The 138,544-nt window shown below is 57.0% G+C and overlaps 4 protein-coding genes and 1 non-coding gene across 7 annotated transcripts in view; 1 reads left to right on the top strand and 4 right to left on the bottom strand.

Moving 5' to 3' along the window:
- The window catches only part of LOC114488574 (AP-3 complex subunit sigma-2), a 21,083-nt gene extending 1,618 nt beyond the window's left edge, over positions 1–19,465 (bottom strand). The window contains exons 1-5 of the mRNA XM_028502303.2: positions 19,332–19,465; positions 16,147–16,238; positions 15,666–15,777; positions 12,672–12,743; positions 256–363 (exon numbers count right to left, since the gene is read on the bottom strand). Of these exons, the coding sequence (XP_028358104.1) occupies positions 256–363; positions 12,672–12,743; positions 15,666–15,777; positions 16,147–16,238; positions 19,332–19,400 (453 nt within the window). The 5' untranslated portion in view covers positions 19,401–19,465. The remainder of the gene's footprint in view (positions 1–255; positions 364–12,671; positions 12,744–15,665; positions 15,778–16,146; positions 16,239–19,331) is intronic.
- On the bottom strand, positions 12,951–13,086 carry LOC114488707. The gene has a single exon (XR_003683819.1). It is a non-coding gene; the product is annotated as a small nucleolar RNA SNORA14 (small nucleolar RNA).
- A 2,647-nt stretch (positions 19,466–22,112) lies between the features above and the next one.
- Positions 22,113–28,433, bottom strand: LOC114488573 (arpin). Its single transcript, XM_028502302.2, has 6 exons — positions 28,210–28,433; positions 26,908–26,983; positions 25,453–25,585; positions 24,587–24,793; positions 24,064–24,227; positions 22,113–22,908 (listed from the first exon to the last, which is right to left on the bottom strand). Exons 1-6 carry the CDS (start codon positions 28,299–28,301, stop codon positions 22,900–22,902), a joined length of 681 nt encoding a protein of 226 aa, XP_028358103.1. The 5' UTR covers positions 28,302–28,433; the 3' UTR covers positions 22,113–22,899.
- Positions 28,434–69,579: 41,146 nt separating this feature from the next.
- ZNF710 (zinc finger protein 710) lies at positions 69,580–119,870 on the top strand. Of its 3 annotated transcripts, none has more exons than XM_028502352.2 (6): positions 69,599–69,733; positions 71,162–71,243; positions 110,685–112,176; positions 114,738–114,929; positions 115,366–115,540; positions 117,341–119,870. In XM_028502352.2, the coding sequence occupies exons 3-6, from the start codon at positions 110,713–110,715 to the stop codon at positions 117,508–117,510; spliced, it is 2,001 nt and encodes a 666-aa protein (XP_028358153.1). In that variant the 5' UTR covers positions 69,599–69,733; positions 71,162–71,243; positions 110,685–110,712; the 3' UTR covers positions 117,511–119,870. The 3 variants fall into 3 exon arrangements, with proteins under 3 accessions (XP_028358155.1, XP_028358153.1, XP_028358154.1); XM_028502353.2 differs by lacking the exon at positions 69,599–69,733 and adding an exon at positions 70,137–70,771; XM_028502354.2 differs by lacking the exon at positions 71,162–71,243 and having other exon boundaries at positions 69,580–69,733.
- Positions 119,871–121,025: 1,155 nt separating this feature from the next.
- IDH2 (isocitrate dehydrogenase (NADP(+)) 2) lies at positions 121,026–136,737 on the bottom strand. The gene is made up of 11 exons (XM_028502336.2): positions 136,533–136,737; positions 127,282–127,373; positions 126,205–126,370; positions 124,798–124,958; positions 124,570–124,713; positions 124,000–124,136; positions 123,667–123,818; positions 122,158–122,270; positions 121,927–122,024; positions 121,725–121,817; positions 121,026–121,382 (listed from the first exon to the last, which is right to left on the bottom strand). The coding sequence occupies exons 1-11, from the start codon at positions 136,645–136,647 to the stop codon at positions 121,295–121,297; spliced, it is 1,359 nt and encodes a 452-aa protein (XP_028358137.1). The 5' UTR covers positions 136,648–136,737; the 3' UTR covers positions 121,026–121,294.
- Positions 136,738–138,544: the final 1,807 nt, after the last annotated feature.

Genomic DNA, 138,544 nt, shown 5'->3' with positions numbered 1-138,544 from the left:
GTGGGCGGTAACCCCCCCCCCCCCCCCCCCCGCGAAGCTGCTTGCCTTCCTTCCCCGGCCACCTGGCTTTCCCAGCACTTTCAGCCTCCTCCTTACCTGTCCTCGCACCCATGAGCTTTGATGGGCTCCAGGAAGAAAGAAGGTAAGTGTAAGACGCCCCTAAGGTGCCACGGCCCACAAACCAACCCAGGTGCCCGCTCCTGTCTGCCCGGGTGCTCCAGAACCAGCCGGGGCCCAGGACAGCTGTGCACTCACCTCTGACTTCTCCAGCCTGTTCTGAGCTTCCACCTGGGCCACGATCTCATTCATGTTCGTCTCCAGCACCATCCCGCCCATCACCACTTCCTGCAGGATGTAGTGCACCTGAAGGGGCAGTGAAGGAAAGAGGGTCAGAGCCCTCTGCGGTGGTCGGCGTGACCCCGAAGGGGACCTCGCGGGCTCTCGGGCAACAGTGACCCAGGCCCCCCACTCATCCCCCGTCAATGAGGCCACGGGGGTCCCCCACGCTCGCTCATCACGCCACGGGTGTCTCCCACGAGCCGTGGTGGAGCTGCCCGGCTACACCCGAGGCAGCGAGGTGGTGGCTGAGAGCACAGGCTCTGAGGTCAGACAGACCTGGTTAAACGTCAGCTCTGCTGCTGGCTCGTGAACTTGGGCACGTTATCCCCCCATGCCTCAGCTTCCTGTCGGGAGGGACACTGGAGGAGCCTGGATGAGACGGCCCATGCCTGGCGCACGCCGGCTTCTCAACAGTCACCACAGCGTCGCCCCCCGTGGACAGAGGAGCGGGTGCACAGGCCGTCCGCACCCACACGACGGACCGCGTCCGGCCTGGGAAAGGAAGGACGTCCTGCCACCTGCGAGGACACAGTGGGCCCTGGGGAAAGCTGGCCCTCAACAGTCGGCGCCAACACAGACCCCCAGGGTAAGACTTCAGGATTTCCGCAAACTGGCAAAAAGGCCCAATCACTTAGAAGAAGGGCAGAATCTTGAAAATTTCCACAATAAAATTCCAGCAGAAAGAGGAGCAACATGTACGAAATTCCCGAGGAGAGAAGCCGTGGCGGAGGCACTCGGGAGCCTCTGACTGTCAGCCGAGAGCGAGAGCGGGGCCTGCTGCTAGGCCGGGACACCAAGGGCGCCAGGACCGGTGGTGAGCGCGCAGCCCACGGAGCGGCAGGGCTACGGCCACGGGGACAGCGTGGCAAGAGTGGGGCCTGCCGCTCCCACGGGCCTCTCGGGAGGAGCCGAGGCGGGGACGCTGAGGGCGCGGGCACCAGTGGTGGGCGCGCAGCCCACGCAGCGGCAGGACTACGGCCACGGGGACAGCGTGGCAGGAGGTGCCGGTGCCACATCTGGATGCTGTGGAAAGTCAACAGCGATGAAGACGAGGGAGATGCGGGGGAGAGGAAGAGGGCGGAGGAACAACACCGGTTCCCCACCCGCAATGACGGACAGCCGGTGGGCACTGCTGAAAACCAACACCCCAAGTCACAGAGGAACAGGCCTTCTGACTGTTACCTCGACTCCATGCCCCGCCCCGCCCCGCGCCCTCAACCATTCGCTGTCAACGACACTTTGACAGCCACGGAACTTCTTTTTGAGGGCCGAGACCTTTTCTGCGGACCAGAGTACTGTGCCATTTTTCTCACATAAAATTCACCCATGACGCACCCCTACAGCTCCCAGTCTCTCCGAGGCGGGGGGAGAACTCGGGCCCAGGGAGGCGGCCGGCACGTGGGAGCCCTCCCCGCCTGGTCCCCTGTCACCTTGCCCAAACCTGACTCAACTGTGTTTCCTCTTCAGGCAGCGGGCCTTTCCAAAGCCCTCCCTTTGTTCTCTCAGACCCATTCTCTTTTGTCACGCGTGGCTTCCTGTGCGCTACGGCGCACACCACACGGTCACCATGACCAGTGTCACTGGCACCAGCAGGTTCCGCTGGGCACAGCCGCCTCTCCCACTGCACGCGAAGTGACTGACAGGCGCCATTTCCCTGAGTGGGGACGGAAGGGACTTGAGCAAGGTGGAGGCTGCCAAGCACCGGTGTGGGGAGCGGGCAGGCACGCACCGGTGCTACACTGCGCGCCTCACAAGCTGAAGACGTCATCAGAGAACCATTCTGTGTAACGACAGGAGGTGGCAGATGGAGTGTGTGGTCTGGAGGACGTCGAGAGAAAGGGGGGTGAAACCCTCCGAGAGCCCTAAGAGCTCAAGGACCAACAAGACGCAGGGAGGCAGGGGAAGATGAAGCCCGAAACCTGAGTCATCGAGGCGGCAATAAAAGCCACACCAGCAGGAGAAAGCAGAGAGGTACAAAGTTCGTCCAGAGCCCGACACCCAGCCCGACGCAGGGCACACGGAACAAACTCAAATGGCCAGGGACCATGACTCCCAGCGTTCTGCTACTCAGCAACCCGAGATGATGGCACCAGCCAAGCCCAGTCACGGTGTCTGCCCAGAGAACCGAAGCACTGACACTTCTGGCAGGTCCCCTGGCACGCCGACCCGGCAGTCCCCACAGGCAGGCAGAGTTTCTCACCCCGACACAGAGAACACGGCCACCCCAATAAACCCGCAGCTTATCTCGGGGTGAGAAGGTGACGGAGGAAATGCCGTGAGGGGTGAGTCGGGGAAACACCGCGGGGAAAGTGCTGACGTCCCCAGGCCAAGGTGCACACACTCAAGGCCAAGCTTCAGTGACTGAAAGTTGGGAGTTTATAATCCCATCCTGTTAGAAATTGTCTCTTAAAACCCTCCAAAACAGTCAAAAGGTAGCGATGGTCACCAAAACCCAAGTGCCCACTCCTTCGAGGGCGATCTCACCCAGGGCGGAGCCTCTGTGCCCCCTGCCCACACGTCCGGACCCCCGCCTCCCTTGAGTCTCTTCTGCAGGCACCTGTCCCACCGTCCTCCCTCCCCTGAGGGCACCTGCTTCTGTAAAGGCCTCTGGAGGCACGTGAATGTGCTGGCCCAGGTGGGGGCCTGGGAGTCTGCACCCTGGGCTCCCCCAGGGGTCTTCCAGGGGCCCGGCTCACTGACAGGTGAGGCTCCAGCCCTGGGGCTCCCGGCGGGTGCGCCTCCTGTTCTGAGCAGCTCAACCCCAGCTCTGCGCCGGCCACGCCTGGCCAGTAGCCCCACTGCGCGCACAGACAGGGAGCGGGCACCGTGCGGCCCGGAGCGGCCCCCCAGGACTGTCCAAGCTGCTGTGACTTCCTGATGGAAAGAACGCACTTCCCCAAACTGCAACAAGGGCCCTCGGTGCGGCTGACCACGCTGCTGCTGCCGCCGCTCCTCCTGACCCCTCCACCTCCCACCACTCCGCACGGGGATCCTGCCACACAGTCCTGCAAAAGTCGGGGACACTCTTCCAGGACCCCAGGTGCTGAGTGCCCAAGGCTCGGGCTGAGCAAACTCAAGAACCACTCAGGACAGCTCACCGCCCTCCCAGGGACATTTCTGTGCCCACGTGTGTCCCCACTGGGGCACCTCCCTCTGTACACCACCCTGCTCTGTGCCCGTCCGTCCCCTCCCCAACCTCGCCCTTCCCCGAGGGTGGGCTCCACACACACCCATCGCCCCCCATCCCCACCCCCCGTGTGGCGCGCCGGGCTCGGCGAGCACAGCCCTTCCCCAGCGCCGCTGCGGGGGTAGGGGGGGCTCCTCTGGGTCAGACGCCCTGACCCTGAGGAGACACTGTCCTTGGGGCGGCCTGGCTTTTCACCCCGTCACCGAGACACAGGTGCTCCTGCCGGGGACAGACAGGTGAAGGTGGGTGGCAGCACGCCTGCTTGTGTCATGCCGGCATGGCAGCGTCCAGGAAGGAAAAGACCAGTGGCCCCTCGAGGGCAGAGGTGCCCCTGATGGACACAGCCCTGGGGCTGCCGGGACGGCGACACATCGTTTCGAGCAGAGTCCCGGGGCCTCACGAGCCCCTCGCTGCACGTTTCGCACGGAGTCGGAGGCTGCGAGTCCACGCCCAGGCCCACGGGGACCGTCACCAGAAGCAGAGCGGCGTGGAGCCAGAAGGCAGAAACATTCCTTTTCCTCCAGTAAAAACAGAGTTCCCAAACCCTCAGCTGGCCACGGGCTAAGAGGCCGTCTTTAAGTATCACACTCACAGTGTGTTTTTCTGTAGGTGTGATATGCTCCTCACGCTAGCGGCTCATGACAACTGGCCGGGGCCACCGTGAGGACGGGGAGGCACCCAGCACCCGCGCCGCTACGGGAGAGCACTGCTCCCCCAGGAAGGGGCGCTTCCGTGCCGGGGCGCAGGAACCCACCCAGCGGACCTCCATGGGCAGAGAGGGCCGCCCACACGTCGACGTGCCGGCGCCCAGGCTCAGCACCCGCACAGACCCCCCCGGACGCGCTCGCTCCCTGCCCCAGTGTTTCCCACTGGAGGGAGCAGGCCTGCGGGCCCGCAAACCCTGCCGACGCACGCTGCCCCCCTTTCCCAGAGCTGTCACCACACGGAGGGCAACAGAACGGGCCGAGACCAAAAGGGCACAGCGCGGGCTTGTGTGGAAACCGAGGACGCCAACACGGCAACCCTCTCGTTTTACAGCAGAGAGCGCGAGTCTACCGGGTGAAAAGCTAAGTGTGCACAGACCACCTTTTCCACTCCTCACTGGCCTGGCTGGCCTCATGAATTCCTAGGAAAGGGCCCAGGAGAACGGGGAGGAGGAGTTCTGGGGACAGCAGCACCCGCACGCCCTGCTGCCAGAGGGTGTGGTGGCCGCTGCGCCAGAGACCACAGGGCCACTTGCAAAGGACTGAGCGGTGTTGGGGGAAGGGAAACCGAGTCATCTTGGCCCAGCGTCAGTCTCCAGTTCCTGTCCACCCGTGTGAGGAAGAACGTGAAAGGGGAAGAGGGCACAGAAACGCCCTCCGGAAACCCGGTGCAGAAACACAGGGACCCTTCTCTCCCCCCCGCCCCCCCCACCCCCGCTGTCGTTCCAAAGTCCCGAGTTTTATCAGTGTTTTAGGACCGGCTGGGGACTGGCCATCCCCGCCCCTCGCCCTGCATCTGCCTCGTCCGCACACCCACACATGGTGATGAGTCGCCACATCCGTCAGCCGAGCGCCTCTGCAGGCCCAGCGGCCAGGAACGACGGGGTGAGAAGCGGCCCCAGCCCCGAGGGGGGGCTATCTGGCGGGGGGCAGCACTCTGCCCCCACCACACGGAGTTCACGAAAACCTTCCGAAGGCGCCGCACACGCCCAGGACTGCCGACACAACACTCTGGGCGCCGCCGAGCCTCCGCTCTGCCAGCCGTTGTTAGCGCTGACGGAGAAACCCACTCCGCGCCCAGATGCCTGCGGGCGCGCGGGCGTCTGGCCCCAAGCGGCTCTGCTGAGACGAGGCGGCGCCCTCGGCAGGGTCTGTGTTTCCTCTGGTCCTCGCTGTCGCTGCCTCCTGCACCGTTTTTACACCTTTCCCCGGTCTTCAGACCGGAAATGTACGGCTTCCTCCAGATGTCTCCCTAAGGCCCAGTCCCCAGCCCTTGATTTTCTTTCTTCACTTTCACGCACGTGATCACACATTCTTTCAACGGAGGACAAATGAATCTGGCGGAGCCTCACCTCACACGAGACCAGGCTCCAAGTCACCGAGTGGGACGGGAACGAGACACAGCCCCGACCCCGCAGCGCCTGTGTGGTGCGCCCGGCTCACCTTCCTCCCCCGAAACACACAGGCGGGTCTCTCTCCCAGCGCGCCCCGGACGAAGCCAGGGGCTGTGGCGACCACCCAGATGGGAGGCGGCACTGTGACGTGTAGCGCGGAAACCACTCCGGGCCGCACGCATGACGCTCACGACGGAGCAGGGGCAGAGAAGAGCCGGCTCCAATCCCCTCCACCCCACCTGAGGACACACTGGGCGGCTGAGGAGAACTGCAGGCAGAATCGTTCCGCACTTAGAATTTTTATTCTCTTTCTTCGTGCCGAATGGCTAGAGCTGAGTCTGCAGAAGCTAAATCTGTGCCCGTGAGCCCACGGGGCCCACTGCGCCCGAGCTCACGTGCCAGGGTCAAGGCTTCCCCTCGCTGCCAGTGAGAGTGTGAGCTGCAGCGAGGCCTACCTTCACCCCACAGAAGGTTGAGGGCCGGAAGGAGGAAACGAAGATAAGACGTGGACCTTGTCCTCAAAGGGCTTACACTCAAGGGCAGAATCTGAACCTGGAGAACTGTAATAAAAGGAAGACCGAGGTCAGCCCCACGACTCAAGGACAACATGACATGCAAGTTCAGAGGAGGGTGGGCTGTAAAGTAACTGCTAAATGAAGGAGGGAATGGCCCGTCGCCCGGCAACTCATTAACTCCTCTCTGGGTGCTGCCGGTGATCCTCCCCTCACAGGGCTTTGCACCCGTACGGCCGACGGCAGCAAAACACACTCGAGAACCCCGAGTCCGAGTGCGAGTCCTCCGCGAAGCAGTTTTTAAGACGCGTTGTAGCGGGACTTGTCCTTCCTTGCCTGCAGCCCCAGCCCGCCTCCCACGGCGCCCCGGCTGCAGTGCTGGCCCCGGAGGCTACCCCGGTGCTGGCAAGAAAGGGTCCGGGCGGTCCCCGAGTCTCCCCCTCTCCTGGCTGCTCACGTGCTCACACGGCATGCCCCAAACACGCACCTCTTTCCACGCCAAGGGTGCTCAAGCAGGAGAGGACGCTAAGGGCCGAGTAGCCGTGTGGAGCCCAGGGTCTGAATTCCGTCCCTGCCACTTCCTACTTGTGTGGCCTTGAAGAAGCAGGCGTTCTGGCTCTAAACCTCAGTTTCTTCATCTGTAAAATGGGGAGACCCAGAGTCCTTCCCTGACATGCCTCTTCCGAAGCTAGAACAAGACGACACAGGGAAAGCGAGACCCTGCATTTGAAGCCCTCAGCTATCATGTGCCTGACACCTAAGCATGAGACGACTACTAGCTGGCGTGGCGATCACAATCTTGACCAACCCCCTTCCCAAAGCAGGGGTTTGCTCCCCGGCCCCTGAGACAGGGCAGACCCTTCCCCTCAGTGCAGAGTCTCCTGAGCAGCGGGAGGAACCGTCACAAGTTCTCGACGGGCGTCGAGCTGCAACGTGCTTGGAGCCACCCCCGCCCCGGCCCGACCGGCACCCGGGTAAGTGAAGAGCAGGCTCCTGCCCGCCACCCCGGGCCTCCGCCACTCTTCCCGGCGGACCAAACGGCGGGGGTCGGGGGAGTGAGCACACTTTATCTGGCCACCGAGAAAAACGTGCAAACATCACGCCTGGACCCAGGAGCCCGTTTCCGAGGAGATGGGCTCCTGCCTCTCTGCAGCCCTCACAGCTCCTGGGGAGGCCCGGGGCCCCGCCCCCAGGGCCCTTCGCAAGCTGAATCGAAACCTGGCAGAGCCGGGACCTCCTACAGACAAGGTGCATGAGTCAGCGCTGCGGCAGCACAAAGTGCGAGGGAGGGACTGGCAGGTGGTGAGCGGGAGAGGCAGGCGGAGGCTTCAGGTCTTCGTACACGGGGCGGAGGAGCCTGCGCTCCGTCCTGCTGGCAGTGGTCCCGCTGGACGGCGGAGCGAGGCGTGGCCCCCTCCCCACATGACCCGCAGCTGGGGGAGAGCGAGCTGCAGAACAGTTCGGACAAGGGGTCAGAGAATCGAAACCACTTCTGATGTGTCATCAGAAGGGTGTGTGAAGGGTGGATCTGAGGGGGAATTTGGAAAGAGAGAGAACAGTAAGAGAAAGGTAAATACAAAGACAAAAATCACCACTTACTGAGCTGGCCAGTTACTAACTGCCATCCTCAAAACAGCCCCGAGCGGTGGAGGGCAATGTGCTCCACCGAGCCGCGCACCCACTGCCTGGGCGTCGCCCGCGGCGCCGCGGGCCGCCAATAGGAAACACCGGTTTGGTCAAACCGTGAGCGCCAGCGACCGCGCGAGAGACCTCGGCTCGATGCGCTAAAATCATGGACACCACAAAACAGGGGTCTAAGAACTGATGACCTATGAGACCCAAGGGGGTGTTCAGGGGGGCCGTCTACATTGCTCCCTCAGCACCCCAAAATTAGCAAGCATGTGTGGGCCATCACTTTGAAAGTCAGGAGCTAATTAGAGCCTAGCTTTTAAAAATGTGCATCAGATGTCATCTGAAAAGTTATTATAACAATTTAAAAATGAAAAGGCACACTTAGGTTGGACAACCAACCAGCCGCACTCGAGTGTCCTGCACTGTTCAGGTCGCCCACCGTGCATCACAGGCCTCACAGGCCGACGCCGTTCCCAGAGCTCACCGTCCCGTGGGAACGGGCTGAGCAACCCGAGCGCGAGAGCAGGGGGGCGGGCAGGCCGGCCCTGCAGAGCGGGGACAGCCTCATGGAACGTGGAGCTCAGGCTGAGCCCTGAGCCGGGGGCCGGGGAGGGGGTTTCAGGGTGGGGAAGGGCAGGGACAAAGCAGGGAGGTGGGGATTGGCAAGGTGCGTGTGGAAAGCAGAGGAAGGTTCGGACGGGCCTGAGGGGGCTGCGCCCCAGGGCAGGGGGAGCCGAGGGCCCAGAGGGCTTGCCACCCAGGGGTCTTCGGAGGCCAGGGGAGGAACGCAGAGGGGAGGGAAAGTGGGAGGGATGTCCCCTACTACGGAGGGTCAGACCGGGGAGGGATGCGGGAGCGAGACTGGGCAGAGCTGCTGCAGGTACCTGGAGCTGCTCTGTTAGTTACCTGCACTCAGGTAAAGGGCGTTTAGAAACAGAACAGCATGGGCAGAGGGGCAGCGGAAGCACACACTGAGGGAGAACCAACACCACATGGTGACCACCTGGAAGCAGAGGGGGAGTTGGCATCGATGAGACTTTCCACCTCGGAGGACGGTGTCCACTGACAGAACCGGGGTGGCTGGACGAGAAGTCGTGGCGGAGGCAGCAGCTGGTGTGCACTGAGGAGGCCGCAGGGCGGGCCCTCCGGGTGGGAGGTGCCACCCACCCCCAGAGGCACGAGCCTGCACCTGGGTCAGAGGGAGGTGCAGCAGAAGTGCCCGGGGCCAGTGCACCACGTGCAGGCGGGCGCCGGGGACGTGCCCCTGCCCTCACCCAGGGCGGGAGACGGAGCTGCAGCCTGAAAGCCCAGGGCTCACGACCAGCGGCAGGGCATCTCCCTCTCCCTCCCCGAGGGCTCCGTGGCCAGCACTGAACGTGGAACTTGTGGGCAAATGAGAGTCCAGAGGGACACACTGCGTCCTGCTGGGGGGAGCGCAGGAGGTGCTCGGCTCCAGGCTGCGGCGGGGCGGCTCCCCTTGGAGCGAGGGCGCTGGGCTGGGGCACCCTCTGCCCGAGGCCGCCGGCACGTCCCAGCCCGTGGGGCAGGCCCGGGCGACTCCAGGAGCAGCCTCCGCCACCTGGGCTCCCCTGGGTGGAGACCTCACTCCCCAGGTCACAGGCAGATGTGGCCACCAGGGCTGGTCGACGACAGAGACGTGACTGTGGTGTGTTTTCACCAGGCCAACAGACCCATCTGCTTTCAGGCTCATAAACGCTCCCCGAGGCGGACGCCGGGCCCACACCCTGGCGGCCCCCCCCACCGGGACACCGGGAGTGACCGCAGTTCCCAGGCTACAGTGGGGATAAGGCGCAGACCATCTATCAGCTCTTCCGGCTCCCGCGGACCCGCCTCAGGGCAGCCTCGAGCGATTCACACACTGTTTACCGTGCCAGGCAATAAAGCTTAGAGACAGAGGACTTCCTGTCCTCCTCCGCGCAGTGAGCCGCAGGGACCAGGGTGACCAGCAGACAATCTGTGCAAGTGGTACGTTTCGGAAAGTCAGTCCCCACGCTTACCACGCTCCCCTCCCGGGACACGGGGACTCTTAACAGAATTTCTTACCCAGTGATGGCCTATCCGATCCCTCCCCCACTGGACCCCACCCCCTGTTCCTTCCCACCCTCCTCGCTCCCTTCAGCCACACCGCCCACCCTCGGGGCTCTGCCCGCCTTCCTCCCCCTGACTTCCCCCAGCCAGCTGGGCTTACTTCCCTCGGGTTCGCACTGAAGTGCCACCTCTGCGGGACGCCCTCCCCACAGCCCCATGGAAAATGCCCATCTCACCTTCCCACTCTGTGGCCCGCTTCACTTCCTCCCCAGCCCCCATCACCACCCACCACTGACTTCATTCTGTCTCCCCCCAAAGATGAGATTCACGGAGACGGCACCGGGAACAGTGGGTGGTTAACTGAATTCAACAACGAGGCAGCAGGGCGTGCCAGGGACCGAGCTGACACCTGGACAAGCATCGGGGACCAGGACAGTCCGATCCCTCCCTCAGCAGTGTCTGGGGGGAGGGCAGGCCGGGGCAGGGACAGGTAAAAGGAGGACACACCCCGCACAGTTTGGGCCCGGTCCCAAACACTTCCCGCACAGCACAGTCGAAGCTCACGCCTGCCACACGGGCCCAGGGCCTTCCCGACGCCCGTGCACGTGCAGCTCCCAAGTGGCGGAGCCGGGGTTCAGCAGCCATGCGGGCTCCAGCGCTGGCTCCTCCCCGGGCAGACCTGCCGTGCCCCACGACCCGCCGTGAGAGGCCATGGCAACAGCAGCCGAGGGCATCACGAGACAAAAACCGCTATTTCAGTTCCCGGCACCGGGGGGAACGTCACGCAAGGTGACGTCATGATGGCTCGTTTCCCTGAAGGGTGAGCCAGAACCGTCGGTCGGGAGAGGCAGGGGCTGGGGACTGTGTTACACGTAACTGAATTTGAAGTGAGGTGAGCTGTGATGGCGGTGTAGGAGTCGCCAGCAGGCGGAGACCTGAAGCCACGGCACTGCGTGAGGTTTCCTAAGGGGGTCTAAACCAGGGAAGAGGAAGAGGGGCCAGGTAAGAGGTCAGGAAAGGCAGGCGGAACGGCCAGGAAGAGAGAAAACGCCAGGTGAAGGTGCCTTAGGCACGAGGGGGTGTCAGCCCCGCTCGCTCGGCCGAAGGGACACTCCAGTGCCCACCGGAGTCGGGCGCGGAGGACAAGGCTCTCCAGTCTGACCGCCGCCTGCCTCTGCGGACTCGGCCCGGACCGACCCCGCACGCGCGCCCCGTGCCGACCCGGCGCTCTCCGTGCGGGACGCACTGCTCCCGGCTGAGGGCACCGGCAGACGCGGCGGGCCGGGCCCCGCTGGCACACAGCGCGGGGGTCAGGGACGCTGTGCAGCAGCAGTGGTGACGGGTGCACTGTCCAAAGTGCCCCCAGCGGCCCCCTGGCGACCCGTCTGGCCGGAGCTGTGCGCAGCCCCAGGTCTCTGGCGGCTGGCCTGCACCTGTCGCGCGACACAACCTGTGTTCCCGCTGCTTCAGGGGCGTGAACTCTGAAAACCTGAACTCTCCTGGGATTCTGGTTGTAGCAACAGAAACTCACAAATTCTGTAAATTTTTACATGCCGTATCTGTTATAACAGTCATGCTTCAAAATTCCCCAATTCTAAGGTTTAGTGAAAAAACACGAGTGTTTTAAGTTCCGGGCACTGGAGCCTACGCCTCAGGTTGCTGACCGGTCCACGGGGATACCGGCCCCCGACTGCACGAGGCCCTCGGGCGCAGAGCCCCCGGGGCACCCCGAAGGGCCAGCCCTGCCCCGGAGAAGGCGGTGCCCAGGGATGCGCATGGCCCTGCCCGCTCTCCACCCTCGGCTCCCACCAGCCGCACCCTGCCGCCCCCCCCACCCGCCCGCCGGGAGCCCGCCCCGCCCGGCTGTGCCACACTCGGCACTCAAGGGCCGCACACCCAGGACCGGACCCTCAGCCAGAGCTGCCGATGGGCCCCCCGCAGACCGCCGTGCCCACTGGGCACCTGCACGCCCCCGTGGCGCCTTTCGAAGTGCGGCGCGTGGCCCATCTGTCCAGCGGGGCGGCGCGCTTCCCGAGTGCGGGGCACGGGTCTCTCCCATCTGTGTCTCTGCATCGAACGCCGAGGGGTCCAAAGACACCTGCCTCGCCAGGGCAAACGCAGACTGAAGAAGGGTCCCGGCCCGGCCACGGGCGGTCTCCCAAACGCCAGCACCCGCCCCCCACGGACCATGGACCACGGCGACAGCAACCAGGTAAGGAGCACCACGCCATGACCAGGCAGACCTCAGAAGCAGCAGCCCCTCCCGCGGGAGCAGCAGGCACGGCGTGTGCCAGACTGGATGAATTGAACGTGGCCGCCCCCGCCCCTGCTGGCTATCTCCCGCGTCTAATCGGGCACACGAGGACACAGGTCACGTTTAAGAACACGCACTTTGAACTGCTTCCCTGCAGAGCACCGCCCGGCTCTAAACTGCACAGCCGATATCTTAGCCACTGCACTGCTCATAAGGAAATAAATACATTTTACTAGCCAAGTCAAAGCCTCTGTGTCATGATTATTTCAAAGCGTTACTCTCACTGGACTGTTGCCCGGGAAACATAAAGCTATTTATAGTTAGCACGAAACCACTCGTCCCACCGAGGGCCCGAGAGCCGGTCGCCCTGGGGCCGCCTCTGCTGCACGCCAGGGGGCCCGGCAGGAGTCTCTGTGTGTGAGCGCTGGCACAGGTCCCAGCAAAAACACCCCCAAACGGCCACTGCTAAGTTATCAAGTGAAAACAGGTTCTGGGAATGCCCCCGGAGTGTGAAAACAGAAGAAGAACATGAAAGTGGAGGTGGCTAGAGACACCCAAGGCTCTGGTTCCTAGGGACCCCGGGGTGGGGACCGCAGGTACCTTGTCCATGTGGAAGATCAAATCCAACTCACAGACGTTTTCGAAACATTTATCCAGGGTCTCCACGAACACCTAGGGAACAAAAGGAAATGGGTGAAGAAGAAAAATAGGGAATGCCCACGTCTTCAAAACTATCACATCTGGAGGTCAAGAGGTAGTCCTCATACCGTTTACCTTGCGGTAAATCTCAAAACAGAACCTACCCCCCAGAGCCGATGACCCCAGAGTCCCAGTTTGGGGGGGACAATCTAGAACAGGGCAACCTTTCGTTTTTCTTAAAGATGTCGCAGGCATGAAGTGAGACCGAGCCCCAGGAGAGCAGCCCGGCCCCCTGGCCTCCCTGCAGCCTCCACGGCGCTCACTCGTACCTCAGAAGCAGCGAGAGCGAAGCGACCAAGAGGGCGTGAGAGCGCAGGCCGCCCCCGCCCCGTGCGGCTCAGCGGGCCGGGCGTCACCCAACAGAGCGGAGGGTGGCCGCTCTGACTCCGGGTCAGGGCGCGTGCCTGGTCCCTGGGGTATGCAAAATGTAACTTATCTCCCGCTCTGTCTCCCTCCCTTCCCCTCTCTCTGAAAATAAGTAAATCTTAAAAAAAAAAAAAAAAAAAGATAGCAATACAAGCAGCAGACACACGTGGCCCTCCTCCCCCCGTGTACGACACTGATCTGCATGAAATAACAACGGAAACACTACGGACACGGCCGCCACGCGTGTAGCACCCGCAACTGCCGGCGTGTGAGCACACTCTGTCCTGCCGACGGCCCTTCATTCACAACGCCGCATCCTGCCCGCCCTAGCTAACACGATTACGCTCTTCGCTCTCCAACGTCACGCTGGAACAGAGGAGTGTACAGAGGATAAAGACGCACGTCACTGCTTTGTGACTTCTGAGAATGACCACGCCCCATAACCAGCGTCCAGATTCCGAAATGGGACATCACCAGCTCCAGGGACCCCCCCACCGCAGGCCCCCTCACACAGACCCCGCCTCCAAAGGTGAGCACCCCAACTCCTACGGCCCTGCCGAGCTCTGCCCCACTCTCAGTTCACACGGACGGAGCCACACGCTCACGGCTGTCTTCCAGTTGTTCTGGATTTCCTAGTAGGTAATTTCATCTGCAAACGTGACGTGTTCTTAAGGCTCGTGCGGCCAACACCCCACGACTGCCCCTTTCTCCTCAAAGCACACCTGTGCACTTCCTGGCCGTTCGTTCTTCCCGACAAACTTCCCTTTGCCTAGTTCTGTAAGGTCTCCTGACGGCGTCGCGCCTGGGCTCCCCACCCAGTCTGTCGGTTACTGCTGTCCCCTCTGCGGACTCCTCCCGACCAGGGGAGGTGTAGAGCCCACTCCCTTCAAGCACGCCTTCTGGGTCCCCCAGTGTTACTGGGGTCAGCGCCAAGCACTCCGCACCACGGTAATTCCCAAACACTGAGTGTCCCCTGTCACTACTCTAGGTGAAGTTTCTCTAGCTGTTCTCACAGAACATTTAATTTTGATGACTTCATCTTGTATTCTGCTATTTTGCTCTACCGTTCATTACTTGTAATATTTTGTGCATTTTTCTCTTTAGGTTTTCTGGGTACATACTTAGGCCGTCTTACAGTGATAACTTATCTCTCTTCCCTCGCTGTGTTATTTCTTCACTTGTGTTTTCATCACTCATTACAAGTGTTTGTTCAACTTGAAGCGCACAGGCAGACACACCTTGTTTACACAGACTTCTGCAGGTCCCTCCCTGAGACGGCGCCGCCTCTGGCCAGCGGCTCCAAAACTAGAACCGGTCGCTCCCAGGGACCCACAGGGGGCGACTGGTGGGGGCGCGCTGGGGAAGGAAGGGTAGTTTTCACTGCATGTTTTTGGTGAGCTTTTTGAATTTGGAACACGAATGTATTATTTCTTCAACAATAATGCTAAATAAAGAAACCTGCACTCGATCATCAAATGAAAGTGCTTCCCGTTTCAGTTTCGGGAATACAGTTTGGGCAACTGTCTCCCTCGGCTCCAGTGGGAGGAAAGGAAACTATCAGCTCCCACTGAGGCGACTCTGGGCAAATACCTAGGGACAGGGCCCGGCTGCCAGGGGAACCAAACACGTAACTAGAGGGTTGGAACGTTCAGTGCCCCCTCACCCCCGGAAGGGACCACTCGCCAATGGCTGATGATTTAACTAACCCTACCTTGTAATGGAGCTGCCACTAAACCCCAGAAGGGCAGGGTTCAGAGCTTCCAGGTGAGTGAACCCCAGGAAATGTGGGGAGAGGGGTGTCCACTCCCCACACCTTGATCTACACCGCTGCCCCGTCTGACCGCCCTGTGTCACACCCTCGCATGCCCCCCTGGCAATCCAGGAAGGACAGTGTTTCTCTAGAGAGTCCTGGGAGCAGCCTCGCAAACACATCAAACCCGAGGGGGCGGCCACGGGAACCTCTGAGCTGCAGCCAGGCGGCCAGACGCGCAGGCGGCACACGGCCCAGTCCTGGGTTCGGTGTCTGCCTGCACACGGACAGTGTCCGAGCTGAGTTAGGCTTACGGGACACCTGGTCAGTGAACTGGTGTTAGAGCAGCGCCTGAAAACCGAGGGCAGAGAGAGGGCTGGGTAGAAACCAGTGACTCCAAGCTCTTGTCAGTGTTTCAGGGTGGCTGAGGAGCGTTCCTGTGGCGCCACCTGGTGGACGCCTGGCAACTTTCACCGACGTCAGTAAAGAGACTGACAAAAGGATCTAGCAGGAGTGTCCAACCTTTTGGCATCTCTGGGCCACCCTGGAGGAAGAAGAGTTGCCTTGGGCCACACATAAATACACTGTGACATGCAATCACACATAAAAACCTTAGCGTGTTTTAAGTAAGTTTACGAGTTTGCGTTGGGCCGCATTCACAGCCGCCCTGAGCTGCATGCGGCCTGCGGGCCGAGGGTTGGACAGCCCTGGTGCAGGACGGCCACCCGACCGTCCAGTGCTCACTCCCTGAGGTGGCTGCCATTGGCTGACACACGTACCTGGATGAGGTCCAGGATCCCGAGTTCACTCTCTGATGAATCCACGCAAAACACAAAGTAGAGGGTAGCATAGTGCCGATAAATCAGCTTGTAGTCGGAGCCACCAATCAAACTGCGGAAGACGAGAACCATTTAAAGGCTTGCGTCTTAAACACAGCAAAGAGAAGCCGTGTCCCGGGAGAACAGAAAGGGCCCAACAGAGAGGGGGAGGGTGGGCCGGAGAACAGGCCGGGCGGGCCGGGCAGACGCAACCACGTTCGGCAGCGGTGCCGAACGCTGCGTCGCCTCACCTCTCCTTCCGCCCGCCCTCCCAGGAAGTGCACGGCCAGGTGGGGAACACGGGACGCACGCCCAGTCTCCCCCTCGGCTCCAGGGGTGCCGGGCGCCCACCCGGCGCTGCACTGCCGCCCCGAGAAGCGACAGTGATGAGGGCCACCCCCAAAGGGCACACACGGGGAGAACACTGGAGCCGATCGCTTACCTTCCGCCCTCCAGGAAGTTACAGATGTTGTCGTCCCGCTTGAGAACCAGGTGGAAGGTCTCCCGGACGATCTGCTGCTGGATTTCTTCTGGCTGCAGAGCGAAAGGAAGAAAGTGACTCAGCGAGAACGTCCGAAAACACACCCCGCTGCCGGAGACGGACAGGGAGCGGGGTGCCTCCCGGCTGGGAAGGCGCTGACCATGTGGTACCAGTTTCCAGAAAAGACAAAACTGGTGAGAAAAAATAAAAGGGAAGTCCATGGGAAAATGGACAAGGCTCTGCTACAGGGATGAAGGAAGGGCACATATACTTAGATACCTAGTCACTAGCCACTATCGCCTGGATGGGTAGGCCGACATTTCTTGATTCAGTACCCAACGCAGGAGAACTGCCAACTCTCCAGCCAGGTGAGAGAGGAGCTAGAGGCCCGGCCCTGAGGTGTTCCGTCTTCCCCAGGAAAATGTCTGTCCCAGGGCAGGCGCGTCCACCAGTCTGACGCCTTAAGGAGATCGAGATGTGATCACACACACGTTTTCAAACAAGCTGAGCTTGCTTTTTTCTGCTGGTGATATAGGTATTACGTTGAAGACGGTGCGTGCCCAAAAAAGTGCTACTGAGAAAGATAGGAAAAGTTCCATTTACAGTAAGAATTTTGAGTAATTGCAGAGCTATAAATACTTTTTTTCCGCACTTACTACATATGAGAAAGCTCAACTGTGAGGGAATCTCTTGGTAACTGACATTCGATTTATATACATATCACTATATATAAATCAAATGTGAGTGTGTGTATACAAACACACACACACACACATCTCAGAGTAAGTCATTATAGAAATAATTAACAGCTCCAGATCAGTGCTCTCAAATCTCAATAAATGTGCAATAAGTCACCTGCACATGTGATTAAAATGCAGGTTCTGCTTCAGTCGGCCTGGGTGAGCCCTGAGACCGTTTCTAAGAAACCTCCAGGTGACACGGATGCTGCTGGTCTGGGGACCACACTTCGGAGTGGCAGGCAAAGCTTAAGAAAACCTTCAGACCAGACTTGCCCGAAGAGTTAGAAAATAGATTCAAGACATGTTAATCCCTTTCTTCCTGCAGCATTTAATTTAAGCTTCAAGTGGTTAGTTATCTAAAAGACATAGAGGTAAAAACGGGGAAAACATCGTTGTGGAGAAACTATTTTTCATAACGTGGATTCAGCGTGGGAAGACAGTATTTGCTGAACGGATGAATGAAAACTTGCTCATCACTTGCCCCTGTGAGTTCCAGTAAATCAGTCACTACCCTCCTGGTTTCCATTTAAAGATGCCAGGAGTTAAAGGGTTAACTGTGTACTCGGAAGCACAAAACGTGCTAAGCACCAGCACTTTTTTAAACTCACCAAAACGTCTCCCAAACTAGGGCCTTTTACCTGACTCTGGGGGGAAGTGGAAGCGGTCGGTGGGGACGTGGTGTGAAAGGGTGAGGCCACCTGGTTTCTCATTCACCAAAGAGGGAACCTCCCAACTATTTACAGACCTCAATTCTTTCAATAACCCCTCTTCATCTTTCAGTACTCTGCACTCGGCAAGGTAATTTTCACTCATGAGCTAACACGGTTCTTACAAAAATCCTACGTTCTCCAGAAAAGATCCACAGCTGGCGAATAAGGACATGAACGCTGCTCAACATCATCAGTTACCGGGGAAACAGAAACCAAAACCACAGGGAAAACGCACCTCACACCCGCTGAAACATCTTTAATCAACAAGATAGCGAAAGTGACTACGGAGGTGGAGACACTGGGGCGTGTGGGCTGCCGAAGAAAACGCGAAAGGGTCCAGCCACTCTGAAAAAAAAACCTGGCAGTTCCTCAAAATGTTCACCATGAAGTTACCACTTATCCCTGGTTGGTGTAGCTCAGTGGATTGAGCGTGGGCTGCAAACCAAAGTGTCACAGGTTCGATTCCCAGTCAGGGCACATGCCTGGGTTGCAGGCCATGACCCCCAGCAACCGCACATTGATGTTTGTCTCTCTCTCTTTCTCCCTCCCTTCCCTCTCTAAAAATAAATAAATAAAATCTTTAAAAAAAAAGTTACCACTTGACCCAGCGATTCTACTCCTGGGTATAACACCAAGAGAAATGAAAACACACGTCCACATAATAGCTGGTAGTACATGAATGTTCTTGTCACGTTATTCACAGGAGCCTCAGGTGGGAACATCAACTGGTACAGGGACGATCACAACTGGTATGTCCGTGCCACGGAATGTATTTTGGCAACAAGAAGGGATGAAAAACTGATACAGCTACAGTTCGGAAAAACCCTGGAAACACACTGTGCTAAGGGTAAGAGACCAGTCATAAAAGACCACACATCCTATCACCCCATTTATACGAAATGCCCAGAATCGGCAAATTTAGAGACATAAAGTAGATTAGTGGTTGCCTAGGGCTGGGGGACTTGAGAGAGAAATACAGAATAGCTGCTAATGGGCAGGGATTTCTTTCCCGGGGAATGACAATATTCTAAAATTGTGATGACAGTCCCATAACTTTGTGGCCCTACTAATAACCACTGAATTATCCATGTTGAAAAGGTGAACTGGATGGTCTCAATAACACCTTAAAAAAAACAGGGGAAAATTCACACACAGATACAAAAATGAGTAGTTATATCGAATGCTAATGTTTTTATTTCGATATAGTTATTTAATAAAATGTAATCTAGCCTTTAAAAGTCTATGGAAAAGCATTCCAGACTCCCTGGCTAAAGCAAAAACACTTCAAGAATCTGCATATTCCCTCCTCCTCCTCCTCCTCCTGCGACTGAGATTAAGCAAGATTAAAATGGCTTAAATCATTCATGTTTGCAATGAGGCATCCCCCCTCCCCGCCCCGTCCCATCCCTTACAGAGCCCTGAGACCCTGCGGGAAGTGTCACAAATTGACACAGAAATGCCGGGGTCCAGGAAGGGGCTAGGGGGAGCGGAAGCAGCGGAAGCAGCGGGGCGTGGGGACAGCAGGCCCGACGCCAGGCCCGGCCCAGGGGAAGGAGACGAAGGAGCGTGACGGTCACGCAAAGTGCAAGAGCCTGAGACGGTCGGCGCGCGGTGGCCGCGCGAGCCGTCGGGGCCTAAGGGACGGGAGAGGACACGGGTCCCCGGAAGGGACGTGACGAAGCGGGGCCGCACTCACGAAACGCTGGTAGAAGCGGACCAGCCGCGGCTTCCCGTGGTTGTTGAAAACCAGAATCGCCTGAATCATCTTCGCCGGCCAAGCTTCTCTGAACACTGTTATTATCTTGAAAACATCAGCTTCCGCCACAACCCGGACACTTCCGGTGGGTGCGCCTCTGAAAGCGGCCGGCAGAAACTTTCCCGGGCGCCCAGGGGCCGGACCGCGAAGAGTCCGCTTTCCCGGCTCGCCGAGGAGAAGGCCGGTGAGGACATCGAGACCCCGAGGCTGGGGAGGGTAGTCACCTCGGCCAGCGTCGGCCGGCGAGTCGAGCCTGGCCAGGACGCGAGCCCGGATCTGTGTCCTTCACCCACACCGACCAGTTTGCCAACCCCGGACGGGGCGCAGAGCCGGGCACGTGGGGAGGGCAGTTCCCGACGCAGGAACTCCTGCCCGCAGCCGCGCTCCGGCGCAGGGGCGGCGGGGGCCTTCTTCTATCACCGTCTGCGCCCAAATATCGTGACCTGCTTTCCCGGTGTGAGATGCCAGCTGATGTAGCCATCCCCCAGTTGGGGTACATTAGGTTCATTTTCATTTTTCCGCATTCCATTAGTGAATGGTGGAATCAAGGCATCTCTAATGCAGTCCCATTTAAAAGGTACCGACCACCCCAAATTGGTAACATTTTTTTTTCTTCACTTAATGACTCAGTCGGGGTGAAGTGGAGCAAGTCCCTATATTATAGGCAGAGCTGCAAACTGGAATCACCTATCCAGATGACTGGCACTATGTATCAAAAGCCTTTTTAAACACACAGAATATTAGACCCAGCATTTCCAGCTTTAGAATGTATAATAAAACGAGGTGTGAAAAGATTCTCCGGTAAGAATGCACATCCCAGGAGTGTTATTACAGGGAAAAATAGGAAGCAAACTAATTATTCCAAAATGAGACATTGGTTCTCAGATGCATTGAGCCACATGCATCTGACGAATGTTAAGTAGGTGTTAAAATTCAGGTAGGGAAACGTTTACGGTATAGGGCAATGTGTCACGACATATCTGTAAGTGCAAAGGTTACACAGTATGTACAGGGACACCGCACATTGTAAAAACTGTTAGCAGGTACACCAAAACACAAATACACCCCTGTGTGAGACGGGGTGGTGGCATCAGGGTGTCAGCACAGTTGGCTAGAACCATAGTGCCCTGATTTGAGCCCCAGCTCTGCTGACCGCCTGGGCATCTTGGGGAAGCGTTGATGTTTGTAAAACTGTTATAGTGTCAGTCTCTTTTGCTATAAAACTGAGGGTTTTCTACTTGAAAAAAAAAATGTATTCAGGCAGCTGTTATGAATGCAAAAAGGGCCTGCAAGCACTTGGAGCAATACATGACATACCTCAGAGCTACCTAAGTGATTTTTAAAGATAGTAGAATTCTTTATTTTTCTTTTTAAAATTTTTCTAAAATAAACATGTATTACTCTTATAGCCTGTTTTTTTTTTAATTTGTTGATTTGAGTGAGAGAGAGATGTCAATTTGTCGTTCCACTTCCTTATCACTCATTGGTTGCTTCTCGTACGTGCCCTGACCAGACATCAAACCTGCACCTTGGCGTATCGGGAAGATGCTCTAAACCAACCGAGCTACCTGGCCAGGGCTAGCCATGGTTTTTTAATTTTTAAAAAATCCAGAGGCAGTAAATATGCATGGGAACTTGACAAAATGTTTTAAATGTGGAGAAGGAATATCAAAGAAAATTCTAAAACAGAAGAATAGGGGTACCTAGCCCTACCAACTATCAAAGCCTACTGTGATGGTATGAATTGACTTCATAGGGAGACCTATTGAAATATAATGGAGCCCTGGCTGGCGTAGCTCAGTGGATTGAGCGTGGGCTGCGAACCAAAGTGTTGCAGGTTTGATTCTCACTCAGGGCACTTGCCTGGGTTGCAGGCCAGGTCCCCAGCTGGGGGCTAACGAGAGGCAACTGACCGATCCACGTATCTCTTGCACACTGATGTTTCTCTCCCTCTCTTTCTCCTTCCCTTCTCCTCTCTCTAAAAAAAATAAAATAAATTAAAAGGACCAATTAATTACCCCCAAATTGGACAATACAGCTACTAAATGGTAGTCGATCTTAAAAACAATGGTTATGAAGACCAGGCAGCCACATGGAAAGGGATTACATAACAACTGAAAAAGGGTTTTCAGCCCTGCTGGGTGGTGAGAGCATCCTCCAGGTGCACCAAGGTTTCGCAGTCAATCCCTGGTCAGGGAACAACCAATGAACGCATCAATACGTGAAACAACAAGGAAATGTTTCTCTCTCCCTCTTTTTCCCTTCCTCTCTCTCTAAAATCAATAACACATTAAAAAAAAAAAAGAATTCGGACTTTGAACTCTGACTGCTGGGGCTCTCTCTTCTATCCACCTGCTATGGGCGGAGCCTCTGAACTTCAGTCCCTGGACCAAAACGGGGACAATAATCCCACGAGCCTCACGGGATGCTGTGGTGACTCAGTTGGGTGTTGCCAGTTCTCAGCGCCAGTGCTAGCACCCGGAAGCACCCAACAGTCGGTGGTTGCCGTGAGAAGCATGCAGGACAATGCTCGACACCTCAGGGGACTTAACGGTTGTTAGTCCCCCACCCACCCCTTGTTCCCTGAGGCAAGCAAGATCCACAGGCCACTAAGTCCCCACCTAGTCTTGGGACACGTCCATTTCCATTCCAGATCTCTCCACATGTCCAGGGGAGGACACACGCCCCGACAAAAAAGAAACGGTCTCCTGCTTACAGGGATCTTGCTTGGCCGGAAGACTGTTTATGTTGACAATAACCCAGTGCATGTAGAGGGGTCCTTTTCTGAAGCTTTACTCATTTACGAAAAACGTCTCAAGGTACAAAACAACAAGAAAAAGGCATTATCAAACATGAGGCCTGGCTGAACGCAAGTGCGTCCGAGAGATGGGGACCAGCCAGCCGCACCTGAGCACAGCATCACGGGGACGGCAGCCAGAGAGGTCCGGTGGCAGGAGCCCCCCAGGCGGTGGAGAGCCAGAGGCGGCAGCTTCAGGGAGAGAAAAGGGCACCGGGGACCAGGAGGACTGCGCAGGGCAGCAGAGACCGCAGCATGGAGCACCAGGGCAGGGCTGGGTGGGCAAGGGAAGCGGAGACCCGAGGACAGGAAGGAGGCCGCTAGCTTCCCCTCGGGGCCACTCTGCACATGGGTGAGGGACGTCCCCCAGTCTGGTACAGAGACCCAGCCCAGTCCCTCTGAGTGCCCTGGGGCCCTCACCCACCACCTGCCTCCAGGAACGAGGAGGCTGCGGTCAGGAAAATATCTAGGCAGGCCAAACTCACATTCAGGGGAGGAACCCTCTGTGAGCCGCAGCATCGCGCCCCGCGGCCAACACCGCGGGTCTGATCTCAGCAGGGCTGGTTCAGAGCGTGCTCCAGGGTGCCGGCGTGGGGGGAGGAACCAGGCAAGGCCGAGGGGGCTGCCCCCTCGAGCTCTAGACTGGAGGTTGGTGGAGGACATTCTCAGCAGCACCGTTGCGCCTCAGGGATGCCGCATCTCCCAGAAGCCTCAGTCGTCCTGGGGAGAGAGAAAGTAACGAGAGAGAACAGAGCACGTTTCAGAGAAGTCAGCAAGTCATCAGACAACTAGGGCTCGACTGCCCAGCACCAGTGGGGCCCCTGGCCGCCTGCCTCGGCCTCCCCTCCTGAGAGGTGGCCCAGGAGGCCAGCCTGGAGGTGTTTTTCAGTTCAAGTCTCACTTCGGTTCACAGGCTGGTGCTCAATCCACTTTTTATTTTATTTTTTTATTTTTAGGGAGAGGGGAAGGGGGAGAAAGAGAGGGAAACTTCAATGTGAGGTTGCCTCTCATGCACCCCCTGGCCTGCAACCCAGGCATGTGCCCTAACTGGGAATTGAACCGGCGACCCTTTGATTCACAAGCCAGTGCTCAATCCACTGAGCCACACCAGCCGGGGTGAAGCCTCACTTTATTGAGACCCAAGGGAATCCGGCCCCTCTGCTCTCCGGGCCCCCCTGCTCTCTCCGGCCAAGGTCCTCATCTGCATCACCTAGACAAACAGCCCCATTATTCTGCGATTTTGTTTTCAAATAGTCAATTTGGGGCCTTTTGACATCAATTCAAATCTTGAGGTGAAATATACTTCAGAAAAACCTATCAGCTGGGAGTAGGCTGAGGTCCATGAGGGGTGCTGACCCATAGCAAAAAAAAAAAAAACCCCACAGAAACGTAAAAACACAAAAAATTGCTAAGGATGAAGCTGCCCATCTCCCAGCCACTGTGGTCAGGGAACCCAGAACAAGGGAGAAAACAATGCCATTCCTTTGCTCGACTGCCTCGGCATGGCCAATGCAGTCTCGACAGAACCATGGTTGGAGACTTCATATGAAGCCACGTCGGTCCCCTCTGCTGTCCCTTCTTTCTGTCCCTTGCTTTTACAAATATCTGGGGCTTTCTTACAGATTGGCCCAGGTCAGACCCACCGAAAAGAAGGGTCCTGGATCATCAGTTCCTTGAAGGAACTTTCCTGGCGCTGACACACCCTCAGGAAAGCCTTGGAACTCCTCCGGGGCTGCGGGGGGGGGGCAGCAGTCAAGTTCACGCCGCTCTCTCCTTGTCCTACGTGCAACCACCACCACTACGAACAAAACTCCTGCCAAGAGACGACCCACGCCAGTGCCAGGCCCACAGCCGTGGCCATCGCCCTTGACCTACCCACTCCGCGTCCTCGGCCCCGTCCCCCTGCTCGCGGGTCTCCGCCGCGGACGCCTGGGAAGACTTCCGGGCCATGATGTTGTCCGTCCAGGACGCCCCTGTCTGTCTGTCACCGGCGAAGTTACACTTGGTCACTGTTCCGGCCTCGAGTTTGGCTAACGAATCTGAAAGAAAAGAAGCAGCTGGGTGGCCTTTTTCCCTGTGGTGGAAACCGAGTGGGGGCTGGCCCGTTCTCCCGGGGTCCCTGAGGCCTGGGTTAAGCCACTGTTCTCTTCAGGCCTGGGTATGGACCTCCGGGAGACCCAGGGTGGGACCCCCAAGCACCCATAGGAACGATGGTTTGGGGCAGCACCCAGGACCCAGGCTGCCTCGGGCACCCATCCAGGGCCTTACGAATAAATCACAAGGGGTTCTGCCCCCGTGGAGGCCAGACCCTGCCCAGGGCCCATGAGGTCTAAGTGGCAGGGGTTGGAAAGCCTCGGCCGGGAGGCCAGGAGCCCGCCGGGAGGGCCGAGCCGCTCACCCAGGAACGGGCCGTCGCCCCGCGTTTTCAGCCGCACGCCGGCCCCCAGCTCCAGCTCCAGCGCCTCCATCTCCGACTCGGGCATCCAGAAGGCCACAGTGTGCGCGGGCGCGAGGCTCTCGGTCAGGGCCAGCAGCTCGGGCTTGTCCACCAGCTCCTTCAGGGCCTCGGGCGTGAGTCTGTCCGTCTCCCCCTTGGCGTCCACCCCTGCGGGCGCACAGCACGAGAGGGTCGGTCCCGCGGCAAGAGCAGTGCCCGGGGAGGGCCTCGGCCGCCGGGGCGGGCTGTGTGTCTTCCACGTTCACAACGCCCCCCATCCGCCCTGGAAGACAGGGGAGAGCCCACCCTTCCAGGGCTCGTCCAGGGGCAGAGGCGGTCCCGGCGTGGGCTCTGGGCCTGGCTCACAGTGGAGGCTCGTTACACATTCTGAGAATGAATGAGCCACGGAGAATACGGACACCACAACAGAGGCAGGGGTGGGTCCGGGAGCCCCCTCCAAACCTCCTCGCACGGCAGCAGGCGGCAGAGGTCCTCCTGCCACCAAAACCGGGAACAGAAAGGCAGTCCCGAGGGGCCCAAGCGGCAAATGAGAACTTTGGCGGGAGCATGGAGGCCAGTAGGGCCCCGGCCTGGGCTCTGCATGAAGGCAGTCAGAGCCCCGAGCCACGATGGTGGACAAGTCTGCCGGGCTGAGCTGGGGCGCTGGGATCCCGCCCTCCCGCCCTCTGAGTGGATGGGACCCAGGAAGGAGTCCCGCCCGCCAGGGCTGAAAAGACACTTTCTAGGGGCCAAGAGACCCCGGGCGACAAAGGCAGGGCACAGTGTGGGCGGGACGGAGGGGGAGAGGCAGGGGCAGAGGCACCTACTGTAGGAGGACATGAGGAAGCCCGTGTTCACCTTCCTGGTGGCACTGAAGTTGGGCTCGATTTCGTTCCCCTTGGGGTCAAACTTGCGGCGATGGATGAGACTCGGCTGGACGTACAGCACGTAGTAGCGCTCCTGGGGGGGTGGGCAGAGAGAGTGAGGGGGCCCCACCCTCCAAAACACACACATACACACACTCCCACATACACACACACACACTCCCACACACACACACACACTCCCACACACACACACACACACTCCCACACATACACACACACACTCCCACAGGGCTGCACGCAGCCCTCCCCAACCTCACTCTCTACCCCGGAGCCCCCACCTCGGCTCCGGAGACATTCAAGCCGCACAGATCCCCACACACAGCACACCCCCTGCCACCCCCTCCTCCCCACCCAGGCACACGTGCGGGTCCAGGTCCACAGCGGTGACCCGCTTTATAAAAACACAACATTCCAGGGTGTGCGGCCGCACAGAGTCTTGTCAAGAGACGAGCCAGCCCTGGCCGGGTGGCTCAGTAGGTTAGAGCGTCATCCCTGATACGCCACGGTTGCAGGTTCGATCCCCAGGCAGGGCGTGTACGAGAAGCACCCAGTGAGTGTGCATCAGTAGGCGGAACAACAAGTCGATGTTTCCCTCCCTTCTCTCTTTCTCCCTTCCTCTCCCTTAGATCAATCAGAAGAAAACAAGAGATGAGCGAACCCACGCCAAGAGATCCGCCACTTGGCAAATGCAGTCGCTTCAAAGCTCCTTCTAACAGCCACCTCCACTGGTGCTTTTAAAGTAATTCAACTCCATAAAACCGAAAGTATCCAGGACTTCCTGGAAACCTAAGCTGAGACCCGGAAAGGGGAAGGTCACCGCTGACCCTGACCCTGTACCCACACTGGCCGACACCCCTTGTCCTTCAGGACCAGCAGGGGGGACCACCAGACCAGCAGGGGGGACCACCAGACCGGCGGACGGGAGACTGAGCCCACTGTGCTTTCAGAAGTCTCACTCATCCTGCCCACCCCAGCAAGGCACCCGGCACCCTACGCCTGTTCCATCCGAAAGCCACGGGACCTCTGCCGGCCCACCCGGCGGCCACAGCCTTCGCCCCCACCACTCGCCTGACCCCTTCCTGCTCTCAGCTCTCCCCGTCTCTGCCCCAAACTCACCGCTTGGGTCCGAGGCCTGGTCTGTGTGCCCAGCACCAGCCGGACCCTCCCAGCTGTCCACAGCCTCGCACGCAGCATGGGACCCCCCCTTTCCACCCGGCGGCCCCTTCAGGCTGCTAATCTCCCGACCCCCCTGCCCAGGGAGCCCCTCAAGAAAGAGCTGGACCCCACGGCTTGGCACTGGCTCAGCCAAGCGAAGGGGACGTGCCGGAGTGGGTGGGGACCATGAGGCCGGTGAGTGCCTGCTCCTGTGGGTGCCCCCCACCCCTGCACCCTCACCTTCCTGCCATTGGCGTCCAAGATGCTGTGCCGAGACACGTCCACCAGTTCCCCCTCCAGCAGGACGCCATTGCCCCTGGGGACGAGAGCACAGGGAGGGGTCGGCCGGTTCTGCCCGTCCTCAGGGAAGAGCCGCCACCACTTCGATGGCCCGCGTCAGAGTGCGCGCTGGGACAGAAGTGACTCGTGTGTGCATCAGCGGGTCTGGGAGGGAGCAGCCCCCTTCTCTGCACTCCCCACAGGGGGCCTCCGTCCCTGTGAGGGTCCCAAGGGCTGGGGCGCTGCCCCGGGGTGGGTAGGAGGGCATCCGGCAAGGCCCCTCCTTTAGAGAGTCCTCTACCCAGAGCCTCCGTGTTCTCATCTGCAACGTGGGAGAGTGACAGCGGCGTCACTCTGCTTCTGTGAGGGTGACAGAAGACCCTGTAAGTGAAGGCGTTTGGTAAACTAGTCAGTGTTGAATACACGGAACAGATTTTAGTTGTTTATTTAACCCAATGAGGAGGGGTGTCTACATGGCTACAAAGTATCTTTCCTTCCTACCTGTTTTAAAGCACTTTTCTATTCCTGTTTGTCCCAGCCCCGGGAGAGGGGGAGAAGGCCACGCCCTAAGCTCGCAGCCCCCGCCCCCGGCCCCCCACTGAGAGAAGTTGGGCCCCACTTCCTGGTTCCAGTTTTCATGAGAGCAGAACCCGTGGCCTTCCTTTCCTGGAACCACAGAAATGGGAGAGGAGCGGGGACATCCCCTGTCCACAGATGTAACTACGTGCTCCCAGCCACCCCCTCAACCCTCAACCCTTCTGTCTTTGTAATTGCAAATGAAGCAAACTGTTGGCTCCCCCAACCTCCAGTACCCAGTCTGGCCCTCCCACCCCACGGCTACCCGCCCCTCAGCCGTGTCACCTGCTTCCGGTCACAGCCTGACACTGTCCCTTCCTGGGGAGGGGAGTTGTGCAGCTAGTGCAAGTGGCGGGAGTTCACAGCCCCAGGGGCGGGGTGGAGACAAAGGCCCTGAGAACCCAGCTCTGTCCTTGGAAGCCTGTTTGGGGGTGGAGACCTAGCCCACTCCCAAGGGTTGGAGAGGGAAGAGAGCAAGGGCGTTTGAAGCTATCCATCGGTGTCGTAGTAGGTGCAACCCCCTGGCTGCAGGGTTAGGGTTAGCGCTGGGGGCGCTTTGGCATCGCCTGCCTGTCCTCCCACCCGCACCCGGGAGGGCGCGCTGGCGCCCTGTCCCCATCCAGGCGCCCGGGTTCCCAGCCGGGCGGGAGGCTGGGCCGAGGCACCGCGAGGGACTGGCCGGGTTACCCCTGGTGGGCGGCGGGCTCCCAGGCCGTGCTCAGCCGTGCGCTCCGCACCGCCTTGTTCCGGAGCGCGCTGTCCTGGTAGATGCGGCTCATTCTCCGCAGGCCGCTGTGCGGGGACCCGGGACACCGCGAGGGGACGCGCTGGGGAGACGCGCCACCACCGCTGAGACCGGGAATCCGGCTGCAGATCCGGGAAGGGCGCGGTGGCCCCGGAGTTCCTGGGCGGGACTTAAAGGGGCCGGGCCTCATTCCTGCCCGCGGGAGCGGAGCAGGGAGGGGGCTTCCGGGAAGACCCTGGGCTGGGGCTTTAGCGCTTCCAACCCTTCCTCTCCCTCTCCCCATTACAGGACAGAGACCTCTGCCCCGACACACGCACAGAGGAGAAACGGAGGCCCAGGGATCCTTATAGGATCAGCTCTGAGAGAATGGGCTTCCAGAGAACAAGAATGGAGAAAAGGGAAAAGCCTTTGCGTGTGTGTGGGGGGGGGGGGGGGTGGCGGCGGTGATGAGCACGGAAGCTGCCCTTTCGCTCTGTCCTAAGTCCCCGTGACAGAAGGGCCTACGCTTGGGTGTCAGATCAGGGACTTACCATGGTTTGGAATTCCCCAGGCAGTGAAACTTTTATAATGCAATAGCAAAAAAAAAGGAAAAAAAAAAGAAAGAAAATAGCTCGATGGAAAAATGGACAAAGACCCTGAAAAGCTCGTTCTCCCGAGAGGACATTAAGTGGCCAGCCGTGCATGCCAGGCTGCTCCCCGTCACTCAGCATCAGGGAAGGGCAGCCCCGAACCGCAATGAGGCACCACCGCACGCCCGTCGCCGGAGTGGCCGCCATCCACACGACCAGTGTTAGCGGGGCCTCGGAGAACAGGGAGGGAGCCTCGTGACCTGTGGGTGGGGGTGTAACGTGGCGCAGCCACTGTGGAGAACGGTACAGAAGTATCTCAGAGAATGAAACATGGAACTACCTCCCGACCCAGTGATCGCCCTGTTGGGCGTTTATCCGAAGGAACTGACATCAGGGCCTCGAAGGGAGAGCTGCACGCCCGTGTTTCTCGTGGCGCCGTTCACGATAGCCACGATGTGGCGTGGATAAAGAAAAAAAAAGTGGCATATGCACACAGTGGAACACTATTGTTCGGCCTTAAATGAGAAGGAAGCCCGGGCACATGCAAGAACACGGATGACCCTGGTAGTGGAAGAAACCAGACACAGAAGGACGAATCCTGCACACGCTCCTTTGCAGGAGGAATCGGGGATTGTCAGACCCACGTGCTTTTAAATGTGCTTTAAGAAACAAACTCAAGCCCTGGCTGGCGTAGCTCAGTGGACTGAACGCAGGCTGTGAACCAAAGCATCGCAGGTTCGATTCCCAGTCAGGCCACATACCTGGGTTGCAGGCCACAGCCCCCAGCAACCGCACATTGATGTTTCTCTCTCTCTCTCTCTTTCTTTCTCCCTCCCTTCCCTCTCTAAAAATAAATAAATATAATCTAAAAAAAACCCTCAAAAACTTCCCAGGCTGGCCATCGCCCCTGGGCTGGGGTTCCCCCTCCTCTTCCCCACCATGGTGCCATCTTTCCCCGGAAGTGGGGCCAAATCACTGCTGTCTTACACAATAACCACAAGCCACAGGTGGATACTCAGATTTAAATTTTGATTACTTGAACTTGCACCCCATCTGTACAGCGCCATCAGCAGACCAGGCACCAGCCAGGAGCAGCCCCAGCCGGTGTGACTCAGGGGGGGCGTCATCCAGAAAGTCAGAAGGTTGGGGTCTCGGGAAAGGGCACATGTGTAGTAGGGGGTGGGTTCAGTCCCCCTGAGAGGCAACCGACCGACGCCTCTCTCTCTCTGTAAAATCGATAAGCACGTCCTCAGGTGTGGATAAAAACACTAACTAATTAAATAACAAGCAAACCCTATTGAAAGGGTTTTGATAATTATTTCCTAAGACGCATGCATCATCGTGACTATAAAACAGGACGTTCTTGGGGTTTCTTACACCTGTCTGTAGATTTCTGCTGCCTTTCTTTTCCGCTGTGAACCAGAGGGGCCCCGGGCCCCGCTGTCCCGTGCGTGGGACTGGAGACGCTGAACAATGTGTTCATGTGGGCGCACGGCTCTCCCACATTCTCACAGCCAAAGCACTTTGGGTGCCGCCCGTTAAAGCCGCCGTCTGTTTTTGCCTGGAATTCCTCTTCATCTCACATCCGATGACGGAGGGGCGGGTCTGAGTGAGGGAACGTGGACACGGGACACAGGTAGTTCAGATTTCATGGAAAAGGTTTGCCTGGTCTGGAGTCTCTCCTACCCACAATTCCGTCTTCGCCTGCTGCCTGGGTGTCGGAGTGACCTAGCGCCCTCCGGGCCAACTCGCCGGCTGCTCGGCACACAGCCTGGGGCACGAAGGGGCAGGGCCAGGGAGACCCTGTCACCGTGGAGACGTGTCCTGCGGTGCCTGGCGAGGAGACGGCGTGGGGACTTGGAAGGAACAAGGCGGGAAATATAAACAGCCAGCCACTGGTGCCAAAAACCCTTCCCCTTCATCAGACAGGTCAAATTCTAACTGGACGATTTGGTTCTCATTGACCTGTGTCGAAATCCAAGCTTTTTTCAGGAACATGCTTGCTAAAGCTGTTTGTATAATTGTAAACACATCAACATTTATTTCTCTCTCTCTTTTTAAATATTTTATTGATTTATTTTTAGAGAGAGGGGAAGGGAAGGGGAAAGAGAGGGAGAGAAACACCAATGTGTGGTTGCCTCTTGTGCGCCCCCTACTGGGAACCCGGCCCACAAATCAGGCGTGTGCCCTGACGGGGAACTGAACCAGCACCCCTTTGGTTCGCAGGCCTGTGCTCCGTCCACCGAGCCACGCCAGCCAGGGCTTGTTCTTCTCTTTTGTTGGGCATCGGGCAGCACAGAATTTCTCAGCACCCCGGCAGGGCACGGGCACGGAAGCAGAAGACAAAGCAGGAGCCCACGTTGCGTGCAGAGCCTGAGGTTTCACGCACGAGATCACATCGTCGCTTGTCTGACACATCTTATCTTGACCAGGCCTGACGGTTCCGGAACTAGAGCGCCCGATCGCCACACACGCCGTGCACTGACCCGAGGAAAACACGCACCCGCGCCCGTACACACGGCAGGGAGCCAGAGACCCGGAACAAAGGAAGCACTCGGGAGGGGAAGCGTGCCGTACAACAAGATGCCAGAATCCGGACGAAACCTATCCATCATGTGACATCAATAAATGCAAATGGGGCCGGCTCTGTCTGCAAAGGAAATCTGTCATATGTCTCTGCATCAGACATCACTTCACGCCGCATCAGGGCGTCTCGTCCTCGCAGGGCCCGTGACAGGTCCCGTCCCAGCCTCTGCGTCTCAGGGACCCGCTCTGCTGGGGCTCCGAGTGTCTGTCCGCAGAGGCGGAGGCCACACCACGCCCCTGGCCCCCTAAGATGCTGGCCCCCAGGGCGCTCCTTACAGCGAGGAGAGGGCTGCGACATCAGGCTGCCTATTGTTCCGATGGCAAAAGGGACATTATTGCTAATGGCAACAGGGTGGCGATAAGCGAGGGTTCACGGCATCGCAGTTGTTCGGGCTTCATCGCTGGTGGCTGGGGGTGAGGTGCCGGTGAAGTGGAGCTGGGAAGGGAGTGCCTGCAGCATTGGGTCTGCATGGGCGCCACGAACAGTAATGGTAACAAATGTGCAGGGAGCTGCCTTTGATTCACGGCACAGGAAGCCTTGCTAAAAAGTAAATGACAGGAAAACGCTGGCCGGGTGGCTCAGTTGGTTACAGCGCCGTCCCGATATGCCAAGCCTGCAGGGTTGATCCCCCGGTCAGGGCACACACAAGAACCAGCCAGTGGCCCTGGCTGGTGTGGCTCAGTGGATTGAGTGCCAGCCTGCGAACCAAAGGGTTGCTGGTTCGATTCCCAGTCAGGACACATGACTGGGTTGCAGGCCAGGACCCCTGTTAGGGGCATGTGAGAGGCAACCACACATTGGTGCTTCTCTCCCTCTCTTTCTCCCTCCCTTCCCTCTTTAAAAAGAGAAAAAAAGAATGAACCAGTGAATGCATGAAAAAGTGGGACAGCGAAGTGATGTCTGTCTGTCTTCTGTCTCTCTCTCCCCACTCCTCAAAGATAGGATCAAGGCAGCGAACAACCAACTTAGGGACAGACAGAAGCCACGGGAGGGTACGGCAGTCCTTGAGCAGACCCAAGTCCCCTGCAGCTGCGGGGCAAACCGCGCACAGTCAGGCTCAGCCGCTGACGGGAAGGGAGACAGAGCGGCCACAGGAGGCTGAATGCGCGGCTTGGACAGCTGTCCTGTCACATTCAGGCCCCACCCCCCAGGGGAACTCCAGGACCCCGGGATGGGGACATTGGGTGGGTGGATGAGCCCGAAACCCTTGAACTCCAGACTCCTCTGCACTCTCCCGGCCAGCACGAGCAGCCCCTCCCCTACTCAGTGGACAGTGTGGGGACCTCACTGGGAGTAGATGACTTTGCAGGATGCCTTTCGCCTAAGACCCGCCTCCGTCACCAGGCCAGCAGTTAGAATGGGTTCTTACTACAACCAACGAGACCGGGTTGCACGCCAGCGGATCGGGGGAAGCCCCGGGGTGGTGGGTCTGGGGTGGAGGACGGCGGGGGGGACAAATGAGGGTGACCGAAGAGAGTGTGTGGACAGCCCCCCCCCCCCCCGCGAGGTGGCCTTCAGTCCTCTGCAGGTCGGAAATATTCGGAGAAAAAGCGCGACAGAGGGCATTTTGTGGCCAGGCCTGCGATGGCTGTGTCTGTGCTGAACACGCACGTACAGACGTTGTTTCTGGTCATTATCCCCGAAACCGGGGGTGTCCAACCCGTGGCCCGCGGGCCGTATACAGCCCAGGATGGCTGTGACCCCAAACACAAAATCATGAATTTACTTAAAACATCATGAGATGTTTGTTTGTCTGTTTTCACTAGTGTTTGTGCATTTAATGTGTGGCCCGAGATAACTGTCTTTCTTCCAGTGTGGCCCGGAGATGCCTGAAGGTGGCACAGCCCTGCACAGGATAGCATCACGACTACTTACACTGCGTTTGCATCATCTTAGGTATTCTAGGAAATCCAGAGACGACTTCAAGGAGGCAGGGGGAGGAGCACGGGCTATAGGCAGACACCGCGCCGTTTTATAGAAGGGGCTTGAGCATCCTCAGGTTTTGGTATCTGTACGGGAGTCTTGGGCCCAATTGCCCTCAACCACCCAGGAACCCAGGGACCCAGGGACCACTGAATTAATAGAGCACGCCCTTTGCGTCGGGAACTGTCCTAGGTGCTGGAGACATCGCTGCGAATGGAATGGCTCAGGTTCGAGCTGTCGGGAAGCTTACCTCCTGGTGGTGGGCAGGGGCCGTGAAGAAATGAGACAACCCAGAAGTGAGATCATCTCTGATGGTGGTGGATGCAAGGGAGGAAACGCAACAGAGACTGGGGACAGGGACCCACAAGGCGCAAGGGCTCTGCTTTAGAACCGGGGGTCGGGGGAGACCTCTCTGAAGGTGCCGTTTGAGTTGCGGCAGCGGGTGGAAGGGGAAAGGACCAGAGGCGGCAAGGAGCTCCGAGTGTCAGGGGGCTGCACCAAGGGTGAGTCCCGCCTGTGGAGGGAGCTGGACAGACGACGTGTGAGCAGCAGGCAGGGCTCAGAACTCCTATTTTACTCTAAAAGCACATTCTCAGGCCCTGGCCAATGCAGCTCACTGGGTTGGAGCATCATCCCATAGAGCAGAAGGTGGCAGGTTCAACTCCTGATCAGGGCACGTGCCTAGGTTGTGGGTTTGGTCCCCAGTCGGGCTGCATGCAAGGGGCAGCCGATCGATGTCTCTCCCTCTCTCTCTCTCTCTCTCTCTCTCTCTCTCTCTCTCTCTCTCTCTCTCTCCCCCCCCGCCCTCCATCCCTTCCTCTCTCTCTGAAGTCAATAAGCATGTCCTCCGGTGAGGATAAAAAAAATAAAAGAAAAGAAAGACGTTCTCAGATGTACACACATGCATTTCTCCCTGCACGACGCGCTCGCTGAGGTACGTAACATTCCCGGAAGGAGAAACAAGAAGCAGGTCCCGGCGGCCTCAGGGATTGCAGCCCCGGGGGGGGGGGGGGGGCGGGAAGCAGACGTGCCGTTGCGTGGTGTATCTGTTTATGCCGTTTGATATTGTCACCATGTACACGAATCACTTTTTCAATTAAAAACTAGTTAATTTTTTAAGCGGTGGAAACATCTAAATATTCAATCTCAGTTGTAATCAGAGAAATGCAAATTGAACCATCGTGGAAATAACCTTTTTTTTTTAGGAAGGACTTAAAAAACTAATAAAGCCCGGAGTTGACGAGGATGTGAGAAGAGGAGTCGCTGTGTTGTGTGTGTGTTTTACTCATGACAGTGGGCATATATGTAAGCCGTGTAGTGGGTGGTTATTGAACACGAGCCCATTCTCAATAATCTGTGAGTGCTCCTCCTGACCCCCCCAACCCCCTCCCAATTTGTCAGATTCAAAACTAAGTGCATTCCTAAAAGGTTATTTGAGATGCCATCTTTGTCAAATCCTTTAAAAAAATAACTATGGCTACGCTACTTGCAAATATTTATTCTGGCCTGCTCCTCTGTCCACGTAGGACCATGGTGTTTTCATTTCTTTGTAGTTGTATGAGATTTTCCAAGAACTGACAGGGCAACTTCCCCTTTGTTACTCTTCTTAATTTGACCTTGATCTTCCTTCCTGCACTTATGTGTAAAATATACTTATGCATTTTTTAGAGAGAAGGGAAGGGAGAGGGAGAGAAACATCAATAGGTTGCCTCTCGCATGTGCCCTCATGGGGGACCAGACCTGCAACCCAGGAATGTGCCCCGACTGGGAACTGAACTGGTGACCTTTCAGTTCATGGGCCAATGCTCAACCAACTGAGCCATGCCAACCAGGGCTCCTGCATTTATTTTTATAGGTGTGTCTATCTATCCCAGACCAGCTAGAGCCCCTGGAGTGACAATGAACCTTTAGGACTTAAGGCATAAGGATGCTGGCCTTCGTACAGGTCTCTCCCTGCCCAGCAGGGACCTCCACGCTAAAGCCCAGTCTGAGTGACAGTAACTCCTGCCAATCCACCGACTGACTGTTGAAAGCAAGGTGTGCCTAAGGGGATTCCCAGGCTCACCTTCCAGAATATTAAACAGTGTCTTCTTTCTTTTTTCCAAAGAGTTTACCTATTTATTTTTAGACAGGAGGAAAGGGAGGGAGAAAGGGAGAGAAACATCAATGTGCGGTTGCCTCTCACACGCCCCCTACTGGGGACCCAGCCCACAACCCAGGCATGTGCCCTGACTGGGAATCGAACTGGCAACCTTGTGGTTCACAGGCCGGCACTCAATCCACCGAGCCACACGGGCCAGGGCAAGAGTATCCTCTTTCAACAGATGGATCTCCGCTTGCTCACTCCAAGTGACTACTTTGCCCAGGGCACCTGAAACCTTCCCACACTGTGCACAGATCTGCCAAGAGGCAGCCGGCACGTCAGAGGCACTGAGACGCCCGAGAAGTGAAGGATGAGTGAAATAGCTCAGTACTGCGTGCACAGCCCGAGGTCACGCGGAGACGGGCAGTGTCAAACGGAAGCACGCGGGCACCACCTCGGAGAGACTCGGCTGCTCTGTTTGGTCTTTGGCGGCTGGCGTCACAGAGACATCCCCTTGACCTCTCGCCGCACGCCGTCACACCTGGACTGGATATCGGGGAACGGGGAAAAATGACCATTTCCTACCCTCTGCCCCCCAGCCCCGGGCACCCACACCCTGTTGCAGCTGGTTTGAGAAGAACCAGGAGCCTCGGGAATCCCGTGTGTGGTATCTGCTCTCTCTGGCTTGGTGTCGGATGTCCACGCTCCCTGCAGAAAGCCTGGAAGATACAGAGGAGCCCAGAGAAGTGAAACCACCCAGAATCCTCCATTCAGAGCAACTGTCATCAACGCGTCAGCGCCTCGCCGTCTATTTTTGTATCTGTCACTGGGGGCTCCACGCTTACTTCCTGATTCCCACGTATTGCATGATTTCCAGTCCACAAAGAGGATCTGAATAACTGGGTAAAACTGCACTCTCCAGCCCTGGCTGGCATAGCTCAGTGGATTGAGTGTGGGCTGCAAACCAAAGCATCACAGGTTCGATTCCCAGCCAGGGTACATGCCTGGGTTGCAGGCCATAACCCCCAGCAACCACACATTGATGTTTCCCTCTCTCTCTCTATCTTCCTCCCTTCCCTCTCTAAAAATAAATAAATAAATCTTAAAAAAAAAAAGAACTGCACTCTCCCCACGTGGGATGCCTTGCTCAACCCTTCTCCTGTGGCAGTGTGCTTACGCCGTCCCCCCCCTTCCCTTTCTGCAGCCGTAGCAGGTCTCAAAATGCAACGCAGACTGTGTGGGGGGGGTGGCAGAAAGATGCAGCTCTTCCGTGGGTCCTGGTCTTCTCGCGCCCTCGTCTCTGGCTGGGGCGGGAACTACACAGTTACCCTTCAAGTCTTCGTCTTCCCCAGTCATCCGTGCGGGCCAGGCTCCGTCTCTCTGAGAAATGAAGGTGAGTCTTCCGCTCCTGTGAAACGGGGAGCAGTGTGGCTTCTGGGGTCCCTGGGGTGGGAGAGGGGAGGGGACCCGGGGTCTTTGGCTGTGGGTGCGTGCTCAGGTCCCTTCTGAATCTGGGGTGGTGTCGTGTCACGTTGGTCCCCTCTGGGAACTCCATGGCTCACTCCCAGCTACACCAGGATGCATCCACCCACAGGGATGCGGCAGGGGCTTGGGAGCAGCTACTCCAGCCATCCCTCCTGTGGTGGGGCGGCCTCCTTCAGGGGTCCCAAATGGGAAGAGATGCCAGGCCCTCTCTGTCACAGGCGTCACTAGGTCACTGGCTTATCTGACGGGGTCTCATTCCTCCCTGACTTGCTGCCTCCTCCTCTTCCTTCACTTGCCCCAGGGCTCCGCCGCACGGCCACCCCATGCCAGCCAGCACGCCTGTGGCCTGCCTTCCAGGGCGGGGAGGATGACCTTGCACGCTTTGGGGAGCGGGCCCCCCACAGACTTGAGTCTTCCGGGCTTGGCTGTTGATGGGCTATGGCAGAGGTTTGCAAGTGTGCCTGGGACCCAAAGAAAATAACTTAGAAGATCTTCTTTTACGACAGACACCCGCCTTGCAAGGCTGATGTCTTGCTGCATGATTCTGTTGTGAATGTCAGAAGACGGGTATTAATTCTCTCTTCATTCTCCCTCTCTTCGTTCTTTCTCTCTGCATTCTCTCGGTGATTTTGCACTTCGCCGGAAGGAGCACCATCACTCATCGGAGGCCCTGTTATTTCAGGTGCTCCCAGCGCGGGGGATGGAGAAGAAAGCAAGCTGCCAATTAAGCCAGGAACAACGCTTTCTTATCACTTAAAATGTTGGTTTGTGCTCCCTGAAAGAGCTCTTTTCAGGCTTACTCAGACATATATCTTTACTGTCTCTCACTCTCGTGCACAGGTGAAAAGGGGAAAACAGAAGCAAAGTCACTTGGGCTGTGTTCCTAGAACTTCTTTACAGAAGAGGCTGACGCGGGAACATGACTCTTTGGAATCTCTCTTCAACCGGGAGCTGAGGAAGGTCAAGTCGTTCTCCACGGTGTTGTGGGTGGGTCCAGAGTGTTATTGATACTCCCTGACTCTGGTGGCTCAGCGGGTTGGGCGTCATCAGGCAAAGCGAAAAGTCGCCGGCTGCATTCCCAGTTCCAGGCGCCTGCTGGGGTTGTGGGCTTGAGCAAGAGGCAACCAATCAGTGTTTCTCTCTCCCATGGATGTTTCTCTCCCTCTCTTTCTCCCTCTCTCTAAAAATAAATAAATACCTGGCTGGCGTAGCTCAGTGGATTGAGCGCCAGCTGCAAACCAAAGCATCGCAGGTTCGATTCCCAGTCAGGGCACATGCCTGGGTTGCAGGCCACGGCCCCAGCAACTGCACATTGATGTTTCTCTCTCTCTCTCTCTTTCTCCCTCCCTTCCCTCCCTAAAAATAAATAAATAAAATCTTAAAAAATAAATAAATACCTGGCTGGCGTAGCTCAGTGGATTGAGCGCAGGCTGGGAACCAAAGTGTCCCAGGTTCGATTCCCAGCCAGGGTACATTCCTGGGTTGCAGGCCATAACCCCCAGCAACCGCACACTGATGTCTCTCTCTCTCTCTCTCTCTCTCTCTCTCTCCCCCCCCTTCCTTCCCTCCCTAAAAATAAATAAATAAAATCTTTTTAAAAAAATAAATAAATAAATAATAAATAAATAAGTAAGTAAGTAAGTAAGTAAGTAAAATCTTAAAAAAAAAGAAGAAGAAGAGTTGTTGACACAGGATCTCCTGGCCCAGAGAGTAAGAAAGAGATCTGTCACGGCCTCTGGGACTTTCTTCCAAATTGCCCCCACCTCCCCAGCCTTTTAAAAGTCTCGCAGGAGGAGTTAATGGGTTTTCCGACCAAGTGTGCCCATGTGCAGGCCAGGACAACCATAGCAGGACGGTTGCCCCGCCAACAGCTACTGATTGTCAGACACACCCCCCTGCTTCAAAGACACGATGCATCACAGCAAACCTCCTGTTTCTCCATCCCACCCCCCACCCCCCTTCCACCTGTAGGCAGGGGGGCGCTTCAGGTCCACTGAGAGGGAAGTCCTGCTCTCGGAAAGATTCCTATCCTTTCTGAGACGTTAATCCTACTCCACAAATAACGCCGATGAGGCGATCTTGGAACATGAGCCTTTGACTCTGATTCTGCTGTTTCTTCAGAGGGATTCCTAGAAGCGGGTGTAGATACTTACAAATAAGGCGGACTATGTTTTTCATGAATATACATCATAGTTACATGGTGAGGTGGGCAGACACGCAGACACGCCTGGAAAACAAGGCCACCCAGCCGAGTCCTCTGTTTTTCCACCAGAGGGATGGGATTCAGGCTATAACTCACAGTTATAATTTTCACACAATGGCCACATTTGTCAGGAATGTTTAACGAGTGATGGCAAATCTGACTAATAGTGACTCAAGGGGAAAGGCTTTGAAGTAAAACACATCACAAGATGTGCCACCTCTGACTCAATGAAAGCCATCCAGAAAACAGACTTCTTACCTCTCCACTTCACTATCTTTAGGGTATAGCTGCCTCATGGTCACAGAATGGCTGCTGCATTCCAGACATCACCTCTATGTCTAAGGAAAAAAGGAAAGGGAAAGAGGCAGCATCACTGAGTTTTCCTCACTCGAGTCTCCCTATTATAATAAAGTAAAAGATTTCCCAGAAGTTTCTCAGTAGGCTTCCACTTACAGCTCATTGGTTAGAACTGTATCACATGCTAGCCCTAGCTGCAAGGGAGGCTGGGAAAGAGAGGCCTTGGAATTACAGTTGCCTTGGTACAACCATAATTTGTCACCTGAGCTGGTTGAGCACATGATGGCCCAGGTACGATCAGCATTCTGATAGGAAGCAAGAAGGGAGGAATACCTACTGGGGGCCCATTGCCAGAGTCTTCTGTGAAAGATGACAGAGACACTCACACACAAAGACAATCACACACCCGAGAATGAAAAAAATATTAAAGGGTTAATACCTTGAAACAGAGATACCAAACCCAACAAGCAGAAAACAACAAGACTTTCGATGAATTACATGCAGTATCTTCAGATGGATAAGAGAGATGTTTGCATTCAAAACCAACAATAACTAATGAGAGAATTTGGCTACTAGACAATCAGATGTTGATAATACTTTTTTAAAAGGCAGGAATGCAAACCACAGAGCAGAAAGATAAGCCAACCAGGAAGAAAGAAAAAAATTATCTGCACCCAGGCCCAGTGTGGGGACATTTCACGCCACCAAGGATCAAAGAGAAATCTCTCCAAGAGCAAAAACAGATCAGTGATAAAGGGACAAAAAAATTAGATTGGCATCAGCCTTTCTTTCAGCAACACATGGTACAAAAAGAAAATTGGTAAGTTCAGAGGGCAAAAAAAATTTGAGCTGAGATGTCCAGCCTCATCTGTACTATAGTCAAGTGGGAGGAAAAAAAATAAATACACTTTAGACGTTTGAGATCTAACATGGTTTACCACCGGAGAACCTCCTAGGAAAGAATCATCGGAGAGTGCATGCCGACAAGAAGAAACAGGAATCTAGCCCTGGCTGGAGTAGCTCAGTGGATTGAGCTCAGGCTGTGAACCAAAGCATCGCAGGTTCAATTCCCAGTCAGGGTGCATGCCTGGGTTGCAGGCCATGGCCCCCAGCAACTGCACACTGATGTTTCTCTCCCTCTCTCTCTTTCTCCCTCCCTTCCCTCTCTAAAAATAAATAAATAAAATCTTTAAAAAAGAATTAAAAAAGAAACAGGAATCTGAGGCAGACAGACAAGGTAAGACGGTCATAGGGATCCCCACCTCCTGGTGCTCACTCTCTGCACGACCCTCCCCCCGAGACAGTGGGGGCGGGACCGGTGACTGGCCTGTCCCCACGGGAACACAGCAGAAGTTGCTGACACCTTTTTCACCAGCAGGTTCCTCTTCTGCTCACTCAAGGAGGCCTGCCGGCGTGCCATGCGCTGTCTTATAGTGATGCCCACTGGGCAAAGATCCAGAGACGGCCTCCACCCACCCTGCAGCTGGGGTCAGAGGCCCTCAGCCCAGATGGACCTAAGCCCTGGGTCCCTCCCCGGCCAAACCTTCAGATGAGACCCCCGCCCCCTACCAACACCCGACTGCAGCCTGGTGACCCACCCTGGAGCAGGGGCCCCGGCTATGCTCTGTCTGGATTCCTAACCCACGGGAATGGAGGTAAGCCATGGAGGTAAGCCGTGCGTGCGGTTTGAAAACAGGAAGTATGTGGCGGTTAGTTCTACAGCAACAGAACATTGACACTGAATCCAAGGGGAAAACGTGGGATACAAGTCGGACCGGCAGGCAACGAGGACGGTGACACTTCGTGATACGTCCAAGGACGTGTCGATGACGAGGAAACTCTAGAATGAGAATCTCTGATTATTTCAACATGGGAGGTGGGAAGAGGGGGGGCAACAAGGGAGGGAAGAAAAGGGGTATCTTGCCCTGTGTGAAGGTCTGAGATAAATTCTGATTAAACTCTAGAGGGTGATGTATAAAGATACTTCTAAGTATGTGTATTAAAAGTTTTCAGGGTAGAGGCCCTGGCCAGGTGGCTCAGTTGGTTAGAGCATCTTCCGGATACACCAAGGTTGAGGGTTCGGTCCCCAGTCAGGGCACCTACAAGAAGCAACCACTGAATGCGTACATGAGTGGAACAACACATTGATGTTTCTTTCTTTCTTCCTCCCTTCCTCTCCCTCACTTAAAAAAAAACAAACAAGCAAACAGTGATCATTGTTTAGCCCATGTACGTTCTCTTATTTTATTCACTTTGATTTGCACTTATGTGTGTATTTATTTATATAACAAACTCCCATAAATCTACCACCCAGCTAGCCAATAACCACCTACGGGTTCCTTGCCCTTCTCACGACCTGCCTCCCCCACTGAAGGCAGCCACCACCCTGAATGCTGGGTTTGCCCTTCTTTTGTTTTTCAAAAAGAATTTTATCACACAGACGGGGGGCCTGAGCAATGCGTCACCTTGTTCTGCTTACTGTTATACTGTCCAGATCCATGGTGGCTGTTGGCTGAAGCCACACTCCTTCCGTTCCCACAGCTGGGTGACATCCTACTGTTTGAACATAACGAAGTTTATTCAGTCCCTCCTTCTCCTACCCCTGACCCGCTCAGGCGGGCCGGGCCGGGGTGTGTGTGTGTGTGTGTGTGCGAGCTCCTGTGTGCCCTGATGCTGAGAGTTCATGCTTCATCCTTTCCAGTGGAAAATCAACAGATGACTAAAACAGAAAAATCAAGACGGAGCCATACATGCATACCGGTTAGAGATAAAGAGGCAAATAGGAGAAGAATCCGCTAAAGGAGTGACAGTGGTTTCCGCTGGGGAGGAGGAAAGGGCGGGGCGGGGCGAGGGGGAGGGGGATGCTATTTTTCATAACAACACTGAGAAACACTCGCATGAAGGGCACACGGGGCGTTGCAGAAAGAGGAAAACATCGAGGGTAACCACCAGAATAACAAAAATAGGATATAGAGCTTGCCAGCCATCAGTGAGGGGGGAAAAATGGAATAAAGAAAGGTGAATAATTCAACCTATGGTCAGACGAGACACAAGAAAAACAATTTTCAGAAATGTATGCATTTTGTTTAAAAAGGACTGTCATTCCCTAATGCTGCTATCACAAGTTATCACAAACTTAGTGTTTTAAAACAATGCCAGCTCACCATCTTACCACCTGGTAGGTTAGAATCCGACAGGGGTCTCGCTGGGCCGAAATCAGGGTGTCGGTGGGGCCACGTTCCCTTCTGGACACTCCTGGGGCGACACTGTCCCCCTGCCTTTTCCGCCTTCTGGAAGAGGCCACACCCCCTTCTCGGCTCACGGCCCCTTCCTCCACCCGCCAAGCCAGCCACGGGGCCTCTGTGTCCTGCCTGCCCTAGTCGCATCGCCCCTGGCGCCTCTTTTGCCTCCCCTCCCCCCTGTAAGGACCCCCGTGATTACACGGGCCCACCCGGAGAGTCCAGGATGGTCTGTGTTTTAAGGTCGGCTGATGAACAGCAGTTACTTCCTCTGCAGCCTTATCTATCTTACCCTATAACTTCAAGCACTCCCAGGTTCTGGGGACCAGGACATGGGTGTCTTTGGGAGGCCATTACTCTGCCAGCCACAAAGAGGCATAGCCAATAGAAAAGACAGTTAATGCCCTGGCTGGCGTAGCTCAGTGGATTGAGCGTGGGCTGCGAACCAAAGTGTCGCAGGTTCGATTCCCAGTCAGGGCACATGCCTGGGGTGCAGGCCACGACCCCCAGCAACTGCACATTGATGTTTTTCTCCCTCTCTTTCTCCCTCCCTTCCTTCTCTAAAAATAAATAAATAAAATCTTTTTAAAAATCTAAAAAAACAATAAATGAAACTCAAAAAAGGGGAAACATTGGAGAGGAGGAAATAACTGAAGAAAAAAAAAAGATGGAAACAAATTCAGTAGAATTAAACTGTGATGAGAAAGGGAAACCCCCACCTGGAGGAACGATAGTGAGATTTAAGAATGTCAAAGACTAGGAGATGCTTTACTGCTGACAAGGAAAAGAGCAGGTTTTAGCAAAGCAACTAAGATCAGATTGACATCCATTTTTCAACGGCAGTATGGGAATGCAAAAAGGCGACTGGACCTTTTATGGTTTTTAGAAATGATGGAAGGAAAAGAATTTAGAAATCTAACATTTTACAGCCAGCCAAACTTTCCTTCGAATACACAGGTCTGGCAAGAAATACCATGAGGTGTACCAGGCCTGAGAAGGCTTGCCGTAGAAAGGTTCGCACTAGAAAATAAAGTATTTAAATAGCAGGAGAGACAGACCTAACAGATGCCACAGGAGCCACACTGGGGCCACGGAGGGGTGGCGCAACCTGGCATGTGAGGTGGGTGTTGGGGGGAGGTGACCCACTGTGGGGAGACAGGGCCCAGGAAGGTGAGGCAGGTGTCCACGGGGGCCAGGTGGCAAGTGCAATAGCAGCTACATACAAGGGGATGAGTCATACAATTTCATGTATGAAAGACCACGGAAACCAAGTTTCACAGGGTCAGAGAAGGGACTTAAAAGACACAAGGGGCCCTGGCTGGTGTAGCTCAGTGGATGGAGTGTGGGCCTGCAAACCAAAAGGTTGCTGGTTTGATTCCCAGTCAGGGCACAGGCCTGGGTTGCAGGCCAGGTTTCCAGCAGGGGGCGAGTGAGACACAGCCACACACTGATGTTTCTCTCCCTCTACCCTTCCCTTCCCCTCTCTCTAAAACTAAAAGTAAATTAAAATTTTTTTTAAAAAGACGCAAGGGGAGGAGGCTACAGCCAGCTGTCCTCTGAACTCATGGTTTTCCATACAGATAAAGAAATAGATAGACCCTGGCTGGCGTAGCTCAGTGGATGGAGCTCAGGCTGAGAACCAAAGCATCACAGGTTCGATTCCCAGTCAGGGCACAGGCCTGGGTTGCAGGCCACAGCCCCCAGCAACCGCACATTGATGTTTCTCTCTCTCTTTCTCCCTCTCTTCCCTCTCTAAAAATAAATAAATAAAATCTTTTAAATTTTTAAAAAATTAATAAAAAGAAATAGCTAGAGATACACGAGAAGCTTGTATATCGATGTGCACTTAGATACATTCCTGTGGTTCGGTCCACAGGGTGGACATTCTGTGGCTCTGTCCACGGAGTGGGTCTGAGAAGAGTGACACCCCCAAAGCTGTGCCCCGGGCCTCGGCAAACACCCAGCACCGTCCCTGGGGAGTCCCCGAAAAACGTGCATGAGCGAAACTGGCATCAGGAGAAACAGACAATCTGAACACGCCTGTATCCAGTCAGGAAACTGGAGTTGTCATTTAAAAACAAAGTCTTCTCTCTCTCACACACACACCCAGCATTCTTAGGAGGAAGTTCATAGCTGTGCAAATATTTGTGTTAGAACAGAAGAAATTTCTGAAATCAACCTCCTGTCTGAGGGAAGTAGAAGAGAAGAGCGAATTAAACTCCAAGTAAGCAGAGGGAAAAAAAGAAAGAAGATAAGAGAAGAAATCAATGGAATAGGAAACGGGCAAACATTAGAGAAAAATCAATGAGGCCGAAAGCGGGTTCTCTGAAAAGATCGATGACATCGATTAACCTTAAACAGACTAGTGAGGAAAAAAGAAGGGAAGACACACGTTGCCAATACATTCTGATTTAACTGTGTTTTCCTCCGTTAAACATTCACATAATTCTAGAGTCAAATCTGCAAAACCGGGGTACCCTCGGAGAAGCAGGGTTCCTACCCCTGTCACTCTCACCTTGGCTCCTTTCTCTCTTCTGGGGAACCATTTTACTTACTTTGCGGCTTACCCAGTCCATAGTTGTGCCTGTGAAAATACATACAGAATGGACACAGGTGTAGCACTGTTTTAAGGGATGTTGTGCTTCTCAGGGTGGTTTAGGATTCTTTGTGAATATGGTCGTGTTCGGATATAATCCATACATACTGACGAAAGCTTGCAGTGTTTTCAAAAATGCGTGCAAGAGCGAGCTCAATAGATCGATGTATCCGGTTACGGTCGATAAACACCGGCAGAGACTGTCAAAGAGGCTGGCCCGGACTCTGAAAGGCGTGAAGGTCCCACCTTTCCGTGGACCGAGTGACACAGCATCCGGCCACCCAAATTAGATTTCTGTGCAAAAACGTGTGCAGTTTCTGTTTCGAAATTCTATTTTGCATCCCAGAGGCCCTGCCTGTCCCCAGGGGTACGGTTCCCTTTATCATGGGCCCCGACGCCTTTGACGGACAAGCGCGTCCTGACCGAGGGGGCGGGTCCTTCGGAAGGCTTCTGTTGTCAGCGTCGAAATGTTAGCCTTTTCCTTTTAGAAAGGGGTGAGCCTTCACTACAAATCTTGGCCCAAACTATAATGGCCCGTTGGCGTTATCCTGAGATAAAATCTAATGTCAGCCCCGATGCTGTAACTGCTGAATGCGTAACGGGATTTAGCGTCACAGTGGTTTCCGGGAGCCATATGGTGAGTACCTCTACGTGACCGTCTGTCTCGGCGATAATTCCTGACTCTGCCGCGGCCGCCATAAACACCCGCATACCTTGATCCAATTGTCCCCGCTTATTTCCACATTAAAGGCGATGGCGTTCTGATAACTTACGATTTATGCTGGGTGGAGGCTCTCAGCGACTCGTCCTCCCCCGGCTGATGTGTTTGGTCGTGAATGTTGAAAGAAATGTCCTTTATGAGATGCTCGTTGCAGATGAGTGCGTGCACCGGCCTCTCGCTAGGGCAATGCTGGTTACATGTGCAAAGTCCCTGCACAAGGATTCTTGTTGTGCAACCCTGACTTATGATGATGACGATACTACAGACCAGCAGGGAAGAGACAGTCTTCTTAACAAATGGTGTGGGGTCGATGGCGTATCTGCAAGGAAAATAAAAAGAAACTCAGCTCCTACCTCATATAATATGCAAAAAAATGACACGGTCCAGCGGAAGTAAGGTCTGCTTGAGTGTGGTTGGTGGGGCAATCATATGGGTGTAATCATTTACAGTTTTAATTTGAACATTTCATCACCTATCATGTCACATGGCGTGCTTGAGTGTGATGTTGTTATGTTACAAAATGACATGCTTATGATTTTGTAATAAAAGATTTTGTAGCCCTGGCTGGTGTAGCTTAGTGGATTGAGTGCCAGCCTATGAATCAAAGGGTCACTTGTTCAATTCCTAGTCAGGGCACATGCCTGGGTTGCAGGCCAGGCCCCCAGTAGGGGGCGCATGAGAGGCAACCACATATTGATGTTTCTCTCCCTCTGTTACTCCTTTTCTTCTCCCCTCTAAAGATAAATAAGTAAAATCTTAAATAAAAGATTCTATAATAAAAAAGGGGTGTTATTTGTGCTGGACCCTGTATTTCAAGTAGATTAGATGTAAATGTGGAAGACAAGACAAAAAAAATGCTTTTCACCACTAGCTACATGTAGTTAACAAGCACTAGAAATGTGGCTAAATCTGATTTGAAATGTGCTCCTTGTATAAAGTGCACACTGTATTTTAAAGACTTAATACCAGTGAAGAATGTAAAATATTTCATTAAAATGTGTATATTGCTGAAATAATATATTGATGTATTGAGTTAAATAAAATATATTATTCAAATTAATTTTACCTGTTTCTTTTTAGTTTTTTTTAATCCTCACCCACAATTAAATTCCTCATATGCACCTGGTAGGAGGTACAATCGTTTGAAAAGTTACTTCGGTATCTCTGAAAGCTAAATGTACATAAACCCTGCGACCCAGCTACCCCACACCCAGGTACACAGACACAGAAATCTGTGCGTCCACTCACCAAAAGATACACGCAAGAAGAATTATAGTAGCTCTCCTCATAACAGTTCAAAACTGGAAACCACTAAATATGTACAGAAAGTAGAATTTGTCAATGAATTAGGGTACAGTCCTATAGTGGAATACTATACAACCATAAAAATGAATGTGCTACGTCTACAATAGCTTGGAAGGCTGTTGTAAATATAATGTTGAGTAAAAGAAACCAACCACTAAAGGATTCACAGACTTTATAACTCTATTGGTACACAGTTCAGAAATTAGGCAAGACTAAGCGATATTGTTAAGGGATACAAGCTGTAAAATTCTAAAAGCCATATAATTATTTTTAAAAATATTTTATTCATTTATTTTTAGAGAAGGGAAGGGAGAGAAACATTGATGTGCAAGAGCTACACTGATCAGCTGCCTCTTGCAGGCCCCCAGCTGGGGACCCGGCCTGCAATCCAGGCATGTGCCCTGACCAGGAATCGAACCGGCGACATTTCGGTCCACAGGCCAGCATTCCATCCACTGAGGCACGCCAGTCAGGGCTAAAAAGTCACACGATTCTAAAAGCAAAGCCAGGGCATTATCTTTGTGGGAGGAAGCAGTGACTGGAAGAGTAGCCAGATGAAGTCCCCTGGGGGCCGCCACGTTGTAGTTCTGACTTTGAGTACAGGCCACATGGGCACCCACTTTGAGATAAACCGTTGGAACGGCACGTGTTTCTTTGGTGTGCTTTTCTAGATGGGTGTTAGGGTTTACAACAATGAACGTTTGGAAAAGGAGAGGACTTACCAGCAAGGAAAATATATTCCTGAAGCCACGCGAAGTGGAATACATTCGCAGAACTGTTTATGCGGCACGGCCTGAGTGTCGCCGGAGAAGTGCGTATTTACACATGCTTATACAAATTACATGGGCTGAGGGGGTACGGGCTGCGGGAATAGGGCGGTTATCCCCGGATGCGACCACCAGCGTTTGATGTTTGGTTTCTTTGTGCCTACGTTCTCATTTTTCTGTAATAAGCCTTTATTGCTTTTCTAATAAGAAATAAAGTCGTTTTGTAGGCTCGGCCCGGCAATAAACTAACAGATCAATAGGGCAGAATAGAAAACGGAGAGTGGGGGTCAATAGATATAAGAATTTGACGCGTGATAAAGGCGGGCTTTCAAATCAAGGGGGAAAGACGGGCGCTCTGGTATATGTCACGGGTTCCAACGACTAACAGTTTGGAAGATAAAGGTGAGTTCCACCTCACACGCGAAGCCCCTAAATAAGTCCCTATGTTATCTAAATGCACACGGAAAACTTTCAGCCGTACTAAGTAAAAACATAAGTTTCAGGAGAAAATAAAAGTGAATAGTTCCAGTATCTTGGAGTGCAGAAGGCCTCTCTGACCTAGTATCCAAACTGGCACGCACACAGGTGGACGGATTCGAGAATATAAAAGTATAAAACTATTATAGAAATGTATGTTATAACACCACAAAGCACCACAGCCGGGAAGTACCTAGGAGTAAATTCAGCAAGAAGGGTGGAAGGACAGTGCCACGCAAGCTTGCTAGAAGACCTTCAAGGAAACCTGGAAAATAGGAAAGCCCGGGAGAAGGATTGGGGCTTCTCCGTTGCAGTGTTGCTTATGTTTAAAAAGAGAGAGACAGACAGAATCTAAATATTTGTGACTAGAGTAATCCTCCGACTGCGTGGCGTGCCGGGGTTTAAAAGAATGCACGTAAAAGTTACGTGCAGGGAAAGCAGGTCTGCCACTTCCCCTGGCCCCGCCCCCCCGCCCCCCCCTCCCCCAGCCTGCAGGAGGGGAGTTGGTGGGCTTGGAGGAGCCCCGTTTAGCGGAGGCGAGGTCACAGTGTTAAAACGACCCGTACAAGCTGGGTCTCCGCTCTGCTGCCCCTCCATGCCCGCCGTGGCGGTCCAGCCGCAGCGGCCTCGGGACGGCCTGGCCGCGCCTCAACCTTCTGCCTGCACGCACGCTGGGAGCTGCTTGCTGACCAGCGTCACCTCCCCTTCCCCTGAGGGCTGGCCAGACTCCCAGGCTCAGCCCAGGCTCAGCCAGGGCTCCAGGCCTGCTGGGTCATGGCTGGGCCTCCTGACCCAGGAGACCAATGACGGTACGTGCTCACATGGCTGCTGCGTGACTCGGACGGGCCACGTCTGGCCTCGCTGTGTAACCAGAGGGCTCTGCAGCAGCGTGGCGCTGCGCGGCAGGGAAGGAAGGGGCCCGTGCGTGCGGAGGCTGGATCCGCACGATATAAACAACCAGACGCCGTGATAAACAAACCAGCCAGGGAGAAAGAACAGCATATTGGTGAGAACCACAGATTTTAGCCCTGGTCCGGTGGCTCACATAGTGGCAGAGCATCCCATCACACCAAACGGTTTCAGGTTGGATCCCCTGCTGGGGCACATGCCTAGGTTTCGGGTTCAATCCCTGGGCTAGGGGCATATAGGAAGCAACCTTTCAATGTTTCTCTCTCTCTTTCTCTCTTTTCCTCTCTCTCTCTAAAAAAAAAATCAATGAACATATCCTCGGGTAAGGATAAAAAAATAAAACAAAAAAAGGAAAACACAGATCGTAGACTGCCTGGGTTGAAACCCAGGTTCTATGTCTAGCTGGCTGTGTGACCTTTGGTAAGTTACCTAACCACTCTGTGCCTCTGTTTTTTCTCTCTGCAAAATATTGCTACACTAAAAGACTACTATAATCATATTTACCTTCCAGGGCTCTTAATGAGGATTGAACGAGTTAGTATAGGCAAAGCACACCTAGAACGGTGGCACAGAATACTGTATAAGTGTTACATGTTACCATCATTACAATGGAATCTAAAGAATTCGGAAAACCCCTGCCCAGACAGACAGAGCCCAGCCTGCTCAGCCCAGCTACCCTCGCACCTCTCCTGAGAGGGAGAAGCCACCTCCTAACATCACTGGCGCCACCCCACCCCCCACCCCCCCGTCCTCACCTGGCCAATGCCAGCTGAACCCCGCCTCCTGTGCGCTAATTGCAGCCAATGAAACTGTTACAATACAAAAGCACCAGGACACACGCTTTGTGCTGGTGCTCACACCCCAGCTTCTCCGGCGTCAGGCATTCGCTGAGCCCACAATGAAGGAAGGGAGTGTGCTGTGACCGTCCCTCCGCAGCTGAAGCTGCCCCACGGCCCAGAGCTCCTTGGGGAGCCACGGAGACCATGGCCAAGTGCAGCCTCCCAGGCTGGCCTAACGTAACGCCCCACCTCCACCTGCTCGGTCTGAGGTCAAAAGTTCCCCGCTGAGTGAGAACGCCAAGGGAGAAACAGTGTGTTCCATGCATTTGTTGTGTGGAAGGTGCAGGGAACCGCATCGGCAAAGTCTACCAGGATGTGTATGTTGAAAGGCGGGTGGCGGTCCCCTCCCTGGGGCTGGCGTCCCCAGGGACAGGCGTGGGGCACGTGCACCGTTCGCTGCAGACCCGTTAATGTTCGGTGTTTTTGCAGCCACCACGTGCAACGCCGGCTATTCAACAGACATCAAATCGTAGGAAAATATTTACCATACTTCAGCGAAACAAAGGGTTAAAGCAATATCTCTGAGTGTTTATGACTAGACAAGGTAGTTGAACAGAATAGAATAAAACATCAACAGTGCTTATTCCCGGAGGAGGCTTAATGGGATATTTTAATTGTATTCTTTATACCTTTTCCTATAAGTTCCAAACATTTAGCAATAAAAATGCATGATACAGAAAAATACGATTTTTTTTTTGAGTGGAAGGCAACTGCAACAGTAACAACAGACACTTAAAGAGAAAGACACGAAAGGAAGCCAGAAGGCTGAACAGGCCTGAAAAGATAGAAGGTAAACGGAGAACCTTTAAGAAGAAAAGACAGCCCCGCCCAGGACGGCTCTGTTCAACACGAAAGGTCACTCTCCGGTTTGGGCTGAGGTCGGGGCACACAGCCGGCTTGCAGGTTCGGTCCCCAGCCAGGCGTGGACATGGCCACCCATCGATGCCTCTCTCTCCCTCTCTTTCTCCCTCCCTTCCCCTCTCTCTAAAATAAAAAACAGAAAACTCAAATACGGAAAGACGACGGAGTCGGGAGGCAAGTCAGAACGCCAAAACATATAAATGAAAATGATAAAAAAAAAAAAAGCTAGCCCTGGCTGGCGTAGCTCAGTGGATGGAGCGCAGGCTGGGAACCAAAGTGTCCCAGGTTCGATTCCCAGTCAGGGTACATGCCTGGGTTGCAGGCCATAACCCCCAGCAACCGCACATTGATATTTCTCTCTCTCTCTCTCTCTCTCTCTCTTTCTCTCTCTCCCTCTCCCTTCCCTCTCTAAAAATAAATAAATAAAATATTAAAAAAAAAAGCTACCTGGCTGTCATAGCTCAGTGGATTGAGCGCGGGCTGGGAACCAAAGTGTCCCAGGTTCGATTCCCAGTCAGGGTACATGCCTGGGTTGCAGGCCATAACCCCCAGCAACCGCACATTGATGTTTCTCTCCCTCTCTCTCTCTCTCTCTGTCCCTTTCCCTCCCTCCCTCCCTCCCTCCCTTCCATCCCTAAAAATAAATAAATAAAATCTTTAAAAAAAAAAAAAAAAGCTAAGATAATAAAAATCAACAGCCAGAGACACGGAAGAGAAGTCACCTAGACGGCGAACAAGCGGTGAGTCCTCCCCAGGTCTTGCAGAAAGGGGACCCCCCCCCCCACCCCAGGAGGTCCAGCAGCGTCCTCAGGGCGGCTCACGGGCTCTGAGAGGGAGACAACAGTTCCTTCGGGGACTCTGGGGCCACCAGCCGCCAGGACACCACCTACCAGGATCCCCCACCTTCTCTGAGCGTCGATTCCGCCCCTCCCAGGGCCATCCCTCCCCTGTCACCTGCTGCTCCGTCTGTGCAGCCCGGCAGGTCACCTCGCCCACCTGAGCGAGCCTCAGCCCACTGTACCACGATGTTGTAGCCGGGAGTAATCCCATAATGTTTGCCAAGAGCTGGGCACACGGTGGGTGGCTAGCAAGTGCTTGGGGAAGTCAGGGACCCTGAGTGGCGTCCCATCCCCCAGGTTTTAGCCCCCAAAACCAGAACTGCAGCCTCCTCAGGACCCCCCCTCCCCACGTAAGCCTCACTCTGCCCTCATGCCAACACAGGCCCCTCCACCCCACTAGCTGCAGCTTCCTTGGCCTGCCGGTCAGAGGTGCCCCCGTGCTGACCTCCAACCAGCTGAGGGTTCTGCAGGCACAGAAGGGCGCCCTGAGGCTGGCAATGAGCTCTCAGCAACCCCCGCCCCACCCAGATCCCCCGCAGTCCCCAGAGGGCAGCCCCCCAGCCGGAGCAGCATCCTCTAGCCCCCGTTGGGGCCCTGAGCTGCTGGCTGGAGCTGCACTTGTGGTTATCAGTCAGTTTGAGGGTGACGTCCCTTCCTAAATTACAAATGAGCCCTTAGACTTATAGTTTAATACTGGTCGGCCCAGGAAGGGCAGTCGCTGGTGGCGGCAATGTCAGGGGACGAGGGCAGGGCTGCTGCTTTCTTAAATTCCAGGGACTCACTCTTGCACATAAACGCTTCAATGGCTCCCCAGTGCCTTGAGAACACAGCCCTGACTCTTCAGCCTGGCCTGCAAAGCCCTGGACACCTTGATGCAGGGACCCTCCCACCTCTCCATCGGGTCCCCAGGACTCCCTCCCTCCCCTTCCCGGCTCCATCCTGCTGATGCCGAACCAGCATGAAAAGATTGAAATCATAGAAGGTATCTTCTCCAATAACAATGCAATGAAACTAGACGCCGATACCAGAAGGAAAACTGTAAAATCCACAACTTTGTGGAAATGAGACAATACACGTTTAAACCACCAGTGGGTCGCCCTGGCTGGTATAGCTCAGTGGATTGAGCATGGGCCGTAAACAAAAGGGTCACCGGTTCAATGCCCAGTCAGGGCACATGCCTGGGTTTCGGGCCAGGTACCCAGTGGGGGCCACGTGAGAGGCAACCACACACTGATGTTTCTCTCCCTCTCTTTCTCCCTCCCTCCCCCTCTTTCTAAAAGTAAGTAAAGAAAGAAAGAAAGAAAAACAATAAAACAAATCAACAAAATTAAGGGTTACTTTTTGAAAAGATCAACAAAAATAGCAAACTTTATGGAGATGAACTAAGAAAAAAAGAGAGAGAAGACAAGTAATTAAAATGAGAAATGAATGGGCAGACATTACAACCGAGTTTATAGACATAAAACAAGATTTTAAGAGAATATCGTGAACAATTGTACCCCAACAAACTGGATAACCTAGAAAAAATGAATAATTCCTAGAAATACACACTACCCAGACTAGAACATGAAGAAATAAAAAAAATCTGGGGAATGTCATGTACAGCATAGTGAGTATAGTTAATAATACTGTATTTCAGCCCACACTGCTGTGGCTCAGTGGACTGAGCGCTGGACTGTGAACCAAAGGGTCGCCGGTTCGATTCCCAGTCAGGGCACGTGCCTGGGTTGCAGGCCAGGTCCCCAGTAGGGGGCGCATGAGAGGCAACCGCGCATTGATGTTTCTCTCCCTCTTTCTTTCTCCCTTCCTTTCTCTGTCAAAAAGAGACCAAAACCAAAAAACTGCATTTCATATTTGAAAGGTGCTAAGACAGTAGACCTCAAAAAGTCCTCATCACAAGAAAAATATGTATAACTCTATACAGTGACGAATGTTATCTAGATTTAATGGGGCAATCATTTCTAAATACACATGCACATCACATCATTAATGTTGTACGCCGGAAACTGATGGACCGTTAGGTGTCCCTTCTACCTCAATACAAAGAAAAAGAAAATCTGAACGGACCCCGAAGGGAATGTAATGAGGAACCAAAAACCTCCCGACACAGGAAAGCCCCAAACCACGTGGCTTCCCTGGAGCATTTTACCAACTATTGAAAGAAGAATTAACCCCAAACCTCCTCGAATTCTTCGGAAAAAGCTGAAGGGGAGGGAACACTCCCAGAGTCATGCTCTGAGGCCAGCAGCACCCTCGCACGGAAGCCAGACAAAAACACAAGGAAACCAAGCCACAGACCAGTATCCCTGAAGGACACAGACTCCAAAGCCCTCGACAAGACACCGGCTGCCGAACTCAGCGGCACGTTAAAAGGATTATAACCGGGTGGGGTTTATTCCTGAAATGCAAGGGTGACCCATCATACAAGAATCAATCCACGTGATACACACACCACGGAATGAACAGCAAAACCGCACGATCCTCCCAACTGGTGCATGAAAAGCTTTTGACGAAATTCAACAGAGTTTTGTGATATTAAAAAAAAACCACTCAACAAACTCAGAATAGAAGGAAACTACTTCAGCATACAGTAACCTACCCCTTATCCACAGGGGCAATTTCCCAAGACCCCCAGTGGGCACCCGAAACCAGGGAGAGTACTTCACCCTATTATACGTACAAGGGGGGACCCCCAAGCCCCAGATTTTATTTACAAAAACTTGTGTATTTACTCTATTTTTTGGGGGAAGAGTTTTCATTTGTATGTATCCTTCCATGTTTAAACTTCAGTCGCCTTCAAAGTACTCTGCATCTGATGCAACACACCGATTGAGACATTTTTCCCTCTGCTCCAGTTTTTGAGCTCGTCGATGTTGATGCCTTTTCGTGCTTCTGCCATTTTTTGTTTCACCTCTCCCACATTTGGCAAGCCGGTTTCCTTTGAGAAAGGAAACTTTTTTCATCAGGGGAAACAAAAAAAAAATGTCGCTTGGAGAGAGATCAGGTGAATAGGGGGGCTGGGGCACAGGGGGCACAGGGGCCATGCTGTTCTCGGTCCCAAACTGGGGGACACTCAGAGCAGCATGGGCAGGGGCACTCGAAAATCGCCCGTCACGAGCTGAGCAACCGTTTGGAAAGAGACTTCAGGAAAAACTCCCTGAAGCTGGACGCAGCCTCTCACAACAACAGCAGCTGGTGCCCTGGTGCAGACGGGCTCCTGGGACACTCACCTGGCAGGGGAAGCCTGGACTGCAAGGGGCCACTCTCCAGAAGGCAATCCGGTTTTTTGGGGTCCCCCCATCTCACACAGACACACACACACACGCACACACACACACACTGTGTTTTTACCTAGACATGCATACATTTTCCAACTTCTCCTTCCGGCATATGGGAATGGCCAGCATCCCTACTCTTGCGCTTTGGGGCCCTTAATAAGTAAAACGAGGGCGACTCCGACACCCGCACTGCGGTGCCTTCACGGTCAGCCCCATAACCAAAGCGGCTGCCGCGTGAGTGACGTGGGGCAGGGTCCCCCCCCCCTACGCCGCCCCCCAGCGGAGGACCGGAGGGAGGAAGGTTCCACGCCCCGAGGCGGAAACGAGCAGATCTCGCGAGATTTCATCACGCTGGTCAGAATAGGTGCGATTTTAAATAGATGAATTATTTATTCCTGGAATTTTCGAGTTAATACTTGCAGGCCACCGCGGACGTGGATAAATAAGACCTTGGAGTGTGAATGTGTAGGTTGGGGAGGGGGTTACTGTCATAAAGGCCATGTATTGGGTTGGCCAAGAAGTTCATTTGTTTTTGTTTGTTTTTTTCCCTGCGATCACTCTAGTATGGCTTAGTGGTCTTTAACTTTGCTGGAAACCTTTTTGTTGGCTTGTACTGTGACGGCTGCCCTATCATTGTGTCTTTTTTAAAAACCTTTCAAAATTGGTGAATTCTTGTGTAGCCTTTTTAATATTGAACATGAAAGAAAATATGCAACATGTTCGGCATATTATTTTGCTTCATTATTTCGAGAAAGGTAAAGACGCAATGGAAACACACACACACACAAGATTTGTGCAATGTGTGGAGAAGGTGCTGCGACTGATCGGACGTGTGGACAGTGGTTTGCTGCGAAGTTTTGCACTGGAGGTTTCTCGCTGGACGATGCTCCATGGCCAGGTCGACCAGTTGAAGTTGATAGGGCTCAAATCGAACACAATCACCGTTATACCCCACGGGGAGATGGCTGGCATACTCATAATATCCAAACCGATCAAGTGATTGGTGAAAGTGAAAAGTGTGTCTTTTATTTTAAGGGAAAAAAGCATGCAGACTTTTTGGCCAACCCCACAGCTCACAGGACACTCCGTGGGGAAAGATGAAAGCTTCGCCCCTGAGGGCAGAGATGTGACAGGAAGGCGTGCTTCTGCCCTTGTTATTCAACGCAGTCCTGGAAGTTCTGGCCAGAGCAACTGCTCTATGCTGTCGCTCAAGTCAAGGGACCCCAAAGAACTGTGTATGACCACCAGATGAGTTCCCCAAGAGTGTGCCAAGGTCACTCTCTGGGACAAGAAAAATCCTGTCCACAAATGGTGCTGGGAAGAGTGGAAATCCACGGACGAAAGAATAAAATTGGACTCTTCCACCAAGTACCAAAATTGATCCAAAATGGATCCGAGACCTAAGCATAAGACCCAAAACTAGAAAACTTCCTGAAAAAAAAAAAAAAAAGCACAGGGGGAAAGCTTCGTGACACCGATTTTGTGACAAAAGCAAGGACCGGAACAGGTATTTGCACTGCCAGTACACAGCAGCATCATTCACAGTGGCCAGAAGATGACAGTCACCCTAACGGCCATCGACAAGTGAATGGATAAATGGAATATGGTGTATTGTATACAGGAGAATATTATCCAGCCTTAAAAAGGGAAGAAATCCTGTCACGTGCTAAGCATGGGTGAAGCCCCAGGACACTATCTAACTGATACACACCAGTCGCAACAAAGTCAACATTGCAGATTCCGCTTATACGAGCCATATAAAGCAATTAGGTTCACAGGAGACAGAACGGTGGTTACCAGGGGCTGGGACAAGGGGAAGGGGGGAGTTTTCCCAATCCTCATTTGAGGATACGTTTACTGATTTTAAAAAGAGAGAGACGGGGAGAGAGAGAGAAATATCGATATGAGAGAGAAACATTGATCGGCTGCCTCCTGTACATGCCCCAAGTGAGGATCAAACCCACAACCTAGGTATGTGCCCAGCCAGGGGATTGAACCTGTGACCTTTTGGTGTATGGATGACGCTCCAACCAACTGAGCCACCCAGCCAGGACAGGAAACAGGGAGTTTTTGTTTCATGTGTACAGTCTCAAGCTTTGCCAGAGGGAAAAGTTCTGAAGATCTGTTCCACAACAATGCAAAATACACTTAACACTACTACTGAACTGTACACTTGAAAATGGTGAAGACGGTAAATTTTGTTATGTGTGTTTTTACCACCAAAAAAAAAAGTTTTTGCCAACCATGCAAAAAAAAGGAAAGAAAGAAAGAAAAAAAGAAACCTTTTCACCTTTTTAGGTGAATCTCAAGTGGCCCAGGTTTGTACACCATGGACCCAAAGCAATCCTGGATGGCTTCCAGGAGGAAGAGGAGCTGGAAGCTGGGCGGTGAAGGGTGGAAACATTCGGGCTGGGTGAAGAAGGGGAAGTTACAAAGGGAGGAGTTAGTTCAGCAGCAGCAGCAGCAGCATTATCCTCGTGGCAAACATCTATTACAAATGTCTGTCATGTGCGGGGCGTGTGGTTCGTGCGTGTTCGCCAATTCATCCTCTGTGAAGCGGGGCAAGTCCTGGCTGCGCCTCTGTGCTCTGCACCAGGGTGGAGCCTGCCCCCCCTCCGGGTCCTGACACTCCCAGACCTCAGCTCTGAATGACTCACATCCCCAGGGGCGTCAGGACACCCGATACCTGTCCCGCTCTGGCTGGCTGAGCAGGACCAGGTGGCCGGCACTAGGGGCATGGATGGGCATGGGGGCACCTCAGGTCCCTGTGAGCGCCCTCTGCTGGAGGCTCCTGGCCTGGCACGTGTCTGCCGGCTCTGGGCATTGGGCCCAGTTGGCTTTCATTTTTTATTAGAATGATGGGATGTCTTTTCGAGCCTGGGCGATATTAATTACAGCCTGTTGTATAACCACCTAAGGTTCCATGCAGCACAGAGCTCTCTGTCCCAGAGGCCTCTGGTCCCTGGGACGCTCCCCCCACCCCACCCCACCCCCAAAAAGGACTTTTCAAAGATTCTGGACTCTCTCCACCTTCTGCTTCGCCGCCTGAGACTTCATCCCCTCCCCCGCCCCAGCCCATCCTCAGGGTGGCCCATCAGGCAGCCCCCTGGAGCTCCTGGTCATTCTGGAAGCTGCTCCTTAAGCACGGAGAATTCTAGAAACCCGATCTAAAAGCTGGACACTGATTCCTGCTCCGACAAAGAAATGTAGCAAAGCCTACTGTTACAGGGTTCTTCCAAGACAGGGGCCTCCGCCTCACCGACACCAGAAACACCAGAACGAATTCACGCGTGGAGCCTGGGGGTTTGCACACCTCTGAGCAGCGAGCCCGTGGGAGCCGCCCGACTCCGAGCACCGAGCACCGAGCACCGAGGCAGCTGCCGAGGGCAGGATTCCCCGCAGGGAGAGGGGAGGGAGGGGGGACTTTTAATTGTCAAGTTCCCAAGCTCCCTGAAAACACTTATTCAACCCAGGAAGCAGAAAGCAAAAACTCACAACCATGGGTGATAAATAAAAAAGGTTTTGGATCCGAAAACCTTGCCCGTATTCATCACTAGTGCTGTTTTCTTTTTAGCATAAGCACGTTTAGTAGCCCTGGCTGGCGTAGCTCAGTGGATTGAACGCGGGCTGCGAACCAAAGTGTCGCAGGTTCGATTCCCAGCCAGGGTACATGCCTGGGTTGCAGGCCATAACCCCCAGCAACCACACATTGATGTCTTTCTCTCTCTCTATCTCCCTCCCTTCCCTCTCTAAAAATAAATAAATAAAATCTTTTTTAAAAAAGCACGTTTAGTTGGTGCCTCAGGTGGGGGCGCCGGTGCAGGTGGGAAGAGGGCTCATGAGCGTCTCAGGGTCTCTCCTGGGTGAACTTCCCTTCCTGTGGTCCAGTTTCCCTCCTTCCCGATACAGGTGTACCCAGGAGTACACCCTCTCACATCTGCTTTTTTACCAGGGGACGAGGAAGGCGTGAGCCTTTGCCACTCTCCCGAGGTGCCAGTCATTCTGGACCCCCGAGGGAAGGAGAGGAGTCGCAGCAGGAGGTGGTCTGTCAGCACCTGGGCCAGAGGCGGCAGGGGAGACGCGGGGCCTGCGGAGAACCTGACCCGCTGGAGGGAGCAGGTGAGAGGCGGCGCTCTGCTCACCACCGTCTGTCACAGCCATGAGATGCTCGCAGGCTGTGTGGAGCCCGAGACCTTTTGGTGTTTAGGGGCAGCAACCAAGCTAAGCCAAGGTCAAGGTTCCTCTGCTGGCTGCTGAAGGCCCAGCTCTGTATCATCTTCTCTTTAAAGTTTGAAAAAGAGTCACATTTGAATTAGCACTAAGCCTGTACATCAGTTTGACCTTTCCATCTGTACATTAGACACAGGGCATCCGACACAGGGCATGTCTTTCTTTGTTAAGGTCCTCTCTTGTATCCCTTAGGGAAAAAAAATCTAATTTTCTTCACATGGAAAACGCTGTGCTCTGGACTAATTTACGTAACTCAGAGTTACCCATGCCTCGAAACGCTCAATGACTCCCCTCTCCCCCCAGTAAAACCATCTGTACTCAGAACTTTTGGGGGCAATGTTTTTGATAGCTTTCTTTTTTTTTTGGTTTTGTTTAAAGAGAGGGAGAGAAACATCCATGTGTGGCTGCCTCTCATGTGCTCCAAGCTGAGGACCTGCCCAGCAGCCCAGGCACGTGCCCCGACTGGGAATCAAAACGGCGACCCTTTGGTCTGCAGGCTGGCGTTCAATCCACTGAGCCACACCAGCCGGGGTGATAGCTTTCTTAAATCCTTCTCCTGCTCATTTGTTCCTGAAACAAGTACTTACTTCAGGTGCCTGCTCTGTGCCCACCCCAGTCTGGTCGAGAGGGGCCACAGCAGCATGCAAAACAGATTTCTTACCATGATCTCAAAATAAAACATTTAATTAAAAAGAACCCCACTATTATCACAAAATGCTTAATTTTTTTTTTAAAGAAAAGTTCTCTTTTCTCAGGAAGTTCCTATTCCCGTGAGGAGAGAAGGGAGACACGTCAGCAACTGAGCATATGTCTCATCAGCTGCTGAGACACGGAAATGGGGGTGGGGAGGGTGGGGGATGGGGAGGAGGAGGGGTGGGGGGGGGCAGTTCTCTGTCCAGGGAGCCTTTGAGCAGATACCCAAGAAGGCAGTTCACATTTTCAGCTTCCAATCCCCTCAAGGACAGGAAACTCCACTATTTTTTTTTTTACCCCAGAAAACTATCTAGTTCATTCAAGTTTTCAAATCTGTCAGCAATTTCACATAATATCCTTTTCTATTTTCAGCTCATGTCTGTTGGGATTGCCACCTTTACTTCACCTTAAGTTGCGTTTGTTTCTGTTTTATTTTTCTTTGTTACATTTGTCCCTTGTATTATTTGGACTTTTGTTTTTACTAAAAGAATCAGCTCAAGAACATAGGTATTATTTGTTCGACTGGGTTTTTTTTTTTTTAGTTTCTAAGTTACTCTTTGCTGCTTTGTCCCCTGATTCCTTCCTTTCTTATCTTTATTTGGGGAGTTGTTTTTTTAAAAAATTATTTGTGAATGATTTCATGAATATTTTGTTTAATTTTTTGTCGGTTTCCTAATAACATCATCACAAAAGCTACAGAACTTTTTGGGTAAAACCTAACACGTGTCTTACTGGTTTTCATAGGGGCAATTCTCTGTCATTTTTCTTAATTAACAGTTGGTTCTTGATTTCCTCCTTTTCCCAAAGGCTATGTTGGAGAATTTTCAATTTCTGATTTCTAATACGAGTTTCCCGTTTCAGCATATTGCGAGCAGAGAGCTGGGCCCTCGGATGTCTGCATTTCAAATGTAGTGGGATTTTCCTGACGGCGGAAAATAAGATCTGTTCTTTAAACTCTTCTGCAGACCCTGGAAAGTGGGCTGAGTAACTGACAGCCCAAGCCAGCAGTCACTGTGTCCTCAGGAACTGGCAGACAGAACAAAATGTGAACAGGAAGTAAGCCTCAAAGAGGAAGTGATTTGGATACAAAGGGACAAAGCACTGGCCTTTTTCAGAGCTGACTACGGGCCAGGGGCCGAGCTACACTAGGCACACAGCGGGCACCGTCTCCTCGAGGGGCCGGGTGGGGTTGGTTCTTCAGAGCCAGAAACCACGGCTCAGAGGGGTGTGAAGTAACTCCCTAAACTCTGTCCCCCTGCCCAAGGCCCTGTCCTCCCTGCTTTGCTGAGCAGGTCTCCACTTTGCTGTCAAGACCTATTTTTCATTATTTTTTTTTCTTTTATTGATTCCAGAGAAGGGGAAGGGAGGAAGAAAGAGAAAACGTTGACGTGAGAAACATCGATCGGTTGCCTCTTGCACGCGCTCTGCCTGGGGACCAAGCTCACAACCTAGGTGTCTGCCCTGACCAGGAATCGAACCTGCAACCTTTCAGTTTGCAAGACGACACCCAACCAACTGAGCCACACAAGCCAGGGTTTGAGCCACACAACCCATTTCACAAACTATCACCTCTTCTAAGAAAGCTTCCCAAAAGTGACAGCTAGGTATCCTTTTTCTGCTGACTAGTCTTTTTTAATTTTGTTTAAAGATTTTATTTGCTTATTTTTTAGAGAGGGAGAGACACATCAATGTGTGGTTGCATCTCACGCACCCCTTACTGGGGACCTGGCCCACAACCCAGGCATGTGCCCTGACTGGGAATCGAACCAGCAGCCCTTCAGTCCCCAGGCCGGCACTCAGTCCACTGAGCCACACCAGCCAGGGAATGTTTGCTAGTCTTACGTTGCCCCCCTTGGTTGCCTGGGGGACCCTAGAAGGTGGCTAGCACTTTCAGGGTTCTCAATAAATGTGTGGTGATGAAGTGAAGCAGACAGGCAAAGGGAGGAGACCAAAAAGAGAACCAGTATCTGGAAATTCGACACAGCAAAGCCACCCCCTGTGGCACCCCTGCCAGCCAGGTGCAACCTGGGGGTTTCCGGGCAAACACAGTAATGTCCGAGGTTCCTTCCACCCACGTGCCGACTGCATTCCAGTCCACAGGGCATCATCCTATGTGCACGATCTCGTTTGACCTCGGCCACGCAGGTCACTCCGATTCTAGGGAGTGAAGCATCCGCATCGGGAGTCTGGCCAAGGTCACGCCAGTTAAAAGGGCCAAGAGCTCCTTCGACTCCAGTTCCTGCCACAATCCGAGTGGAACCCAGGGTTCTCCTGATGTTACAGCGTAGACCTACCTTACTCCTCTGGTCTCATCATCATACACAATAGTGTCTTTCCCCCCCCCCCAAGACCACATGTTTAATGAATGCCGTCAAGGAAATTCATGCGAGTAATCCCCGAGGTTACATGCTGATGCATTTATCTGTCCTTGTGAACGATACGCATTTACTGAGTGCCCCCACCCCACCTCCCACTCGCAGGCCCTGGACACCATGACCCAGGGGCAGGCTGGGGAGGACCACGTGCAGGGATCTGCAGGGCAGCCCCGTCCACAATCCCACAATCCCACAATCCCCCCCCCACGGCGTCCAGGCCTGCCTGCCTCCTCCTCCCCCAGCTTCCCAGTTCCCACCCCGCAACTCTTTATCTCCCTTCACAAAAAGCCCCATTCTTTTTTTTTTTTTTTTTTTGCACAATACACTTTCACAATAGAGAGTCTATTCAACCTCAGAGCCCAAGTCATCAGCAACCAAAACACTGGTTCCTCTTTCCTCCCAGGCCTTCACACGTCTCCAGGGCGGGAGAAGCAACTGCGTCCTGCGGTAAGACTTCCTGTTCGCTCTGCTGCTTCCGATTGTAAGCTCCTTGAAGGCCTGGCCTGGGTCCTTGACTATGGAGTGAATGAGAACCCTGTCTGTCCTCTATGTGTTGTTGTTTAAAAATAGCATAGCCAGCCCTGGCTGGTGTGTCTCAGTGGATTGAGTGCTGGCCCGGGGTAGCAAGGGGTTGTCAGTTCGATTCCCACTCAGGGCACATACCTGGGTGGTGGGCCGGGTCCCCAGTGGGGGGCGTGTGAGAGGCAACCTATTGATGTACATATCGCACATTGATATTACTCTCCCCTTTCTCCCTCCCTTCCTCTCTTTAAAAATAAATTTTAAAATATGTTTAAAAGATTTATTTATTTATTTTTAGAGGGGAAGGGAAGGAGGAAGAGAGGGAAAGAGACACCAATGTGTGGTTGCCTCTCGCACACCTCCTACTGGGGACCTGGCCCACAACCCAGGCATGTGCCCTGACTGGGAAACAAACTGGCGACCCCTTGCTTCCCCGGCCAGCACTCAATCCACTGAGCCACACTAGTCAGGGCTAAAAAAAATTTTTTTAAATAATAATATAATCATTATGGAAATTTGGCAAATATGCTAAAAAAAGAAGAAAATAAAAGTCACCCATAATTAAAAAAAAAAAAACAGAAAGAGCTTTAACTTATTTGCATGTCTAAGTCTTTTTCTTTCACATGTATTTTTTGGGGATAAATATACAAGTGTATACAACATTGCACAAAAATATAGTTCTGTTGCATATGCAATTTTGGATTGCGCTCAGTATATTACCAACATTCCCCAATTCATTAAGCAGTCTTCAAAAACATGTTTTCTTAATAGCTATATGGTATCAGACCATTACTTCAACCGTTTCCTCATTGTGACTACTTCGGTTTTTTTCTTCCTTGACTTCCCTTTTCCTTTTATCTGTTTGTAATTTTTGCCAACACAAATAACATTCTGGTAAATATCCTTGACACGCGTCTTTGTCCACCCTGCGGATCCTTACACACAGAATTCTAGAACCAAAGTTGCGGAGCCGCGGGCTGTAACCGTTTAAGTTCCCCTTGATCTCGGACATTCAGTGACATTCCAAAGGCTTTGTCCCAGTGAGCTTTTCTGTACGTATTTGTTCTTAATTGGCGAAGTGAGCAGTTTCCGGTTTACGGTCCACGCCTACGTTTCCTTGGGCGTTATTTTTAGTCTTATGTTTATGCAAATAAGGCCGGCGACGTCATTGGGAACCAATCCGCGCCAATACGCACCCTTGGTCCCAGGCGAGGGGGCGGTCCTTAGAGGTGGATGCGTGGACGGCCCCTGTCACTTCTGCTGGGAAAACCACCTGCCAATGCCGGATGTTCACCCCACACAGACTTCGGCTTCCTCGGGGTTCCCCCCCAAAGCCTGGATCATTCCTAGATTGCTACATACTTCTCAGAATGTTGGGTCGCTGCCCCTCACATTTCCTGTGGGACTGGGTCGCCGCTGCAATTCGCAGTGACGCGCCATCGGTCCCAGTTCCCCCGCGGTCTCCAGGGAGCCCTGGGCGCCCCTCCGCCGAGAAGGGATAATGGGAGGGGGGTCTGTGAAACGTTCGCCTTCTGCAGCCCCCCTCTCAGTTCGATCCCGGGGGCCGACACCTCCCCTTGGCGCACCCCAGTGCGGAGGGGTGGTACTAAACATCGGACAGGAAGCAGGGCCACGCCACCGATAGTTCTGCAAATGTTCGTCTGGTTCCGTCGATGAGAGCCGCGGGTCTGAATAATCCCCCACTAGCCTCCCCGCGGTCCCTCCGGTGAGCAAGTCCGTGGAAACACGGACGAGTGGTACTTCATCCGCGTTCTCACGGTACCGCACGCCTCCGCGTTTCGGAGGTGGAGAGGAACATTCTGGGAGGTCTGTGGCCTGCGTGCATCCTCCCTGGGGGAAGCCCTGAGGATGAATGAACCTTGTGATAACAACCCCTCCTGCCCACTTCAGTTCGAGGGGTGGCCACCGTCGGGCTTCTGAAAGGCCCTGGGGAGAGCCCTCCTGGACGTCTTCTGCATCAGAACAGCCCACTTCTTTCTCTCTAGTGAGAGTCTGGAGGCTTGCTCCTGGGCCTGAGCAGGTCAGGAGATGTGGCTAAACCCTGGCAGAGTCTGACGGTGACTTCAGGCCTAGTAACGTTCACACCTGTTTCCCAATTCACGAAATACACTCTCATGCATTGCCTGTCCTGTATTACCTGCCTTCATTCCTCCCAGGCCCAGGACGCTGACGTTAGTGAATTGAAAAGGTGCTAGATGCCTTGGCTGGTGTAGCTCAGTGGATTGAGCACGGGCTGCAAACCAAAGGGTTGTGGGTTCGATTCCCAGTGAGGGCACACGCCTGGGTTGCGGGCCAAGTCCCAGTCCAGGCCATGTGAGAGGCAACCACACATGGATGTTTCTCTCCCTCTCTTTGTCCCTCCCTCCCCCTCTCTCTAAAGATAAATAAATAAAACCTTGAGTCAGAGAGGGAAGTGGGTCATCTGCCCAGACAGGTTCTCCCAGGGAGGCAACCTGGACTAGAGGAAGATAAAGGGGAGGGAGAGGGGCCTGTCTCTTTAAAGAGAAAACAGATGCTCAGAGGAGCTCCCAACTGGACACGGGCTGTGGGTCCTGGCTCCGCCACCCCATAGCTGTGACCTTGGGACTTTATTTTTAGATTCCTGCGCCTTGGTATGTCAGAATATGGCATCTGCCTGTCACAAAGGTGAGGGTCTATTCATCACAGCGGGCCCGTAAGAGTGAAAACCTGGCACCACCCCACAAGCCCGACGATGGATTTACACAACTGAAGATGCATGCACGTCACGGAATAATGTTCGTTAAGAACGATAATGAGGATGTCTGTAGAGAGGGAAAGATATTTGGTGACATAGCATTGGGCAAAAGCGGCTGCAGTGCAGTAGGTATAGGGTTACATCATTTTTGCCAACTTTGTAAAAGTAACATATCTACACGTGTAGTCACTCGTTTGTGGGGCAACGTTTCCCTTGTCCAGTTTTGTTAGGTGCATTTCCACGTGACTCCGTGGGCACGCAACGGCCACAGATGTATGTACACGGAACTGCAGTGGCTCCGTGGGGGTTCCTCTTCCGTTTTGCTCAGCTGACTTTCTTATTCTTTCACAATGAACTTGTGTTGTAAAGAAATAATCGAGGTGCCAAAAGATTACTGTACAGGACCCGGAACACCGGTGTGCCCGGATCCAGGGCGCAGGTGCCGGTGCCAAGTTCATCTACACGTGGCTTGGGGAACGAGGAACCCAAGCAGAAGGCTGAGATTTACATGGGACTCCAGAGGAGCCAATACTCCTTTCTCGCCTTCCCTCCCCCACAGCCTGCCGCTCTCCACTGGGCGAACTCGTCTGGGTACCTGCCCCTAGGGGCCCTCTTTTCCGACCCGTTTGTTCTTCCGGCAGGCTGCTTCCCCACAGAGGAGGCCAGCCCTTCGCAACCTGTCTCCACACCCCAGTCTCGCTCCCTGAGATAACACCTTGGCCACCGAGACGGGACATAGGTGTTCCCCACCCCGGCCCCCTGTTGGGACACACGGCATCTATCAATGACCGCTTCCTCCGCTGAGAGCTCATCTCATTTCTGACATGGTGAGTCATTCTGGTTTCACCCCAGAACATAATCTCATGTTAAGGGAGTAAAGGCACCTCCCCGTCACTCCCTGATTTATAAGACTCATGAACGGAAGCTACCACGTATCGACACTCTGCACCAGGCACCACACTGCGCGCGCACGGGCTCATGCCGGCTTCCCGGCAACCCTGTGAGACCAGTGTGTTCACCCCCATTTTACAGATGAGAAAACAGAGACTCAGAGGGGCCAACTCGCCCAGGGGCGCGCAGCGAGGAAGCCTGGGCCCTTCATCAGAAGGCGCTGCCTTTGCGGCCCACTGACCTGCTTTCCCCCGCTTTATAAGTGGGGAAACTGAGTCTAAGTCACCCAAGGGCATGGAGTTAGCAAAGTGCGAGAGGCTGAAATGGGAACGTCTCCCTGGTACTCGCTGCCTCCCCCCCCACCCCCCACCCCCCCGCCTGGTCATCACGGTGGCCCTCCCTGCTGTCCCCTCCCCCACGCATGCCCTGACGCTGCCCTCGCTCCCTACTCCCCCGCACGCGTCCACCCTGCAGAGATTACTTGTGGCAGTTCCCAGAACGGGTAAGAATGTGCTCTCCTGCCCTAGGGGCTCTGGACAAGCTGTGCCTGCCCACACGTTTGCTCGGCCCAGGCCTCCCCATCTGGATGTAACCTTCTCCGGGAAGCCACCCCTGAGCACCCGCGTCGACGCTTCCTTGGCTCCTCCGGACGTGCATCCCTGGCCTTGTGGCTGCTTGTCTGCTCGCCGCTTCCCGGGTCTGCAAGGCCTGATCTAGGGCCAGGGCCGCTGGGGGTCGTCCGCGCCCAGCGCGAGAGCACGCACCCAACGCGAGAGCACGCACTCAGGAGGCATGTGTTCAATGGACGCTTGCCTATCAGAGCTACGTTGTGCTTTGTTCGAAGGATGCCGCCTTGGTGCACTGAGCGGAAGGATCTACGACGACAGAAACGTGACTTCCCCGTGAGAGGGCAGAGCGGGCACAGGCTCGGGGGTCACGGAGGAAGAGGGGTGTTCACTGAGCCAGCATGCACACCAAAGTGCCCTCCTCGTTCAAGCCAAGTCTCGGGCGCCTGTTCCCCCACTCCCAGTCAGAAACAAACCGTGTTCTGAGTGACTGAAGTCATCCCCAGGAGCTGGTTTAGGGTGGGGTGAGGGGCAGTGGCCTTGGGGCTCCAGTCACCAAGGGCCCAGGCCTCCGGGCTGGGGCGTTGGGGGGGAGGGGTGAAGAGCAGCACGTCGGTCCGGGGAGGCTGCAGTCACGGGGGGAGAGACAATGGGGCTCAGCATCTGCTCCTCGCTGGGAGAAGGGACCCTCTAGTGAAAAGCCAGGGAAAGCAGGGAAGTGTGGGAGGAATTGATGAGAAGGGGCGGAGCCAAGGAGATGCAGCCGGGAGGAAGGAAGAGAGGCGGGAGGCGAAAGATCCAGGCTTCCCTTCCTCTCCCTGACATGGTCTTGAAGCCGCGGCCTTCTCCGGCATTGTTTCCTGCGGAAACTCTGGGGGGGGGTTGAGTCGGGGAGGAGGGGGGGGCGCCACGGAGACCTCACGTTTTTTCCCCAGCCCCTGGCGGCAGCCCCAGTGCGAGTCCCAGGCATCCAGCAGGTGCTCAATACTTACTTGGGAAAATGAGGAATGTGGCCAACTTTGCTCTGGGAACTTTTCCCCTGTCATCTCCCCACTTCCCCGGAGAGGCCAAGGGCAGAGCAGGTCTTGGGAGCACGCCCAGGCGCCCCATGAATAATTGACCCTTCGTGGTGGCTCTGCCCGGCTCTGTTCCGAGCGCCGCCTGGGAGTCAAGACGCTGCTCGGAGGGGTGGGCCCTGCTGGTTGGAGGCCGAGGGTCCGGCCTGCCCGGGAGCTGGAGGGAGGCCAGGCTGTGCCAAGCCCCCTGCAGGGAGGCGCGAGGGCCTGACCCCGCGCGGAGAGCGGCCACGCCTCGGCGCCTCCAGCAGTGCGAGCGGGGCCCAGGCCCAGGCCCTGGGATTGGAGGGTCCACCAGAGGACGACGACCCCGGCTCCCCCAGCCCCGTCCCCACGCGGGCCGGGCGCGCGCTCGTCACCCGCGCCGCTCCCTCGAGCCTGGCTGTCCAGGGCTCTGCCAACAGCTGTTTCAAGGCTCTTTTACAGTTCAGCGCGGTGCGGGGACGTCTGCTCCGAGCCCATCTGCCTACTTTAAAAATACAGGAGTAGAGAACACACCCAGCCCTCCACCTCGGGGCCGGGGAGGGGCGGCTGGGCGGCACCCGGAGCCGCGCCCCCCACCTCCCAGCTCCCCTTCCTGAGGACGCCCCAGGCTTCCCCTGGGCTGGGGGGGGCGCGAGGTCCCTGGGGCCCCTTTGTGCCGGGCCGGGCCCCCCCACTTCCATGCAAGGCACTGCCGCTGCCCCTCTCCCCCGCTTCACTTCATCTTTGTTCCCCTTTTCTGAAAGGAGAAAAAAAAAAGAGAGAGAGAGAGAGAAAGAAAAGGAGGAAAAAAAGGCGTGACTTGATTTTCAAACGAAACTCCCACAGCCAACAAAACCCTTTTAGAGAAATAAGAAAGGAGGAAGAAGGAAGAAAAGAGGGAAGAAAAAAAACCGGGAGGGGGGGGCCCCCGCAAACCCTCCAGGCTTTCCATTTGAGTGGGAGAGTTGAACCGAAAGGCAGAGAAAGAGAGGAAGAAAAAAATCCTGTCTGCGGTGGAAAGAGAAAAGAAAACTTGGGCTGACAGGAGGGGGTGGGGGGGTGGAAGGAAGTGAGAAAACAAAAGAGAGATAAAAGGGCTGCTTTTCTGTCTCTCTTCCTCTGCGAGCTGGGTTAGGAGGAGCTGTTTTGCATCCCTTCACGTCAGCCCTGCCTCGTTCCCTTCTTCCAGGGAGGGAGAGGAGCGAGAGGGAGAGAGAGCGAGAGAGAGACGGGGAGAGAGAGAGAGGGAGAGAGAGAGAGAGGGAGAGAGGGAGAGAGAGAGAGGGAGAGAGAGAGCCGCGGAGGGCGGGCGGCGGAGCGGGCGGCGGGCGCGCGTGGAGGCGGCGGCGGGCGCGCAGCAGCAGCCCGGCGGTGGGGTAGCAGGAGCCCCCGGCCCGCCGAGGGCCCCAGCCCAGGAGCCGCGCCCGGACCAGGGTGAGTGTCCCGCGCGGCCCCGGCCCGCAGCCCCGGGCGGGTGGGCGGTCGGGGCGGGCGGGCGGCGGTGGGGCGCGGGGGGGCGCGGGGGTGGGTCGCCTGCGGCCGGGTGCCGCCCCCCCCGCCTGTCCCCGGGGACGGCCGCGCGCAGGCCCGCGCAGCGACCGCAAACATGTCGTCTTTCCCTTTCACTCCACATTCCCTCCTGCCGGCAAGCTGGAGGGAGAGAGGGAGAGCGGGGGAAAGAGGGAGAGATGAGCGTCACCTGCGGGGGGGGGGGGGGGGGGGGGCGGGAGCTGGGAGGAGGGGGGGAAGGGAGGGAGGAGAGCGCGCGGAATGGGAGACGGAGGAGAGAGGAAGATAGAGAGAGAGAGAGAGAGAGAGAAGCAGAAATGAAAGGGAAGCGCCGCGGTGGCGGCGGGCCGCGCAGGAGGCCCGGGCCGTGGCGGCGGTGGCGGCGGCGGCGGCTGCTGCGGGGCCCGCACGTGGGTGTCCCGGCGCCGGCGCGCTCCCCCCCGCCGCCCGCCCGGGACTCAAAGTTTCACCCCCCAGCCGCGCCGCCCCGCCCCTCGGCTGCCCACAAACTTTACTCTCCGGGCGGGTGGGGTGGCCGCGCGTCCCCGACACCCGGGGTGGGGGAGGGCGGAGAGCGCCTCCGGGGGCTCGGGGGTCCCCGAGGGCAGCCGTGCGCCTGGGGGCCCCCGCCGGAACGGCGTCGGGGCGCCCCAGCCGGGGACCTGTTGAAGACGCTCGCCGGCTGGCCGGGTCCCCACGGGCCTGTCCGGAGTCTCCCGAGTCTCCGTCCTCCTTCCTGGTCGCCCACTCTCAACGTCTCCTCGCGGTCATTTTCCTAATTGGACAGAGATGGGGGTGTGATCCTCCGCGTCAGATTGGGGGCCTCGAGGCTGCCGGGTTGAGCGCGGAGGGGGGGCCCGGGGACCGTTGGGGCAGCCTTGCGTCTCTACCCCGGCGCGCAGATCCCGCAGATCCGGCCCTCTGCCACCGCCGCCCACCCCCCAACCGCGGACTTGCTAACTAGTGCGTATCGGGGTTTTTTTGGTTTTGTTTTGTTTTTCTAAGTTGCCTTTTAAGATGACTTTTATGGTCGCTGCCACTGTTTGCCTCCAGTCTGAGCTGTAGTTTGGGAAGATTTAAGAGGCCAGGGAGGTGCTTGCGTGGGTTTTAACTAACCCAAAACGGTCATTAATGTCTCTCTAAGCTCCGCGATGGTTGAGGCAAGGCGCAGCGTTAGCCTCACCGCCTCTCCATGGGGACCCTGTGAGGGGCTGGCCGTTCCAGGGAGGGACCCTTCTCCAGGACCTCCCTGGGGCTGCTGGCCGAGTGTCCTAAATCCGCGCCGGCTGCGATCTGGAGGGGATATAACCAGTGTCAGTGGGCTCCTGGGAAATTTGCCAAATTTCCCCACAGGTGTTCGGAGAAGGACTTTGCACCCTTGAGGGTCACCCAGCCAACTTTGAAGCTACCCTTTCAGCCCTGCCTTTGAATACGTGTAAGTAACCACAGGCGGAGTTCGTGTCTGCCGAGCAGAAGGCTTTCAGAGGACCTGCGGGGCCAGGTGCGGAGGGCAAGAACCCCCCCCCCCCCCCCAGCGCGGTGAGACCTGTGTGTGCCCTTCGTGTTGGTGACCAAAGCCGTGGGCCTGCCTGGTTTAGATTTTGGAGACGAAGTATGGTTGTCCCTTTCTCATTTGGTTTAAAGTGAATGTTCTTTTCTAGAGCTTTTCTGGCGGTTTCATCAGGTGGCGCTCCGGCCAGGTGTCAGTCACCCTGTGCCAGGCACCTGCCCGTCTCGGAACGGGACCTCTTCATCGGTCACCTGTGGTTCCCACTGAATTAGGGCTGCGGTAACCTGCAGAACCTGGCCTTCTGTCCTGAGGGTAGTGTGTGTGGGCTGCTGGCTACTGGGGAGGGGGCGTGGGGCGTTTGGGTCACATGGTCCTCCCTGCAGGCTCCCCTGTGTGCCCGTGGAGGCCGACACAGTGAGGTGCATTGGGGGCTAGCGTCTCACTCTTCTCCCCAGAGCAGATCCCCGGGGCGAGTCCGTTCTGTGGCATGTGGCCAGCAGGTCATTGGTTCTGCCCTTGGGGGTCATTTCCATTCCCACCCCCTGCCCGCCTGGTGAGCCTTATTTTTAGGCTCCATGTCTGAAGGAGACAGGCCAGGTCTGGAGTGGTTTTCGAGTCGGAGGAAGACAGACTAGCGGGCCCACCGGAGACTTCGTACAACTTCTATTTTAGATTTGCCTTGCGGCCTGGAGGTGCTTCTCTCGGGGTTGTGCCTGGAAAGCCGGAGTCTGACACTAGGAGGGAGGGAGGGAGGGAGGAAGTGCAGGTGCAGGCGGGCGTCTCGCGAGTCGGAGAGTGCCCTGCCTCGCAAGGGCTCCCCATCTGACTCGCGTGGCCCCCTCCCCAGTCCCTGGGCAGGAGCTGGTGGCGTGGAATTAAGGGAGCTGTGAACCCGCTGAGTCTCCTGTCTGTGGGGGCTGATCCCAGCCCTTGGGTTTCCAAGCCAGAAGAGGAGCTTAGAGGTCGTGGAAACAGAAACCGAGGCAGGAGACCCGCTCCAGGCCCGGAGGCCCGCAGGACGCGGCAGAGCCAGCCCTTGACCCTGAGCCTTCCGAGTTCATTTCCAGGGCTCTTTCCACGGGGCCGCTGCCTCTCTGCCTGCTGGGGAGCCCTTCCTGGCTTTGAGAACACGAAACCACAGGCAGGTGCTCTGAGAGCGTGAGACGGGAGACGTGTGAGACAGGGGAATGGGGCCTTATTTTCCGAGCGTGTTCCGCAGACTGTCCCGGAGGATTTGACGGGCCGTGTGGCTGCTAGGGGGGGAAACCGGGTGCTTCTGGCTGTTTTAACACAGACTTCTTCAAAGTCTACCAGTTGAACAGGCTGTTCCCAAGTCACACTTAGCGCCTTTTTTTTTTTTTTTTAATCTGGAATGCTTTCTTCATGCTTTGGTACTGGCGATTGGTCTGGGGCAGAGGCGGGGTGTAAGGGTCTGACCTCTCCTGGTGGATTGGAGCTCCCTGTACACCGTCATTTCAGGAGGGTCCAGGTGTGTCTTCGTGTTCCCCGAGACGCCTCTGTGCCCAGCACAGGGCCTGGCAGGTGGAGGGCCCTCGGTAAATACTTGTTGTGAGTAAATGTCCTGGAGAGTCGGCAAAAGATTTCCCTCCCGGAAGGGACTGACCTACGACTGATGCAAGGACGCAGGGACAGGGAAGTGATTGATGGCGGGAGCCGAGGCGTGGTGCGGTGAGTCATTGCTTTATGCAAGCTCCTGACAGGTGAGGTGGGAGGAGCCGCCGGGGAGAGTCGGCCCGGAGTGGGGCGGAGCCAGAGGGTGGCGGCGGCCTGTGCAAAACAACAGTGAGGACTGGATGCGGGAGCATGATGATAATTATACGTCTCGGGGCAGGCTTGGCCGGGCACTCGACGAATATCACCGCCCTCAGTCCTCGCGGTTGCTAGCTACGGCGCGGTGATTGCCACTCGGCAGGTCGGGGTTGAGTAGCCCATCCCAGGGCACCGAGCTGGCCTCGGAACCCAGGCAGGTCAGACCGCAGACGTGGCCTCCTTAGGATGGCGGCGAGGTCGGCCGTCTCTGCCCACCCTGAGGAGGTGGGCGCGCAGAGCATTGGGGCTCCTTGAAAGGGTGGCGGCGGGAAAGCTGGAAGGGAAAGCAGCTGTCCTGCAGGGGAGGAGCGAGACTGGTCAGGAAGCGTGCCCCCTGCTTTCGCGGCCAGGGCCCGAGCCGCGGCCAAAGACCACTTTCCCAGTGACGGCTCTAAGGGGATGCTTGTTGGGGCGGCTTAAACTGTTCTCCAAGCAGAGTGATTAGTGCAATGGAGACTGTTTCCCACCTGATAAAGCTTTAGGAAAACTTTTTTAGGGGGCCGGGGGGAGTATGCTTTTCAACTTAAACTAGGGTTGTTATGTATTTGAAACAGGTGGGAATTTGATTTTTAAAAAACACTTTGTTTATTTTTAGAAGGGAAGGGAGGCAAAGAGGGAGAGAAACATCCACGTACGGTTGCCTCTCGTGAGCCCCCTATTGGGGACCTGGCCTGCAACCCTGGCACGTGCCCTGACTGGGAATCGAACCAGTGTCCCTTTGGTTCACAGGCCGGCACACAGTGCACTGAGCCACACCAGCCAGGACTGAAACTAGTGGGAATTTTAAAGCTGGTATGTCCCTGTTGTCTTTGAGGCCAACGGAAGTTGTTTTCTTCGTGTGTAAACCACGCCTACCTCCTGCAGGGTGCTGGCCCAGGCCATTCCAGACCCCAGCGGCCACCCTTTCGTCGACGGCATGTGAGATTTCCGAGTCGCTGAGCCAGTCCCGCCCGCGTGGAGCTTGCAGTCTCCCCGGGAGACGGGCATTAAACTAATAATTACACAAATGCTCTTTAATTACCGTTGTTGCCAGTGCTTCAAAGGAAGGAGTGCAGAGGCCCTGGGAGCTGACGGTCGGGGAGGAAGAGGCAGGGAGGCCCTTCTGAAGAAAGGGCATCTGAGCAGTCACGGGGCGGGTGGGCGGAGAGGCTTTCACCAGGGTGGGGCAGCCCATTAACCTTGACCTCAACCCTCGCAGCTCCTTGTGGTCGGTGCACCATCAGCACTACCAGCTCCTGGGAGCTTGTTGGAAATGCAGCATCTCAGGCCCCCGGGGCAGACCTGCTGAGTCTGCATTTTAGCAAGATGTGTGTGCAGGGTCAAGTCTGAGAAACGCTGATGGAATCAAAGTTCAGAACCGGGAGGCTTTTTCCTGTGAACGAGCTGGGTGACCTTGGGCAAGTCGTTGCCGTGGGTGACGAGGGAATCAGGTCAAGTCGCAGGTTCCTTCTGGCCTCGCTGCTCTCGGGCTCTTGCTGGTTGGTTCAGCCTCCGGGTGTGTTGAGGACCTGGGCTTACGCGGCACCCATCTCGGGTGTGCCTTCCGTGGGGACGCAGCAGCTGTTGTCCACGCTCTGGTCGGACGTCGGGAAGCGGTGGAGGGGGGCTGGACCCTGAGAGCTCTGGACAGGGAGCAGAACAATCCACAGAAAGCGAGTGGAGCTTTGTCGCACACAGAGAGATTGTCTTAAGGATCTGGCCTGAAGCGAAAGAAATACTGGCGGGGTCAAAAAGGGCCTTGGGGAAGAAAAGTGTAACATTTTTTGCGAGAAAAAGGGGAACCCAACACAAGGGTGGGAGGAACCTACAGAACGTGTGGGTAAAAGGCTTGAAGAATCGCCGTGGCCTGGTTGGCCTGGCTGTCCCTGAGGCCCTCCTGTCACGGGAGCGAGGCCTCACGGTCTGAAACCGGGGATCCACGCGTGTCGCCATCTGTGGGTGGCCTTCCGTCCCAGCTGCCGCTGTGCAAAGGGTTACGTCTGTGTGCGTGCGCTTTGCTGAGGAGAAGACCCGTCGCTTTTGCCAGCCTCCGAGGGGTCTCTCTGCAGCCGCCCGGAACTGGGGGCCAGTGCCTTTTTTTTTTTTTTTTTTTTTATTGATTTTAGAGACAGAAGACGGGAGAGACAGAGAGAGAGACATCCATTTGTTGTTCCACCTCTTCATGCGTTCAGTGCGTGATTCTCCTACGTGCCCTGACCGTTTGTCGAACCCGCAACCTGGGCGCGCCAAGAGGATGCTCTCACTAGCTCCGCTGCCCACCCAGCCAGGGCGCCCGGGCACCAGTGCCCGTCTTGACCCGTCTCCCCCAGCACTTCCTATGGGCCCGGCGCCATTCTAAGCACTTTCCATGAATTAGCTCATTTACGTTGAATACCTTTCCAGAAGTCACGCCCTTAGGAAGTGTCAGAACCAAGAGGGTACCCAGAGGCCCTGCTCCCAGAACCTACCTTCCCAACAGGGCAGGTGGGACAGGACGCACCAGGAGCTCTTGCTGGTCGAACAGAAGTTGAGCTTGGAGAGGCCCCTGCTCCACAGGGAACAGGAAGGGTTTTCCCCAAGGAAACCAACTGGTCATGGTCACGGTGGCATGAGAGCCCGGGTCACTGCCAGGTCCACCACCTCGTGTCTGTTGGCCAAGAAAAAAAAAATGAAATAAGACAGGTGCGGTGCTGCAAGCTGGATTAAAAATCCTGGGACCCCGTGGAAGGTGCTGAAAGCATTGCACTGTGGAATGAGGCGGGGGAGGGGGTGGGGGGAGATCAGTGGGAATTCCGAAAGAGGGGCTTAAAGGAGGTCGGAGGCCAGAGCAGGGCCAAATGTGTGTCCGACCGACCGCAGCTTCAGAAGGGACAATCACTGGTTTTTATTACCTGCTAATTAATGTGTGTGGCTCGCAGACCCGACCCCTCCCCCATCCCGAGTGCCGCGCCCCGAGCACACAGGACTTTTTGTCTTCTCTTTTATTCCTGTCTGTGCTCTCGGGATTCTTTTTTTTTTTTTTTTTTTTTTTTATCGGTGTGCATTATCTTTAAAATCTGTAAAGTCGTCAGTGCAGTGAAAGGGCCGTTAGAAGTGGGTTGACCTCTAGGGTGGGTTTGGTCCCGTCGCCGCCACCATCCTCATAAAGGGCTTTCTGGTGGGAAGGATCTGTGCTCTGTGGCGCGTGTATTTTGGGAGTACCGAGAGAGCTCTCGGAAATGTGAGGGGTTTTTCGGGGTGCGGTTGGACGCAGGGAAGAATACGTCTCGCCCCGCGGTCTCCCGCACCCCAGGAAGCTCCGAAGCGGAGAATGAAAATCGGGTGACAATGTTCAGTTCAGAAAACAGGAATGGCCACGTCCTGGGTGTGCATGGGGAGCGGTCACTTCTCGGATGACTCAGGTTGTGTGTGACTTGTCTTCTGGGCGGTGCCTGAGGGCCACCCCTGACCCCGTCCCATGGGGGGGGGGGAGGGGCGGGGCCGGCGTCAGTGGGATGGGCTTCCAGATGGGGAATGCTGTCGCGCTTGTGTTTGGCAAACCAACCAACCAACCAAACAAACAAACAAAAAGAAACAATTGCCAAGGTGTAAGGGTTGCTGAGCCTCTTCAGAGCGACCTCCCAAGGCCCCCATGCTAGCGGGCCTCCCCCGGAGCATCCGGTGTCCTCAGGGGCTGGTGATTGGTTAACCACACCTTGTGACGTCAGATCCTGGACCACCCCCCAGCCCCGTCCTCACCTCCCAGCCATTCACTAGCTACGTAGCTGCAGACCCCAAGACCCCCTTGGACTTGCCATTATTCCGAAATTCTGGACTCTTCCTGCCCCCCCCCCGCCCCCACACACAGCCCTGCCCCAAACTGGGAAACCCGGCCCGCTCACCTGGGCCGCGTGCCCCCCCCCCCCCCCCCCCCCCCCCCCCCCCCCGCACCGTCCACCCCACCCATTGCTTCCGCCCTTGCAGCCGCCTCCCTTGGACGGGGCGCCCCCATCCTCCTGTGCCCCAGCTCCCCACTGCAGCTACCACACGCCTGGCTCCCTCCCCTTTGTCCCTGCTTCTTCTGTCCCCCCGGGATCACGGATCACATCTGTGCATGCTAAGGCTTCACAAGGAGGAGTCCAGCCCGGCTGTCCCTGCTTCCTCTACCCCCCTCCTCTCCAGAGACTGTGTCACCCCCTACTCCTACCTGCTCGCCCAGAGGTCCCTGGCCACCTCCTGGTCACACCCAGTGCCCCCTTTTGTGGCCTCTGCTTACCTGACTCTTTCGTGGCAGGTACTGTGGTGGAGAATCTTGCCCCCAGTGGGTTCTGGCTCCTCACTCTGGGTCTTCCTCAGGCCTCTCCCATCTGCTTTCCCTACCCCTCCCTCCCTCCCAGCTACACCCTGGGGCCGCGGCCTGGCTTCTCTGCTCCTTGCTTCCCCGGTCTGTGACAGGGACTCTGACCCATACCCCTGTGCTCACATGCCCCTGTAAGCAGCTTAGGGCTGGGTTCCCCCACGGTTGAGCTTTGGATGTCCGTGGGTTTCTTTCTTCCCATCTTAGTTCCTGCTTTCTGTTTCTTCTTTTTCTGGTTCTTTTTTTTTTTCTCTGTGCGTTCTTTTACATCGATGGAACGTTGTTTTTTTTTTTTCTTCACTCCATGTTTTACTTTTGTTGTACCGCTTCAGAACTTACACACTCTATTTCTGTTCTTTGATGCGTGCCGACTGCATAAGGTTTCAAGTCAGGTCGGTGCCTTTTGGTGTTATTTTTCAAATGACACGGGAACCTCGGGAGGCTTTGTGTGGAGTCACTGTTGTCCCCGCTCACGCCTGGCGGCCGTGCAGCAGGCTCACCGCATCCTCTCTCTTGAACTCGGCACACTGGGCGTTATTTTTGGATGTGTTGTACGTTGTTTAATCTTGGCTCTGGCTTTCCATGTATTTGCCATTTTGCTTACTTGGGTTCTTGCTGGAATCTCAGGCTTCCTTTCTGGGATCAGAACATCACGGGGCGAGGGTCTTTTCATCGCCAACTTTCGGTTCCTGTTTGGCTGAAACGGATTGTTCTGCTGGGTATAAAACATTCGCTTGTCTGTTATTTTCTCATAGTGTTTAAAGATAGTGTGACACCGTCTTCTGGCCTTCCCTGCTGATGCTGAGAAGTCGGAGGCCCGGTTACCTAGGTAACCCCTTCTCTCCGGTGGTTGCTGGTGGTGATCCTGCTGGTATGGTTGTGTGTGGAGGTGCACATGCATGTATTTGGTTGTGTGTGGACACGCACATGCATGTATTTTGCAGTTCGCTGTGATGTACTTAGGAGCGTAATTTTATTTTATTTGGCTAACGATTCATTGGGCTTCCTGAAACCAAAAAGTTGGTGACATTTTATCAGTTCTAGAAAGTTCTAAGGCATTATCTCTTTGAATATTGTCTCTCTATCCTCTGTCTCTGTAGCCTCTCCTTTGGAAACTCCAATTAGATGTACGTGAGATTCTATCCTTTGCGTCTCTCACAGTCTTATCTCTCTTTCCATTCCTCCTCGCCTGGGACTTGCTTATTGATTTTAGAGAGAAGGGGCAGGAGGGAGAAAGAGGGAGAGAAACGTCAGTATGAGAAACATCGATCGGTTGCCTCTCACACGCAACCCAACTGGGATCAAAGCCACAACCCAGGCATGTGCCCTGACTGGGAATCGAACCTGTGACCTTTCAGCTTATGGGACAGGGCTCCAACCAACTGAGCCACACTGGCCAGGGCTTTATTTTCAATCATTTAGGGGTTTTTTGGTGATGTTTTCTGAGTAATTTCTTATTTGTCTTTCGGTTCACTAATTCTCTCTTTAGTTTTCTCTAATCTTCCGCTTAGCCTTTCCACAAGTTATTTTTAATATCAGTATTATAACTCACAGGTTTTAATACATTTAATGTGTTTTAATCCATTGCAGTCATTCCCATTGATACTCATCCTTGGAGTTTTTAATCTGGGTGACTTTATTTTTTATTTCTGTGTTTCTACTTCATCCTTTTTCAAGGTCTTTTTTTCTTAATTAGCGATTCCTCTTTATTTATGTCTTGAATTCCCTATTTTATTTCCTTTATCCCATGAAGCACACCTATTTTGTATTCTGCATCTGGCGATTCCGGGATCTGAAGTATCCGCAGGCACACGCCCGTGGTTTGCTGCTCCTGCTGATTCCCGCCCTCGAGGGTGGTTTTTGATTGTGAGCTGAGGTTTGCTAGAATCCTACCTGGGAGAGTTCTTTGAAGTATCAGATGAGAGTACGTCCCTCCGGGGAGGGTATGTTTCCTCCCGCCAGATTCCTGAAGGCCCTGCTGGTCCATGTATTTATAATTCTTAGCTTGCGGTCTTGAGGCCTCCACTGACCACGGATTCTCAGAGGAGGCTTTCTTAAACAACAACAAAAAAAAACTCCTTCCACAGCTAACTAGTCCGGACTACTTTTTTCCTGACTCCGAACCACCTGATACCCTGCTTTGCCCCATTGTTCCCTTACGGCAAACACCTTTTCTTCATCTTTGAACAAAGTCCTAGTCATTCCAGGTCCAGTTACAAACTTGTCTCTTTTCTGGGCCTGCCCCTCGTCACCCCTCAAAGGACGAGCCTCCCCTTCCACATCCATCAGCCACTGCTGCCTTACCTCGCAAGCTGTGGGTGTGTGGATTCAGGTGCTACGCTGGACTCTGAGCTTCTCTTTTCTTTCTTTTTTTTTTATTGCATTGTGTGTTCAGCACCCCAAGTCAAGTTTCCTCCCATCACCATTACCCCCCCTTCACCTTCTCCTGCCTCCCCACCCCCCCGACTCGGAGCTTCTTAAAAGCCCGGAGCTGTGTCATTTAGCTCTGGAGCCCCGGTACCCGGCTCCCTGTTGGGCAGAGTAGCTGCTTAATAGATATCTATCGATCGAGCACAATTTATGCCAAAATCAATACTCTCTTCTTCTTTAATAGTAATAAAAAAAATCACAAGCACTCACCTGCCCCTGTGGTCTGGGACAGGTCCAGAGCGCCTGGTCGGACCTCAGTGTCCTTAGCTGGAGAAGAGAAGGAAGGGCTGGTTTGGAGATCTCCACCTGCTGGGAGGTACCGAGAGTCCGTGCAACCCGAGTGACTGTCAGTCACGGCGACACCGATCAACTCTCGGGTCACACGTGGAGCGGAGGGACAAGGGGGCCGTGGAGAGGAGGAACATGGTGACCGGGCGTGATTTGGGAGAGAGAAAGGAGAAGGGACTCAATGGTAAATTGATACGAAATGAAGACGGCATTTAACCCTTTGTGACCTGAGGCAACCCGGTGGCTGTCTGAAAAACACAATGAACACGTTATCACGAACTACATTTCCAGTGGATTAAAGAGGATGCATATAAAACAAGGACCTTGGGAAAAGACCGAGTATGACTTAAATCCCAGAGACCACGGGGGAAAGACCGATACATGCGGCCCTACATAAGCCAGAAACCTTCATATACAGAGTCAAAGAGTCTCCGAGTTCTCGAGACTAGGAAACCGTCTTTGCAGCGTACCGTAGAGACAGCGCTAATGCCCTTCATATCTAAAGAGCTCCTACAAATCAACAAGAAAAAGTCCATCAACGCCATTTTTAAAATGGGTGTGAACATCACGGGGCACAGAAAAAACAAGTGCTTGTTAACCATTCAAGAATGTATCCAGCCCACCAGCAGGAAGGGAAATGCAAGGGAACTGGACTGTGAAGAAATGACAGCGAGAACAGATACGCTTGATTGCTGACAGAGTGCCTGTCAGTACAACCTGCCTAGAGAGGACTTTGACAATATTTATTAAAATTAAAAGTGCCCAAGTCATTCTGGGAAGTCTTCTCACAGATATGTTGCACATGTGTGACATTGCTCCATTTTTTTAATTGACTTTGGAGAGAGAAACATCAATTTGTTGTTCCACTTACTGATGGATTCATTGGTAGATTTTTGTATGTGCCCTGACTGGGGCTCGAACCTGCAACCCTGGCGCATCGGGACGATGCTCTAACCAACTGAGCTGCCCGGCCGGGGCACATGATGCATTTTTCAATGCAGACCCTTCATTGCATCATTGCTTGTAAAAGCAAAAAGAAAAGAGGAAGCAAAGTTAACGTTCGCCCGTAGAGAATGGGTAAATAAATTATTGTGCAACCGTAGCGTGCAGTTGTGTGCAGCTGTGCAACAGAATGCGAAAGCACCCGTGCACCCACGTGGTCACGGAGCAGTTAAGTGAGAGAGTAAGGGACAGTGTGGCTGGCTGTGCCAGAGCCCTGCCAGGATCCCTCGGAGACTGGTCACTGTGGTGTTCCCACGGCGGGGCTGGCTTTTCACGGTATCTGGTTCTACATTCTGAATCCTGTGCCTTATACATGTATTATCTAATAAAGAAAAAGTCATCTTTGAAGAAGGAAAGGAGGTTAGGGTGGGAAGGAGGATCTCGCCTTCGCTCTGCATTTTCGCACGGGCTATTTTAAGGCTCTCCCCTCTGCAACCCCGGAGAGGTGACCGTTTCCATGGGCCAAGAGAAGGAAGGTCTGAAGCCTAGAACAACCTGCCCATGTTCATGGAGAGAGCCCTGGAACCTGGCTTTGGAGATCCGTGTTTTCTTGCTTCCTTCTTTTATCTTGAGCTGCCACGTCATAGGTTAAGGGCCAATGGTTGCCCACCTCCGCCTAGGCCCGCCCCCCTCCCTGGGAACTGAGTGTCAAGTTCCAGCTCCCTTCACCAGCTGGGTTGCTGGCTCACTGAGCACCTATAGGGCGCCGCTGCTCAGGGTGGCAGGTGGGGCCCCCAGCCCGGAGCCCAGGCAGCCACATCAGACACACCGAGGAGGATTAGGGATGGGCTTTGAGTCCTGCATTTGAAGTTCCCAGCTTTTATCAGAGTGTCTGAACCTTCACTTTTTTTTTTTTTTCAAGGGCGCTTTCATTACTGTCTGTGAACTGGCTTCAGGTGGGTGCCAGGTGCGGAGGGGGGCAGCCTGTCCTGGTGCCTTCACTTCGTGTTACAGTGAACTTCTCAGGGCTCAGGGCCCTGGGTACTTGCAAGAGTCTGGAAGAATGACTTGTGCTGTTTTTCTGTCCCCCACCTGCAATCAGATGGCATCTCTTTCATGGAAAGGAGGGAGAGGTGGGGGTTTTGGGGGGGGGGTGTTTTTGTTGACTTGTCTCACAAGAACACCTGTGCTTTTTTCAAAGCAAGGTCTTAGCTACTTCCTCTTTGCCGAAGCTGAACGCTGTACGGGGAGCACAGCTCTCCATATAGAATATGAGGCTGTATATAATGTATAGGATACAGTGTCACCCAGGGGGAGAATCTGATGTCCTTAAGAGACAGAATGTCGCCCTAGCTGGCGTAGCTCGGTGGATTGAGCACGGGCTGGGAACCAAAGTGTCGCAGGTTCAATTCCCAGCCAGGGTACATTCCTGGGTTGCAGGCCACAGCCCCCAGCAACCGCACATTGATGTTTCTCTCTCTCTCTCTCTCTCTCTCCCCCCTCCCTCCCTCCCCTCTCTAAAAATAAATAAATAAAATCTTTAAAAAAAAGAGAGAGAGACAGAATGTCATCCAGCAGCACCTGTCCTCACGCGCAGTGTCATTTATATTTTCTACGTTGGAGTCATCGTGTCTTAAGAAAGAGGCAGGGTCCTCTGGGGGCTGAGGGAGGAATGCCCCTGGGGGTAGGAAGGCCTGGGGGCCCGTGGGCCAGAGCTGGCACCTGTCCCTGTGACCCACGCTGTCCGTGTTTATCCGCTGACAGAAGGGGAAGCGCTCACACGTGACACCTGCCCCCGGGGAGAGAGTGCGCCCAGCTGTGTGCCGAACGCACGCTCGGACAGGAAGCACCAGTAACCGTCGGCCACATGGATGAGTTTTGATATCTGAGCGAGGCTTTCAAGTGTTTGATCAGAAAGAGGAACGGAGCGACGCAGACATCCCGCCCTGTGGGATCTCCCTCCCTCCCTCCCCTCCCCAGAGCTCCCAGCCGTCTCTCCTGCACGCACGGTGCACGGTGCACAGTCCGCTCCCCACGCGCCCCAACGCCGTCCCGTGCGGGCCGCTCCGTCACCGCCTCCCGTCCTGTTGTTTGCTTCTGTTGTAGACCCTGTCACCGTTTCCCTTCCAGATTTCCCTTTTCCGGCCTTTATGTGTCCGGGGTGGAAATTCACTGCCCGTCCCCAGGTAGAGAGAGTCCCAGTCTCCGCTCGGGCGGACACCTCTTTTCTTTCTCCCCTCTGAGTTCATCGTCAGAAGAGGCGGCCTTTGTCCTTTGGTTGACCGGGGGAAAAAGTAGCATTTGTTTTGCCTTTTCACACCTGGAGCTCTCGGCTGGGGCTGTCACTGTCCGTCTGTCCATCCGTCCGGCACTGACTTGTACCTTCTGGAGGGTCTCACTTCCCTACTTGCCCCTGGAAACCACCTCTTAGTCCTTGACACAGTCTGGGGCGGTTTTCAGATGTCTCTGTCCCGTTCTGTGCGGGTTTTTTTCTTTCCAAATCGAGTTCAGATTTGAATGTCCAAGGAGTGAACCGTCCCCGGGATCTTGGATCTCTTCCTTTTGTTTTTGAGAAAATAGCTTTTATTGATTTCCTTTTCTTGTTCCACAGAGATTTATGATTGTTGCAGAAAATTTAGGAAACAGGCAAAAAAAAGAGAAAATAAAAACCATCTATAATTATTAATATTTTAGTATCCTCTGTATACCTTTAAAATATATTTTTTTATTTTAAAAATGAGGTCATAATGGATGTATGCTCTTACTCCTTTTTAAATTTTTTTTTTTTTTGCTTTTACTTAACTGTATGTCATTAAAAATTCCATTAGGTTAAACATTCCCTTGCAAGTGACTTCAAAGGGCTGCGTTGGTGGCCTTTTGAACAGACGGGCCGTCCGTATCTAAGCTCGCTCCATGGGCAGGTCGTGCCCTCTCTCTTTTAAAGGGTGCTGGGGTGGCATCCTTGCCTGTTTTCACCCTGGGCCTGGGTGCATTTCTAGAAGGGAGTCACTGGGCCCAGGACCCACCGTAGCCACCCACCCCAGGACACATGCTAAACGCTCTTGATTTAAACATAAAAAGTTATTGATGGATTTTAGAGAGAGAACAGATGGAGGGGAGAGAGACACACACACACATCGATTTGTTGTTCCACTTATCGATGCACTCATCGGTTGACTCTTATAGGTGCCCTGACTGGGGATCGAACCTGTACCCTTGGCTTATTGGGATGACGTTCTAACCAAATGAGCTACCTGGTTAGGGCTAACGGCTCTGGATTTAGGGGGTCAAATTGCTCCCCCAGAAACGTTGTTTAGTATATTTTTTTATTATTTCTTTTGGGTGAGTGTCATGTCTCATTCTTTTTAAAAACCTGGTTATATGTTTCGCTCATTCTGGTTAAGAGGGACTGACAGGGAAGGGACCCAGACCCAGGCCTGGTGGCAAGGCCATGGGCTCGTGGAGGCCTGAGCCGTCCCCCCCACAGCCCCAGAGACACACAGCCCAGCCACTTGCCGTGAGCAACGCTTCCGTGTCCCTGAGCCAGGCGACTCGTGCGTCAGAAACAAGAGGTGCGGTTGGGAGAGGGAGGCTGCAGGTTCCCCTGGGGCGGGCTTTGTTTAAAATTTAATACGCTCTTCCTCTCTCTCAACACGCTGGCGACGGCGGCTTCAAGCTGCTTTGTCCTGTTCGCCCCGAGATCTGTCTGTCTGCCGGGGGAGATCGCTCACCGGCCCGGCCCTGCCTCTCCTCCCTGTGTGGCCTGTCCTCGCCATCCCATGCCCTCCTGCCCCCTCCCGCCCACCCTGTTGGTGACACAGTGTCCGAGATCCCACTCTGCACCCTCAGATTCCCGAGACACTTGTCACTTTGCTCCATGGGCTGTTAAGACTTGGGGAAAACGGGTCCACTTTGAATGGTGTTGCACCCACCAAGGGCACAGGTGGGGGACGGCTTTGGTGTCCGTGAGAGGCACCCACTCTTAGCAGTGTGGAGAGGGTTGGGTACCAGGGGGAGGGTGTCCAGTCGGGGTGGCCTGAGGTGCAGCTGAGTGTGGGTTCCAGCCTCCGGTCCCGGGGGCTCGGCCTTGGGGAATTCTGCAGGATGAGAAGTGCAGGAAACACGAGAACCAAGAGCCCTTTTCGGCATGGGGGGGGAGGGGTGGGTGTGGAAGATTGCTCCCCACGGAAATGGCTCCAGAGCAAGGGGAGGGTCTTATTCTAAGCCAGGGGACTGTAAGACGAGACTTTCTGTCTTGGCTCGCCACCGCCCAGCCCAGATGAGCCCCGGCCATGCTGGCCTCGGTTTCACTGCCTGTGAAGTGGGTCCGCGAACCCGCTTTCTGTAGCTTTGCTCTGTGCTGTGCGACGCGTGGTTGTCGTTATTACCTGTGAAGTCGGGGCAGAGGCCCGGGTTGTTCTGAATCCTCTTTTCTTCCTTACCACTCCCCGTTACTCACTTCTCTGTTTCTTTATTCATAATCAGCAAACATTTATCCACTGCCTCGTAGGTGCTAAGCTCTGTGACAGAAAGGAGAACAACAACATGGTCTCGGCCCCCAGCAAGCCCGCCCCCGGAAGGGACGCCGGATGTGTTAACAAGAGCACAGGAAGTTAGTTCTGGGAATGTGGTGCGGGCTGGGAAGACTGCCTGGTGGAGGTGGTGTTTAGCGGAGTCTTGGCAGACGAGGGGAGCCCAGGCAGAAAGAAGAGGCACACTTGAAGAGTCCGTCAGTGGTGGTTTGATAGGATGGGGAGGGAGGAGGGTAGAGCTGGAGCGGTGGGTAGGGGCCACACTCGGATGTGCCCAAAGGCCTGGGCTTTATCCAGAGGCGCGTGGGAGCCGCCGGCGGGCTCTGTGCGAAGAGGTGATAGATAGATCGCTATCCCATTCCACCTGCTATCTGGCGGAACCCACGGGGCTGGGGGCTTGCGTTGTCATGGAATCTGCGTGGGGAAACCCCCTTGGAATTGCTGATCAGATTCTCCTCTGGAGAAACCCCTCAGAGGAATAAATAGAACATTTTTGCTTGAATTCCTTCTCATTTCACCTAATGCGTCTGCTCTGCACCAGCTGTTTACACAGAATTTGCAAAAGCCCGTTTTCTATGCTTGATTGTTTTTTCTCAAACTCCCCAAGAAATAAATAACCCCAACTGAAATGTTTCCATCATGGTTTTTTAAAATTAATTAATTGATTTTAAGGGGGGGAGAGAGAGAGATTGATTAATTGATTTGTTGTTCCACTTATTGATACATTCATTCGCCGATTCTTGTATGTGCCCTGACCGGGGATCGAACCTGCAACCTTGGCATATCAGAACCACACTCTAACCAACTTAGCTGCCCAGCCAGGGCCCAGGGTGTGTGTGTGTGTGTGTTTTTAACACATGCACATAGCTACTGCATGGACTTCAGAATGGCTGAGTTCTTCTGAAGTTTCACACGAGTGCGGGAGCTCTTCGGGCTGGGTCTCTCCCAGTCCCGGCAAGGGGCAGAGAAGGGGAACCAGTGATGGCTGACCGCCTGCCTGCTCCAGGCCAAGCACCGGGCTAGACTCCTCACTCAGTGAGCCTGCCAGAAGCAGCATTCCAGCCCCATTTTAGAGATGGGGAAACCGAGGGTCACGGAGGGGGCCGCCTTCCCAAGGCCTTGCCGGCCCCTGTCAGGGGGAGTCGCGGGATTCGAACCCCGCTGAGTCCGAAGTTTACACTCGGTCCATCGGGCCCCTCTGCCACCCGGTTCCTAGGCCACGCCCAGGCGGCGCATGCGCATTTTCAGGAGATCGGGCGCCCTGCGAGGGGCTGAGTACAAGGCCTGCATGTCTTTGCCCCTCGTTGTCCTTCCTCTCGGCTGCTGCCATCTTGGCTTGGCCCTCTCTGGAGAATTCCCTGTGGGGAGAGGCCCCTCGGCCAACTTTCCCTTCCGTGACTTTCGGAGAGCGTGGTCTTCCTCCGACTCAGGGGCCCAGAGTCCCCACCAGGCTGGGCCGGCCCAGCTGGAGGCCAGCAGGGGAGACCTCTGAAGGGCGGCTTGTGCCCCTCCCTGCCTCCCTCCCCCCTCTCTGCCTCCGTCTCCCAGCGCAGCAGACTCGGGTCGGTGGGGACGAGGGCAGCTGACTCCTGGTGCAAAATTCCAGGGGGAACTTAGCCCAGGTGGCACGTGCCTGCAAGGTGCATCTGCTAGTCACGTGCTGGTGAAGTGAGGGATCTCCCAGGGACCACAGGGAGCCTCCTCCATCTGCAATGCCTATCACACTTTTTTTTTTAAGATTTATTTATTTATTTATTTATTTTTAGAGAGGGAAGAGAGAAAGAGAGAGGGAGAGAAACATCAATGTGCGGTTGCTGGGGGTCATGGCCTGCAACCCAGGCATGTACCCTGACTGGGAATCGAACCTGTGACACTTTGGTTCGAAGCCCACGCCCAATCCACTGAGCTACACCAGCCAGGTCACACTTCTTCCTCTCTCTCTCTCCCTCTCTCTCTCTCTCCCTCTCTCTCTCTCTCTCTCTCTCTCTCTCTCTCTCTCTCTCTCTCTCTCTCTCCCCCTCCCTCCCTCCCTCCCTCCCTCCCTCTCTCTCTCTCTCTCTCTCTCTCTCTCTCTCTCTCATCCTTCCTCATCGTCACAGGGCGGCCTCCTGGATCTGTCTTGAGTTTTTGGTCAGGTAGGCAGACCGGACAGCTTTGGGGACATGCGGCCACTCTCCCTCCAGAGCTGCTGGTCCTGGGGTACGCTGGTGGGACGGCGGAGGTGAGCATCAGCACTTTATCCAAGTCCAAGGCCAGCGGTTGTCTCAGTTCAGAGGGGCTCTGGCAGTTGACCTGGGGTTGAACACGCACCAGTGCTTGTGGCTCAGTGGATCGAGCGGCAGCCTGCGAACCAAAGGGTCACCGGTTTGATTCCCAGTGAGGTCACATGCCTGGGTTGCAGGCCAGGTCCCCAGAAGGGGGCGAGTAAGAAGCAACCACACATTGACACCCTCTCTTTCTCCTTCCCTTCTCTTCTCTCTAAATTAATAAAATCTTTAAAGAGAGAGAGGGAGAGAGAATGAACTGTGTGGTTTAGTCGGTTGGCTCGTTCCAACAAAGCGAGAGGTGGACGGTTTGATCCCAGTCAGGACAGGTGCCTGAGCTGTGGGCCAGTCCCAGGTTGGAGGACCTGCAAGAGGCAACTGATGGATGTTCTCTCTCCCTCCCTTTCTCCCTTTCTACCCCTCTCTGTAAAAATAAATAAATAAAATCTATAAAAATAATGACCAACACCGTTTAGTACCTTTTATCTATTTAGTACCTATATATACATATATATATATGTATATATATTTCCTCACTGTCTGTTTCAACACTCATATGTAAATTTACTACTTTTTAAGTGTGGTTACAAGCACACCGAACTTTATATCCTCTTTCTTTTTCCTTTGCCATAACATTATGGCAAGCAAACACTTTTCAAAAGCACTTGGGCTTTGCAAGCGAGCGTGGGCTTTGCAAACATTTCTGTCAGCCACCAGTACGCAGCTGTAAGAACGCACTCACGTTCTCCCCGAGACAGAAGTGGTGCCAGTCGGGAGGGCTTTGATCTCCAGTCAGTAAACCAAACTGTCGTAAATGTAAACAGACTGAAACTAGGACCCAACCACTTGAAAAAAAATGGAAGACACTCCCCTAAATTGCTATTGGGTGAAGGAAGAAATACAGTATATAGGGACAGATATTTAGAAGGCGGTGAAAACCAGAACGCCACGTCATCAGACCTATGGGAGACAGCTGGTATTATTCTCGTTGCCTTAAATGCTTTTATTATTAAAAAAGAAAGAGAGAAAGGGAATAAATCAAGCATTTAGCCTGAGATCTTAGGGAGGGGAAAAAAAAGCAAAAAGAATAAAAAAACAGGCCCTTAGGAAAACAGGAAGGGGAAAAAAACAGTAAAGGCACAAATAAAGGAATTTAGGAAATAGAAGCACAGTGAAATTAGCAAATACATCTAAAAGCTGATTCTGTTTTTAAACAAACCATAAAGCAGACTAAGCTCTGGCAAATCTATTTGAGAAATAAAAGAGAGAAAAATAGAAATGAAACATTGCAGTCGATAGATTTTTTTTAAAAATAAAAAATGGATGCACAGGAACCTCAGTTACAGGAATGCGTTTCTGAGTGTGTCTATGTTGCCAACTGAGAAAAAAAATCTGTGATCATTATCAGGGCATTGCCCCCTCTACCCCCGAAAACACTGGTCTCAAGTGTTTTTGCCAGGTAATTACTTCTGATTTGATGATGCTAATAACGCTGGTCTGCTCCATGCCTCAGCACAAGATGGAGAGCCTGCCGATTCCTCCTACAAAGCAAAATAAGCCTGGTATTAAACGTGACAAAGAGGCCATATTAAAGAGTGAAAACGCTATGTCGGAAATAGAATTCAATACCGTATTAAATAAGCCATCCACCATAACCCAGGGGGGCAAGGGGGCGGGGCTGGGGGGGGCTCGTCGATAGGAGGGAAGCTTAATATAGCAACTGCGTCACACTAATGGGTTACAGAAGCAAAAGCCATTGATTCCAATATATGCATGGGGGAGACTGATTGAAATCAAACAGCCATTTCTGCCTAATCAATATGCCGAAAAAGGGAACAGAAGGGGGCATTGTTAGCGTGCCTGAGAGTATCTATTTCAAACCAATATCCACGGTTGGAACTGACTGACGTCCAGGCGTTCCTGCCGAAACCCGGGACAGCCAGGGAGGCCGGCCGCCCCGCCCCTGCCGAACCCGGCTGCTTAAATACTGGTCAGCGTGGTGATTCGGAAGCAGAAATGTATCGTAAAGAGGGAGGAAGGGTGACCATACAAGATATACCAAGCCTGGAGCTAGAGGTGGATTTCCAAAGTTGTTTATAAATAATTTATTTATTTATTTTTAGAGAAGGAAGGGAGGGAGAAAGAGAGAGAAACATCAATGTGCGGTTGCTGGGGGCCGTGGCCTGCAACCCAGGCATGTGCCCTGACTGGGAATCGAACCTGTGATGCTTTGGTTCGAAGCCTGCACTCAATCCACGGAGCTACGCCAGCCAGGGCTTGTTTATTAGTTTTTAAATCTTCATCCAAGGGTATGTTTATTGATTTGAGAGAGAGAGAGAGAGAAGAAACTTCAATGTGAGAAACATTGATCGGTTGACCCCTGCACGTACCCTGTCCAGGGATTGAACCCGCAACCCAGACATGTGCCCTGACCAGGAATCAAACCTTCAACCCTGTGTGTGTGCCTGTGTGTGTGTGTATTTGAAAATACCAAGATTTTTTTAAACTGGAAGGCCAAGGTGTGCTCCACGAGGTCTAAGACCAGGTCAGTTCACTGCATAGCGGATGCTGTCCTGAATCAATATTTGTTGAGCACGTAACGCAAGTTCTCAAAGCACAATACCAGTTTTCACCTTTTGTTTATTTATTTTTAAAGATTTTACTTATTTGTTTTAGACAGAGGGGAAGGGAGGGAGAAAGAGAGGGTGAGAAACATCAATGTGTGGTTGCCTCTCCCGCGCCCCCCACTGGGGACCTGGCCCACAACCCAGGCATGTGCCTGGACTGGGAATTGAACCGGTGACCTTTTGGTTCACAGCCCACGCTCAATCCACTGAGCTATACCAGCCAGAGCTATAGTGGCCTTTTTCTTCTGATTAAACAGGCCCGTGCTTGGGCTGGTATAAACAGAAGCCCATGTTCACCTGCAGGAAGCCAGCAGCGTTTCAAAGGTGGTTGAGGACGGTGGGCTCTGCCCTCTCTCCTGAGCATTTGTGAATCTCCCGTGGACAGGGCACTGCAAACAAAGCTCAGCCTCCCGGAGCCCCGCAGGCCGGCCGAGTGCGGTTGAGTGTAAATGCCAAGAACACTGAAGAAACTCAAAGGCCTTACTTTCTGTTTTTAAGAGAGAGGAGAGGAAGGTGAGATGACCGTGGAAAATTGAACGCGCCCCTCTCCCCCCCCCCAAAAAAGTGGCCATTAAGAAATCACGTTTCAAATCTTAGGAAAAGGCACATTTGAGGCTCTCTTACCTATGAGGAGAATCTCCCTCCAAGAGGAAAGAGATCTATCTGCATTTTAAACCCTGAAATTTAGGAACACTCTCGTGCACTCTGAAGCCGGCAGCACACAGATGTACGGGTGTCGTGGGCCAGCACTGTTCTGCAGGGTGTTACCTGGCCAGCGGGAGCTGGGTGCGGCTGGTGAGAATAAGGCTTGGAGACTTTTATAGTTTGACGTTGCCGTGACAACACCCGAGTGGGTGATTGGCAGCTGCCTCTGGAACAGGGCCGGGGGGACCAGTGTGGGTGTCCTGGACGTCCTGCGGCCAGGAGCTGCCTCAAGGGATTCGAAGAAAACGGATCCTCCACCCCAGGGAGTTCGGGAAGCGCTCGGCATGTTACCGGCAGCGGGAGTTTGAGCGACAGGAGAATCGGGGGAGAGGTGGAAGACCCTCGGCCCCAGCAGACCTGTCCCTGCAGACGGAGGCAGCTGCCACGCCAGCTGGCCGCTCTATGTTGAGCCCCTCCGCGTGTCCCCTAGGACTCGCGTGAACCCTGGGAGGAACATGTGGGCCCGCCGGGCAGCGAGGCGGCTAGAGACCCGGCCCCGGGATCTAGCCAGGCCTGGTCCTGACCCCTGGGGCTCTTCCAGCACGTGGCCTGGTCCACTCACTCTCTGTCTTAGCGCCTTGGGACTCAGAAAACCGGGAGCGAGCCTGGCCGGCGTGGCCCAGTGGGCTGCAGCGGGGCCCCGTACACAGAAAGGTCCTGGATGTGTCTGCCAAGAACACTGGTCAGGACGCACGCCTGGGTTGTGGGTTCAGTCCTAGGTCCAAGGGCGTGCGAGAGGCGGCCGGTAGCTGTTTGTCTCCCTGCGGAGGGGCCCTCGCGTCGGACGGGAACGAGACACGCACACCGGGGGCTCGGCGCCCATCGCGTGCCCCCCGGGAGAGAGGAAGGGTTCTTTGGGTTGCTTTGTCGACGGTACTTGAAAGAGTGGATTGCATTGTGCGTCTCCAGGAAGTTGCCAGCTGTCCTCCCATTTCCGAATTACTGTGTGTGTGTGTGCGTGTGTGTGTGCACGTGTGCATGTTTTCTGTGCTCGTGCTGCTGGTGCTGCTGCCGCTGCCGCCGCCGGGGCTGTCAGGAAACAGCCCTTGGTTTCCTGCTGATTAAGTCAGTTCCCAGAGGGTCCTCCCTAGAGCAGCCAGAGGGGCCTGGCCAGTGGGGTCGGCCTTGCTCTGGCTCTGCCTGGGGCCCCTGGGCTCCGCCCTCCTCGGGTTTTGCGGGCAGGTGCACATCCGCTGCGCACCTGGCACCTGAGGGGACTCAGGCCTCTTTCAAGTCCCCTCCCCCAGGTCCGGCCTAAGAAGCTTTGGTCACCTGCACCGTAAGCCCTTGGAGAGGATGCTGTCAGGTCCCCTGCCCCTTCAGGAAGAGGCCTGAAGGCAGGAAGGACCCCCGGCTGGGGTTCACCGGCCTGAGATTTCTCTGCAAATCCTGAGGGCCCCTGTCTTTGATCTTCAGAAGGAAGGTTCTAGAGGGTGGAGGGGCCGGTAGAGTGTTGGGATTTGGGGTCCCTGGCCTGTGAAGGGCCAGTGGAGAAGCGGTGCACTGCCTGCCAGGGGAGGGGGCTGGGCTGCCACGGCCTCATGGCCGTGGTCTGGGCCGCAACACACTCACCCCCGGCCGCAGGCTGTCGGCGAGGAGCCGAGACTGCCTGCTCAGACCCCAAGGCTCCCGCAGAAGGGGCCCCACAGCTGGAGGACAGGGACCTGGCGCCTCCGGGTCTCCCGGGAGCAGGCAGGTGTTCTCGGGCGGCCCTCGGCCTCAGCACGCCCCACCCTTCCTGCGCGCCGGGGACTCGGCCCGGGCCCCGCTGTGCGGAGCGCGTGGACGCCCGCCCAGCCCCTCACAGGCTGCATCCATGTCCCCGGAGTCAGCCCGGCCCTGCAGCCGGGGCGGGAAGCCCGGCGCAAGCTCAGCCCTAATGGTTGAGTCAACAACGCCGGGGACGCGTGTTTGGTTAGCAAACAGGGCGCAGCCGCGGAGCCGGACCGCTCACTGCCTTCCCGCTCCCGCCTTCCCAGCTGCACGTCCTCTGCAAAGGTCACCCACCGGGGCCCGCTCCTTCGCGTGGGAGGCGGGAGGCGACGCGCAAAGGAGGCCTCTTGTTGGAAAGGGAGTGAGGGTTTCAGGGTGGGGGCAGCAGAGCCGTGGAACCCAGGCGGGTCCTCCTGGGGCCTGGGGCCTGGGGTGCAGGGACGGCAGGCACCCCAGGGCTCAGCGTGCCCTGCCCTTGCGAAAACCCAGCGGCAGGCAACATGGGGCTTCTTCTTGGTAACAGAGTGACGAGCATTCAGACCAGCCGCGTCCTGAGACGTGCCCTCGGCCCCCCGGGGCCCCGCCCCCCGCCCCCCAGGCCGCCGGCTTTTGTCCAGGGCTGGGGAGACTTCTGCTTCTCCTTTCTGCCTGTTTCTGCCCTGTGTCCCCCGTTCCCTGTGAACTCGGCCAGCCTCCAGCCAGGCCCTCCCTCCCATTCCTTCTCCTTTCTTCCCCCGCACCCCTTCTCCACAGCTCTCTTCCTCTTTCCATCGGTGTTTATTGGAGAAAAACCCTTCCTGGGTGCTCTGTGTGACATTTCTCAGCTACACGCATGGTCCTGTTTGATTTTTCACGTCCCTCCTCGGATACCGAAGTCTCTGGCCGGAGTGGCTCCGGCGAGCACCTCCCCCGCAGCCCTGCCCCGAGAGGGACGCCCCTTCGGTGGCCTCTGGCTCCGTCCAGATGGTCTCTGTCCACTGGGAGCCTGGGATGGATTCTCATTGTTAGCCACTGTCACTCACCACCTCCCCCCAACTCAGCTGCCAGCCCTCCTGGCCACAGTGGAAAGCAAGCTGGCTTCCTTCTTCCTCGTGACACCCCAGGAGCCCGGGTGACAGACCCCAGGAGCCCGGGGGGCAGACCTGGTGGTCCGAGTTCCCGGTGACAGGCCTGGGGCCGGAGGCAGGGGCTGTGAGGGGGTTAAACAGATAAGCCCAGGGGGTTATCTGCCCCGCCCCGGCCCCCCTCACCCTCTTCACACTGTCTCCAGAGGATTTCCACGGCAGCCACTGCGTGTCCCCTCTGCGTAAACCCTTCCTCTGGTTTCCCCACTGCCCGTGCATGGCACCCAGGCCCTGTGTGAGGCCGTCAAGGCCCTGCCCCCCACCCCCCGCAGAGAGGCTGTGGGGGGCTGCGGAAAAGACACTGGAGCCACACCTGGGAGAACGCTAGGGGTTTGGGAGGTGGAGAGAAGGAGGCGGGGCCCTTACAAGGAAGGGCCGGCCCGGAGGCCAGCCAGGAGGTGGACATCGGGAACGGCTGGGAGGAGGGGGCTGTGTGACCGTGGTGAAGTCCAGCCCTGCTCAGAGGCCCTGGCCCCATGGGGGGTAGCGCCCAACCCTGGTGTGCCGCCACTCACCCGAATCACCCACGTCGCTGGGGGCGGGCCCACCGTGTGTGTTTGCGTCTGCTCCCTCTGTGCCCCCCCCCAAGTCCCAGGGACCCCCCCTCGAGCACCTCAGGAAGGCGGCAGGAAGCAGCTGCCGGGCCTTTCCTCAGCAGGGATGCGCTGGCATTCCTCTCTGGGCGGGAAGGCTGCCCTGCTCGATCCGCCCGCAGCCCTTGACCAGGGTGAGCCGCGTGAGCAGAGAGGGGCCCCCCGCCGAGGGTCAGCTGGAAGGGACCCGGTTCAAAAGAGGAGACCAAGGCTGGATCACCAGCCAGCACCTCACTTTCTGCATTGGGCCGCGGGGTAACCAACCGAAGACGGGCCCGCCACCCTTGCAGAACAAGTCATAGCCAGCCGGCACGGTCCCTCGTAACCTCTGGTTTGGAAGACGCCAGGTGTGGCGGCAAAGCAGAGAGCCTTCCTCCGGGTTCTCCCGTTGTTACCGCTTCGCCGCGCTGGCTCCGTCTCACTCGCTTTCCAGCGGTTCTGCTGCATCTCTTCCAAGTGCGTTACGGGGCTGGGGGCCGCGATGGTTCGCCCCTAAACCCTTTGGCGAGGACTCTTCCCCACGGAATTACAGCCCGATCATTGCAGCTAAAACAGGACCCGCCGTTAATAACGCCATCTAAAAGATGGTGCTGTTCAAATCGCCCCCGTTCTCTTGAACCAGCCTGACACAGAAAGGCTCACGCGCTGGCATCAGGTGGTGGTTGCGTTTCCTTAGCGTCTTCTAATCTAGATTGATGCCCCTGCTTTGTGTGTGCGACATTGGCTTTGAAGAGGCCAGCAGGCCGGCCGTGCCCGAGAAGGGACCAATGGGCCGTGGCGTTGTCTGAGGATGGTCAAGTTTGCAGCGTTGGGAAACTCCCCCCCGTGAGTTGCTTCATTGTGTCTGAAACAACCCTAAGGTGACAGATACAGTTGAGAGTATCTCCTTTGTCCCCTGAGTGAGTCATAGCATGTCTCGTCCCGCCCCCACCGAGAAGAGGAGGCTTTAGTGACAGTATTTATAAAATGTTGCAGCAGGCCGAGGGTTATTTCAGTTGACTGTACGGCCAGCCGAGCCCTGGCGAGGCTTGGGCAGGCGTTCTCCTCATGCCGCGGACGAGTGGGATTCTGGGAGGCCAGGCTGGCGCCCTGGTCTGCGGCGTTAGAACCGGGCCGGAGCCCGGCCCCTCGGGCCCTCCGTACCTGCCCTGGGCCTGGCTGCAGTGGCAGCTGGGAGACGGGGCGGAACAGATACCTTGGCGGTGCTCGCCCCAGGGCTGGCTCGATTACAGGGCGGCGGCCCTGCACCCAGCCCGTGCAGCACTGAGCGCTAGACTGAGAATATCGAATGTGCTCTAACCTGTCTCGGTGACTCCGAGTCACGGTGATGAGTTTAGTCACTGAACCGTGTCCCGAGGTGCTGGAACAGCTTGCTCCACCCTGCCGGCTCCCAGGCTGCCATTTGGTCATTTTTCATCCTGCACCCGAGGAGCGGGCAGCTGTCACCGCCCCCTCCAGCAGCCCTCCCGCCTCCCTGCTCCTCCTCCAGATTTGCATGTTGCCTCTGCCCGGCTCGGTGGGGGGAGGCTCTGTCCCCACCGCACACGAGGCGTGCTGCTGCTCCTCCTTGTGTCAAGTTCAAAAGCCCTAGGGAAAACATTGTAACGTCCAGCAGGCGAGGCTGGTGGGAACGTGAGCGTGTGTGCGTGCGGGAGTGCCAGAGCAGGCTGGAGGGCACTTTGGGGGCATCGGGGCCTAGAGGCCGTGCAGGCTGGAGCTGGGCTGTGTGGTGACAGGGTCCCAGGGCCCAGGCCCGCACGCCGGCCGAAAACCACGTAGCCGAAGTCGGATGTCACTAGATACAGCTCAGCGCTGCAAACGCGCTTGGTCTCTCGCTGCCTTGACTGTAAGGATACGCTCTGTAATAACCCACAAAACAGACAGAACAGGCTCACCGGCCAGGTGAGCGGGAAGGCTTCCGGTCAACAGAAGGCAAATTAGCGGCTACGTTTTTTAGGGAATCAGCATTTTATATGCGGGTTTTTGACTGCATGCTGGGGGGTCAGCATCCCACAGCTCCAGGCTGTACAATAACTCCATGCACCTCCTCTGCAAAGGCTTCTCGGACCCCCCGCCACGTGCCCAGGGCTGCCCCTCGTCTGGGCCCCCCACCCCCTACCCCCGTTCTCCAGTCTTGTCCTCACACAGCCCAGCTCACGCTAAACTGGAACCCTCGCTTCCTCGCCTGTGGCTCCCACCCCACGGGGAGCCCTGGAGTGCCGGGCTGGGGCTTGCTAACGCCCAGGAACTCGGGGGAGCCGGCCCGCCCTCAGCAGGCGGGCGCTAAGGGCCACGTGCTCCCAGTGGTTCAGCGACATTCCTGACCCTGTGCTCCCCGCCCCGGGCGTTTTCCCGTGTCTCTGGTCTCAGCTTCCTTGTTGGGCTGGGAGGCCCTCCTGGGCCTGTTCCAGCTCAAAGGCATCCGTTCCCAGAGGCAGGGTGTCCTTCCCGGGATCCACGGCGTCCACAGCCCTCTCCAACACACACATATCCCCCTCCACACACGTCCCCCGCTAGACCGGCCGCGGGCTGGTCCCGGTCCCTTGAGCATGCCAGCCCAGGCCGCCGCGCTCCGCACAGACGGACTGCTCAATCAATCAGTCAGTCAGTCAGTCAATCAGCCCGCCAGCCTTCCCCCACTCCGCCTCTCTGTCCCCAGGCTCTTCCCCGGCCGGCCGGCGTGGGCCAGTCCGCAGGAAGAAGTGATCCTCTGTGTCAAGGCGTAGGCGGCCCCGGGTCAGGTTCCGTCTTGATGGGCTGAGGATTGCGAGACGCGGGAGGAGTAAGAGAAGGAGCGGCCCCGGGGGTGGGGGGCGGGGCCGGGGCTGTTCACCCAGGATATCCTGGAGGGACGTCCCGGGAGTCTGTCGGTAACTTGTCTGAGCGCCCAGTGTGGGCAGGGGCCGCTGTCTTGTGCGCCGGGCCCAGCCCACGCGACACCCCCGGCGATGGCTGAGGCCGGAAGGGTGGAGGCCACACATCCGTGGCACCTGGGGCTCTCCGGGGACCCCCGTCTGTCTTGGAATCGTTGGGGCCTTAGCTAACTCCGGGAGGTGCCCGTCTGTGGTGACGGCAGGCCTCGGTGCCCACCGACGCCCCTCCCTTGTAAGGACACCGATTGGACAGTCGGCAGCCAGGGCAAAGGGCCTGAGCCATCGCTGGAGAGGACACCCGTCCCGGGTCCATGAGAGTGTTGCTCGTTCTGCACGTGCTGAGCGCCGCCCCCACCCCGCCCCCATGGGGGCGCTGCAGCTGGAGGGCGGAGGGGGCGGGGCCCAGCCTGCAGCCGGAATGGCCCCTGAGCTCAGCCCCGCCCCCTGCGCCCTCGCCCTCGCACCTGGGCGCTGGGCCGTCCGCCAGAACAGGCCAGAGGGCCAGGCCCCTGGGGGGCCAGCTCGCCCACAGCGCCCCCACGGGGCGGTGTCTCTCCACCTTGGCTCGCCCGGGGCCAACGGGAGGGAGGCCGCAGCCAGGCGGCCAGGCCGGGCTCCTGATGTGAAGCTGATGGCCGCCAGCCCCTGTCCCCTGCTCCCCGAGGGGGAGCCCTTCCCTCGGGCCTGGGGCGCATTTCGGGGGAAGCCTTTTAAAGCCGCTCACCGGGGCTTCTGCCGCGGAACCGAATGTGTGTTCCGCACTTTTCGGGATCAGCGTGCCGTGCTCGGCCTCGCCCTCCCTCTCCCCCCTCCACCCCCGAAAGGAGACAAGGGGAAAGGGAGAAAAGGTCCACATTGTCGCCGTGATTGGCACCTCCCGTGAATGCGGGGTCGCCGCGCGGGGGCTGCTCCTTTTCAAGCCCCCCTCGTCCCCTGCCCGCCGCATTCACGCCGGGACGCGCTTTCTTTCAAAGCCTCTGTCTTCCTCTCCCCTTTGTACCTCGGCTTGCGGTCCCTCCCCACTCCCGCCTTTTATTCTCGGCTCCGCCCGCTCCCCCGGGACCACTCCTCTCCTCTCTTCCCCCGCCCTCCTTTTCTTCTTCTTCTTCTTCTTTTCAATTCCCTCCCCCCCCCTCTTTTTTTCCCTTTTTGCCTTTTTCTGTAACTTCTTTTTTCTTTTTCTTTTTGAATAGCGCTTCTGTTTTCCAGGGACGGGCCGAGGAGAGAAGTAGGTTTATTTGAGGAAGGGAGAATGTTGAGTGTTTGCATTTTTCTCCAGGGCTCTAAATGTGTTTAAAAAAAAAAAATCACCACGCGGGAGGCTGGTTTCCTGTGGCCCCAGCGCTGAGAGGGAAGGGAACCGGTCTCCTCCGGACAGGAGGGGCCTGTGCACCCCAGGCCAGGGGGGTCCTTGCTGAGGAGCCCCACAGGGGTCACCGGGAGAGCTGGCGAAAGGCCCAGGGCAGCCACAGGCGGGATTCAGGCGTGGGCCTGGGGGCCGTCTCCCTTTCTGCCCAGGCTTAGGGTGGCCTGGACATGAGGGGGAGGGTCGGAGGGGGACATGGATCCCCAAAACCTGCCTCCTCTGGGGGGAGCCGGGCCTTCGTGGCCGTGGAGCTGAGTGGGAGGAAGAAGGACCCCGAGGAGGCAAGCGATGCCTGGAGTTTACACGGGGGGTGGTCGATGGAAGGTTCGACGGCTGGGGAGGGCCGCAGGCCCCAGGCAGAGGCCAGCACCGGGGAGAGAGGAAGCCACACAGGGGAGGAGGGTTTCTTCGAGGGAGCCCCTGCAGGAGGGGGAACCAGAGGCCCAGGCCTGAGCCCCCCCGGGCTCTGGGATGGAGGAGGCCGAGGAAGGGGCAGAGAGAGGGCAGCTGGGAGCGGGAGGAGGCGAGACCTAAGCCTCCGTAACCTTCGAGAGGGCAACCAAGCCTCAGGAGAGGGGACGGCAAGCAGGGGCCGCGGAGGCGGTGGGCGTGGGGCCAGACACCGTTGTTCAGGGGGTGGAGAGAAGGCGAGAAGTTAGGCGGCGCCAGGGGCTGCGCCGGGGCGTGCGTGGAACAGAGGCAGTTGGGCCCGGACTAGAGAGGGTCCCTTCCACACCCGGCTCTTCTCTGGGCGGGAGGGGCCTCAGGCTGCAGGTCTGGGAGGCCTTTCGCCCTCCTCGGAGCACAGGACCGAGGGCCAGGTCTGCACCTGCAGGCCCCCAGCCATGGGAGCCGCAGTCTAGCCCAGAATCGCCCAGGGTGCCTCGGGAGCATGTCTGGGAAGGAGCTCTGGGGTGTGAGTGGCGGGGGCGGGGGGACTGGAGCGAGAGCCCCAGGCCTGGCAGTCTGGACTCCCAGGAGCCTGCGAGGGCGAACCCCGAATCTCCACCCTCTGCCACGCCCTGCCCCGCCAGCCCGCAGTATCGTCCAAGTATGAATTGAATCCGTCCACAGGTGTGGACGGGATACGGCGCAGCGCACAGCCCCGTGAGGTGGAAAGCCCCACACAAAGGCGGGTCCATCTCCCGCCCCTCAGGGCACAGGGCATGGAAGGAAGGGGGCGCTGTCCTCCCCAAGGGAACCCTGCGGTGGGGGGAGGCAGAGCCCGAGCCAGACACAGGACAGGTGGGACGGTGCGCAGGCTCCCAGGCGGCAACTGGGGCCCGGGGAGAGGCAGAAGGTCTGGGAAGCGGATCTGAACCCCCGAGAAGAGTTGCGATCCATTCAGGGGACCCCCTTTGAGCACCTACTGTGTGCCTGTTTGGAGGATGACACACTCTTCGGAGGACAGGCCGGGGCTCTAAGGGGGGGGGGGGGGGGCTGTGCCCTCCCTCTGGGTCTGGTGACTGAGACGGGGTGAGCTGTGGGTCAGGGCAGCCGGGGGTGTGGTTGGCTGCCTGGGGATCTGTTCTCCGGGGACGGCACGCGGACAGCTGGGGAGCAGGTGCATCCTTGTGGCCGTGCCAGGTGGGGCAGGCCACCGCCGCCCTTCCTGGCCCTACCTGCTTCTCGGGCACCTGCTGGCAACCCTGGAGGCTGCTGGAGCAGGCCTGGCTGCCCAGCTGGTTTTTCCGGTTTGGGCAAGAACGCCTCCGTACACCCCATTAAGCACCCACGGAGGCCCTGGAGATGAAAGGCAGCCCCCCCTCTGGGGCTGTGAGGTGGGCTGGGTCTGCCAGGCTTTGGAGGCAGGCAGGTTTCCGGGGCTCCGTGTCCAGGGCGGCGGAGGACAGAAGCCGGGGGTGGTCAATCCCCCTCCAAGGACGGGCATCAGGAGGCCTGGCTCCCCCTGTAACTAGCTTTGTGGCCCCAGGTGCATTCCAAGTGCTGCCAGGTTCTTTAGTAAGCATTTGGCATATTCTGCCAGGCACCGCCCCATACACTTCCTGAGACGAAAGTGGCAGAGGTGGGATTTGAACTGTGGGCCTTCGGGGGTTCCAGAGTCTGGGCTCTAAACCGGTGCGTCTCATCCTGTTTCTTAAACTACCGTTTGTAACCCTTGCAGACCGATCTTGTATCAACCCTGCCTGGATGCCAAGAGCAGCGTGCAATTGCCGTGAGTTGAGAGCAGTCCCAGGGAGCCTGCTCTGAAGGTGGCCTTAACCTGTCTGTGCCTCGGTTTCCTTCTGTGCAGGACGGCAGTAAGGATGGGAGCGCCGGCCACCCGGACAGCGGTCCGTGTTAAAAATTAGCCCCCGTAGGGTTGGCCTAGGCTGGCATGGTAGGTCTCCGGACAGCCAGCCAGCCTGTGTGCTCTGGTTGGGGTTCTGTGACCTGGGGGACGAGAGTTAGAGCGTTGCCCTCACTTGGTGACGTGGTGCTCAGGAAGGGCTTTGTAAACTGTGGAGGGCTGTGCCCAGGTGAGTGGGCGTGCTCCTTGCCCGGCCAGTCTTTCTGAGTCCCAGGGGAGCTGCCGGTCCATCCAGCGCTTGGACCTGCACTAGGGGCCCCGCCCACCAGCCCTCGCCACCCCGCAGGTGGGCACGCATGGGCTGCCGCCCCTCCCGTGGGTCCTGTCCCTCCACTCACTCTGTGAAAGTACGGTTCATGAGGTGGCGGAAACGCGCATCCCGCCTGCGGCTGACGGCGGCCTGCGTGGACGGCTGTGTCTGCGTCTGTGCCTGTGTGTGCGTGCGCCTGTGTGTACACTGTCAGCCCAAACGCTCCACCAGCTGTCCCTACCTCCCCCCCCCGGAGACCCACGGAGGCATTACGTGAATGAGAGAGGCATTCTGGACGCCTCTCCTGGCATAAATCCGTCCTCGCCTCGGGTGTGTGGGTGACTGCAAAATCAATGTTGATTACGACAGCGGCAGCTTCAGGAGGCGGCAGCGGCGGCTGCCAGGGACCGAGGCCTGGGATGAATCACCACGCCGGCTGCTGGGCGGGCAGGGAGAGGGCTCCGCGCCCAGGCCACACTCCTCGCCCGGCTGGTCCCCCTGGGCGCACCTCTGTGTTCCCGCCGCCCGGCCTTGGTGCAGGGAACACCACCCATCACGCTCCCAACAGCCCTGGGAAGTGGGGACCGTGATCCCATGCCCCAGAGAGGGAGACTGAGGCACACACAAACGCACGTGTCGGGCTGGGGCCAGATGCCACCATGCGTGCTGAGCCTCGGTTGCCTCCCACGTGCCAGTTGACACGGAAGAATGTTCTGACCCCTTAACGCTTAAAAAGGAAAAAAAAAAAGCAGCAAAGTGACTGGGTTCTCTTTGTGGTACCCCGCATGTTTATTGCTTGTTTCCTGTCTGGTGTTTTGCTCCGCTGTTCCGCGGTTCTTGTCGCTCTGACCAAATGTGAGGTCCCCGAGCGTGGGGATCTTTGCGCCCCACCAGCAGCCAGCACCAGCCTGGCCCCTGGGAGGGACAAGAGTGATAAAGATACTGTAATAATAGTCGCTTCCGGTCACGGAGCCCTTGCTGCGCACCGGCCTCGTTATTTCCTGCATTGCCTCAGTGCCGAGAGCAAAGCGTCTAGGTCGGGTCCAAGGATCCCACCCATCCGCCGCTTTGCCTTGGTTTCCCCTCCTTCCCTGTCAAGTGGGTTTTGTCTCCCATTATCCCATGCTCTGTATCCATGACCTCATCGGACACAGGCCCGGCCTGATGGACGCGCTCCGTCCAAGGTGGGTCCTTCGCACATCCCTGTCCCCGCCTCTCGGGCAAGGAAACGGAGTCCCCAGAGGGTTGAGGGACTTTCCCCAGGCCACACGGCTCCCCGGGGCAGAGCTGGGTCCCTCTCCTCTGTGTCCTGCTCCTGGGGTTCCTGGGGTGCTAAGCCAGGCTTTTAGGGGGGAAGTGGAGCTGCTGGGTCCTTGGCACGTCTGTGGGCTCCAGAGGCCTGGACACTGGGCCTCGCCGTATGTGGTGGGTGGGGCGGGGGCGGGGGGAAACCAGGACTTCCAGGGAAGGGATCCCACTCAAGGGTGCTTCCTCTTCTCAGAAGCAGCTTAGGGTCATGGCAACGAGTGAGTTTGGAAGAACGGGTGGATCTCACGTTCCCGTTTGGAGCGTGAGGAGCCGGGACCCTGGGCAGCCGCTCGCCGTGTGCCGAGGGCTGAGGCCTGGGTTTCACTCCCTCCCACCCCGGCAGGTGGGGCGGCAGGGGCTGCGGGTGGGTGGGCTTCCCTGGAGGGCAGGGAGCTCCTGCTGTGGTGGCACTGAAGGGTGAGGCTGGGCCTCGCACCCACCCTCTGGGTTTTGTTCTGGCTTCATCCTGAGGGGCCTGCAGCTCAGGCTCAGGGAAGGGAGCTGAGCCCCCTAGGGTGCCGTTGACCCCTAGGGTGCCCTGTAGCTCCCCTCTGCCGGTTGTAGGTGAGATCAGTCCAGAGCCCGCACGGTGGCACGTAGGGGGTCCACTCCGGGATTTCTGGCTTGACCCTCGGGGATGACCTGAGAGAAAGGAGGCTGGGACTGAGCTCTCCGGAGAGGCCCGGCTGATGCAATGGCGTACTGTGTGTGTGTGTGTGTGTGTGTGTGTGTGTTTTCCCTCCTTCCTTCCATCTTTTTTTTTTTTTAAGCGGGAGATAAATAAATGTCGCCCTGAGATGACAAGAGAACATTGAAGGAGATGAAAGGAGAGGAAAAGGGAGTGAGAGCCCAGCAGCAAAGGACAGAGGGGCCCTGGGACCGTGCGCTGCGAGGAGGGGAGAGATGAAAGAGGGGGAAGATGGGAACGCAGGACCAAGCAGCGGAGCGGAGGATGGGGTTGCCACGGAAACGGGAGGAGGAGAGGCATGGAGGGAGAGGGAGGCTGGATGGAGGAGGCTGAGGGTGCTGCACGCACGCACGGGGCTGGAGGCCAGCTGGACGGAACAGGGAGGGAAGCCAGGAGGGGCTGGCTCCCAGGGCGGAGCCAGGCCCCACTGTGGGGAAACCGAGGTCGGCGGGGGAGGAAGACACAACGCGGAAAGCGCATCCGTGCCTGGACCTAGCAGGGTGGAGGGAGCTGGGTCTGGGGCCTGGGCCAGCCTGCAGGCCCTGCCTCTGTCCCAGCCTCACTTTTCACTGCTGGGAAACGCAAGTGGGGCTCCCCACCCCAGAGGGCCACCGGGAAGGCACATCACGGCACCTGACTGAGGTCTGGCCCGATGAAGGCGCCTGGTGCTCCTTCACTGTGGTTCTTGTCTTCGTCCCGTGAACTTGGGAGCCCGGGTTTTGTTGTTTTTTCCCCTGTTGGATCAAGCTGGTGACCACTGGGTCCAGCGTCCTGAACCTGGGTGGGAGACAGAGGTGCTTTCTCACCTGTGGGGCGGAGCCTGCCTGAAACTGCCCCTAGGCCTAGGCACTGGACCCACAGCTCAGGGAAGGCATGAGCAGGGGCTGCTGGGTGGGCTCCTGGGCCAGGCCCCGGGGACTCCGTGCAGCCTGGGGGCAGAGGCACATCTGGGGTGGAGGCGAGCACCTTTGCAGAAGGCTCAGGCCAGGATTTCCCCCATATCTCATCCATCCACCCACCCATCCATCTATCCATCCTAGGCCTCAGTGAGGTCATCGGTTCCTTTCCCCTTTCCTTCTCGTACGGCCCACTCTGCTCACCTCTTGACCTGGAAACAGATGCAGTTGTGAATCAGTGGGACTGCACCAGGGTTCTCCAGAGAAATGGAAACAGTAGCATTTATACACACACACACACACACACACACACACACACACACACAGATCTATTTAAAGGAATTGGCCCCCATGACTATGGGCGCTGGCAAGTCCGAAACCTGTAGGGGGGGCCGGAAACTCGGGCGGGATTCCTGGGATACGGGCTTGAGGCAGAATTCCTCCTTATCTGGGAGATTCCAGTCATTCTCTTAAACCCTCAACTGCTTGGACGAGGCCTGCTGGAGTTAGGAAGGGTAGCCTTTGTTCTTTGTGGTCGGCTGGTTGCAGGAGTTAATCTCGTGCACACAGGAGCTCGGGGCAACACCTAGATGAGCGTTTGACCAACCGCTGGGCACCGCAGCCCGGCAAAGTCCCACACGACTTTAACCTGACCTTCCCTGGCCGTGGAGGGCGCCCTCGCCCTGCCCAGAAGCTGCACCCGATCTGCCAGCGTAAGGATACTCACCGCTGCAGGGAAGGGCTGTCCTGGCAGCGGGATCAGCCTTTGCAAAGGCCCTGAGGCAGGAACAGCCGTGGGGCGTGCAGAGGAGCAGGAGACTTAATGATGAGGGGTCAGGTGGAGCCTGACTGGGGGACTTCACCCTACTGGACATGAGGCTGAGGGTGGGCATTCTAGTCCCTGCTTCGCTGCCTCACTGTGTGGCCTTGGACCTGTGTCTTCCCTTCCCTGGGGCACAGAGACCCTCAGGCCCCCGTGTGGTGTGCGGGAGGGTGGCTCGGCAGGTCTGTCCACAGAGAAAAGGGGAAGCTGGGGCAGAGAGTCCTCTGAAGAAGAGACGCACCCCTCCCCCGGGGGTGCCCCCCCACCCCCCACGGCCCCTTCCCCTGCAGAAGTGAGACTGAGGTTTGCACAAGCCTCCAGCTTTTGCTTTCGCTTCCCCTTCCCGTCTGCGGACGTGAGCAGAGCCTGCCCTGACGTCTGCACGGAGGAGACGAGGAGGGCAGGGCGGTTTTGCTGCACGTGGACATCCCACGGGTGACTTCACAGACGTGCACGCCTGGGACCTCCTTTCCCCTCGTGGGGCCCAGGTCCCTGCCCCGCCCGCTCCTCCGGGAGCCTGAGGCTCCGGGGGGGGCGCGGCCGAAGGGCCCAGAGACACCCAGACACGCACGCACACACACGCACGCCAGCAGGTCCGCTGGCGCCAGGGCAGAAAGGGAAGCAGGAGCCAGATTCCCGAGGTCTTGAGTGACAGGCGGAGGAGCGGGCCCCTCTGCTGTCGGCTCTGTGGGGCCCTGACTGCCTCCCCCAGGCCCCAGCCAACCCCATCCGGGCCTCCTGCCACCCAAAGGTCGCCCAGTGCCTCAACTGCTTGCACCCACTCTGGGCCACTCCCTGAGCATGGGAACTTTATTTTGGTCCCTGCTGTGTCCACACAACCAAGACCAGCACCCCGGCACCCAGCAGGCACCCGGTAAATGTGTGGGGAACCAGTGATCCGGCGGCAGAACCGGTCGTCGCACCCTCTGGGTCACCGGGGGGAGTCCAAGCCAAGATGAGGGGCCCAGGGGCCACCCTGCCCTCCCGCAGCAGCCTGGCGCCTGCTAGGCCCCTCCAAGGCAGTCATCAAAGGACATCCAGGACAGTGTGCTTGGTGACACCCCCCAGGCAGCGGCCCGGAGACCCCCATGTCTCCAGCGGGAGGTGGGAGTTAGTCGAAGAACAGGCAGAACCCGCTGGCTCTGCCTTCGAAATGGTTCTTGTCCCGCCAGCCCCAAGGCCAGCCGGGGCCGGAGTGTGCCGTCCACCCTCACTCTAACCTGCTGTTCACATTCTGGGGACCCCCAGCCCCCCCACAGGTCCCCAGCCCTCCCCTGCTGTCAGAGCCAGGGGTGCCTGCAGAGGTTTCAGTGAGAGGAGGTGCGGTCACCAGCGGAAACCCTCAGGGGCCAGGCGACCTGCCCAGGGTCACACAGCAAGTCACTGATTCGTTTGACAAGCGCACGTCAGTGTTGCTAGCAGGAGAGGAAAGAGCGGCGGGAGCTCTGGGCCCTGCCTGGGTGAGGGAGGCTCTCTGCTGGGCCTCAGCCCTGACCCGGCCTCTGGCCCCTCCCCAGGGGCTGGCCGCCCTCAGGCAGCGCTGCAGGCTGGAGGGGGAAGGGGGCCACGCGGAGCCCTGAGAAACGGGGCAGGCCAGGGCTGCGGGTCACACCACACGGCCTTCCTCCCTCTGCACTCGCTCCTTACCCTCCCCCTGCCCGTGCTTTTGTTTCTTGGCCTCCACAGCCTCTTTCTCTCTTTCTCCCTCCCTCCCTCCCTTCCTCTCTCTCCCTCTGCTGTGGCCTCCCTTCCCCCATTCCTAGCTCACGTCTTTAAAACGATAATCAGGCGCCTATTCCGTTTCCTCTGTTTCCCTGCCTTTGCCATTTCCTTCCTCTGCGCCCAGGGGACGGTGGGCTCCCCGCTAGGAGGCCGAGCTGCACCCGAGGACACCCCTCCCCTCACAGCCAAGGGCCAGTCTGAGCTCCCCTTGCCGTGGACATTGTGCAGAGCTTTTGTTCTGAGCCCACAGCACCGGCGGCCAGGCGAGGCCGAGCTCCGAGGACAGTGCCGCAGGGGTGGCCCCAGGCGGAGGACAGAGCCCGTCCTGGCACGCGGGGGGTGAGAGCGTGGCCGACCCTCCAGGGCCTCAAACGGGGGTGCTGTAGCCTGTGCCAAGGAGCCGGACGAGGGGTGAGTGGGGGGCCAGGACGGTGGCCCAGGAGGAAGAGGAAGCGTGACCATTGGGCTGCAGAGTCCCCGGCTTCCCACTAGTCACTTCCACGCGTGAGGGAGAGAACGCGCATGCGGAGTGCGGGCAAACAAGAGGCCCTCTGCCTACCTTCTCGCGGCCTCCGTCTCAGCAAGCAGAGCCCTCGCTACGCGCATGCGCGAGCACAAGCGCAGGCACAGACGCACATGCGCGCGCCCGGCTGCCCCGGCGCAGGCCTGGACGCAGGGTGGCCCCTGGGAGCGGAGACTGGGCTTCCGGCTGGGGCGTGCCGTCCCAGGGTGCACAGACGGTGGAGCCGGGCAGCGGAGCCCGCTCTGTCCCCGTCCCTGCGCTGTGACATGGGGTCCACACTCCGCCCACCCCCGCTCCATGGGGTGGTTTCATGGCGAAGTGGCTCACTGAGCGTGGCACTCCATGATGGACACCTAGCGCTGCCACCCGTTTGTGGCCGATGGTTGGCAGCTCGGTGTCCTCTCCCCTACCCCCAACACTTGGGCACGAATCCCTTAAGAGCAAGGGCCTGGGCACGTCCCCTTGCACACCCGGGGACAGGCTCCTAACACAGAAACACCCTGTTATCCTCAGCCCTAAAGCCACGGCCACCTGCCTGTCACCCTAGGAAGGGGACACCTGGTTGGTGGGGATTGGGGGAGGCTTGGCTTGTGCCCGGGGTCCTGGTGTCATAGTTAGGAACAGCCCTTTCACTCTAGATGGTCCCTCCTAACAGGGACAGTGAGTCACACGATGACCCTCCCTGAAGGGGACCATTCCAGACACGGGCTCCGGCCCCCACAGGCAGGTGCTGGCCCACTTTGTCCCCAGCTCATCTACCGGTGGAGTGACCTTTGTCTTTGCCTCTGTTCCCTGGAGGCGGTTGCCAGGGGAGGGGCTGTGCGGGGGAGTGGGGCCCAGGAGGAAGGGACAGGGAAGAGGACTGACATTCACACTGGCCTCATCTCCCTCCCCGCCTCGTGTCAGGCATTTCATAGAGACGGAATAGAAACTTCGGGCCGTAGATACAGAACAGGGACCTTAGAGAGGAGGAAACTGAGACTCAGTGGGAGGGGACCTGCCTGGGCTACAGGAGGGCCACGTGCGGATTGAACTCAGAACTCAGGGCCAAGTCCCCAGCATAGAATCCACTGCTGAGGGCCAGTTCCTCCCCTCTTCCTGACCACTGGCCTCGCCCCTGGGGAAGTCTGGGAAAAAAGCTGGGCTTGTCATCTGCTCAAACCCACGGCAGACACGAGGGCGGCCCCGGGCGCCGCTGGGCGCTGCGTGAGACCAGTCTCTGGGACGCGGCCCACAGAGTGGCTGTGGCGGGCTCAGCATCTCCTCTGCAGACTCCGTCAAGACAGGGCCCGGCCCAGAGCAGGGGTTTAGCAAATAGTGTTTGGTCCCACAAACGAGCAGGTGAGAGTTGTGTCCAGAGGTGGCCTGCAGTCTCCCAAACCTGTGCTGAGCTGGGGGCCCCAGAATGGCGATTCCTCTCGGCTCGGCGGCTTTCGTCAGGAAAGGCTCCTTCCAGAGACCTGGGCAGCAGAGAACAGTGCTGCTTCGTATCTGTGAGGGTGTCCCGAGGCACTGAGCTCCTTCCCCAGAGTGACAACGAGGTCACAGCCTTTCCAAGGATAGGGTTTTCATCCCCACTTCTAGACGTCGGGGGGGGGGGGGGACAGGCGCAGAAGTGACTTTGAAATTAACAGCACTTAGTGACTTGCACATGGCAGCCGGGACCTGAGGCTGAGCTGTCCCGCCTTCCTAACGGGGCTGGGGGGTGGGCCCCTCCAGCCTGTTCCAGACTGGTGGGCCGGAGCCCCGAGTCAGAGGTCCCTTCCATCGGACCTCTTCCACGAGAACTCTGCTTCAGGCCTAATAGTTAAGTCTGTAGAGTCCGTGTCGAGGAGGCTAAATTCCTGTCTCGGGGATTTTATTTTTAGCCGGCTTCAGGAAGGGGAGGTTCTGCTGGCCCGCGGGGGGTTGGAGGGGAGACGCCAGGCCAGGGCCTGTTTCCTGAGGAAGGACCGCCGCTGGGCCGAGCGCCAACTGTGGCCCCATTGCGGGGCGGGGAGCGGGCGAGGCAGGCAGGAGCCACCCCAGGAATGGTGTGCCTCCCATGTGCCCAGCCCTGAGCTGGGAGTGGGGGCTTCAATTGGGAGCCTCCAGCTCAGGCCGCGGAAGAGGCCCTCCCACATCCGGGCACCGCTCCTGCGAGCTGCCGCCCCTGGAGGCCAGGAGAGGCGGGCAGAGGGCACCAGGGCCGCTGAGCAGGGCAGCGAAGCGCCAGGAACAGGTGGAATTTGAGAGCCACCTCGGAGGAGGCTGCTGGTGGGAGGAGCCAGGAGCTCAGCGGGGTTGGAAACGGGTGCGAAGAGTGGGAGCCCCCAGGGGACGCCCACGCGCTTGCTCAGGGTCTCCACCTGGACAGGTGGGCACGTTGGCTTTTTAAAGGACCTTCTAGGCCTCACAGGGAGGGAGGCTGAGAAGCTGGGGGCCAGCGCCCCCTTCAGACAGTTGCCTGAAACAGGTTCGCTTTTGCCCAGCCCTGCTTTCGAATCCGTTCTCACATGGAATCCCAACCCGCAAATCAGAAAACAAAATTTTATTTTTCATCCGTACACGTTTGGACATTTAAGTGCGTCACATTGAGAACTAGGACCTGTGGGGACCTGGTCACTGAATGTTGGGGTGACTGGTGCAGTGGGAGCCACTGCGGGAGGTCGGCCTTGGCCCTAATTTACATGTGCATTGTTTGCAAAACTGAAGCCCCTCCTCATTCGTATGGACAGTCCGTCGCACGCGGTGACAGTCGTGTGACACCTCACCGTGGTCTCAAGGCCCCGGCAAAATCAATCACCTTGGCAACAGTGCCGGTGGGGCTGCGGAGTGCGTTGGAATGAGGTGTGCTGTGTATGCGTGGGGGTAGATGGGTTTTCTAACATCGGCTTTTAAAAATAGAGGAATCCTTCCTCCTTGTGATTTTTTCATCAGGAGGACGTGCAGGGCGTGCTTTGAGAACTGCTCCGCCTGTTTTATAGATGGGAAGACTGAGGCCAGCAGGGGGAGGGGCCGGGCAGGCTCGCCCAGGATCCCGCAGGGAGATGCGGAGATGGGCAGAAACAGGAGGGGGCGGAGGGTTGGTCCCTGCTCCCTGTAATTATGTGTGTCCTGCGCCCCAGGCAGGAGTAATTTGGGGTACCCACACACCCCAAATTAGCCGATCCCTTGCTGACTACGTGTGTCTGTCTGTCTGTCTGTCTGTCTGTGCAGCAGCGAGCCCGCAGCACTAATGCGCCCTTCTCCCCTCCCCCGCAGCGATGCCCTCCTAGCCAGCCGCCCAGGGATGGAGGGCTTCATGGACTCAGGGACACAGACGGACGCCGTGGTGGTGCTGTCCTTGGCTCAGGCTGCCGTGCTGGGCCTGGTCTCGGAAAATGAGCTCTTCGGAGCCACCATAAGCGCCGAAGCCTTCTACCCGGACCTGGGGCCCGAGCTGTCCGGGGCTTCCATGGGGGAGCCCGGGCCTCCGGGCCCCGACGTCTACCAGCTGGCCTGCAACGGGCGGGCCCTGGAGGAGCCGGCGGAGGAGGAGGTGCTGGAGGTGGAGGCGGCCTTCGAGAAGCACACTCGGCGGAAGACGCGGCCGCCCGTGCGGCTGGTGCCCAAGGTCAAGTTTGAGAAGGTGGAGGAGGAGGAGGAACAGGAGGTCTACGAGGTGTCCGTGCCCGGGGACGACAAGGACGCAGGCCCCGCGGAGGCGCCCGCCGAGGTGGTGGGCAGCAGCTGCGAGTCGCTGGTGCAGAGCAGCGCCGTCAAGATGATCGACCTCAGCGCCTTCAGCCGCAAGCCCCGGACGCTGCGGCCCCTGCCACGAGCCCCCCCGCGGCCAGAGCTGGACGTGGCCCCCTACGACCCCCACTTCTCCGACCCGGCCCGGGACGGCTTCCCGGAGCCCAGCATGGCGCTGCCGGGGCCCGAGGCCTTGCCGGCGGAGTGCGGTTTCGAGCCGCCCCCGCTGGCGCCCCTGAGCGACCCCGAGGCCCCCACCATGGAGTCCCCCGAGCCCGTGAAGCCGGAGCAGGGCTTCGTGTGGCAGGAGGCGGGCGAGTTCGAGGCGGACGCGGCGGGCTCCACGGTGGAGCGCCACAAGAAGGCCCAGCTGGACCGGCTGGACATCAACGTGCAGATCGACGACTCCTACCTGGTGGAGGCGGGCGACCGCCAGAAACGCTGGCAGTGCCGCATGTGCGAGAAGTCCTACACGTCCAAGTACAACCTGGTGACGCACATCCTGGGCCACAACGGCATCAAGCCGCACTCCTGCCCGCACTGCAGCAAGCTCTTCAAGCAGCCCAGCCACCTGCAGACGCACCTGCTGACGCACCAGGGCACCCGGCCCCACAAGTGCCAGGTGTGCCACAAGGCCTTCACGCAGACCAGCCACCTCAAGCGCCACATGCTGCTGCACTCGGAGGTCAAGCCCTACAGCTGCCACTTCTGCGGCCGCGGCTTCGCCTACCCCAGCGAGCTCAAGGCCCACGAGGTGAAGCACGAGAGCGGCCGCTGCCACGTCTGCGTGGAGTGCGGCCTGGACTTCTCCACCCTGACGCAGCTCAAGCGCCACCTGGCCTCCCACCAGGGCCCCACCCTCTACCAGTGCCTCGAGTGCGACAAGTCCTTCCACTACCGCAGCCAGCTGCAGAACCACATGCTCAAGCACCAGAACGTGCGGCCCTTCGTGTGCACCGAGTGCGGCATGGAGTTCAGCCAGATCCACCACCTCAAGCAGCACTCGCTCACCCACAAGGTACGGCTGCTGCCCCTGTGCGCCTGCGCGTGCCTGCGCACCCCTGCGCGCCCCTGCGCCTCCCCCTGGCGCTCAGCCGGAGCCGGGGCCCCGCCCCCTCCTGTCCATCACCCGGCCCTTCCCAGAGAAGCGGGCGAGATCATGCAGGGCATCCTAGACGTGGTTCGCAGGTGAACAGTTCCTGTTTTTCTAGTGACGTTTCTGAAAAATATGTAATGGAGAGTAGTTGTCTCTTAAATAATCAAACCTGACTTATTTAAAAAGTTGGGAGTTTTTTGTTTTTTGTTTTTACTGAAACGGTTGAGAAACCCTGGGTCCTGCCTGCCCTCCTGCTTTATAGATGGGAGGGACGGACCTACAGACAGCTTCCTTTGTGCCTCGTAACAGAAGTATGGCAAAAACTGCGACTTTCCTTTAGGAAAAAAGCTAAGTATATTTCATGTAAAAGAATACACTGAGGAAGGATATATTTTTTTAAAGATTTTATTTACTTATTTATTTTTAGAGAGGGAAGGGAAGGAGAAAGAGAGAGAAACATCAATGTGTGGTTGCTGGGGGCCGTGGCCTGCAACCCAGGCATGTGCCCTGACTGGGAATCGAACCTGCGACACTTTGGTTTGCAGCTGGCGCTCAATCCACTGAGCTACGCCAGCCGGGTTCAGGAAGACTATTAGTTGTTGAAGAGTATAGCTGGGTTTCTAATGAGGCCAGAGTGGCGAAGTGGATTGTGGGGAGGGAAGACGGGGCCATGCTGCTCTCAACCTTGACCTCTCCCCCTCCCTCCCCTGCCCCCTCCCTTCAGGCCAGTCGCTACCCCGCCTTCCGGCCCGAGTCACCTCCTCCGAGAGGCCCTGATGGCCAGGCAGGTGGAAGGAGGCCTCTCAGGTCCCACGTCCCCCGCCGGCGCTTGGCCGGTGCCCTGGTTTCCACCCCAAACCCGGCCAGCCGCACACCGTGAAGTGCTGTGCAGACTGGGTCCTCTCTCCGTAGGGGTGGCCTCAGAGACGCCCCAGGGCACACCGGTGTCCCTGCCTCTCACCGTGGACGCTGCCCGGTGACGGGGGAGCAGCAGCGTGCCCGGCCAAGGACCCGGCCCGCCCCGCCCCCACACTGGGACGGTTTCCGCTAGAGCAGACATGGTGTGTAGGCCCGGGGCAGGTGCTCCTGCGCTCGGCGGGTGTAGCTGCCAAGAGCATCGAGTTAGGAAGGATTCTGCAGCAGAATCTGGGCTCAGCCCCAGCCCCAGAATGTGCCCGACGCACAAACCAGACGCGGATTGCCAGCGTCTGCGGGGGGTGCGAGCGCAGAGAGCTAAGTTCACAGGCTATTTATTTGCCATCTTTCTCCTCCGCTGAAACTCCGCACCTGTCTGCAAAGTGTTAAAGGATACATAATGCAGTGAAGAAAAGCTGAGAGGCAAAAATCAAAGGCTAATCCGATTGGAAACATTTCCTCTCGTCAGCCTAAATTTGTACAATGTGCCAGGCGCTTGCCGGGTGCGCTCCCAAAGGGCAGGGCCCCCTGGTGGTCACACGTGTCTCCGCGCCTCCGGCGAGCCTGGGAGGCCCGAGACACACCCCCGCCTGCTAAGAGAAATAGACACCGGAACCGTTCAATTAGGATCCAGCACTTTGTATCAGTGACAGGGATGGCAGCTGCCACACAGAAATGTGTCTGTCCCGCTGGGATTCCACTAACTGACTGGGGTTCTAGCAAAGAGCTCAGCTCCCAAGTTTTGCCCAGTATAACATTCCTCCCCAGACGGTCTGTGCCCACAGCACCCTGCCCTGCTCTGGGGCCATCTCCAGACCGTGTGGCAAAGCCCGCTGACAGTCCAAACCAGAGACTCTGTCCCCCGGCGCCGAGTGCCCCGCACCCCACCAATAATGAGAATTGCCTAAGGAGCCTGCCGAGCCCCCAAACCCCAGCGAAGGGGAACCCCCAGGGAGCGGCCCAGCCCGAGCAGCTGCTCCTGCATCAAGAGTCACACATGGTCCTTAGTGCCAGGGACCGCTGGAAAACTCTTGGGCGTCGGTGAAGGGCTCCGAGTTTTGAGGGGCCTAAATTCTACCCAGACTCGAGTGTCACCGTTTCCTCAGGTGCCCGTACGGTGACTCATACTCTCAGAGGGGTCTGTGAGCCGGAGAGACCACTGAGGAGGGAAACACACAGGTACATTCTGGATGTGAGGAAATAGACCTGCGGCCACCAGGCTAAACCTGGGTCTTCCAGGCCACAGGCCGGCCCCTCATGCCTGCTGTGGTGATCGTTTGTAGCCGCGGGCCTGGTCTGTGGTTGCTGAGTGAGTGAATGAGTGAATGAACGAACTAAAACATTTGCCTGGTGAGTCGGAGACAGCGGGTGTGTAGGTAGGAACACGAAGGCCCAGCCCATCTCTGCCTAATACTGGAAGGCTTCCTGGAGTAGGGGGCCTTGCCCTGGCACTCTCCCCGTGGTTTTCAACTAGTGGTCTGTGTTTGGGACAAACCCCCCGGAAAGTCGTTTCCCTGCAGCTGCACAGAGGCTCTGGCCCTGACCCTCGCTCGCCCCCACCCCCGCAGGGCGTGAAGGAGTTCAAGTGCGAGGTGTGCGGCCGGGAGTTCACGCTGCAGGCCAACATGAAGCGGCACATGCTGATCCACACCAGCGTCCGGCCCTACCAGTGCCACATCTGCTTCAAGACCTTCGTGCAGAAGCAGACCCTCAAGACCCACATGATTGTACACTCGCCGGTGAAGCCATTCAAGTGCAAGGTATGTGGCCCTCCGGCCCCACGGCAGGGCGGTCCCCCGGGCGGCCTGGCCAGGGCGGGCAAGTCGCCGTGTAGTGAGTGCACAGGGTCGGCCTGGTTGAGGGGAGCTGCCTGGGCTTTGGGGAGTTGGAGTGGGCGGTGGGGCTTCAGATCCCACAAGCGGCTGAAATTGTTTGTGGTTTTTGAGAGTGGGGGGCATCCTGGCACAGCCATAGGGAAAGAACCCAGGCCCAGGACTCAGAGCCGTCGGAGACCTGAGCCCCAGATGCCCGACCGCTTCAGCTCAGGGAGTGTGGGGCAGCCCCACAGGCAAGAGCAGAATGAATGAGCGCTGTCCATAGCAAGTGGGGCCACAGCCCAGCCATGGAGGTGGGAGGGGTCAGGGTCCTGGAGGGCGGTCGGGCGGGCGAGCTGATGGGGCCCGGGGTGCCTTCCAGGTGTGCGGGAAGTCCTTCAACCGCATGTACAACCTGCTGGGCCACATGCACCTGCACGCGGGCAGCAAGCCCTTCAAGTGCCCCTACTGCTCCAGCAAGTTCAACCTCAAGGGCAACCTGAGCCGGCACATGAAGGTCAAGCATGGCGTCATGGACATTGGCCTGGACAGCCAAGGTGGGTGGGCCACGCGCAGCGGACGGAGCCAGAGCGGTGCCCTCATGGCACATGCAGGAGCCTCCTGTCCAGTGAGGGGGGGCGGGAGGCTGGCCAGGCCTGAGACCTCACTGGGGTGGGCTCAGGTCTGGAGAGGGGGCATGGTGGAGGGCCACTGTGGTGATGGGGGGATGTTCGTGTACTCTTCAAAGGACTTAAGTGGGCTCACATAAACTATATAATAAAAATGACAACATTTTATGGAGTGCTAATTGTGTGCCAGGCCTTTATTAACTCACGTGACCCTCACAGGGAGGTGGGTGCCATTTAACAGAGGCGGAAACTCAAGGACCGAGAAGTTAGGTAACTCACGCAAAATCACAACACACAGGAGGCGAAAGACATTTTATCTCATTGCTGAGCAATGACATGAAAATAAAAGGATGGGAAAGAAAGTATCAAATGGGAAAACGGCAACTGGAAAGGTAAGGGAGAGCCAGGTGAGGTCACAGTGCCACTCGTCTGATCGGCACGCAGAGGGGAGCTCTGAGCTTCCCAGTAGCCGAGGCAAAGAGTGTGCCTGTCCTCATGGGCACAAGATGGCTGCCAGTAACCTACAACAGCAATGTGCTCCCTTGTCCACATCCAGTGGGAGAGCTAAGAGCCTGCTCCCCTTTACTCTACGAAACCAACAAGAATATTCTAAGAATTCACAAGCCAGCCTTTGCTCATGGTTCACTGGCCAGAAGTGGGTCCCACTCATTTGGCCAGCGGTGGGCTTTCCCCTTAGACCAGTGGTTCTCAACAGAGGGGGTGAGTCTGTTCCCCAAGGACATTTTGGCCACGTCTAGACACATTTCTGGTTGTCCCCAACTGGGAGGGATGCTGTGAAGCATCCCACAAGGCACAGGACAGTCCCCACAACAAAGAAGATGGCCCCAGATGTTAACAGGGCCAGGGTTGAAGTCCCTGCCTTAGACTCACCAGGGCTACTGCCCCCCAGTCTGGGGTCCAGTTCTCCCTAAACACATTACGTGTCCTGGGTGGACGGGGCAGAACGCACACTGGGGCTTAGCCCCAGCCCCTGGTGGCCGCCCTCCCGGGATCCCCAGGTATCACCCCAGGGTGCCCTCCTCCTGTGACTCACTGGAAGGAAGCCCAGGCCTCCAGTGTGAAATTTTCTCTCTGGCTCCTGTTCCAGCAGTAAGAACATTATAATAAGATGTGTAGTTGATAAAATTAGAGGAGGGCACACTCTCTAATTACGAGTTTTTGCCTTATCCTCTGTGTTACCCTCCCTGGGGAGTTTGTGCTTGGAGAGCCAGGCCCCGGGGACCAATGGATAGAACTGGCTCCCAGCAGGAATGCTGCGGAGGGTCAGAGATCGGCCCCCCCTCACTGCTCCCCAGCGCCCCCGCCAGGTGAGGCAGAGCAGCGCAGTGGACAAAGACAGCCGCCCTTGCTGGGGCCCTTTGGTGAGCAGACAGGCCTCTCTGAACTTCCTTTTGGTCTCCTAACTGGGGTCGCTGGGAGCGAACTGATGAGCTCACGCCCGGCATGCAGTAGGTGCCAAATGAGTGCTGATGCAGAGACAGGGTACAGGGCAGCAGGCTTTCGTGTGGCCAAGGGGACCATGGAGGCAGGGCCCAGAGAAGAGGCCAAGGCCAGGCCTGCACCCCGCCCCGCCCCACCCCACTGCACACCCAAGTCTAGGGCTCAGGTCTGGGAAGCCGCTTCCCAGTCGCTGACTTCCTGTGTGGGGGCGACCACCTTCCCCCGGGAGAGGTGGCACTCGGGCCTCACGGTGCGCCTCTCTTGCAGACCCCATGATGGAGCTGACGGGTGCCGACCCCTCCGAGCTGGACGGCCCGCAGGAGATGGAGGACTTCGAGGAGAATGCCTTCGCCTACGCGGCTGTGGACGGCGGCGCCGAGGCCAGCGTCCTGACCGAGCAGGCCATGAAGGAGATGGCCTACTACAACGTGCTCTAGCCCACGCCGGGCCGCCCGGACCGGGGCGAGGAGGGCCCGGGGTGTGGGGGTGAGGCCCGCGGGCCTCGGGCTGTGCCTGCCGCCACGGAGGCGCGAGCTACTACTGCCCCACTGCCCGGAGCCCCCCCTGCTCCCCGCCGAGTCGTGTGCACCACGAAGGACTTGGAGACCAAATGGACTGCACCCCTGGCCTCGGCTGTGAACCAGAACCAGGCCCCAGGCGTCCCGAGGGAGGGCAACGCAGGGGCCCAGGCCTGCATCTCCGAGCCTGCTGCCGTGGGAAGGCGGGGGGCATGCGGACAGGGGCTGTTTGGGGACAGGCCCCGAGGACACAGGTGCTGGGGTGTGTGTCCCCAGGCCCAGCAGAGCTGGGGCCGCCCTCCTGCTGGCCCCGCAGGCGTCCTGACACTGGAAGAAGAGGCTGCTTGAGCCAGGTTTTGTTTCTCCTCCGGACCAGCTCCTGCCTCTGGGGGTGCCTGAGCTCCTGGGCTGGTCAGCACCGCCCGCCTCTGCCTGCTAGCCCCCCAGGAGCTGCAAGAAGCCCAGACCCCAGAGCTGTCTTCCCGCCCTGTCCATGGACAGCCAGGCAGGGCCCCTGGCGTCTACCTCCTGGTGCCTCCCAAGCCCCCCACCCCCACCCCCGCCCCATAGCCAGTGTGCTCGGGCCAACCTGGCTGGCGGGAGAGCAGGTGCACCCCAGAAACCCACCCTGACAGCGCCCTCTCCAGCCACCCCCTCACCCCTGGAAGGTCCCCATCTTACAGCGCGAAGATGGATTTCCACAAATGTCATCCAACTCTCTCTTGACCGGGGCCAGGGTCCCCGCCCACCCCCACCCCGAGAACAGAGCCGGGACACGCCTCGTGTTGGGCGCATACTAACAGACAGAGGGAGGCCCCATGCGCAAGGGTGCAGGGTGCAGTGCGGAGGTCACGGGGACCCAAGGGAGCTGTCCTCCGAGGAGGCCAAGGACCACCTGGGGTGGGGGGGCTGGAGTGTCTTTCTTATTTAAAGCATAACAGGTGTCCCCCCTGAAGACGGGGACAGCCCAGTCAGCAGGCTCCCGGGAAGAGCAACATGGAAAAAGGAAGGTGAAGACCACAGAGGGGAAACAGAAAAAAAAAAAATTTTTTTTTTTTTTTGGAGCACATGGGGGTATTCGGAAGGTAATTTATGATTACTTTTTTTTCCTTTCCAACTGTGTCGCCTATTACCTTTTCGGACGGAGGCCGTTCTCTTTCTCCCTGCGGAAGCTTTCTCGTGTGCCGTGCGTGCTGTGCACCCCCCCACCTAGAGCGGCCTGGCCGGGCAGGACCGGGCCCGGCGGCGTCGCCCGCCCGCACTGCTCACCTCTGTCCCCACACCGGCTCCTGCCCCTGGAACAGAAGGTGGCGGGCAGGGCAGGGAGACAGCACATTCAGGAATCCCAGGGCACCCCGCCTCCCAGGCTCAGAGGCCTCCGTGGGGAGGGGCAGGCGGGGCTGGCCCCCCGAAGGCATGGAAGAAGGTGAAGCCACCAACTTCACAGCCTCGAAGCCAGGGGTGGGCGGGGCACCGCGTTGAGGTGCAGCTGCGCCCAAGGCTGGACCCCCCCAGTGGAGCACCAAGCCAGGCCTCGGGGTGGCTGTGACTGGCACCGAGGGGAGGATGAGGTGGCCTCGGGATCGGGCAGCCAGGCACGACGTCCTCCTCTGCTCCAGCGCACGCGGAGCCACGCGTGAGAGGGCTGAGGCCACCAGCCCCCCCAGGTGCCCGCCGTGATGACCCTCAGGTGGCAGTGACTCGGTCACTGTAGAAGACATTTTCTCCTGCTGAGCAGAAGCATCTTCCCCTGCAAACTACCTCTTCCCACAACGTCTTTCTCCCCTGGTACCAAAAAGAACCCTGTACCTCCTCCTCCTCTTCCTCCTCCTCCTCCTCCCCTCTCCTGCCAGCGCAGTGGCCTTGGTCTTGGGAACCCAAGGGAGAAGGGGCGGGCCCCAGGGTGGGGTGCTCCTTCCCCAGCCCCCCGACGTCAGCTCCGGCCCTCTGCGAGGTTCGATACTTGAATGCCCCTGCCCGGTGCCTTGGGCCCCGGGCGCAGCTAAGAGACGGGGAGAGCACAACTCACGGCTGGAGCTGGGGCAGGGTGGGCTCGGCCGGGCTCCCGTCCCCCCCACCCCCCTCGCCCCCAGCCTTTGCAAAAGAGGTGTGCGGCCTCTCGGGTGACTCGGAAACTCCTGAACGAATACCACTCTAACTTATTTTGACCAACCGTTTAGAACTTCCCACTTGTGCAAAGCCCTACTGTGTTTTTACGTTCCTGTTTAAAAAGAAAAGTTTACTTAGCAATAATTATAAATAAATGAATATTCTTTAGCGCGCGCGGCTGCGAGTGCTTCGTTCCACCCTCCCCACCCGGGACCATCCCGAGCACTGGCGAGCTCACCTGCAGCGCCAGGTGCCTGCAGGGAGCTGCCCCGAGCCCCAGAGAAGGGGACGGGCCAAGCCACCCCAAGCACAGCAAAGCCACTTTCCCCTCCTGACCCACCAGCAGGGTACCAGGACAAGGGCCAGCTCACCGTGCCACCCCGGGCTTCGGAGACTGCGTTCTGGGGAGCTGCCAGCCCTTTGCCTCTAACGGGCAAGAAGGGGCTGGAAATCTTGAACTCCCTCCTTCCCCTCCCAGGAGCTGGGCGGACCAGCGACAGCCGGCCAGCTTTTCTTCCCACAGCCCTGGCCGCAGAGCAGTCCTTCCCACCGAAGGGGGCGCCAGTGAGGCGGGCCGCTGGAGCCCACCTCCACCCTAACAGGCCTTCTTCCCAAGGGTTCAGTTTTAGGAGCTGTGAGAGTGCCCCCTACCCCAAATTTGGGAAATGGACGCAGGGCTTCCGAGTATCTATTTTAGGGAGTGAACAGGATACAACTCTTCCCGAGGACATTTTAACACCAAAGTGTAACAGAAGAATGAGTAGCCCTGTGAATGGGATCTATTTAACCTCCCAGCAACTTTATCACCTTACTTTTCTAGTTTTACTGAAGAATGGAGATGACCAGAGCCTGGGACCCACTGTCCTGGACTACATGGGGGCCTCGTGCACGCCCCCGGACCCCTGGATCCCCGGCCCCCGGTCCCGGGCAGCTGCCGAGTAGGCCTTGTTGTTTGCACCGAGAAAAGGGCAGAGAGGTCCAGAGATGTTTAGAACATTAAAACCAACAGAGAAAGAGATAAATGAAAACGTAACGGGAATCAGTCACCCCTAGATGATACAGGAACTGTGCTAGGAAACTCCAGGGAACCCCCAGGCCTGTGACCCCAGAGTCACAGCGGCTACTCACGTGGCTCCTGCCGGATGCTACTTGGTGTCCCGCCCCCCATGGTGGCCCCTGACGTGATGGAGCCCGTGGGACAGGGACCTAATGGGGGGGGGGGGGGGCGAGGTGCTCCGGCCTGTCCCTGGTGGAGACCCCAGGCCTCTGGTGGCCTCCAGGCCCCGGCTGCCTCCTCCCCCCGAGGGACACACACAGCAGACGGATTTGTGAAGAGAGTTTAGTAGCTAAATATGGCACCGTGTGTTCCAAGGGCGATATAAATTACAGTATGCGACACATACTGGCGGGCTGAGGTAAAACACACTTCCTGCCTCCCGTCACCGCGAGGGGAGACGCAGGTTCCTTTAAAAACAGTTATAAAAAGTGTCCCCTAGGAAGGCCTCCGGAGAGGGCCGGGAGGCTCACCCTCCGGCGCACGTGCGAGGCTCGGTGTCCACCGTGGGGGGGCGAGGCGGACCGTGCACGCGCCCCGCTACTGCTGGCCCAGGGCCTTGTCCAGGTTGTTCTTGATGGTGTCCAGGAAGTCCGTCGTGTTCAGATAGTGCTCGTTCAGCTTCACGCTGCCGAGAGAGCACGTGCGTGTGAGGGCAGAGCCCTCTGTCTCCATCTCTCATGCCCCTGCAGCGGGGGCGGGGGGCGGGGCCAGGCTGCCTGTAGCCTGCGGCCAAAGGGCCGCAGCAAAGTCGGTGGGAAGCCGGGAAGGTGTGTCTGTCCTTTTCCAGGTGAATGGGCCCCCGGGTACAAGCTGTCCTGGGAGAAGCTAGGAGGTGGGCATGGGAAGGGGTGGTGGGCACCTGTCCTGCCCCGGGCTCCTGGCAGCCAAGCTGACTGGGGAGGGGCCTCGGCTTCTCTCCCCCCCACCCCCCAGAAGGCCAGCCCTGCCCTCTGCCCCCGCCACGCACTTGCTGAGACCGTGGATGCAGCCTGCCAGGTCCTTGGTCATGGCTCCACTCTCCACCGTCTGAACGCAGACCTTCTCCAGGGTCTGGGAGAACCTGCGGGGGGCGGGGAACGGGGGGCGCGGGGCAGAGTGAGACCCGCAGCGGGGTGAGGGCCCAGCCCCCGCCCGCCCCGGGCCCACTCCGCCCCAGCCCCTGCACTCACCGGATGAGGTCCTGGTTCCCGTCCAGCTTTCCCCGGTGCTCCAGGCCTCGCGTCCAGGCAAAGATGCTGGCGATGGGGTTGGTGCTGGTGGGCCGGCCCTGGGGGAAGGGGTCGCAGGGGAATTAAGGACCAACAAGGCAACGAGGGGACAACCTGGACGCCGCCTCCCACCCCTCAGAGCCAGCGGGGTCTGGGCCCCCGTGGGAGACTGTGCGGGCTCCCCCCACTGACCTTCTGGTGCTCCCGATAGTGGCGCGTGACTGTGCCGTGAGCAGCCTCGGCCTCGATGGTCTTCCCGTCCGGGCAGACCAGCACGGACGTCATCAGGCCCAGGGAGCCGAAGCCTGAAGGGCGGGAAGACCCTCCCCTAAGTACGGATGCCCTCTCCCCTCAGAACAGCTGGACTGAGTGCGCCTGCGCTCCTGCTGTCACTCAACTCATGTCCCCACCCACCCACCCCCCACTGTAACTGGGAGGAATACATTTCTGGTATGTCTGCCCTGGTGGGGCGGGGGGGGTCTCCGGCGCCGGGCAGGGGAGAACCCGGAGGTGGCTGTCACTGGCCTATAAATCATGTATCGGTGGCCCCACCTCCAGGTGTCCCAGAGACCGTGGTCCCCAGGACCCAAGACCTCAGAGAGTTCTGTGCACTCCGCCTGGCTCTCGGCCGAGAGGCACATTTAAGCAGAGAAGCAAGGAAGCTGCTGGCAACTCGTCCCAGCGCCTGCTTCAGCGGCCGCTCCTTCTGGCTGCTTGAAAGCTTTGTGAGGTCTTTCCAAGGCTCCCCAAGTCCCCTTGTGAGCAGCCCTTCCTGACGACGAGGCCTCCTGGACTCCAGAAGCACCCCGGACACCACAATAAGAATTAGAAAGTCCCAGGAAAGAAAAAGTGGGCGACTCCGATAGGAAAATTCTTCGGCTGAGACGTCAGGCTGTTTGTTACCTGCACCTTCTCCCTCCCCCATCCCCGGCCTCTTCAGGGGTAACTCCCATGCCTTTCTCTCTCGTCTGCTCTGGCTTTTCATCCCTCCAGCCCAGGTGGGACTTGTTCCCGCTGGTGACAGGGTCGCCAACGAACTTTGCAAAATGAAGCCTGGAGGCTCTCTGCCTTGTCACCGCAGCCAGGCCTGGGTTCCTCTTTCCTCCTCCTCGGAGCTGGACCTCGGCCCTCGCACTCTCCCTCGTTTCCTGTCCACGCGGAGCACTCCACACGGCCTCCTCCCACCACCTACCCCTGTTCCTGCCCACCACCCCCAACACTGGGCTCTTTCCCACAGTTCCTCTCTCGGGGCTGGCCCAGGCTCTCTGCCGGAACCTGATCGACGCTTCAGGCCACTAGAGGGCCTGCGGATTTTCCATCTTCCCTGGTATCCTCCTACATCCTAAAGGTTCCCTGGGCAAAACGAATGCTCTGCACTTCCAAGAGCTCCCAGCTGTGCTCCATCCCACGTCTGCTTTCACTGGAGCCCAGCCGAGTCGCCTGCGCCCTCCCTGCACAGAAACCTCGGCGCCAGCCTGAATTCCTGCGTCCTCCTTCCTTCCTCTTCACCCGCAGCCACCCTAGCGCGCTCGTCCAAACCCAGGAGTGGTCCAGCCTCCCTCAGCTGCCGGGGAGCGCCCGCCCCCTGCCGTCCACGGGAGGACCTTGCAGTGAGCCAGCAAGGCTGAGGTTTTCCACCAAAAGGGTCTGACAATGACCCAACGACCCGCCCCCACAGGGAGCAGGGCGCTCCCGGCGTACCCTGCGCCAGGATGTCGGACTGCACGTCACCGTCGTAGTTCTTGCAGGCCCACACGAAGCCGCCGGAAGACTTCAGGACCTGTGCCACCATGTCGTCGATGAGCCGGTGTTCGTACCAGATCTTATTCTTGTCGAAATCGGTCTTATAGTGCCTGGAGGCAAAGGGGCCTGTTGTGGCAGGCGGGCGGGAGGCTGGCAGGTTGGGGATCCCTTCCTAGGCCGAGTGCATGGGGACAGCAACCTCCCCAGGTAGGATAAGGGCTGGGATGGCGGAGGGGGACAAGGAGGAAGGGCTGCGGTGGCCGGGAAAGCGGTGCAGGGAGAGGCTGTTACTTGTCAAAGATGTCCTGGAAGATGTCCTTGAAGCGCCCGTCGTAGGCCTTCAGAATGGTGTTCTTGGTGCTCATGTACAGCGGCCACTTCTTCTGGATGGCATACTGGAAGCAGCTGTGCGCAAACCCCGAGATGGACTGCAGGGGGAGAGAGAGGTCCCTGCGTGGTCCCGCCGCGGCCAGGCTCCGCCCAGGAATGGCGCCCTTCCCTGCACACGACCCTGTCTGGTGATCGTCTGTTGTTTCTGCTGGCCCAGCTCCCCTCTCCCCCACTTGTGGGAGGGAACAGCCCCCCAGCTTGGCTTCGGAAAGCTAGCTCCCTCTCTAAGATTCTTAGACCCTCTGGCTGGGATGGGAAAGGGACCTGTCTTCTCGAGTTGCCCGTGTGTCTGGCTTATCCAATCAGAGCGCGCCTCTCCCTCGGGGCCTCTGTGATTGGCTCAGAGGCGGTCATGTGGGTGAGGCTGGCACCTCAGCGGGAACCAGCCGAGCTGGCAGGGACCAGGGACGCGCCTGGAGCAGGGAGCCGCCGGGCTGGGGGAGAGGCGCTCAGGCTCCGTGCCCGCCTCACCTCGTCAGTGTTGTACATGCCCATGCCCACGCCGCCGGCAGGGAAGTTGTACACCTCCCACTCCTTGGGACTGCTGCCATCCTTCGGGGTGAACACCATCTTAAAGGTGCCGGCTCGGTCGGCCACAAAGTCTGTGGCTTTGTACTGCGGAGACGAGAGGGTGGCTCAGGCCAGGGGCTCCGGATAGGGGTCGCAGGCCAGCCGAGCGCGACGCCCGCGGGGGCCCACCTGGTCGCCATGGGCGTGCCTGCCAATGGTGATGGGCTTGGTCCAGCCAGGGACAAGGCGGGGGATGTTTTTGCAGATAATGGGCTCCCGGAAGACAGTCCCACCGAGGATGTTCCGGATGGTCCCGTTGGGACTCTTCCACATCTTCTTCAGCTTGAACTCTAGAAGGGCAGAGATGGGGTGGCGCTGTTGCAGGATTTGAAGCAAGCATGCAGCCGGAGGAGGGTCCTCACACTCCTCCTGCGGCCGGTGGAGTGCAGAGTGCGCATGTGTGGGCCCCGGGGTCAGAACCCCTAGCTTCGGGGCCCAGCGCCACCGCCTGGCTGTGCGTCTGGCGCAAGTGCCTTAACCTGAGCTACGAAATGAAAGTACTGATGAAATAAATAGCCCTTCACGCTGTTGGGAGGAGGAAAGGGGCTCCTAGCCCAGTGCCTAGCCCCAGGCAGGCCGTGGGGCGACTATTCTTACTCCCACATCACGCTGGGATGTCTGGCTCAGTAGGACCATCCCTGACAATACACCGCCTCACTCCAGACGCTCTGGTTCCTGCCCAGGACTGCCACTAACAGCAGGGTCCGCCTCGAGTGCCCAAGACCACGACACTCGACTTCCTTGTCCGGAAAATGGCGATATATAAACCCCAGGGTTTGGGAGAGGGGGGAAAAAAGCCTAAGAGAAGAGCTTAGCATGAAAATGATTCCAATACACTAAGGTCAGTACAACCCAAAAGACAAGGAGGAGGCCTGGGGGAGGTCCAGATCTCCGACGTTGCCGGAAGTAGGGAGACAGAACTCTGCAAAGGCCTAACCCGCCCTTTCCTGGAACTTTCCAAACCGAGCCCGTCTAACTACACAGAGCCATGTCATGGAAGCCTCAAGAGCAGCCCCCAGAGCCAGGGACCAGCAGCTGGTCCAAGCCCAGTGGGGGCACCTCTCTGAGACCCCTCCAGGCTGCATGGGCAGACCTGCAATCATACCAAGACCGTGGCGGGGTACCAGTGATACCCCCCGGAGCCTCCGCCCCCACCCCTGAGACTCTGAAGGATACAGGCGGGACATGCAGCCCTCCTCTGGACAGAGGTGGCCCCAGGTCTCTCTGTCAACCTGCCTGCAACGCAGTCCAGGGAGCGTGGCTGCCCCAAGAGGCCGTACTCACGGTGGCAGCATCAGCATCAGCTTCCCCCTCCTCCTGCTCCCTGTTCCCTGATGGCACGGCCACTGGCCGGGGCCACCCAGCACAGCAGAAGCACCGCTGGTGCGGGAACAGGAGGGTGGATTCTGTCCTCAAATCTCCCACGCCCTGCCCTGACCGAGCACACGCTGAGGCCACCCCAGCCCCACCCCCAGGGACCACTGTCTTCCAGGCCTCCAGGGGGAGGTGGCGGCGGCCCCATCCCAGCCCCCACACCTTCCACGCGGGCCTCGTCGGGGGTGATGGTGGCGCACTTGACAGCCACACTGTACTTCTGGGTGGCCAGCGCGGAGTCGATGGTGACCTGGTCATCAGTCTTGTCCCGGTGCGGGAGCCCCAGGTCGAAATACTTGAGCTGGACGTCCACGTGGGGCAGGATGAGCTAGAGATAGACGGCCAGGGGTCAGCCCAGAGGATCTGACTCAGGGACACACACAGGCTATGACAGGGGGCACTGAGTCAGGGCTGGGGCTTGGGAAGGTGGGGGGGGGTGCAGCACAGGTCAGGGCTGGCGTGGGCCATTGCTCAGCGGGGCCCAGTCACCGCTGGAGAGCGGCCGGCAGACCAGATGCAGCCCCTCAGAGGGGGCTCATCCCAGAGCACAGACCAGGTGCCCCCCTCGGTGGCCCATCGGCTCGGCCACACCCCAACTCCAGCCACATCTGTGCTCCCTAAACAGTGGGCTCCCGCGTCTTCCCCATTCAGGAGCGGCGATTCTCAGCCTTCTCCTTGTGGGCGTACACACATTTGGGGGGGGGGGTCTTCCCATGGACAGCACTCTCTCCCAGGGAGACCCCGGTGACTTGGAGAAGCCAAGAGGCCGCCCTGGGGACATTGCTGCGGCGGCTCAAACGTACCACCGCCCTAGAGCACACCCCGCAGCCACCGCTCACAATGACATCCCCGAACCACTGAGGAAAGGTTAACTCCGTGCCCAGCGGTGCTGAACTCCAGCCCTGTGCTCCTCCCGCTCCCCGGAGAAAGCGCAGCGGAGTAGAGGGGGTCAGGGTGGGCGGGATACAGCGTCAGCCTCGAACCTGCACACAGTTTTAAGACACGCAGACTTTGGCACCAGCACGAGACACAGACTGCGGAGGACAGACCACGGCCAGATGTCAGAAAGAACCGAGAGTGGTCTGGACGCAACTGAAATGCGGGCGGAATGCCGCTGCCCACCAGGGGACAGGTGAGTGGGTGGATGGGCGGGGCCCAGGAGAGCCGGGCTGCGGGCTGCGGGCTGCGGGCTGGGGCGGCCAGCCGCGTGGAAAGCCACCGGCTTCTGGAGGGAGCTACCTTCTCCTTGATGAACTGCCAGATGATACGGGTCATCTCGTCGCCGTCCATCTCCACCACCGGTTTGGCCACCTTGATCCTCTTGTCGGCATCTAGAACGGGGTGCAAACAGCGCATAGTGTCCCTGGGGAGGCGGGAGGGGAGCCCCCCTCTGCCCCACCAGATCCGACCGCCATCCAGGAAGGAGCAGCGGTCAGCCAGGACCCAGCTACCCAGTGTTGACGCCCCTTCTGCGGGGCACTTGGACCCCGCACTGAGCGTGGCCGGCCGGGACCCGTCGGATCTCCTCCCCTGGAATCTGAAAGCAGAGGTGGCCACACAGGGAGCCAGAGCCCGCGGGGGCTGCCGGGCCCAGCGGCAGGCAAGCCGGGAGAGGCTGCGCCGGCGGCTGCCGCCAGTTGGCCGCCCAGCACACCCCACAGTGCCCTCTCATCCAATCCACGCGGTGCTCGGAGCTGCCCTGCGTCCTTCCAGTAACCTCGGCCACAACGCCCTCTCTCTCAAAGCCAGCCTGCCACTCACTCGGTGTGCTGCCTGCAACCCGAGACCCCGACGGATGCAAAGCGAGAGGGGCCGTATTAGCACCTCCGCTAATGCCCGGCGTGCATGCCGCCCTTCACATCATTCGGCTCAGTCCTCAAACCACTCCCCGCTCCCCGAGGGAGGATTATTGCTCCCCTTCAAAGGTGGGGAGGCTGAGCTTCCTGCCCCAGAGGCATTCGCACCTCGAGCCGTAGGAAGTGCGTGCCACCAAGGGCACTTGGGAAGGGAGCTCAGGTCTCCGGCGGCTCCGAGGGGCCAGCCTGGCCAGAGACACACATCACAGGGTCACAGGATCACAGGATCACAGGACCGGTCACGAGGCCGACCCAGGCCCTGGGGGAGGGCGCAGGGGAAACGGGAACCAGGCGGAGCTCGTCAAGGAAATCCTGACCCGTGAGAAACACCAACAGCCTGGGGAGCGAGTTCCAAGGAAAACTCAGGAAAACGGCCCGACCGATTAATCCTAACTGGCGCAGGCTGCCTTGGGGGAGACGGGCTGCCCCTCAACTGAGCAGTCCACGGCCCCCCACGGTCCACAAAGATGCAGTGAAGGGCCCCCCCCCACCCCCCCACCAGAGACGACAGAGGAGGGTGTTCACTTGAAAACGCCACCACCCCTGGGAGACGGGACAGCTGCGCGGCTGACAAGATGGGACAGAAGCCCGTGGCGGCAACCACAACAGCGTGACCGCCGGAGCCCGTGCCGGGCGGAAGGGACCACAAAGCCCAGCGGGCCGCACCGTGGCGGCCAGAACACCAACCACAGCCGCGACTCGTGGTGACCTCCTGACCCGCGAGGACAAAGGTTAACGTGTGCAGCAACATGACCCACTTCCCGAAGACATGCAAACAGGTGGCTGTGGCTGTTCCCGTTCGTTTTGTTTTTCTAACGTAGAAAGAATCTTGGGGCTTATGCAGGAAGACAAATGAGACCGAGGAGCGTGGCTTCTGGCAGACAGAACACAGATCCCTCCCTCAAGGGCAGCCTCAGTGCCCTTGCGGGTCAGGTACACAGACGCAGAAGCCGCCCTGGCCGGGCAGCTCAGCTGGTTAGAGCCTCGTGCCAATGCACCAAGGTTGCGGGTTCGGTCCCCGGTCGGGGCACATACAGGAAGCAACCAATGAATGCATGAGGAAGTGGAACAACCAATTGATGTTTCTCTCTCTCCCTCTCTCTCTCTTGAAAATTCATAAATAAAAATGTAAAAGGAGGAGAAGCAGAAAGCAACACGGACTGGAAAGACCTCACTCCCTATAGGACAGGGGTTTGGGGTCCAAGCTGTGGGAACTCCTTTACCTTTTCTGGTCCACAGCGTCCACAGAGGGGCTTCGGGACCTGCAGGGCGCCAGGGGGGCTGCGGCAGGGCTAGCTGAGCTTCTAGGAGCATCTCCTGGGAGGTTATTTAATGAGGGCTCATCCCATTTTTAAAGAATATATTGAACCCTCCCCGAGGTCCCTAAGGAGAGATTCGTTTAGGGGCCAGTGGTAGAGGTTTCAAACTTGACTTCCATTCACGTTGTGGGTGACAGGCTGGCAGCCTCTGGCCTATGGACACCACACTTCCTCTGCGAGGGAGTTTAAGGTCAAGGTCACTGCACGCAGGAGTCTGTGAACCCTCAGAGGCTACAGGGCCCACTCATTTACGACCAGGTGCTGAGCGCCTCTTCCGGAAAACCCCTGACACACAGCAGGGCTGGCCCCGGGGGAGAGGGTGTGAAAGGGAGGACCCAATGGAAATTAAAAGAGACCTTTAGCAAAGTCAGCAGGGCAGCCCTGGCTGGTGGGTGGGGCTCCGAGGGCTGGGTGTCAAACCGAGGGCTCACCGGTTCCGTTCCCCATCAGGGCTCAGGCTGGGGCTGCAGGCCCCTCCCCCCCTCCTCCAGTCATCTGAGGTTCCTCTCCCTCTCTTCCCCCCTCCCTCTCCCTCTCTCTAAAAATAAACAAACAAACAGGGCCCCGGGGCAGGGCAGGGGAAAGTCATGGAAGAAAAAAAGGGGACAACTTTAACTGAACAACAGAAAGTTGCTTTTTAATACACAAAATCTTTTTTTTTTAGGTTTAGGTTCTACATATAAGAAAGAGATCATATGGTATTTATCTTATTTTAGAAATAACTTTGTTTAATTCCACAAAGAAATGTTGATTTTTTTAAAAGATTTTATTTATTTTTAGAGAGGGAAGGGAGGGAGAAAGAGAGAGAAACACCAATGTGCGGTTGCTGGGGGTCGTGGCCTGCAACCCAGGCATGTGACCTGACTGGAATCAAACCTGCGACACTTTGGTTCGCAGCCCATGCTCAATCAATCCACTGAGCTATGCCAGCCAGGGCTAACAAAATCTTTTTTTAAAAATCAGCAGGAAAGCCTGCCTGGAAGCCAACTTCTCAGAGGAGCTGGGGACGGCGAGGGGAACCGAAGCGGCAGAGACGCACTCTGTTTGACCTGGACGGTGCTTTTCCAAATACTAAATGGTGGCTGCAGTTTAAAAATCAGGAGATTGTAACAATGACAACAAATAGTAATAACCCGAGTAACAAATGGGCCAAGGACTTGAGTCGGTATTTCTCTGGAGTGATAAAGAGAAGGCCTATGAGTCCGTGAAAAGATGCTCAACATCACTAATCACTGGGGCAATTTAAAACCACAACAAGGCCCTGGCTGGGGTGGCTCAGTGGATTGAACTCGGGCCTGTGAACCAGAGGATCACAGTTCCGTTCCCAGCCAGGGCACATGCCTGGGTTTCGGGCCAGGTCCCCAGTAGGGGGCGCCCGAGAGGTGACCACACATTGATATTTCTCTCCCCCTCTCCTCTCCTTCCCCTCTAAAGATAAAATCTCTCTCACACACACACACACACACAACGAGATGCCACCTGACACCTACTACAACGGCTGCTACCAAAAAAAAAAAAAATCAGAACAACAACAACAACAAAAACAGAAAACAGGTGTGGGTGAGGATGCGGAGAAGCTGGAACTCGCGCCCTGCAGGTGAGGATGGAAACTGGTGCAGCTGCTGCAGAGAACCATGTGGAGGGTCCGCACCGTTTTCTCTGGAACTGCCGACCATATATGGTCCACAACTTAAAACTGGAATCACTGTCTGACCCACACACCCCACTTCTGGGCGTATTGGAACTAAGTGGAAAGCAGGGCCTTGGGCACCCATGTTCACAGCAGCCTGATGCACTATAACCAAGACCGGGGAGTGACCCCTGTCTGTCGGCGGATGAATGGGTAAACCAAGTGTGGCGTGAACCTTCAAGAGGAGAACAGGACTTTGGACCCTAATCCAGGAAAGGCAAGAGAAACTCTCCTCCCGACGGTTACACGATGTTGGTGACTCTAAGTCTTTAAAGACCAGGCTCCCACCTCGTAACCATGGAGGTACCTGCTTTGAAATGGAAGAAGGAAGAGTCTCCGTGTGTTAGTGATGCTGGGACAAAGTCAACGGATCTGAGGGCTTGTTCTTTTTTTTTTTTTAAGATTTTATTTATTTATTTCTAGAGAGGGAAGGGAAGGAGAAAGAGAGAGAGAGAGAGAAACATCAATGTGCGGTTGCTGGGGGCCGTGGCCTGCAACCCAGGCATGTGCCCTGACTGGGAATCGAACCTGCGATGACTGGTTCACAGCCCGCGCTCAATCCACTGAGCTACACCAGCCAGGGCAGGGCTTGTTCTTTTGTTTCCAGTTCCACACAGGCAACTTCCCTACACCGTGGTGGTACACTTATGTAAAGGATACATGCTACAGTGTGTAGTATACTTCCATACACAGTGTCTACTACGAGGTGGTGTCCTTACAGATACAGCATCGCCACATTTCCCAAACCCTCTCTCAACCCAGCCGCAATGAACATCTTTGGGAAGTAACCCCTATGATAAATTGGAAGCAGTATTAACTTTGTAAAGATTGAATAACTCTATCTCCTCAGCTTTTCACAATTTCTTTACCTTCCTCAGAAGGTCGATACATTTTAACTTGAATATTTTTAAGGCAGAATGTACATAGAATGGACTATTATCCAGCTTTGAGAGGAAGGCAACCTTGTTACAAGCCACAGCATGGACAAACTGCAAGGACATTAGGCTAAATGAAACAAGCCAGTCACAAAAAGACAAATGCTGCGTGATTCTACTTCTATGAGGTGCCTGGGGGAGTCCACCAGCCATAAACACAGAAAGGCCAATGGCGGCTGGCCCTGGCCGGGGCTGAGGGAGGGGGAATGGGGAGTTATGGTTTAACGGGTATAGAGTTTCAGATCTGCAAGACGAAAAAGCTCTGGAGATTGGTTGCACAATAATGTAAAAATATTTCCCAGGCCTGAACTGCAGACTTAAAAGTGGGTAAAATTGCAATTTTCGTTATGTATTTGTACAGTAGAAAAATAAAAATTTAATTTAAAAAATTACACCAGTGAAAAAAAAAAACCAAACCCAGAAGATTTTACTTAAAAATCCCAGCCTCTCTGGTGAAGGCACTGAGAAGCACGGACTGGTAGCCACGAAACAGTCAGAGGGGTGGAGAGCACAGCGGAGGGAGCTCATTCAATAAGATGTTATAACTCTGTACGGTGCCAGGGAGGTCCTGGAAACATCAGGGGGCTCACTCTGTAAACAGTATGATTGTCGAACCACTGTGCTGTATCCCTAAAACTAATACAAAATAATATTGGTTATAAACTGCAATTGAAAAACAAATTTAATTTGCAAAATAGAATAAAAAATAACAAGGAGCCCTGGCTGGCATAGCTCAGTGGATTGAGCCCGGGCTGCAAACCAAAGCATCGCAGGTTCGATTCCCAGTCAGGGCACATGCCTGGGTTGCAGGCCATGGCCCCCAGCAACTGCACATTGATGTTTCTCTCTCTCTCTCTCTCTCTCTCTCCCTCCCTCTCTCTCTCCCTCCCTCTCTCTCTCTCTCTCCCTCTCTCTCTCTCTCTCTCTCTCTCCCTCCCTCCCTCCCTTCCCTCTCTAAAAATAAATAAATAAAATCTTTAAAAAAAAATAACAAGGAAAAAAAATCCAGCTTCTTTTGAAGAATGAGCTGCTTCCATGCGGTGAGCCAGTGCCGGCTCCTGGCCCAGATGGGCTGGGCCAAGGTGGCCCGTCCCCTCCCGCCAGCCCTGCCATGTGCCCCCCCCCCCCCAGCTCACCCCAAGGTGTCAGAGTTTGAGACCTTGTCTGCTGTTCGGCCAACACGGTGGCAACACTCCCAACGCCAGCCCCTCTGGGGCACGAGAGGTGAAAAGCAACCTCAAATCCAGAGCAGCAGCCGGGCCTCTCTGAAGGCCTCCAGGGGACACGGTGACATCTCCAGAGGAGGCACCACACAGGCGCCATCCCCTGGGCCAGCGCTCGGGGTGGAATTACATCCGTCACGGGAGGCCCGTTAGGCCAACCGTCCCCCTCTGGGGCTCGCGGCACCCAACACCAAGGCAGGATTTCCAAACCCGCCCCCGGTTCCAGGACCTGCCGGCTGCTCCCAGCTCAGGGCTCAAGGTCCCCTGAAAGGCAGCCGCGCCCAAGACCAACCGCCTCCACCGCATTCTTGCCCGTGCTCGGCCGGCGCGGCCCAGCGGGGCGTGGAGCCCCGATGCCGGGGAGCGATCCTTGAGGATGTTTTAGTGTTTCCTTCCCTTTTCCTTATCCCCCCCCCAAAAAAAATCCTGCTAACTCTCCTTCAAAATACCTCCAGAATCTAACCCCTTCTCACCACCCCCAGGGCCACCACCCTCGGCCCAGCCATCCCTGAGGTGAGGGTGCTCCTGTTCAAATATAAATCAGCTCATGACAGGGCACAGTCTCTCCTTTCAGTCCCGGCTGGTGGGGCTCAGTGGGTTGAAAAGCCTGTCCTTGCACGCAAAGGTCCTCACAAGTGGCCTGCCAGTGCCCCCCCCACACACCGGTCCCCACGAGCTGGCCCACCTGTCACTGAGGTCGGATCGTGCACTCTGATCCACCAGCCTCACGCAGCTGGCTCCCTGCTCTGCGTCTCCCACAGGTGAAGGTGTTCCCTCCACCTTGGCCTTGCCCCTTGCAGCTAGCTCTCCCCTTGATAACAGCGGGGCCTGTTTCTTCCGCCCGCTCCGGGCTGCATTCAGCACGGCCTTTCCTGGCCACCCTCTCCGAACTCTCGGGCAGGCACCCTCGCTGCTGCTTTGCTCCCCCGTCATGTGCCCCCCGAGCCAGCATCTGTCCCTGCGTCAGAAGGAAAGGTCCGCGGGCAGCAGAAATCTCTGCCCCTTATTCCCAGCTCTGTCCCGAGCACCTCGCGCGGTTCCTGGCACACAGCGGAGGCCCGGGATTTGCTGAAGGCCTGAATGGATGTCATGGTCCGGCCAACACAGTCACCTCCTGTTTGAATGAAATGCGCTTCCCCCACCCCCACCCCCACCCTGCTGGGACGCGGCGCCACACGGAGGCTTGTGACGTCACAGCATCAGACCGGCAAAAACCGCACACCCGGTGGCCACCCTGCCGGGCAAGGGGCTCCCCGCTGTGGATGAGCTCACAATGTATATAGAGTGCATTAACATTTGCCATCTGCGGGCATTTGAAACCTGGGTTTCCAGCAGCATTCACGTCCGGGAATCAGAGAGCGGATTCCAACACCCAAACACCCTGAACAGAGTCAGCGCACGAGGCCTCAGCCTCAGCCTCATGGAGAGACGCCCCCCGGGTTTTCCTCAAAGCTTACGGGGGGCCCAAACACAACCGCCCGAAATGGCTCGGATGTGGGCGGGCGGGCGATGTGGTTGAAGCGAGGCTGCGTGGAGAACACGCAAGAACTCTGCTGGTGTGCAAACACCCAGAACAACCGCTAAATAGTGCGCCCTGGAATCTAGGAGGGCAGGCACGTCACCACGACCCGAAGAATGGAAGGGCCGCCGAGAAATCCAGGACGCTCCCAGGCTAGCGGTTGGAGCAGCGGAAGGCTGCACGGGTAATTCTCCCACCAAGAGAATCCTTCCGCTGGTCGGTTAGTCGGAGCAGACACCCCCCAACCAAACGCTCCCCGCTCAGAACCCCCGCAGCCCAGGCTGGAGGCCTGCGAGTGGCAAAGCTACGAAGAGACGCGTGCGGGAACCACGAGGCAGCAAAGGAACCAAAGGAACCGGGTGCTTGAGCTCCCAAACACTCTCCCCTGTCCTCGAGCGGAGTGCCCGCGGTTCTGTCTCCGGCAGCGCCGCCAGGTGCCGGGCGAGGAGAGGACGCAACCGCATGGTCTTAACGTCCAAGTCCAGCCCCAGGCATTCTTCCCAGGAACAACCAGCTCACGTGGGGACTTCTAGAAGGACCTGCAGCCGATTGCTTTTTTTAATTTTTTTTTTATTTTTCCACCTGCTCTTTTTATGTGCTACCAAACTTCAGGCCCCTAAAAGGGCTATGTGGGAAGGGGTGGGGGAGGATATGTTTCCTTCCTTTTCTTTTCTTTTCTTTTTTTTTTTCAGTCATCAATGCAGAATCCCGGGGCAAACCTGTGAGCACACCTAACTTGCACCCTATTTTGCTGAAGGGGGTGGTGCCTGATGGGAAACTGGCTTTGGGGCTTGGGGGTGCTCGAAACTTTGGGATTGCCAGGCTAGCCCTGTAGAGAGACAAATCCTAGCCGATCCCAAGCAGGAATGCCCCTTTCTCCTTGGGGTGGGGGCGGGGGCGGAGTGCCCGGGCCCAAGCTCCAGTCAGCTGCTCCCACACTGGGTTAAAGATTACCTACCACCGCAGGCAGGCCAGGCCGCCCGGGGCCCACCCCCCTTCCTCACTCCTCCAGGGACTCCTGGCCAGGCCAGGACAGGGGTTTCCTTGACAACAGACATCAGCCAGGGCCCAAGGACCTACATTGTTTTCCGCCGTTTGCACCTGGCGCGGAGAGGCAGGCTGTGGGCGATGCCCACAGCCCAGCAGGGGCACCCTGCACTGATTATGGGGGTTCGCGCTACATCCTGCTCCTCGAGATCCGGCCGCTGTCTTCTCTGCTCAGGCGGGAGCTAAGGTGCCGCAGAAGCTGTGAACAGCGAACGATTCCGAGCGTCTCCGCACTGGTGAGCGCGGCAGCGCCCCGGAGCAGCGCAGGGCCCGCGGGCCCGCGAGGAAAGGCCGACCAGACGAGGACAGGCCCAGGATGGAGCCTCAAGTGCAGCCCCAAGGAGAAGGGGGTGGGGAGCCCAAACGAAAGGGCGAAATGAAAAGCACGCTCCCCCAGCTGTCGCGCAAAAGGCTCCAAAAATAGCTGACGAGGGCCTGGCAGCGAGGAGGGATTGCTGCGCGCCAGGCTGAAAGGGAACGGGAAGTGGCTGCCTCCTCCCTCCCGCCTTTGTCTGAGCAGAGACGGCTCGCGAAGTGCGCCGGCCCCCAGCCGGTTGCTCGTCTCCCGCCACGGCGGGCAGGATCCCCTCCTGGTCCGGGACACCTCCGGCGCCACTTACAGTTACATCTGGGGGCGCGCGAGGCAGCCCGGAGCTCCCCCCCCGCGCACGGCCGCAAGGCTGGCATCGCCCGGGCCACCAGTTGCCACCGTCCTTCAAGTCCCCGCCGCTGCTCCCGGCGCGGCCTGGAAGCTTGGGGCAGGGGACGGCGGAGCGACACCGGCTCCGGCTCTTTGTGTGCCCAACCCCGCGGTAGTCCCGGTCGCGCTCCCGGATCCCCGCCCGGAGGCCGCCACGTCGCGGAGCTCGGCGCGCACCCGCCCGGACCCTCTGGCACTCACAGTGGCGCCGCGGCTGGTCCTGCAAGTTCGGGCCTGTCAGGGCAGCCGGCGCCCAGGCGGGCCCCGAGCCCGAGGCTCTGCCGAGCGAGCGCACGACCCGCAGGTAGCCAGCCATCCGGAGCAGGCGAGGGAACCGAGCGGGCAGGCAGGATGCGAACGCCGGCCGCTGCTTCGGCTGCCTGGCGGCGGGCTGCCCAGACCTGGGCGCCCGGCGCGCAGGCACGGCCGGGGCGGGGCTGCCGAGGCCGCTGCCCCATTGGGCCTCGCCCGGACTAGGCGGGACCAGGCGGTGCCGAACCCGCCCCTGCGCGCAACCGGCGCTTCGCCGGCGAGGCGGGAAGCCCGGCTGGACCCGCGCCAGAGGCGAGTGAGACCCACTGGGATCCGCGCGCGAGGGTCGACTCTGGAGGATTAGGCGAGCCGCCAGCAAGGCCCACCCCTACTCTCCAGGACACCCCATTAAAATCGGGGTGTCAACTGCTGACACAGCTTAAACCCCAAAAGGCAAATCTAAGGAAACACCTGCTCCCTTCGCGTTTGCGGGGCTGAACCCATAAGGCGCGTGAACTGAGTGCGCATTCTGCGCTCTTGGACTAAGACCGTGGGGACCTCAGGCCTCCTCGGGTTCGCTCTCAGCTGCTCCTTTCCCCTCCAGGGGCTGTGTAGACTGGCTGGAACCCCCTCCTGCGTCTCACCAGAAGGTCGAGCTGCTAGCCCCCCCCCCCCCCCCAAAAAAGTCATTCAGCCGCACACTCTTTCCTCCTGTCTGAAGGGGAAGGAATGAATTCTCACAGCAACAGGCCTGCGCGCCCTCCGGGCCTGCAAGGCTGGGGCGCACGCCCTGCTGGGGGACACAGCTCCCAGGTGTGCGCTCAGCGCGCAGCCTGGGCCGGACACACTCCGCGTTCACCCAGACAAACGCTTCCGTTTTGTGCCTGTTTTCATGGAAAAGACGATACTCGTTGGTTCCATCCTAAAAAACCAAACCCATCCCCGTCGCCCTCCACCCATTTTTCTGGGAATGAGACATTACCAACCGGGCTGGGGTTTTATGTAGAAAAATCGGACCCCACCCCCCACCCCCCGCCATCCCCCCCATCACAGGCACCCTTCAAATACACTCCACCTGTTCCTGCTCCTTTGGGGTTAACCTCGCCAGATGGAGCGGGCCTGTGACACGACCTTGGGTTTACGACTGCACGGCTCCCTTCTCCCGGTCCCCGCCAGGCGGAGCTCCTGCTCCGACCCCGGGTCGGGCAGACGCAGATGCGGCCCAGGGGGACGCTGCTTTGGCCCCCCACCCCCGCCCCCAACGCCTGAGGCCGCAGCCCAGCGCCTGCTGTGGGGCCAGCATGTCCCCGAGTGACCTGCTCTCTCTCCACCCCATTCCCAGTTCTCTCGCTCAAAACACAAGCAGAGGCCGTGGAAGCCTCTGGAATGCGTTCCCATGCCACCCCGTCTCTCAGCACCTGGACTGCAAGGTCCACACCTGTAAAGTGGGACAAGGTGCCCCCCCCCCGGGGGGGTCCCTCTGACCCAGACATTCAACATTCAGATTCATGTATGTCTGCCAGACTATGGACTTTTAAAAAGTTTTTTTTTGCTTATTGGTTTTAGAGAGAGGGAAAGGGAGGGAGAGAAACACCAACACGAGAAACACGGATCAGTGGCCTCCGGTAGTGTGCAGCCCAGGCACACGTGCGCTTTGACCAGGGACAGAAGCTGTCACCTTTCCGCTCGAGGGACGGTGCCCAGCCCGCGGAGCCACACGGGCCAGGGCCGTACTACCGGCTTCTGAAACGCTCATAAAGACGTTGCTGCCCATCCCCAGGGGCTCATCTGTTCCTCCACGTGACTGACGGGTATGTCAGGGCAGCTCTGAAGCCTCCGTGTGTTCCGGAGTCTGACCTTTGCCTTTGCCTGCAGGGGGATCAGGCGGGGGCAGGGCGGGGGAAGATCTTTGGGGCAGGGGGAGGGTGCGGGCACATGCATTCTTTGTAGGCACAGCAGCA

This window comes from Phyllostomus discolor, chromosome 12 (genome assembly GCF_004126475.2).
Source record: "Phyllostomus discolor isolate MPI-MPIP mPhyDis1 chromosome 12, mPhyDis1.pri.v3, whole genome shotgun sequence".
NCBI classification, from domain to species: Eukaryota; Metazoa; Chordata; class Mammalia; order Chiroptera; family Phyllostomidae; genus Phyllostomus; species Phyllostomus discolor.
The sequence above is the reverse complement of the archived record's forward strand: the minus strand, read 5'-3'. Positions and strand labels throughout refer to the sequence as shown.

Coding starts and splice junctions, on each gene's coding strand:
- ZNF710 (XM_028502354.2), top strand. CDS start 110,713: ATGGAGGGCTTCATGGACTCAGGGACACAGACGGACGCCGTGGTGGTG. Junction 112,177..114,737: donor AGCACTCGCTCACCCACAAG/GTACGGCTGCTG, acceptor CCACCCCCGCAG/GGCGTGAAGGAGTTCAAGTG. Junction 114,930..115,365: donor TGAAGCCATTCAAGTGCAAG/GTATGTGGCCCT, acceptor GGTGCCTTCCAG/GTGTGCGGGAAGTCCTTCAA.
- LOC114488573 (XM_028502302.2), bottom strand. CDS start 28,301: ATGAGCCGCATCTACCAGGACAGCGCGCTCCGGAACAAGGCGGTGCGG. Junction 26,984..28,209: donor GAGCCCGCCGCCCACCAGGG/GTAACCCGGCCA, acceptor TCTCGTCCCCAG/GGGCAATGGCGTCCTGCTGG. Junction 24,228..24,586: donor GGGCGACGGCCCGTTCCTGG/GTGAGCGGCTCG, acceptor CTTTTCTTTCAG/ATTCGTTAGCCAAACTCGAG.
- IDH2 (XM_028502336.2), bottom strand. CDS start 136,647: ATGGCTGGCTACCTGCGGGTCGTGCGCTCGCTCGGCAGAGCCTCGGGC. Junction 126,371..127,281: donor GGCAGTTCATCAAGGAGAAG/GTAGCTCCCTCC, acceptor GTCTATCTCTAG/CTCATCCTGCCCCACGTGGA. Junction 123,819..123,999: donor TTCCAGGACATCTTTGACAA/GTAACAGCCTCT, acceptor CTTTGCCTCCAG/GCACTATAAGACCGATTTCG.